The 144,179-nt window shown below is 47.9% G+C and overlaps 1 protein-coding gene, 14 non-coding genes and 3 pseudogenes across 15 annotated transcripts; all 18 read right to left on the bottom strand.

Moving 5' to 3' along the window:
- Positions 1-2,991: 2,991 nt before the first annotated feature.
- TRNAF-GAA (transfer RNA phenylalanine (anticodon GAA)) lies at positions 2,992-3,064 on the bottom strand. The gene has a single exon. It is a non-coding gene; the product is annotated as a tRNA-Phe (tRNA).
- A 15,275-nt stretch (positions 3,065-18,339) lies between these two features.
- On the bottom strand, positions 18,340-18,412 carry TRNAF-GAA (transfer RNA phenylalanine (anticodon GAA)). The gene has a single exon. It is a non-coding gene; the product is annotated as a tRNA-Phe (tRNA).
- Positions 18,413-18,484: 72 nt separating this feature from the next.
- TRNAF-GAA (transfer RNA phenylalanine (anticodon GAA)) lies at positions 18,485-18,557 on the bottom strand. Its single transcript has one exon. It is a non-coding gene; the product is annotated as a tRNA-Phe (tRNA).
- Positions 18,558-18,622: 65 nt separating this feature from the next.
- Positions 18,623-18,695, bottom strand: TRNAF-GAA (transfer RNA phenylalanine (anticodon GAA)). Its single transcript has one exon. It is a non-coding gene; the product is annotated as a tRNA-Phe (tRNA).
- A 108-nt stretch (positions 18,696-18,803) lies between these two features.
- On the bottom strand, positions 18,804-31,530 carry LOC144108569 (uncharacterized; annotated as a pseudogene).
- Positions 23,712-23,796, bottom strand: TRNAF-GAA (transfer RNA phenylalanine (anticodon GAA)). Its single transcript has one exon. It is a non-coding gene; the product is annotated as a tRNA-Phe (tRNA).
- A 366-nt stretch (positions 31,531-31,896) lies between the features above and the next one.
- Positions 31,897-31,969, bottom strand: TRNAF-GAA (transfer RNA phenylalanine (anticodon GAA)). The gene has a single exon. It is a non-coding gene; the product is annotated as a tRNA-Phe (tRNA).
- Positions 31,970-32,066: 97 nt separating this feature from the next.
- On the bottom strand, positions 32,067-33,085 carry LOC144108567 (uncharacterized; annotated as a pseudogene).
- A 2,870-nt stretch (positions 33,086-35,955) lies between these two features.
- On the bottom strand, positions 35,956-36,810 carry LOC144108566 (uncharacterized; annotated as a pseudogene).
- A 124-nt stretch (positions 36,811-36,934) lies between these two features.
- On the bottom strand, positions 36,935-37,010 carry TRNAF-GAA (transfer RNA phenylalanine (anticodon GAA)). Its single transcript has one exon. It is a non-coding gene; the product is annotated as a tRNA-Phe (tRNA).
- Positions 37,011-58,158: 21,148 nt separating this feature from the next.
- Positions 58,159-58,231, bottom strand: TRNAF-GAA (transfer RNA phenylalanine (anticodon GAA)). The gene has a single exon. It is a non-coding gene; the product is annotated as a tRNA-Phe (tRNA).
- Positions 58,232-63,267: 5,036 nt separating this feature from the next.
- TRNAF-GAA (transfer RNA phenylalanine (anticodon GAA)) lies at positions 63,268-63,340 on the bottom strand. Its single transcript has one exon. It is a non-coding gene; the product is annotated as a tRNA-Phe (tRNA).
- A 1,193-nt stretch (positions 63,341-64,533) lies between these two features.
- TRNAF-GAA (transfer RNA phenylalanine (anticodon GAA)) lies at positions 64,534-64,606 on the bottom strand. The gene has a single exon. It is a non-coding gene; the product is annotated as a tRNA-Phe (tRNA).
- Positions 64,607-64,676: 70 nt separating this feature from the next.
- On the bottom strand, positions 64,677-64,749 carry TRNAF-GAA (transfer RNA phenylalanine (anticodon GAA)). The gene has a single exon. It is a non-coding gene; the product is annotated as a tRNA-Phe (tRNA).
- Positions 64,750-64,819: 70 nt separating this feature from the next.
- On the bottom strand, positions 64,820-64,892 carry TRNAF-GAA (transfer RNA phenylalanine (anticodon GAA)). Its single transcript has one exon. It is a non-coding gene; the product is annotated as a tRNA-Phe (tRNA).
- Positions 64,893-64,962: 70 nt separating this feature from the next.
- On the bottom strand, positions 64,963-65,035 carry TRNAF-GAA (transfer RNA phenylalanine (anticodon GAA)). Its single transcript has one exon. It is a non-coding gene; the product is annotated as a tRNA-Phe (tRNA).
- A 69-nt stretch (positions 65,036-65,104) lies between these two features.
- TRNAF-GAA (transfer RNA phenylalanine (anticodon GAA)) lies at positions 65,105-65,177 on the bottom strand. The gene has a single exon. It is a non-coding gene; the product is annotated as a tRNA-Phe (tRNA).
- A 20,624-nt stretch (positions 65,178-85,801) lies between these two features.
- Positions 85,802-115,660, bottom strand: LOC144108565 (chitinase-3-like protein 1). The gene is made up of 8 exons (XM_077641771.1): positions 115,517-115,660; positions 111,328-111,646; positions 110,213-110,388; positions 107,042-107,244; positions 104,569-104,733; positions 99,924-100,082; positions 95,959-96,054; positions 85,802-86,290 (listed from the first exon to the last, which is right to left on the bottom strand). Exons 1-8 carry the CDS (start codon positions 115,658-115,660, stop codon positions 86,074-86,076), a joined length of 1,479 nt encoding a protein of 492 aa, XP_077497897.1. The 3' UTR covers positions 85,802-86,073.
- Between the last annotated feature and the right edge of the window lie 28,519 nt (positions 115,661-144,179).

The following is a 144,179-nucleotide window of genomic DNA, read 5'->3' as shown; positions in this document are numbered from 1 at the left end:
CGGGAGCTTAAATGCTTTGTAGAATGAAGCGCCTAGGCCATCAGGTCCTGGCGACTTTCCTATTGGCAGTTCATCTATTGCTTGCTCGATTTCAGCCAGAGTAATGGGTTGCTCGAGACGTTTTCTGACTTCATCATCGTGTTTTGGCATTTGGTGCAAAAACTCAGTCAGGAAGTCGTCTTTCACTTCGCGCCTGTGGCCAAGCAATTCCTTGCAATCTTCTACAATCACGTTTTTTATCTCAGCGCTTTCGTTAGTGACGATTCCTCCGTTATTAATTTGGCGTATTTCTTTTTGATTCGCGTATCTTTTCTCTTCGGACAGCGCTCGTTTTATTGGCGTCTCTCCAGCCCAGAGTTTTTCAGGCGTCGCCCGGATCAGTGCTGCCTTGTACCTATCAGTGTCAAGGCATTCAATCTGCCGTTTCACGTCTTTTGTTTCTCTCTTGTACATTCCTGGATGAATGCTATCCATGCTAAGCAAAATATCAAGTTCTTTGTGCATTTCTTTCTCCTTTTGCTTCTCAGGATATTGAATTGTACTGGCATTTCGATCGCCATAATCTTTACTCGCTGCTTCAGCTCCTCCCACTGAACTGTATAGCTGGAGGGCTGCGCTGAAAGTGCATTTTCAAGTTCTTTCATGGTCACTTTCACAAAATTTTCGTTTTCTAAAAGTTTCGCGTTGAATTTCTACACATTCCAGTTAAATTGTGACCTCCTTTGTTTGGTGCCAAAAGTTGCAATGGCTAAACAATGGTCACTGAAACTTACGGGCTTAACGTCATACCCAGAGCACAGTGGAACAAGTTCAAGAGAGATATACATTAGGTTCAGTCTGGCGTGGCTACCCGGTTGAAAATGAGTATATCTGGGGCGAGCATTGCAAGCGTACTTATTACCGATGTCTTCGAGATTACAGTCACCGACAAAAGAATTAAGGAGCTGAGCCCTTTTATCCCTCACCCGCGAAGCTTTTGCGCAGCCTTGAGCAAAACGAACGCAGCTGAAGTCGCCTAGCAGGGTTAAAATCTTGTCGCAATTTAGATGCGGTTCAAAGCACTCAAAAAACGTTCTGCGCTCAGTCTCGGCATTCGGAGCATAAACACAAACAACAGGCCAAATTATATTCGAAAAACAAAAATCAACAAAAAGTAGGCGACCACTTTCGAAAGCGGCAACAGAAGCAACATTAGTACCCAAACTTTCTCGAATATATAGAGCGCAGCCTCCCGACGTGCCCACAGAATGGCAAACACATATTTCGTACAAAGAGCGAAATGAACACACCATGCGACCAGTTTTCACCTTGCTCTTAATCTTAGTTTCCTGGTTAGCAATTAAATCATGATCGTTTTCAACAAAAAGGCGATAGAGATGCCTTTGTTTCCTTCTTGCTCCTAAGCCACGTACATTTAGAGACGCTGAACGATACGCTGCATCAAGTTTATCCGCCATGTTCTACTGGAGCAGGCCACGCAAGAAATGTTTGTCAGGGGCCAAAGGTGTTTCTGAACTCAAAGCACCTGAAGTGTCCATGTAGTGCTCTTTCATCCAGCCGCCCGAATGCCTTGAAAGTCAGCCAGCTGTCTGCACGTCTGAGGGCAGCAAGCACACACACTGTCATCACCGTCGTCTTCCTCACGTAAGCGCACCCCCCCCCCCCACATCTCAGACACTGGAACCGCACTGCTAGGGAGGCGGTTCTCCCGCCTGCCTCGGCTCACTCGGGAGGTTCGGACGAGGTTTGAAGGTGGGTCGCCTCATACCGGCCGTTTTCGACGGTGGTTCCTCGCTAGCACTGGCGTCGGGCTGCTCGCCGTCGGCATCTTTTTGCAGGCAGGCACCAACGCCAGTTTCTCCCCGAGAAATATCAATTGGGTCAACCTTGGTAGACACGGATTTTGAGTCGTCCGTCGTGAGCTTCTTCGATACGTCTTTAAACGCCGTGCTCTCTTCTTGCCCAGCATCTTTCTTCAAACTTGCAATTGGGTTGTGCTTACGCTGGCGCAGGGCTCTGCCGCTACCTGAATATCAAGGGCAGGTTTCGTGACTATCGCAGCGGATTTTCCTGCCTTCGAGGCCTCTTCTGCATCAGCCTCATCCATGTCTAGCTCGGACGACATGGCACCATTCCCGGGGCCGGTTACACTGGCATAAGAGCGAGTACACTGGCCCTCTTGTCCGAACTGTCCGCAGGTTCCGCAGCGAGGAATGCGACACTCACGCCGAATATGACCTGTGCCGCGGAAGCGCTGGCAAAGCGGAGCCCTGCCAGGCACAACCACAAGAGCCAACTCGCCGCTGACGCTCACCTGATGCGGAAGGTCATCCAGCTGGACAACGGCATTCAACTTAAGAATCACAAGCCTCGTTGTTGAGCTCTTGTCAAAGACGCCCAGTGCTCGCCACTTCTCCCTTGAAATGTCGATCACCTTCACGAATGCTGCGAAGGCAAGCCGCGCATCGTCGTCCGGTACACGGTGAAGGAGCCAGTGAAGCTTCATCCGGTCATCTCGATTGGCAGGATCAATTACAAGACACCGGGCGCTTTTCACTTGCCAGTCACCCGAAATGACAATTTTCTTCACAGCGTCGGCTTCCTTAAAGGTCACGGCCCAAACATGGTTCATGTGGTGCGCTCCCAAGACGATAACTTCAGGCATGAGAGAAAGCGGGGCGAGCGCGTCGCGGAAATCTTCAACCCTGAATGGACGGGCCCTGTTATCGCCGTGCAAAAAAAAAAGTGTTCTCGACAAAACGCCCTGAAGGCAAACTCGGCAATACGACCTGATAATCACTGTCAGATGCAAAACTCCTGTTTCCGCGGCCACACATGGCCGCTGTATTTGCTCCAACGGAGCCAGTCATCGCTTGTCCGTCACGCTCGGTGGTCGGAAGTCGAATCCTGAGCTATTTCGACACGTGGATGGGGGACGTAGGCTGCTGCTTTCGTACTATGCGCACTGTACGAGCAAAACATGAAAAGCGTTGCCGAAACCCGGGATCGAACCAGGGACATTTAGATCTTCAGTGTAACGCGCTCCCAACTGAGCTATTTCGGCATGTGAGAGGAGGCGTAGGCTGCTGCTTGCTTACTATGCGCACTGTTCGAGCGAAACAAAAAAAAACGCTGCCGAAACCCGGGATCTAACCAGGCCGACCTTTAGATCTTCAGGCAAACTTCAGATCTTCAGTCTCCCTACTGAGCTATTTCGGCACTTTTTTCTTTATTGCCGATTTTGACCTGTAAACAAAATTACCAAAAGGATAAAAACACCTCAGTCCATCTCGCAGGATACACGAGGATTTAAAATCTTTTCAATACAGCCAAGTAATCTACTACAGAAAGCCATTCAGGCTGTTCAGCTCGTGCCCGGTACACTTCTCCAAGGCACAGGACACTTGCAATGAAGTTTCCTCGCAGAGAATGCACGTTTACATCGGCATGCCGCACCTGCATTCTGGTTTTCCACAAGCTGTGGAGGCTTAGCAACATGATTAAGTCATAGGGCACACCTTTTTAATTTCGAAATGGTAGAAATCTAATACCGTAGCGATGCAGGTAAAGATCTTTTTTAATAGTTCTTTGGAGGACGTCCCAGTGAAAGATGGGGTCCCAACTCTCCAGGAATACGCGCTCTATCGTCTCGAGCTTCTTGCATAGGATACAGTTAGTTGTCCAGGGGACGAAAATCCCCTTTACGTTCAGCCATGTTTTAACAGGGAGCGTTTTTGAAAGTAATTTGGGGAAAACATTTTCATAGATGGATTAACTGGCATTATTTCGACTAGTTCTAAAACATCCGGTCCTGGACTCCCACGCTGCCGGCTTCGGTAAAGAATAATTGGCATCATTACATCCGCTAAGGCCGTATACACCTTTTTCTTTGAAGCTTTACACAAGTAGTCCAGAGAAAACCGCACTTGGAGAAACCTGAACAAGAGTTCGACCTGTATCATATACCCAGCAAAGGAACCAAACATATTCTCACTCGAAGACAGCACAATTTCAGGAAGCGGCCTCTGCAATCGGAGCTGAATAACAGTCCGCAAAAAGCTGTCCGACTGGTCATAGAGGAACATGAATCGTGATAAAACCTGGCGTAAAAACAAATGAACAAGACCAAGCCCACCAGCTTTGACAGAAATAAACAAATTGGTGAGACTGGTTCACTCCCATGTGAACGCCCATAAAAAAAAACAGTAAAGACGCGGTGAATTCTTTGGATATTGGCTCGAGATGTTCTCAACACGTTAATTAGGTACCATATCTTTGACACAAGAAAAATGTCGGGGGCTACATCCCGATTACCATGCCAAAACCCACAGCTCTTATCCCAGTTTATCAGGCAGCCAGTTGCTTGACAGTACTTTTCCACTAGGTTGGTAACTTCAGGAACGCTGTCCTTGTTTTAGCAAAAAATGGCAATATCATCTGCGTAGGCGCGGACTTTCAAATGGCATGATTGCAGCTGAAAGCCAGAAAAGAATTACTGTTAATTATGGCCAAGCAGAGTGGCTCTATGTAAGTCGCGAACAGTAGGGGCGAAAGAGGGCATCCCTGCCTCACTGAAGAATGCACTTCTAGTCGGTTTGTCAACTCGATATTTACGACTACTTGTGTACTGCAGTTCGCATAGGCCATTCTCACGCCTTCCGCTACAACGCGCCCCACGTTCAAATGATCAAGAATGCAAAAAAGGACGTCATGTGAAACACGATTGAAGGCCTTCGCAAGGTCCAGCTGAATCATTGCATTGCGCTCCCCAAGGGCGTCACAACATTCCAGTATGCTACCTGCAACTTGTATATTTGTCGCGAAACTGCGTCCTTTGATTCCACAGGTCTGGTGTGGTCCAACCAATGTTTTGATTACGCCCTTTAATCTCTTTGCCTAAACTTTCATATATATCTTTTAATCTACGTTGGTGAGGCTTATCGGCCGATAAGAGCCCACCAACAAGCGCTTCTCTGTATCATGTGTTTCTGGTATCAGGACAATGTGAGAAGTAGTGAAAGACAGTGGAACTTTTTTCCGCTCGTAAGCCTCCGCGAGCGCATTTAGCAGAAAGGGAGCTATCTTGCATATCAATTCTTTGTAGAAATCGGCGCATAGTCCATCTGCGCCAGGTGCTTTTTCACTTTGCGATTCATCTATTGCGGATTCGATTTCGCCGACACTAATGGGCATCTGAAGGCGGACGTTCACTATACATCCTACAGTCTTGGCAAAAGGGGCAAAAAATGAATCAGAAATCCTTCGTCCACTTCACTCTTATGACCGAGAAGGCCGTTGAAGTGGTCCATTATAACGTTCTGGATAACTTTTGTATCGCTAGAAACTTCTGCACCGTGCCTTGCATGCGCGATTTCTTTCTGGCGAATGTAACGTTTTGCGTCGGATAATGGTCGTTTAGTCGGCGTTTTACCGGTCCACAATTTCTCGGACCTAGAGCGAATGAAGGCTGCTTTCTATCTGTCTCTGTCTATCTGTTCAAGCTGGCTTTTTACTTCCCTCAATTCTTTCATGAAATGGCCGGGCTCAGAACTTTCCATGCAGGTTAGGAATTTTAACTGCTCATTCACTTCATTTTCATTTTCCTTCTCTTTATGCCTATTAAAACAACTTTTCTATTGCTTTACGTTTCACCCATTCCTTGAAAACTTCCCACTGAACAGCCAAGCTTTCAGGCTGCATCTCTAGCGGTGTGTGCAGTACGTTTGTAGGTTAATTTATGAAACCATCGTCTTCCAACAGCTTAGCATTAAATTTAAACAAGTGCCAGTTAAAGGGCGTATGTTTTTTTTTGGCGCCAAAGGTTGAGATTACGAGGCAGTGGTCACTGCATGCAACATGTTGAACTTCGTAGTTCATGCAGAGATGCACGAGTTCCGTAGATACATACAGCCTATCCTACCTAGCATGACTGTCACGCTGGAACTGTGTATATTGAGGGCTATTACCGTAAGTAAACCTTTCACCAATGTCTTCTAAACAATGGTCGCGTGCAATACTATTCAATAATTGAGCACTTTTTTCGCGCACCGGCAAGCGCTTCATACGGTCCACCGCTACACACAGTTGAAATCACCCAACACCAGCAGGGTTCTGTCACAAAAAAAAAATAACATCCAAGACGATTGCAGAACTCTTGGCGTTCGGATTCTACGTTTGGTGCATACACGCAGATAACTCGCCAACAAAGATTATAAAAGGCGAAATCAACGACACGCAGACGTCCACTGGTACAAGTGAAAACAGACTACAATAATGCCTAGATTGTTACGCATAAAACTCGTGCACCCACCTGAGGTGCCAACGGAATGAAAAACACAAACGCAGAAGACTGGACTAAAGTGAGACACCATATGATCAGTAGCTTCCTCACTTTCTATTTTCGTTTCCTGGACAGCCACTATGTCAAGCACGTTGTCAGTAAGTAGGCGATCCAGCTGACGTTGGCGCCTCCTTGCACAAAGGCCTCTGACGTTCAAAGTAGCTACGCGCACAGCTGTATCTAGTTTCATCTCTACGCACTTAGAATGAAAGGCCTCTGACTTACAGAGCCCACTCTACAAAATCGTGGCACATTTTTAACTCACAGTGTGCAGTGTACACAGTCGCTGATCCAGGAATCCGAGTGCTGGCGTCGGGAATCCACATGGATGTCCCTCGCCAGCCTTTCCGAACCAAGGCACACTGTCTGCGGGGTGCTTCTCACAACAACAAAGGTAAAAACAAAACACGAAACCTCATAGGGCAGCTACGGAGGCGGTTTTCCCGCCTGCCGGGATTCGGCAGAGAAGTTCGGCCGGGGCTTCAGCGTCGAGTCCCCGCTGTTTTAGGCGGCGCTTCATCACCACCCACACAAAGCTGCGGCTTCTCGCCGACGCTCTCCTCATGGGAGCGTTTCCCAGCTGTTAGACTAGCAGCTTCCTGGCTGACGTCTATGGCATCGGTGTGGTTAGCCTCCACACTCTCCGGAGGTTCGACCACGGTTTTGTCGCGTTTTCCGCCATGTCATCACTTTCTTGCTGAGGTTCAAGACCCGCATCTTCACTCGGCTTGACAGCACTGGTCGTCGTCGCACTCTTTTTCGATAGAGGCGTCAGCGAAGGCACCTTTTGAGCCAAAACTTGGCCAGTTGCCCTGGCTGCCTCCTCGGCATCCGCCTCGTTCATCAGCAACACAGTTGAGTCTTCACTGCTCTCGGGGACGGCGATGCTCGTGTAAGTACGAGCACACTGGCCGCCTTCATGCCCGAACCGTCGGCAGGCACCGCACCAAGGGACACGACACTCTTTGCGGATATGACCTGTACCTCGACAGCGGAGGCCTGCCCGGCACGACAACCAGCCCTAACTCCCCTCCGACGTTGAGCTGATGCGGCAAGTCGTCAAGCTTCACGCCAGCTTTCATCTTCACTGTGATGAGTCTGGTGGTTGAGCCCTTCTCCAGCCCGCCTTGTACTCGCCAGCGCTCACAGGCCACTTCAGAGACTTTTCCGTACGGCGCGAAGGCGACACCCACGTCCTCGTCAGGCACGTTGTAAAGCACCCAATGTAGCTTCAAACGCACGTCATGGTTTGCAGCGTCAATCACCAGGCAGCGCCGTTCTTTCACACGCAGTTCACCGATGCCGGCAATCTTCTTCACTGTTTCGGGTTCCTTGAATGTGACGGCCATGACATGGCTCATGCGATACGCCCCCATGGCGATAACGTCCGGGGGCAACGAATGCTGAGCTAACGCGTACCGGAAATCTTTCACGTGATACGGCCGGGAAGTGATATCTGCGTGCAAAAAAACTGTGTTCAAAACATAACGCCCTGTAGGCAGCCCTGGTAAAACAACCTGATACGTACTTTCTTGTTCAGAAGACCTGTTTCCGCGGCCAGACATTGCCGCTGTTGCTGCTCCAACGGAGCCCGTCATCACACGTCTGTCACGCTCGGTGGCCGGAAGTCGAATCCCCCTACTGGACTATTTTGGCACGTTGAATGGGGGCCTAGGCTGCTCCTTGCGCACTTTGCGCACTTTTCGGGCAAAAATAAAAAAGCGCTGCCGAAACCCGCGACCTTTAGATCTTCAGTCTAAAGCTCTCCCAACTGAGCGATTTCGGCACGTAGATGAAGGGGGGGCTAGACTGCTCCTTGCGAACTATGCGCACTTTTCGAGCAAAAATAAAAAAGCGCTGCCGAAACCCCAGACCGAACCAGGGACCTTAACATCTTCAGTCTAACGCTTTCCTAACCGAGCTATTTCGTTTTTTTTCTTTGTTGCCGATTGTTGCATGCTAAAACAAAAGTAGAAATGATAAAAACAGGAGCAGCCTAATTGGCTGACACGGGAGAGGTTAAAATCTTCTCAAGACAACTAAGTCGTCTAGAACAAAGGTCCATTCGGGCGGTTCAGCTTGCGCACGATACACTTCTCTCAGGCTCACAACACTTTCAATAAAGTTTTCTCGCACCGAACGGACATTAACATCGGTATGTCGCACTTAAATTCATGTCCTCCAAAGGCTGTGGAGGCCCAAGAGCATGATTAAATCATGGCACTCCTCCTTCGTTTGTGATCGGCAATACCCTGATGCCGTATGGATGCAGGGGAAAATCTTTTTTCACGGTTCGTTGGAGGATATCCCAATGAAAAATCGGGTCCCAACATTCGAGAAACACGTGCTCCACCGTTTCAGGCTTTTTGCATAGTAGGCAGTTGGTAGTCCATGGGACGAAACTCTCCTTTTCATGCACCCACGTCTTAACAGGAAGTGTATTACAATGTAAATTAAAGAATGTTTTTACGGTTGGTTTAACCGGCATTCTTTTAATTCGTTTTAAGACGTCTTGTCCTGGTCCTCCATGGTGCGGTAAACGAATAATGGGAATCGGCAGCATTGTTTCCACAAGATTCTTATACAGCTCTTTCTTGGAAGCATTACACAAGTACTCAAGTGAAAAACGCGCGTACAGTAGTCGAAAAGAAAGTACAACTTCTCCCATTGACAGCACCGCACATACCTTCACAGCATGAGACAACGATTTCTGGGAGGAGTCTCTGCAGCCTTACTTGGATAACAGTCCGCAGAAAAGGATCCCTTTGATCTCGGAGAAAGATAAAACCCGACAGAACTTGGCGCAAGAATAGGTGCACGAGGCCGACCCCTCCTCGTTTAACCGAAAGAAACAAATTGGTACGGCTAGTTCTCTCCCAGCTTGACGCCCAAATAAACACAGCAAACACGCGATGCATCTTTTGAATGCTGGCCCGACTAGCACACAGAACATTCATGTACCACATTTTCGAAACAAGGAAAAGATTGCAGATGGAGGCGCGTGAAAACCATGATAACTGCCTCCTTTGCCATGCATCTGCTTTCTCCCTCGCCCTTGAGCATTGCTCGTTCCAACTTTAACTTGGGTCTCGATAACAGTTAAGGGGGACGCCGAGATATTGCGTTGGCAGGCAAGACCATTGCAGCCGGGAGAAGTGATCAGGCCTCGTTCCCCAGTCACCGGGCCAAAATCCAGAGCTCTTGTCCCAGTTTACCATACACCCTGTTTGCTTACAAAATTTATCAACGATACTGATCACTTCAGTAATACTATCTCGATTGGAACAGAAGACTGCAATACCGTCCGCGTAAGCGAGGATTTTGACATGTGCCGACTGCAATCGAAAGCCTGTGATGCGGTCACTTTTGGCAATAGCTAAACATAGTGGCTCTAGGTAAGCCGCTACCAAAAGGGGCGACAGCGGGCATCCCTGCCTTACTGATGAACGCACTACCAGCCTATCTGTGAGGTCACCATTTAGAATAATGCGTGTGGTACTGCTTGCATATGATATTCTGACGCCTTCTATGATAATTCGGCCAACGTTCCCTTGCTCTAGTATGTGAAAAAGTACGTCATGCGACACGCGATCAAAGGCTTTTGCCAAATTCAGCTGCATCATAGCAATGCGGTCCCCCATCGCATCACAGCATTCCAATACAGTACGTGCGACGTGTACATTCGTGGCAATGCTGCGTCCTTTAATTCCGCAAGTCTGGTGCGGTCCAACCAATTTTGTTATTACGCTCTGGAATCTCCAAACTAGGACCTTCATAAATATTTTGTAGTCAAAGTTGGTGAGGCTTATCGGGCGATAGGACCCCACTAACAAAGGCTTCCCTGGGTCATCTGATTTTGGGATCAACACAATGTGCGATGTGGTGAATGACAGCGGTACTTGCTCACGTTCATACGCCTCATCCAGCACTCTTAGCAGTAACTGAGCGACTATGGGCCTAAATGTTTTGTAAAACTTGGCGCCCAGCCCATCAGGTCCTGGAGCTTTACCGGTATGGAAGTCCTCAATTGCAGATTCTCAATTGCAGGCCAAGCAGTGGCCTGCAGTATTATGAAATAAATTCTCAGTTATGGGTACCTCAAGCCTCTCCTTCACATCATCCTCAATTCTTGGCATGAACGACAAAAAGTCTGAAGAGAAAGCATCACCAATCTCTTTTACTTGGCCAAGAAGGTCGTTGAAGTACTTTTGAAATCACTGCTGGATTACATTGGCATCTAATGAAATTTCAGCATCATTTCTTATCGGCCCGATTTCTTTCTGTCTAGCGTAACGCTTTTCATCTGTTAAGGCTAGCTTTGTCGGTGTTTCACCGGTCCACAGTTTTTTGTGCCCTTGGGCGTATAACTGCTGCTTTATACCTTTCACTGTCAAGTCTTTCAAGCTGGCATTTCACATCCCTTATACCTGTTGCATATCTCCCGGGCTCGGAGCTTTCCATGCTTAATAAAAACTGCAGTTGCTCGCGCGCTGCTTTTTCTTCTTGTTTTTCTTTGTGTCGGTTGGAGCAACTCTTTTCTATAGCTTTACTTTTTAGCCACTCTTTGAAGTCTTCCCACTGAACGGCAAAAAGACTGGGCCGCTCCTCGAGCAGCCTCTGCATTTCATTTACGATGGCTTTTAAAAATCCCTGGTCCTTCAAGAGTTTGGCATTGAATTTCCAGAGATTCCAGTTGAAGCGCGTACACCTTTCATTAACACCGAAACTTCCTATCACAAGACAATGATCACTAAACGCCACAGGTTCAACTTTGTAACCTGTGCAAAGGGGCGCAAGTTCAACAGATGCATAAATTCTATCCAATCTGGCATGGCTATCACGTTGAAAGTGTGTGTATAGCGGCGCATTACCGCAGGTAAATATGCTGCCAATATCCTCTAAGCTGTTGTCATTAACTAAAACGTTTAATAATTGTGCACTCCTATCACGCACAGGCGGACGCTTCACTCGATCGGCAGCGGCACACACACACTTCAAATCGCCCAAAAGCAACAGCACTTTATCACAAACAATGTAAGACTTCAATCTGTTAAAAAATTCTTGTCGTTCCGAGTCAACGTTCGGTGAATACACGCATATAATGCGCCAGTATACCTTCGAAAGAGAAAAGTCAACTACAAGAAGGCGTCCAGTTGGACAAGAAAAAATCGACTCCACACTGATGCCTAAATTATTGCGCAGAAAAAGGGCGCACCCACCCGAGGTGCCAACAGAATGGCAAACACAGACATTAAAGAATGCACTAAAGGTGGACACCATACGCCCAGTAAACTCCTCACTTTCAATCTTCGTCTCCTGTACAGCTACGATGTCCAGCGCATTGTGAGCAAGAAGACGATAAAGTTGGCATTGGCGCCTACGCGCACCAAGACCCCTCACATTCAATGTTGCTATGTGCAAAGCTGTGTCAAATTACATCGCCATGCGTGAGGAATAGCTGAAATATGATGTAGAGTGCCCACCATAACAGACGAAACACTTCTAGACTCTCAGTTCGCTCTGTGCGGCGTCGCCAATCCATTAGTCCGTTTGCAGAAACCGGGAAAACCGCTAGGCAGTCCTCCGCCGGCCTTTCCAGACCTTGGAACTACCTCTGCTTGGTACTTCCACCCAGAGCCGCGGAAAACAGGAACACAAACAAACACATTGCTGCGCTAGGGCGGCGGCTTCCCCGCCTGCCGTGTCTCGGCCGCAAAGTTGGGCCGTGGTTCCAATGACGAGCGCCGAACTCCCGAGGATTTCGACGGTGGCTCGTCAGTGCCAGCGTCTACCTGCGGCTTTTCACCGACGCTTTCCTCGTGGAAGCGCTTCACAGCTATATGAGGCCGGCAGCCTCCTGGCTGGAATCCATGGCCTCGCTGTTGTCCGGTCCTACGTTGTCGGGATTCTCAGCAACAGCTCCCGCCGCTTCCTTCTGCGTGCTCACGGGTTCTGTTGGAAGGTCACGCTGCACTGGCACGTCCCCGCAACTGCGGTGGACGTCTTCGCCCCTTGCTTCGTCAGGCGCGTCAACGTAGGTCCATCCCGTGTCGCTGGCTGCCCAATTTCACGGGCCGCGTCCTCCGCGTCCACCTCGTCCACTAGCAGCTCAGCCGTGTCTTCACTGGTCCCGGGGCCAGCAATGCTCGCATAAGTGCGGGCACATTGGCTGTCTTCGTGGCCAGAACCGTCAGCAAGCTCCGAAAAGTGGCTCTCGACACTCTTTTCGGATGTGGCCCGTATTGCGACAACGTAGGCACAACAGGGGACGGCCTGGTACGACGACCAGCGCCAACTCACCGCTAACGTTCAGCTGGTGCGGCAAGTCGTCGAGCTTAACTCCGGCTTTCAATTTTAGTGTGACGAGCCTCGTTGTCCAGCCCTTTTCTAGCACACCCCGCGCTCGCCAACGCTCTCGAGCGATTTCCGTGACTTTCCCGTACGGCGCAAAGGCAGCACGTACGTCTTCGTCCAGTACGTTGTGCAGCCAGTGCAGCTTCAGTCGCACATCCTGATTGGTCGGGTCAATAACCAGGCAGCGGCTTTCTTTCACAAGCATTTCACCGACTCTCAACATCTTCGTTACGGCTTCGGAATCCTTGAGAGTGACTGCCCAGACGTGGCTCATCCGATACGCCCCCAGGGCGATAACATCGGGGAGCAGCGCGTGCTGAGTTAGGGCATCCCGGAAATCCTCGACCCGGTACGGGCAGGCTCTGATATCGGCGCGCAAAAAAACTGTATTTACAACGAAACGCCCTCTAGGCAATCCTGGCAGAACAACCAGGTAAGCATTTTCCTCATCAGTAAACCTGTTACCGCGGCCAGACATGGCCGCTGAAGCCGCTCCTACGGAGCCCGTCATCACACGTCCCTCATGCTCGGTGGCCGGAAGTAGAACCTTGAGCTATTTCGGCACGTGGATGGGAGCGTAGGCTGCTGCTTGCGTACTATGCGCACTGTTGGAGCAAAACAAAAAAAAGCGCTGCCGAAATTCAAAATCGAACCAGGGGCCTTTAGTTCTTCAGTCTAACGCTCTCCCAACTGAGCTATTTTTTTTATTGCCGGGCTTTGACAGAATACAACAAAAAACATACACGGGTAGACACCCATACTACAAAAAGGTAGCCTACAGCTCCCAGAGGGGCAGGCCTTGACAGTTTAAAATTCCCTGAGATCCGTCAAAGGTTCGAGCTTCGAAAGCCACTCAGGGGGAGATGCTTGTGCTTTCAGAACCTCGATGAACTTGTGCATTGTCTCACGGAAATACAAACGCGCAGGCCGCGCACCCAAGTCACAATGAAAGCCTGCCATTCGGGAGTGCCATATGCTATGGAGGCCCGCGAGCATTACTAAATCAAACGGCATGCCACCTTCTTTTGCTGTTGGCAGGAATCTTATTCCATACGGATTCAATGGTAATTCTTTTTTGATGGTCCTTTGAAGGACGTCCCAAAAATATACCCCTTCCCAATAGGGCAAGAAAACGTGGTCGATTGTTTCTGGTTGTTTACATATAAGGCAGTGGGATCCGCCGGGTAGGTAAAACCATTTTTTTTCTTGGAAAGATTTTACAGACAAGGTCCCGGTGTGAAGCTAGAAGAAGAAATTTTTTGTCCCCTGTGGTACCTGCATTTTTTTCACCCGTTTCAGGACATCTCTGCCTGGGCCTCCGGAGCATATTGCCCTGTACATTGGTTCCGGCAATAACACGTCGCATGCATCCTTGTACAATGTTTTCCGCTGAACATCACTTAAATAATTTTTTGAAAATCTCGCCGTCAAAAACCTGAAGATAAAAACAACCTCTTTAAGAAAACCAAAAATACCTCCAGTCATAGTCTCCGTTCCAACAATGAAATCTGACACATCACGCCCGAGCCTGACTTGGCATACGGTACGTAGAAAGGGATCTTTAACGTCTCGGAGAAACAAAAATCTGTTTACTAACTGCCGTATGAACAAGTGCCCCAGACCAAGTTCCCCTACCTTGACGCTCCTGAACAAATTTGTCCGGCTGCACCTCTCCCATTTTGTGGCCCATATAAAGATAGCGAAAATACGGTGCAGCTTTTGCACATTTACCCGTGAGCAGTGGAGTACTTGCATCACGTACCAGAGCTTGCTTATCAAAAACAAATTGCACACAGTTGCTCTTGCAAATACAGACAAATTAGCACTTTTTCATTTTTCGGCTTTCTCACGCGTTTCTTCAACCTGTGTTTTCCAAAAAGGCTCATTGTCCCTGTAAAATTCGAGTGGAACACCTAGGTATTTCACGAGTGTTGTCACCCAAGAAACGGTGGCGAAAACAGCTGGAGTTGACGGCCATTCTCCGTGCCAGAATCCCAGGCACTTGCCCCAATTCACCAAACTTCCGGTGACCTCACTGAAACCCTTTACTGCTTCGATTGTCCCGCTTATGCTATCTTGGTTAACACAGAAAACAGCAACGTCATCTGCGTATGCTAAGAGCTTAACTTCTGATTCCTGTACACGAAAACCATGAATAGCATCGTTTCCTATAATGTTTAGGCAGAGGGTTTCTATATAAATACAAAACAGCAGGGGGCTGAGGGGACAGCCCTGGCGTACCGATCTTGCACACTAATGGGGGCCCCCAAGGTCTTGTTTACTATTAACCTCGTAATGCAGCTACGGTAAGCCATGGCCACACCCTTTCTTATAACAGAACCAACGTTAATGTAATGTAGAATGCAAAGCAGAAATTTGTGCGCCACACAGTCAAACGCCTTCTCAAGGTCAATCTAAAGAACTGCGACCCGAGCATATATTGCGTCACAACACTCAAGCACGCACCGAGCCTTGTGAATATTCTCGACAATGAAACGCCCCTTGATCCCACACGTTTGGTGACGTCCGACTACTTTATGCATCACGGTCTGTAGCCTGCCTGCAAGAACCTTCATATAAATTTTGCAGTCTACATTTGTGAGGGCTATGGGCCTGTACGATGTTACCTGTCTGAGTTTTTCTGTTTGATCTGGTTTTGGTATGTGCACAGTATGCGAGGATGCATATGATGCAGGCAGAGCATGCAACACATACGCTTCATTAAATACCACTGAGAGGAGCGGTGCTAGTTCCTTCTTGAAAGCTTTATAAAAAGCCGCGCTCAGGCCGTCAGGCCCCGGCGACTTTCCTGAGTTTAATTTATCAATAGCCTGTTCCAATTCTTGTTCGCTAATTGGCAGCTCTAATCTTATTCTGTCTGCGTCATCAATACGTGGCATGGCCCCTAAAAATATCTCCTTAAATCTTCCCATGTCAACATGCCTCGAAGCGAAAAGCGCTTGATAGTAATAAAAAAAAAGCGTTTGCAATGCTGTCATCGTCAGATGCAGTGGCACCGCCCCATTGAATTTCCGCGACATGGTTTCGCCGAGCGTGCGCCCTTTCCATTCCTAACGCCCGTTTTGTGGGTGTTTCGCTCGCGGCGAATTGCTCATCTCTCGCGCGCACAAGTGCGCCGCGATATCGCTCTTCCTCTATCGTTTCTAGCTTTTGTTTGGTTTTTCTCACGTCTGCACTGAAAACACCCGGTGCCTTGCATTCCTGAGCTAATAACTTGTCCAGTAAGGACTTCAACTGCGCCTCGCTTAACCTTTCTTGAAAACGTATGCAGCTGGCCCTTTCTATTGCATACACTTTTACCTGCTGTTTGCAACACTCCTATTCTTCTCCAGCTGCCCGATGGCCATTAACGGTTGTTTTATTAATTTCGTGTGCTGCAAACCCGGTGAAAATTTCGTCTTCCAGAAGCATATTGTCGAATTTACAGAGGTCCCACTGGAAAGAGTTTTTACGTTTTACCGCGCCTATACTGCATTTCACCAAGCAGTGGTCCGAGAAAGTTGCAGGAACAACATCGTAGCTGTGACACTTTGGCGACAGGTCGACCGATACATATATTCTATCAAGGCGGGCATGGCTACTTCGTTGGAAGTGCGTGAACATCATGCCGCGCTTGCATACCACACATTCAGTCACGTCCTCCAATGCAAACTTATCGATCAAGCGACGGAGAAGTTCGGTGCTCTCATCGCGGTCGGACCGCGTGCTGGTTTCGTCAGCCGCGCTCAAGACACAATTAAAATCTGACAACAATATCAGGTGTTTTTCTGTGCGTAAGAAACGCTGAATGCTCTCAAAGAAAGCTACCCTATCCTCACCCACGTTAGGTGCGTAAACGCAAATTAGTCGCCATTCAGAGCAGGCGAAAGCAAAATCCACTACTACGTAACGACCCGAAGGGCACGATGTGTACGCCTGCACCTCGAGGCTTGGCAGCTTTTTTATAAACACAATGCATCCGGCAGATGTGCCGACGGCATGGCTCACGACCGCATAGAATCGACGTAAAACGTTGCACGATGCTCTCGGTGTCTTGTTCCCCTTCCACTTTCGTTTCCTGAATAGCAAGCAGATCGATATTATGATCTGTTGAAATGCGGTGCACTTGGTTCTGCTTCCTCTTAGCGGCAAAACCTCTGACATTGAGCGTTGCAAAAGTCAAGGAGGTTCCAGAAGCCATATTTAAAAACGTGTGAAGACGCCGAGAGCACCGTGCTCACCTTTCACGTCTAGCCCGAAGCTAGACGCCGTTGCCACCACCGGAGCCGTCAGGAGCGGATGCCTGGTTTTGCTGCGGAGGCAGTGGAGGCGCCTTCTCGGCGACCCGCTTGCCTGCCGCAAGTTTGGGCGTTGGTCTGAGTGTTGGTCGCCTGGACTGGCCTGTTTTCGCCGGCGGCTCCTCAACGCCGCCATCTGCGGGCTTGTCCCCTTCTTGTCGGTCGGGTCGTGAGGTCGCTTGGCTGGGGCGGCGACGGTCGTCACACGGGCACCGCTCTGGTCCATCTGTTCGTCGCTGGTCGGTGGTTGGTCGACATTTTTAGCCGGATGACTGGTCCCGTCGCTGGATGACCCTTCATTTGTCCCAGCAGGAATTACCGTCCCCGGTTCTTTCCCACCGCCGCTGGCCGTGTTTCCGTCGCCGCTCGTGTGCCCCGAAGACTGCGTCGTCACCGCCGCTTTCGTCGTCACGTCGGTTCCCTTTGCCGCCTCTTCTGTCTCGGTGACGCCCATAATATGCTCCGTCGTGTCGACTCCCATTGCCAGCCCGGTTGCCACTGCGTATGTGCGGACGCAGTCGCTGTCGGCGTGGCCGTAACGCATGCATTTCGAACACCGGGGCACATTACGCTCTCGCCCAACGTGGCCCGTGCCATGACAGCGCAAGCACTGCATCGGTCGCCCCGACGCCACAACAAGGGCCAGCCCCCCGGCGATACGTATCTGGTGAGGCAGATCGTCGACCTTCAAACCAGGTTTCAGTTTTAGGAGCACAGTTCGTGTTGTAGATCCCTTGTCGTGGACGCCTTGGACGCGCCACCGTTCCCGTGTAACTTCGGTTACCTTCCCGAACGCAGCAAAAGCCGTCCGGATGTCTTCGTCGGCCAGGCCTTCCAGCATCCAGTGGAGCCGTAGCTTGACTTGTTGGTCTTCCGGATCGAAGATAAGACATTGCCGTCCTTTCACTTTGTGCTCCTTGAAGGCGAGAAGCCTCTTGGCTCCTTCAGCGGTCTTGAAAGTCACAGCCCAAACGTGGTTGATTTGGTACGCCTTCAAAGCCACCACGTCAGGGAGCGTACCAGCCTGGGCCAGCCCATCACGAAAATCCTCGACCCGAAAGGGCCTAACACGAACATCGCCGTGCAGAAAAAGTGTGTTTAAAACCACACGTCCGGTAGGCAGCTGTGGCAAGATAACCTGATAGTCCGTATCGTCGTTTCCCTCGATCCTGTTTCCGCGGCCAGCAAGGGCCGCTGTCGCCGCTCCGCCGGAGCTCGTGATCCTGCGTCCGTCACGCTCGGTGGCCGGAAGTAGAATGACCCAACTGAGCTATTTCTGCACGTGGATGGGGTCCTAGGTTGCTCCTTGCGTACTATGGGCACTTTTCGGGCAAAAACAAAAAGCGCTGCCGAAACCCGGGATCGAACCAGGGACCTTCAGATCTTCAGTCTAACGCTCTCCCAACTGCGACATTTCGGCGCGTGGACGGGGGGGGAGGCGCCAATTGCTCCTTGCGTACTTTGCGCATCTTCGGACAAAAATAAAAAGCGCTGCCGAAACCCGGGATCGAACCAGGGACCTTTAGATCTTCGATAGAACGCTCTCCCAACTGAGCTATTTCGGCACATGGACGGGGGGCCTAGGTTTCTCCTTGCGTACTATGCGCATTTTCGGGAAAAGTAAAAGCGCTGCCGAAACCCGGGATCGAACCATGGACCTTTAGATCTTCAGTCTAACGCTCTCCCAACTGAGCTATTTCGGCTTTTTTTTTCTTTATTGCCTCTTCTGCGGACAACAACAATACATGTTTATACATACACAAATGATACAGTTGAAAAGGCGCTTGCCGCTCTTTGGCATGCACCGGTGTTTAAAAGCGCTTCAAATTGACGAGAGCGTGTAATACCGGCAGCCAGTCTGGCTGCTCACTGCTTGCCTTACACACTTCGCGTATGAAAGCAACACTTTCATTGAAGTACTCTCTAGCAGACCTTGGGTTCAGATCGGCATGATGCACAACTATCCTAGTGCGCCATATGCTACGGAGGCATAAGCCATAATCATATCATATGGCAGCCCTCCTTCATTATCGGTAGGGAGAAAGCGGATGTCGTACGGCGTGATTGGCAAGTCTTTTTTTAAGGTGCATTGCAGTATGTCTCATAGAAAAACCGCGTCTGAAAAGTCAAGAAATATGTGGTCAATGGTCTCCGGTCTTCTGCAGTGCAAACAGTTTACAGTCCACGGGACGAAGATTCCTTTTTGCTCGAGCCACGGCTTGACCGGGAGCGTCGCAGTGTGTACTTGAAAAAAAAGCTTTTCACAGACAGCCTAACCGGCATCCGCTTTACCCTCTTCAAAACATCCTTACCCCCTCCATATGGATACAATGAGTGATACATTGGCACTGGCAAACACGCATCAACGACATCTTTGTGCAGTTTCTTCCGCGTGACATTGCTCAGGTACTGTACCTAAAAGCATTCCTGAAGGAAGCGGAAAGACAAAACGACCTCCCGTAAAAATCCGCGCACGCTTGGCCCGTTGGCCTGAGTAGATGAGACAACAAAAACAGCAAATAATCAAGCAGTCTGGTTTGAATTACTGCCCGCAGAAATCCATCAGTTTGGTCTCGCACAAACAGAAACCTGGAAACCACTTGCTTCAAAAAGAGGTGGGCTAAACCCAGCCCTCCACTCTTCACTGCGCGAAACATATTTGTGCGACTCGTGCGCTCCCATGTTGAACGCCATATATACACAGCAAACACTCGGTGCAGTTTTTGTATGCTACCTCTCGACGCACACATGACTTGCAGAACATACCAAATCTTCGCTACAAAAAATACATTGCAGACAGTTGATCTCGCAAATACAGAGAGGTCCCGCCATCCTATCTTCGCAGTTTTTCCTTGTATGTTCCGCTTCGTGCTTCCAGTATTCTGCGGTGTCTTTATAGTGTTGCAGAGGCAGTACGAGATACTTCGTTTTGCGAGAGCGACCATTTCATATTTTCAAACACAGCTGACACGAGGCCCCTTTCACGGTGCCAGATCCCGACTGATTTCCTCCAATTGATACTACTTCCCGTCATCTTGCAGAACTTGGTTGCCACTTTTACTGCGTTGCTGACACTGGGCTTGTCGGCGCAGAAAATCACAATGTCATCCGCGTATGATAAAAGCTAAACTTCCCTTGAGCAAAAATTAAAACCGGTAATAGCCTTGTTCTTTATAATGCTTAAACCAAGTGGCTAGAGAAACAAATCAAGTAATAACGGTGACAAGGGACGCCGTTGCCTAACAGACGATTGCACTTGGATTGAAGTGGTTGTTGTCTTATTGATTATAATTCTGGTAAAATTATTAGCGTAACATAGCTCTATCCCCTTGAAAAGTATCTTGCCGACGTTGACGTGTTTCAAGACACTAAAAAGGACTTCGTGGGCGACTTTATCGAAAGCTTTTTCTAAATCCAACTGAACCATTGCTACCTTCCCACTGTACGCATCACAGCACTCTAGAACAGTTCTTGTCTCGTGTACGTTCGTTTGAATAGAAGGTCCTCTAATGTCGCATGTTTGGTGCGGTCCCACTGGCTGTTGTACTACCCGTTGCAGTCTTTTACCTAATACTTTCGCAAAAATCATATAATCTCCGTTAGACAGCGTTATCGGCCGGGTACGCACGCACCGACAACAGTGCAGTAGGGTCATCAGATTTGAGAATCAGCAACACATGGCTATGTCTTAAAGACGGAGGCAATTCTTTTGTGTTGTATGCTTCGTCTATCACACATTGTAGGATGATTGCCACCTTGTCTTTAAAAGCTTTATATAATTCCGAACCGAACTCGTCCGTTCCTGGTGCTTTTCCGGTGCTTAAGTCATCAAAAACACTTTCTGTTTCTGTTGTGGTAATTGGTGCCTCTAAACTTTCTTTCACTTCTAGCTTTGGCATGAGCTTTAAGAACTCTGTTTCAAATCCTTCGAGTTCTGGTTCTCGGCCAATCAGTTCGCAGTAATAATCTACGAAAGCGCACTTAATCGATTCGCTGTCTCGCACAACTGTGTCTCTGAACGTTGTCGCTCTTGTTTCGTTGCGTGCAGCATAGCTCCTTTCGTCTGTCAAGGACCGTCGAGTCGGGGCTTCCCCCATGTACCATATCTTTCAGCTCGCGCGCGTATTACCGCTCCTCGGTATCTGTCTACATCGATTATCTCAAGTTCGCTCCTCACTTCTTTTATTTCTGTATCGAACCGACCCGGTGACGAAGCTTCTTCGTTCAAATAGCAGACCAACTTTTTTTTTCAGTTCATTTTCTTTTTTCCTCTTACTCTTGCTCCGTACGCTGGTTCTTTCTATGGCAACCATTTTCGCTTCTTGTTTGAATAGTTCCTACGCCTCAGTGTAGCTTTGCGACTTGCATGCAAGGACGTCGTTCATTTTGTCTCGCATTTTCTGTATAAAATAATCATCATCAAGAATCTGAACATCGAACTTCCACTGATCCCAGTTGAATTTCGGTGTTTTTTTTTCGGACCCAACGTCACAGTGACGAAACTGTGATAACTTAATGAAAATTTTTTAACATAATTGGTATACGCCGGCACCAGTGTTGCCGAAACAAATTCCGTCTAATCTGGCGAGGCTGCCTCGATGCTGATGGGTAAAGTATTGCGACGTTGGATTAGACATAGAGTAACCCACATCTGCAAGTGCTCGGTCTTCTACACACTCGCTCAAAAACACTGAACTCTCATCTCAAACCGGTGCCTGTCTCTCTCGATCTTCTGATCTGCACACACAGTTGAAATCCCCCAACATGATAATGATCCTTCCATTACTGTATAGGTGTCGATCAACACTTTCAAAAAAACATTTTTCGTTCACTTCCACTATTTGGACCATATAAACAAATAACTCGCTTATTTGCGTGTAGAACAAAGTCACACGCAATGAGGCGGCCACTGTCATTTGCGTAAACACTCTCTATAAACACTTCAAGGGATTTTTTAACAAACAAAGTACACCCACCCGCTGTGCCAATTGCGTGAGAAATGCACACATTATACCGCGCTCTCAAAGGTTCCACCACATGCTTCGTTGCCTCTTCACTTTCAACTTTCGTTTCTTGAACAGCAATTACATCTAAGTCATGTTCCATGAAAAGCCGACTAAGTTGGTACTGCTTCCTACGATTAGACAAGGCGCTCACATTGAGCGGGCCCACGTGTAAACTTGTTTCTAAGTTGACTGCCATTTTTCCTTAAGGAAGCACCCGAACAGCACAGTATCACCTTCACTAATGGAATCTATTATCAAAGTACCATTTATAACATCCTGAACCGTCGCTTGCGCCCTTCGGCAGATTGAGGAGGCGCTTCTTATGTCACCGCAAGAAAGTGTCTGCACCTTAGCCATTGTCGCTCACCGGCGGGTTCGACACACTCACTTCGCATCGGGTCTCGTCGGCGGTAGCGCCGATGGCTTCCGATCGGGCCGAGGCTCGGGCAGAATTTTGGGTGCCGGCTTCAATGTTGATCTTCGGGCGGGTGTAGTTTTCACAGGCGGCTCCCCGCCGACTTCTATGCGTGTGTCGTGACTCTCGTTGCCGCTATCGTCGTGAAATCGCTTCGCCGCGGTGACCCTGAGTTCGACATCACAACGTCTTCAGTTCCCTGTTGCGTGACGGTCGCAGTGTGAGAAACGTTAGTAATCTTTTCGGGGAAGTCTTGGTGGACGCTGTAGCGCTCCCCGGCTTACACCCCTCTGATGGTGAGCTCTGTGCCTCTTCGTCCGCAGGAGGAAGCGGGATAATGGCGTCTTGAGCTGGCGGTTCACTCGCACCACCAGCTGCTTCTTCTGCGTCGGCCTGATCCATGAGGTTCTCAGCTTGGACTTCTTTGCTTGTGCCGAGTCCTGTTACATTGGCGTACGTTCGAGTACACTTCATCTCATCATGGCCGTAGTGCTTGTACACGCTGCAGCGCGGCACTTTGCACTCTCGCCTGATGTGACCTCGACAGTTACACCTTAGGCATAACGGTGGGCGACTTGGTACGACCAGTAGGACAGCACTTCCGGCAATACGTACTTGATGCGGCACATCCTCGATAGTCAGTCCGGGTTTCAGTTTAAGGCCGACTGTGCGGGTACAAGAGCCCTGGTCAGCAATGCCTTTAACGCGCTAGCATTCCCGAGACAGGTCCTTTACTTTCCCGTACGGGGCCAGCGCAGAACAAATATCTTCGTCTGGAGCGTTATGCAGCACTCAAGTGCAGCTTCAACCGCACATCCTGGTTGGTCGAGTCAATTACAAGGCATCGTTTGTCCTTAACTTTCACTACGCCAACTTCCAAAATTTTCTTCCTCGCTTCTGGGCTACTGAAGGTGTACGCCCACACGTGGTTCATCTGAAACGCCCCCAGAGCTAGCACTTCGGGGAGCATCCCCAGGCGAACCAACGCGTCTCCAATGTCTTCAACACGAAAAGGCCTCGCTTTCAAATCACGATAAAGACAGACGGTATTCAAAACAGACGCACCTGCTGGAAACTGCGGCAGCACAACTTGATAATCCTGGAAATCTTGAGCAAAAAACCTGTTTCCGCGGTCCTGCTGGGCCGCGGACACCGCTCCAACGGAGTTCATGATAACGCGTCCGTTCGCTAGCACGGCCGGAAACAAAAACACATATGAGCTATTTCGGCACGAGGATGGGGGCGTAGGCTGCTGCTTGTGTACAATGCGCACTGTTCGAGCGAAACAAAAAACGCGCTACCGAAACCCGGGATCGAACCAGGGACCTTTAGATCTTCAGTCTAATGCTCTCCCAACTGAGATATTTTTTTTTATTGCCGGGCTTCGACAGAATACAATAAAAACATACACGGGTAGACACCCAAACTACAAAAAGGTAGATTGAAGTTCATAGTTCTTCAGCGCAACGGCACGTTTTTAGCCAGGGAAAAGAAGACAGAAGACAGAAAAGAAGAAGGACGAACAAGGACGAACACAGCGCTGACTTACAACTGTTTATTCAGAGTCACACACATAGCTTAAATACTCTCAGACCAACGCAGGCGCACACCGTAAAAGAACCAAAAAAAAGAAAAATAGGAAAAAACAATATCATCATATCTTTATCGCAGAAACTTTGACAGGAACGCCTTTTCTGTATTATACAGAATGACTTAGGTATCGCTGACACACTCTGACCCAGCTTTTTTAATATAGTATGCCTCTATCTTTTCACGGGTTGTTTTTAATTTGCTTCTGCTTAGAATCCTCACTGCCGAAAACATCGGTGTGCAATCTTTGCAAGTTGCGCAGTGCTCAACAAGGTTAGCACCTTCCCTATTCCTTAAATCTCTTTCGTGCTCCCTGAGACGGTCGTTGACGCTGCGCCCCGTTTGCCCTATGTAGGACTTGCCACACGTCAAGGGAATTTCGTAGACAACGCCTGTGGCGCATTCCGCAAAGCGGTTCCCGTGCCTCTTTTTACACCCAGGTTTCTTGTCATCACCTGTGATGCGTCGGGCCAACTGGCCTAGCTTCTGAGGGGCTGAAAAGACTAACGGCACATTGTGCCGGTTTTCCATCTTTTTGAGGCCATGGGATAGTTTGTGCACGTAGGGCATCACTTCAGGTTTTACTGAAGTACAAAAAGGTAGCCTACAGCCCCCAGAGGGGCAGGCCTTGACAGTTTAAAATTCCCTGAGATCCGTCAAAGGTTCGAGCTTCGAAAGCCACTCAGGGGGAGATGCTTGTGCTTTCAGAACCTCGATGAACTTGTGCATTATCTCACGGAAAAACAATCGCGCAGGCCGCGCATCCGGGTCACAATGAAAGCCTGCCATTCGGGAGCGTCATATGCTATGGAGGCCCGCGAGCATTACTAAATCAAACGGCATGCCATCTTCTTTTGCTGTTGGCAGGAATTGGATTCCATATGGATTCAATGGTAATTCTTTTTTGATGGTCCTTTGAAGGACGTCCCAAAAATATACCCCTTCCCAACAGTGCAAGAAAACGTGGTCGATTGTTTCTGGTTGTATACATATAAGGCAGTGGGATCCCCAAGGTAGGTAAAACCCCTTTTTTCTTGGAAAGATTTTACAGAGAGAGTCCCGGTGTGAAGCTTCAGGAAGAAATTTTTTGTTCCCGGTGGTACCTGCATTTTTTTCACCCGTTTCAGGACATTTCTGCCTCGGCCTGCGGAGCATATTACCCTGTACATTGGTTCCGGCAATAAAACGTCACATACATCATTGTACAATGTTTTCCGCCGAACACCACTTAAATATTTTTTTTGAAAATCTCGCCGTCAAATACCTGACGCTAAACACAACGTCTTTAAGAAAACCAAAAATACCTCCAGTCATAGTCCCCGTTCCAACAATGAAATCTGGCACAGCACGCCCGAGCATGACTTGGCATACGGTACATAGAAAGGGATCTTTAACGTCTAGTAAAAACAAAAATCTGTTTACTATCTGCCGTATGAACAAATGCCCCAGACCAAGTCCCCCTACCTTGGCGCTCCTGAACAAATTTGTCCGCCTGCACCTCTCCTAATTTGAGGGCCATATAAAGACAGCGAAAATACAGTGCAGCTTTTGCATATTTAACCGTGAGCAGTGAAGTACTTGCATCACGTATCAGAGCTTGCTTATCAAGAACAAACTGCACACAGTTGCCCTTGCAAATACAGACAAATGAACACTTTTCCATTTTCCGCTTTCTCACACGTTTCTTCAACCTGTGTTTTCCAAAAAGGCTCAGTGTCCCTGTAAATTTCGAGTGGAACACCTAGGTATTCCACGGGTGCTGTCACCCAAGAAACGCTGGCAAAAACAGCTGGAGTTGACGGCCATTCTCCGTGCCAGAATTCCAGGCACTTGCCCCAATTCACGAAACTTCCGGTGACCTCATTGAAAACCTTTACTGCTTCGATTGTCCTGCTTATGTTATCTTGGTTAACGCAGAAAACAGCAACGGCATCTGGGTATGCTAAGAGCTTCACTTCTGATGCCTGTACACGGAAACCATGAATAGCCTCATTTCCTATAATGTTTAGGCAGAGGGTTTCTATATAAATACAAAACAGCAGGGGGCTGAGGGGACAGCCCTGGCGTACCGATCTCTGCACTCTAATGGGGGCCCCCAAGGTCTTGTTTACTATTAACCTCGTAGTGCAGTTACGGTAAGCCATGGCCACACCCTCTCTGATAACAGAACCAACGTTAATGTAATGTAGAATGCAAAGCAGCAATTCGTGCGCCACACAGTCAAACGCCTTCTCAAGATCAATCTGAAGAACTGCGACCCGAGCATATATTGCGTCACAGCACTCAAGCACGCACCCAGCCTTGTGAATATTCTCAACAATGGAACGCCCCTTGATCCCACACGTTTGGTGAGGTCCGACTATTTTATGCATTACGGTCTGTAGCCGCTTTGCAAGAACCTTCATATAAATATTGTAGTCTACGGCCACAGAACAGTGTGCGGTGATACACCTCTCTTTTTTTTTGCGGATTGCGTCCATAGTCTTCACAGCGTTGCACTCGATGTTTCAAACGGGTGTTTTTTTACAGGTAAAGCCTAGTTCGCCGTGCGTTGACGGCTGACCTTCCAGTGAGCGAGAGTTCAAGTGTGGCTACAGGTTTTATCATATGTGGTCCACCATGGTGTCGCACCACTTGACCTTTCAATTCACCTGTAGAGACCGGTAGAATAGGCCCCAGCGTTCATTGGCTGACCAACCTCTCCCGATCAACCATTAATTGCCACCAGCCACCGTGGCAGGTTGCGCACGCTGCCTATCCAGTGCGGGTTACGCATTCAACGCTACAGACGCCAAGCAGCGTCTTCTTTCTCGATACAACACAGCTTTCGCTCTCTAACCAGGTTCAGCAGTAGTTAAACCGCAGCAAAATTTTAGTGATGCTTTCTTGCTCTAATAAAAGCATCTCACTCGCACTTAGAATGCCATCTTTTCCCAAGCGGCACGTTGCTCTGTTGCATACTTGTGCTTTGTTCAAAATAATGCGATGTCAGTGCACGTTAATGAACCCCAGGCGGTTGAAATTTCCGGAGCCCTTCACTGAGCTTCAGCCGTTCTGGGACCTTAAACCCCATAAACTGTCCAATAATCATAAAATCAATATCCTCGCTCACTGGTGACAGTCTCTGAGTATACGCGATAAGGAAACCCGTCTCTATGTTTTATTTTTATTTTTCTTTACACCCAGGTCTGCAAGGTAAAGAACGAGTCACGGGACGTGACATTCGGCATCATCGCCTACGACGTTGACTGCGACTACTACGCCGACCAGTGTGAGTCCTTGAACAAGTTCGGCAAGCACAGCCGCCTCAAGGCACTCCGCAAAATCGCCGACTATTACAAAAGTCTGACCGACAGTCAAACTGACAGAAGGTCGTGCCTTGATGCTGCGATGCTGGCCCCTTGCTATCAAAGCGGGACAAAAAGTTCTGGACTTGTCTCGCTCATCCTTCAATAATAGACCAATTATGGCACACTAAAAAAAAGCTGTGACAATGTGAACTTAATACGTAGCAGTTCTGAATGAAATAACGTAATCCAAATCAATTCATTCATTTGTCTTTCGAAACTCAGGATCAGTACCAGAACACACTTCGTTTTTTTTAACATCATTTTCCAGTATATGTAATACAGCAATCTAGGATTACAAAAATGCGAAATAAAGCAAAGCAATGAATGTTGATTCTACTGAAGTGAGTTCGCGTGCGTAATTCTAAATCGCTATTCTTATTTACGGCACTGCAGATGGCACAACGTCTGAGCACCTGATCTGTGCCGGCCAGCTAACTAGCAGTCACGTGCTGCGACGCGGCCCGCTTGCGGCATCACATATGCCGCGGAGGAAGCTCTGTCCATATACCGCGTTAAAATTATCGCACAGGACGTGATGACCTCCGTACCTATTTCCTTTACTTCATAAAAAAGCTGGTCGCTGTTAAGATAATGCCCGTATTTTTTTCCAAGCTGTACTGGCAAAAGTCTGGCAAATATTTAAATGTTGGAGACCCCAAAAGTGCAGAGGCTTTCATGCAAGCAAAAAAATCTTCGTTTTGAATATTTCCGTCTTCCGCGGCCATATTGCTACTCTGAAGAATAAAAAGTTCTATAAAACACGAACAGCTTTCTATAGTGCTTTGAAAAAAATTTATATATAAGCTCTCTCGGTGGATACGAAAGCACTGAGTTTATGCCCAGCGATGTTGTCAAAGCTTTCAAGTTCGCAGGAGTGATGCAGGGCCGTTGCCACAAAACAGTACGGCAGGTTTCCGCCGCAACCTACTAGAGGTATTCGTGGAATCACCAGTGTTTGGGCAGTCATCTAACGCAAAAAAAAATGAATCAGCGGTTTGCAGTCTGAATTTCTATGAACGAGACAACCTCTATGACGCTCGACGACGGTCTGCGAAAGGTCATCGTCGTCTGCAGGGCCTACATCGGAGAAACAACGTGACTGATTCCAAGAAAAAAGGTGGACACCTGGACGGCTCCCTTAAAAGTCCATTTCCTGCTTTGCATCGCAATACTGTGGATGAGTAATGACGATACGTTAGAAGCACTTTGTAACGAGTTACCATATAACGAGCAAAAGGTAGTGTTCCGAATAAATTACTTCTCGCTATAATAGATTCTTAAGAGCAACAGTTGTAATTACTTCCCTCTGTGTCGTAAACACGCTAGAGCTGGCAGTAAAAACTGGATTAATTCATAATCTCTGGTTTACCTCTCGGCTGTTCAAGACGGTCGCGAATTGATGCGTTTGCTCACTGTGTGGTTTGAGCGCATTTTTCAACTCGGGCTAAGAATGCTCCCACCGGTCGATGTTATTCCTTCACAGTTCTTCATAAGGGAACTGCAAGCGAAGTGTCACTCCTCCGCACACATCGTCCTTTTTGAAGCGAAAGCTTCGAAAAGTAAAGCCGATTTCGCCCCGTGTTGCAGCTAGAACTTCGAGTCAGCCAGAGGTCGTGGTGATATAGAATTCCGCTTTCGAGTGGACAGCCGAAGTGTTGTGAAACTCAAGTGCCAAAATCAGTCTCGTGTCTCTTAAAACGACTTTTGTCATAGTAGAATACACGCTTTTCACTGCCGGTTCCTTGGGGTATCGGCAGTACAGGTCTTACGGTCGTCGTGCTCATCGATGACCAAAAACGAAGCAAGCGGGAATTTGGCGCATGCAGACATTGCGATGCCTGCACCCTCGCGGCCTTCAACTTGGCTCAAGTAGCTGTTACTACCATTCAGGCGTCTGAACGTAAAATTGAAGAAATGATTATCGTGCGAGAAGATACCGCAGCACGCAGCCTAATTACTGGCTTTTTTTTCAATCAAGCCTTTCTAATCATCGCAGTTGGAAGGGATGGATACGAGAGCACCTCTACATTCATTGCTTCCTAACTGTTCAAGCCACCAAATAGTTTAAAACAGCAGCATTCTATTCAAGGCCCGGCGTGATAGTGTTAATGCAATATGAAGCGCTGATCGCCCCTAACCAAGAAAGCCTCCATAATCATCTTGCCTTGCACGGTCGGCTTTCTAAATAATAATAATTGGTTTTGGGGGAAAGGAAATGGCGCAGTATCTGTCTCATATATCGTTGGACACCTGAACCGCGCCGTAAGGGAAGGGATAAGGGAGGGAGTGAAAGAAGAAAGGAAGAAAGGGGTGCCGTAGTGGAGGGTTCCGGAATAATTTCGACCACCTGGGGATCTTTAACGTGCACTGACATCGCACAGCACACGGGCGCCTTAGCGTTTTTCCTCCATACAAACGCAGCCGCCGCGGTCGTGTTCGAACCCGGGAGCTCCGGATCAGTAGTCGAGCGTCCTAACCACTGAACCACCGCGGCGGGTAGGTCGGCTTTCTACGTTTACCTCGCACTGACATCCTCATTGTCAACCGACTGCTTCATCAATGCAAGGTCGGATATCCAATGATAATAATAATTGGCTTTTGGGGAAAGGAAATGGCGCAGTATCTGTCTCATATATCGTTGGACACCTGAACCGCGCCGTATGGGAAGGGATAAGGGAGGGAGTGAAAGAAGAAAGGAAGAAATAGGTGCCGTAGTGGAGGGCTCCAGGATAATTTAGACCACTTGGGGATCTTTAACGTGCACTGACATCGCACAGCACACGGGCGCCTTAGCGTTTTTCCTCCATAAAAACGCAGCCGCCGCGGTCGGGTTCGAACCCGGGAACTCCGGCTCAGTAGTCGAGCGCCCTAACCACTGAGCCACCGTGGCGAGTACGGATATCCAATGAAATTTAAATAATTGGAGGACGCTTAAGCTCCAGCTTTAATTGTGGAACGCGACAGTGTGTTGCAGAACTGCCAGGCAGTCCACAGAACGTCATTGCCTGTTCGGCGCGGCGCCTTGCGCGTTAGACAAATCGCTTTGCTAAGCACGGTGAAACACACGCGCTGAGCAGCAAACCACGTAGAAGCGCTGCCAGGCGCCTTGCCGAAACGAGCGAGACTCAAGTTGCAGTCGTAGTTCGTCCGCACATCCTTCTCGACAAACCCGATATTGCCACGATCGCCAGCACAGCTTGCGCGCCGAACGTTCAGCAAGCCGCAAGCTTCGTGGTGAACGCGCTTTGGATGTGCGCTGCGTTGATTGCCGCTCACCTCGTGATTCCTACGTGCCCGCACGGCCCCACTGCGCCCGAACGAGGTATGGAAGACGCGTCTCTTCCTTCCCTTAAAAACCATCTTCGTTTCATTTTCCTTCCCTTCGGGTGTCCACAAAGATATGTGAGACAGGCCTCACTTCCTTTCCTTAAAACCAAATTTTATTTCATGTTCCTTCCCTTGGGGCGGGGTCCGGGTTGCCCACCGAAATATGTGACAGGTGTCCCTTACTTTCCTTGCGCTGCCGTCGCGCGCCATCTGTTGGGGCAGTGGCGTACGCTGCGAGGAGGCGGAGTGTTACAGTAGCGCAGGCGTCTACGCCTGTAACACTCGCTTCTTTCGATGCATCCTCTGCACCTGCCTCATCCATGAGAAGTGAAGACGTGCCCTCACTGTTCACGGGCCCTGCGACGCTGGCGTACGTCCGAGCGCACTGGCCCTCCTCATGGCCGAAGCGACGGCAAGCTCCGCACCGTGGAGTCGAAAAATCTCGCCGAATATAACCTGTGGCGCGGCAGCGCAGGCAAAGGGGAGGCCTGCCTGACACGACTACAATCGCCAGCTCTCCGTCTACGCTCACCTGGTGGGGCAGGTCGTCCAGCTTCACGCCGGCGTTTAACTTAAGGGTCACCAGCCTCGTAGCTGAACCCTTGTCAGATACGCCTTGTGCGCGCCATCGCTCTCTTGAGACGTCGGTCACCTTCCCAAACAGCGCGAAGGCAAGCCGCACATCTTCGTCCGGTACGCTGTGTAGCAGCCAGTGCAGCTTCATTAGGACATCACGGTTGGCGGGGTCGATCACAAGGCATCGGGAACCCTTCATTTTGAGCTCGCCGACGTTTACAATCTTCTTCACAGCCTCAGCGTCCTTAAAGGTTACCGCCCACACATGGCTCATGCGATAAGCGCCTAGGGCGACAACTTCCGGCAGGAGCGACAGCGGAGCGAGCGCATCTCGAAAATCTTCCACTCTGTAAGGGCGCACACTTATGTCCCCATGCAGAAAAACAGTATTCAAAACAAAACGCCCTCTTGGCGGACTAGGAAGTACGACCTGGTAATCGTTGCTAGATGCGAAATCCCTGTTTCCGCGGCCAGACATGGCCGCTGTAGCCGCTCCGACGGAGCCAGTCATTACATGTCCGTCACGCTCGGTGGCCGGAAGTGGAAATCCAACTTAGCCTTTTCGGCACGTGGATGGGAGCGTAGGCTGCTGCTTGCGTACTATGCGTGCTGTTCGAGAGAAACAAAAAAAAAAACGCGCTGCCGAAACCCGGGATCGAACCAGCGACCTTCAGATCTTCATTCTAACGCTCTCCCAACTGAGCTATTTCGGCACTTTTTTTCCTTATTAACTACTTGGCAAATAAACACAATCACACAAAAGGCAACACTGCTATATACAAAGAGATAAAAGCCCTAGTTTAGTTTTGTCTAGTGCAATGCACTTAAAAATTGCTTCATTGAGGACAGCTTGTCCAGGACCGGTAACCAATCGGGAGGTTCATTCTGTGCCTTGAAAACATCCCAGATGTACATCACACTCTCAGCGAAATACTGTCGAGTGGGACGCATAACAACATGTTCGTGTCTTACATCCATTCTTGTTTTCCACACGCTGTGCATGCACAGCAGCATCATCATGTCACACGGCACTCCTTCAGGTGAAGCACATGGCAGAAAACGTATCCCAAAAGGCGTTATCGGCAAATCTTTTTTTAAAGCTCGCTAAAGAATATCCCACAGGAAAACTGCGTCGCGGCAGTCGAGAAAGATATGTTCAATAGTTTCTGGCTTTTTACAGATAATACAGTTAACGCTACATGGCACAAAGAGACCTTTGCTTCGCAGCCATGGCTTCGCTATTAGATCGCCAGTATGCAACTGAAAGAAGAAAGACTTGGCCGAAGCTCTGATTGGCATTTTTTAACCCTTTTAAGGACACCACGTTCAGGAGCCAATTTATACACAGCACAATACACTGGTATAGGCAAGAAAACATAACGTAGGTCCTTATATAGCACCTTCCGCGAGACATTGGCCAAATACTCTCGCGAAAACCTCGCCTGGAGAATACGAAAGGATGCGACCACTTCGTGCAAAAATGGACTTAACGCCGTTGTGCTTGATACAGTGGACACTATATACTCAGGCAGTGAATGACATAATCGCACTTGTATTATTTTTATGATAAAATGATCAGTTTGGTCGCGCAAGAACAAAAATCGGGTAACTACTTGTTTGAGAAATAAATGCGATAGCCCGAGACCCCCGTTCCGTACGGCATGGAATAGGTTGCACCGGCTTGTACGTTCCCATGTAGAGGTCCATACAAACGTCGCGAAAACTCGGTGCAGCTTCTGCACCGCCGCTCTTGCCATGCACGACGCTTGCAAAACATAAAATATTTTAGCAACCAGAAATATATTACACGCAGTGGTTCTCGAAAACATATAAAATTGTGCCCTCCCCATATAGCTGTCTGAGATTTAACTCGTTGTTATGTTTCCTCGTCCCAATTTTCTTTACTTTTCCGGTAATGCTTGAGAAGGATTGCAAGGTACTTGCCAGGGGTTATCGTCCATTGCATCTGGCAGAAAAATTCTGGAGTGTGTTCCCAGTCTCCATGCCAGAATCCTAAGCATTTTGTCCAACTTACTGCGCTACCAGTTACCCTACAGAACTCCGCGGTTTCCTTAACAACTTCACGCACACTGTCCTGGTAGGCACAAAACACTGTGATGTCGTCAGCATAGGCCAAAACACAAACTTCCGCATCAAAGAAGGTATACCCTCGAATGTTTGGTCCCGTAAGGAGCCTCAAACAGAATGGCTCCAAGTAAAGGTCGATGAGGAGGGGCGAGAGTGGACAGCCTTGTCGGACAGAAGACATCACTGGTATGCTCTCACTTAAATCCCTGTTTATGATTAATTTGGCCAGACACTCTTCATACACCATTTTCACGCCGTCAGTGATGACAGAGCCGACGTTCACATGCTCCAAAAGCGCGAACAGGATATCGTGTCCGACCCTATCGAATGCCTTCTGTAGATCTAATTGCAGCATAGCTACGCGATCATGTATTGCGTCGCAACATTCCAGGACACTTCTTGCTGTGTGTATATTTGTGAAAATTGACCTCCCTTTTATGCCGCATGTCTGGTGCGGACCTACGAGTGACGTGATAACATTCTGTAACCGACTGGCAAGCACCTCCATGTATATCTTATAGTCGACATTTGTTAGAGTTTTAGGATGGTGGTTTTCGACGCAGAGTAACGTAACAGGATCCTCAGTTTTTAGTATTAGTACTATATGAGAAATCCTGAAAGACGGAGGGGTCATATTGTATTCATAGCATACAGCTATCACGCGCTGTAGGCAAGAAGCCATTTCAGCTTTAAAAAACTTGTATATGGCGGCACCAAACCCGTCCGGCCCCGTCGACTTACTGGCACCTGATTCGTCAATGGCTGCTTCTATTTCTGACACACTTATAGGTCTCTCGAGAGTCTGCTTGACGTCATCATCCAGAACAGGCATGAGCGGAAGAAAGTCGGCGCTGAAGTTGCCAATAGCATTTAGTTTCTGGCTAAGCAACTCTATAATATTCGAAAAAGGCCCGCTCAACCAACGCCTTTTCACTGGTAACTTGGTTGTGATAACAAATTTTGTTTATCTCTTTTTTCACCGCATGCCCCTTTTTCTTCGCTCAGGGCTCGTTTTGTGGCCGTTTCATCCTGCCAGAGCCTCTCGGCGTGTGCCCTTATCACCGCGCCGCGGTAACTCTCTTCATCAATAACTTCAAGTTTACTTTTTATTTTTTATTTCTTGCGCGAACGATCCCGGCTTGAAGCTTTCTGCGCTTAACATATAGTTTAGTTGGTTATGGAGCTCTTTTTCTTGTTGTCTTTAAATGTGTCTCAGTACACACGCTCTTTCTATCGCAGCGAGTTAAAGATTACATTTAAACTGTTCCCATTCATATATGAAATTTCCCGATGTTATCAGCAACAAGTCGCTGATATATTCCTTTGTTTTAGCAACAAATATTTCATCTTGCAATAACTTCTCATAGAATTTCCATAGCTCCCAATTGAATTTTGCCACTCTTTCCTTTCTACCAAAGGTGACCATAACCAAAAAGTGATCAGAAAAGCTTGCATGTCGGATCTGATAACTGCAACAAACTGGCACCAACTCAACAGGGACATATAAGCGGTCAAGTCTTGCATGAGAAACAAATTGAAAGTGCGTGAAATTTGCTTGGTCTTCTGGTGTCAGCACAATGCGAATGTCCTCTAGCCCATTTTCATTAACGATTTGCAGTACCAGTTCTGAGCCAACGTCCCGTGAAGCTTGTCTAGTAGTTTTGTCTTCCGGTCTGCAGACACAATTAAAGTCTCCAAGCAATATAACACGCCTTTCGCACGCCACGTACTATTCAATAGTTTTAAAGAAAGCTTCACGTTCATGACATCTATTCGGTGCATAGACACATGCAGCTCCCCATGGCATTCCAGAAAAAAGAAAATCACAGACATCAAGCCGCCCCGAGTCACACGTTATCACGGATTCAACTACTGCTCTAGAATTACGGATCAAGATAACACAACCCCCAGACTTTTCCACCGCATGACAAACGCACACGTACCTATTACGCAAAACTTCAACCCTACGTTCAGTTTGTTCTACACTTTGAATTTTCGTTTCCTGGACAGCCAGCAGATCGATATCGTTATCTAATAAATGGCGATTTAGCTGTTACTGTCTTTGTCACGTTGAAAGGCCTCTCACATTCAGTGTCGCGGCCCGTAGGCTACTTTCTAGATTAGCCGCCATTGAAAGCATGTGGAAGTCGCCGAAGAAGTTACCCACGTCTCAATTACAGGAAGTCGTGTTGCAAGTCCGTAATTCTCTCGCGCAGTTCAGATGCACGTTGCAGTAGCCGGAAGGTGACTCCAGGCAGACACTGTTCTCGGTCACCGACCGAGACACCGCTGCAGTGTTTGAAGCGTCACCCCCGCTACAGCGGAGGCGTTGCCGCTGTAGCCCTCCAGTCAGGTGGCACATTAGGCTTCGGTTTGCAAGACGGCCGCCGTACTTGAAGGGTCTTTAGCGGAGGTGCCTCGTTGCCGTCCCCGTCTCTGATGGTTTCTCCGTTGCGGTCGTCGAGCGCCCGCTTTGTGGGCACGCTCGAATTCTGGGGCATGTCGACGACCTCCGTTTCGCATGCGGTACTCTGCTGCGAATGGGAGGCTGGTTCTCCTTCCGAGACGTCGCGTAGCTTTCCTACGTCTGTCGTAGCAGCATCGTCGGGCGTTACGTCCACCACGCCACAATCCGCATACGGCGTTCATCCGACTTGGGGAGTTCAGGGGGCGTGTCCTTCGAGGACCCTTCAATGCTACCTTCACGCGTGGCTTCCGCGGCGTCTACCTCATCCATCAGGTGCTCTGCCATCTCATCCTTTCGGGCCGGGCCTGCCACACTCGCGTATGTACGCACACACTGGGTCTCGTCGTGGCCGAAGCGACGGCAGATTCCACAGCGCGGCACACGGCACTCTCGACGTATATGCCCAGTGCCTCAGCACCGAAGGCAGAGTGGAGCTCTACCAGGGACGTAAACAAGGGCGACATCCTCGGCGACACGTAGCTGGTGCGGAAAGTCCTCAATAGTATAGCCTGCGTTTAACTTGAGCGTTACGGAACGCTTCGTCGACGCTTTATCGACGCAGCGGCTCGCCTTCCACTTCTCTTTAGCTATATCGGTCACTTTTCCGAAGAGCGCCAACACCGTCCGCACGTCGTCGTCGCGCACACCGTGTAGCAGACAATACAGCTTAAGCCGGACGCCCTGGTTGCTTGGATCTATGACCACACAGCGGTACTCCTTCCCTTCTTCGTCCTTGAATGTTACCGCCCACACGTGATTCATTTGATAAGCACCGAGGGCAAATATTTCCGGCAGCAGTGACAAATGCGATGGAACGTCTCGGAAATGTTCAACACGGAAAGGCCGCGCTTGAGTGTGGCCATGCAAAAAAACTGTATTTAAAACTGACGAACTTGTAGGCTGATGAGGCAGAACCGACTGATAATCCTCGTTCGGCTTGTCTGTACACCTGATACCGCGGCCCGGGTGGGCCGCTGAAACCCCTCCGCGGGAGCCCATCGAAACACGTCCGTCGCGCTCGGTGGCCGGAAGTCGAGTCTCCGAGCTATTTCGGCACGTGGATGGGGGCGTAGGCTGCTGCTTGTGTACTATGCGCACTGTTCGAGCGAAAGAAAAAATGCACTGCCGAAACCCGGGATCGAACCACCAGGGACCTTCAGATCTTCAGTCTAACGGTCTCCCAACTGAGCTATCTCGGTACTTTTTTTTTATTGCCAGATTTTCAACACAACACGAAGAAATAAATCCCACCAGCTTTTCTCCAGCTGCCGTGAATCGGCTAAAATTTCCTTAAAGCGGCCAAATCACCAAAAAAGGCTAATCCAGTAAGGCGGGTTGGGCTGAGCTCGATACAATTCCCTCATATACACGGCACACTCTATAAAATTTTCGCGCGCAGATCGTATGTTTACGTCTGCGTGCCGCATCTGCATTCTCGTTCTCCACAAACTGTGTAGACCGAAGAGCATTATTAGGTCGAAGGTATACCTCCTGTGTTTTCTGTTGGTAAAAACCTTATTCCATACGGATCTATGGGGAGTTCTTTTTAATTAGTACGCTGGAGCACATCCCAGTGAAATATTGGGTCCCAGCAGTCATAAAAACGTGTTCTAGGGTTTCCGCCTTCTTACAGAGCAAACAATTTGTTTTTCACGATACACTTATCTTAGGCTCACAACACTTTCAATAAAGTTTTCTCGCACCGAACGGACATTAACATCGGCAAGTCGCACTTGCATTCATGCCCTCCAAATGCTGTGGAGGCCCAAGAGCATGATTAAATCATATGGCACTCCTCCTTCGTTTGTGATCGGCAAAAACCTGATGCCGTATGCATGCAGAGGAAAATCTTTTTTCACGGTTAGTTGGAGGATATCCCAATGAAAAATTGGATCCCAACATTCAAGAAACACGTGCTCCACCGTTTCAGGCTTTTTGCAAAGTACGCAGTTTGTCGTCCATGAGACGAAAATCCTCTTTTCATACAGCCACGTCATAACCGGAAGTGTATTAGAATGTAAATTAAAGAAGAATGTTTTTACGGTTAGTTTAACCGGCATTCTTTTAATTCGTTTTAAGAGTTCTTGCCCTAGGCCTCCGCGGTGCGGTAAACGATAAATGAGAATCGGCAGCATCGTTTCCACAAGATTCTTATACAACTCTTTTTTGGAAACATTACTCAAGTACACAAGTGAAAAACGCGCGTACAGTGGTCGAAAAGAAAGTACAACTTCTCGCATGTACCCATTGACAGCACCGCAGATACCTTCACAGCATAAGACAACGATTTCTGGGAGTAGTCGCTGCAACCTTACTTGGATAGCAGCCCGAAGAAAAGGATCCCCTTGATCTCGGAGAAAGATAAAACGCGACACAACTTGGCGCAAGAATAAGTGCACGAGGCCGAGCCCTCCTCGTTTAACCGAAAGAAACAAATTGGTACGGCTAGTTCTCTCCCAGCTTGACGCCCAAATAAACACAGCAAACACGCGATGCATCTTTTGAATGCTGGCCCAACTCGCACAAGGAACATTCATCATGTACCATATTTTCGATACAAGGAACATGTTGCAGATGGAGGCGCGTGAGAACATTGATAACTGCCTCCCTTGCATTGCATCTGCTTTCTCCCTCGCCCTTGAGCACTGCTCGTGCCAACTTTGACTTGGATCACGATAACAGTTAAGAGGGACGCCGAGATATTGCGTTGGCAGCCAAGACCATCGCAGCCGGAAGAAGTGGTCAGGCATCGTTTCCAAGTCACCGTGCCAAAATCCAGAGCTCCTGTCCCAGTTTATCATACACCCCGTTTGCTTCCAAATTTATCAACAATACTGACCACTTCAGTAATACTGTCTCGATTGGAACAGTAGACTGCGATATCGTCCGCATAAGGAAGGATTTTGACATGTGCCGACAGCAATCGAATGCCTGAGATGCGGTCACTTTTGGCAATAGCTAAACATAGTGGCTCTAGGTATGCCGCAAACAAAAGGGGTGACAGCGGGCATCCCTGCCTTACCGACGAACACACTGCCATCCTATCTGTGAGCTCACCATTTAGAATAATGTGCGTGGTACAGTTTGTATATGCCATTCTGACGCCTTCTATGATAATGCGACCAACGTTCCCGTGCTCTATAGTATGTGAAAAAGTACATGATGCGACACGCAATCAAAGGCTTTTGCCAAATCCAGCTGCATCATAGCAATGTGGTCCCTCATCGCGTCACAGCATTTCAATACAGTACTTGCGACGTGTAAATTCGGGGCAATGCTGCGTCCTTTAATTCCGCAAGTCTAGTGCGGTCCCACCAATTTTGTTATTACGCTCTGGAATCTCCTAGCTAGGACCTTCATGTATATTTTGTAGTCAAAGTTGGTGAGGCTTATCGGGCGATAGGACCCCACCAACAAACGCTTCTCTGGGTCGTCTGATTTTGGGATCAACACAATGTGCGATGTGGTCAATGACAGCGGTAATTGCTCACGTTCATACGCCTCGTCCAGCACTCTTAGCAGTAACTGAGCGACTATGGTCTTAAATGTTTTGTAAAACTCGGCGCCCCGACCATCAGGTCCTGGAGCTTTACCGGTCTGTAAGTCGCCTATTGCGGATTCTAATTCATTCTCAGTTATGGGTACCTCAAGGCTCTCTTTTACATCATCCTCAAGTCTTGGCATGAACGACAAAAAGTCTGAAGAGAAAGCATCACCAATCTCTCTTACTTGGCCAAGAAGGTCGTTGAAGTACTCTTGAAATGACTGCTGGATTACATAGGCATCACATGAAATTTCAGTACCATTCCTTATCTGCCTGATTTCTTTCGGTCTAGCGTACCGCTTTTCATCTGTTAAGGCTCGCTTCGTCGGCGTTTCACCGGCTCACAGTTTTTGTGCCCTTGCGCGTATAACGGCTGCTATATACCTTTCACTGTCTAGTCTTTCAAACTGGCTTTTCACATCCTTTATATCTTTTGCACATCTCCCGGGCTCGGAGCTTTCCATGCTTAATAAAAACTTCAGTTGTTCGCGCGCTGCTTTTTCTTCTTGTTTTTTTTATGTCGGTTGGAGAAACTTTTCTATGGCTTTCCTTTTTAGCCACTCTTTGAAGTCTTCCCACTGAACTGCAAAAAGACTGGGCCGATCCTCGAGGAGCCTCTGCATTTCATTTACGATCATTTTTAAAAATCCCTCGTCCTCCAAGAGTTTGGCATTGAATTTCCAGAGATTCCAGTTGAAGCACGTACACCTTTCTTTCAGACCGAAACTTCCTACCACATGACAATGATCACTAAAAGCCACAGGTTAAACTTTGTAACCTGTGCAAAGGGGCACAAGTTCAACGGATGCATAAATCCTATCCAATCTGGCATGGCTATCACAATGAAAGTGCGTGTATAGTGGTCTACTACCGCAGGTAAATATGCTGCCAATATCCTCTAAGCTGTTGTCATTAACCAGAGCGTTTAATAATTGTGCACTCCTATCACGCGCAGTCGGACACTTCACTCGATCGGCAGCGGCACACACACAGTTGAAATCGCCCAAGAGAAACAGCACTTTATCACACACTATGAAAGACTCCAATCTGTTAAAAAATTGCTGTCGTTCAGAGTCAACGATCGGTGAATACACGCATATAATGCGCCATTATAACTTCGAAAAATAAAAGTCAACTACAAGAAGGCGTCCACTCGGACAAGAAAAAATCGACTCCACACTAATGCCTAAATCATTGCGCAGAAAAAGGGCGCATTCACCCGAGGTGCCAACAGAATGGCAAACACAGACATTAAAGAACGCTAAAAGTGGACACCATATGCTCAGTAAACTCCTCACTTTCAATCTTCGTCTCCTGTACAGCTACGATGTCCAGCGCATTGTGAGCAAGAAGACGATAAAGTTGGCATTGGCGCCTACGCGCACCAAGACACCTCACATTCAATGTTGCTATGTGCAAAGCTGTGTCAAATTACATCGCCATGCGTGAGGAATAGCTGAAATATGATGTAGAGTGCCCACCATAACAGACGAAACACTTCTAGACTCACATTTCGCTCTGTGCGGCGTCGCCAATCCATTAGTCCGTTTGCAGGCACCGGGAAAACCGCTAGGCAGTCCTCCTCCGGTCTTTCCAGACCTTGGAACTACCTCTGCTTGGTACTTCCACCCAGAGCCGCGGAAAACAGGAACACACACAAACACATTGCTGCGCTAGGGCGGCGGCTTCCCCGCCTGACGTGTCTCGGCCGCAAAGTTGGGCCGTGGTTTCAATGACGAGCGCCGAACTCCCGAGGATTTCGACGGTGGCTCGTCAGTGCCAGCGCCTACCTGCGGCTTTTCACCGACGCTTTCCTCGTGGAAGCGCTTCCCAGCTATATGAGGCCGGCAGCCTCCTGGCTGGAATCCATGGCCTCGCTGTTGTCCGGTCCTATGTTATCGGGATTCTCAGCAACAGCTCCCGCCGCTTCCTTCTGCGTGTTCACGGGTTTGTTGGAAGGTCACGCTTCACTGGCACGTCCGCCGCAACTGCGGTGGACGTCTTCGCCCCTTGCTTCGTCAGGCGCGTCAACGTTGGTCCATCCCGTGTCGCTGGCTGCCCAGTTTCACGGGCGCGTCCTCCGCGTCCGCCTCGTCCATTAGCAGCTCAGCCGCGTCTTCACTGGTCCCGAGGCCAGCAATGCTCGCATAAGTGCGGGCACATTGGCCGTCTTCTTGGCCGAACCGTCGGCAGGCTCCGCAACGTGAGACTCGACACTCTTTTCGGATGTGACCCTTATTGCGATAGCGTAGGCATAACGGGGGCCGGCCTGGTACGACGACCAGCGCCAACTTACCGCTAACGTTCAGCTGGTGCGCCAAATCGTCGAGCTTAACTCCGCCTTTCAATTTCAGTGTGACGAGCCTCGTTGTCGAGCCCTTTTCTAGCACACCCCGCACTCCCCAACGCTCTCGAGCGATTTCCGTGACTTTCCCGTACGGCGCAAAGGCAGCACGTACAGCCGTGAGCAAAATTGGAGAGACCACGGCTGCGGGCGCGGGAGCGGCGGCGGGGACGCACCGCGGCGCTGCTATTTCGCACTGCACACTCGCTGCGAGAGTGCTCGGAGTGAGGACAGATTGCACCCTCGTTCTCGCACGGGTGCTTATCACGCTTGATAAGTTTCTAGTGCAGCGTTCGGCTACTCTGCAGCTGACGGCCGCGACGAAGGGGAGCAAGCATCGCAAAGCTCCTGAGTTCCGTTTTCGACGGCTACGCGTCGATGCCGTGCCTGTATGGCAGTGACTGCTACAACCAGATCGAAATAACGCAAGCGTTATTTCAACCCACCGCGTCGCATCCGGTTTGAATAAAAGACGTCACGTCCGGCAATTTTTTTGCTGTTTGAGCCATGTTTGAGTCCAGCCGAGCATTGCTTTCAGTACCACTATGGCCGGTCGGCGGGGAGGGCGTGAAATCATGTTGCACGTGAGTAATTTGTTCTTTCTATCTTTTAATATGCACATACTGAGTGATTGCCTGTTATCTGACATCCGGCATTTCGTTGTCAACGTCCTTGCGCCCGAATATTTTGTGTTAGCAGATAACCCAGGACTAGCATAGAGCCCGCTTGCCCGCCAGTGGACCCAAAGGCCCAGAGGGAAAGACTCATCTGTTTTATCGTTAGTTCTGCTCAAAAGCTCTTTGCAGGTCTACGGAAAAGTGCAAGCGCTGAGCGTGTTTTTATATCCTTTGTCAACCCAGCCCAACGTAATTCATGGTCATGTAAAACACGCATAATTACCAGCTTTTGTGTGCTCCCGAAAAAAGGCGGGAAACTTTTGACAACAATCCAGTTGAACCACTAATAAAGCCGGTCGTGAGTTGAACTAACCGTTTGTGCGATGAGTTTTGTACGCGGTCCAATTTCTTGTGGCCCCGCGGCTGGGAAAGTCTGTTGAGTGTTGACTTAATTGCAGTTTACAATTGTGTGCTCTTGTTACAATTCGCTTTCTAAAACAGGTGCAAAAATTGCGGTGAGATAAGCGATTACGCTTTGGTGTCTGCAGAACGAAACATGTTCTTCGTTTAAATTCATATTTATTTCAGAAAACAGAACTTGAAAAACTGGCAGGCAGTTTTCTGGTATGCACGGGCCTTCCCAATTCCTGCTTCGAGTTCGGCGTACACTTGCTGGCGCAGAGGCTGAACAAATGGGACGTTAAAATGCTGAGGCAGCAAAGGCTTTCAGGCGCCACAAGGTGAGCCCTCCACCTTCTGTGATAATTTTAAAATGAGTGCTGTGCTACCTGCACCGAACATCAGTTTTACGTGGTTAAGGTGTTTGGACTTAGGTGGCCAACTAGCATGGAGCGCATGAGGCAACTGGAAAAGCAAGCTTCCTTTTAAGGCCGCTAATCTGAAGACCTTTTTACCGCTGTTGCTGTAAAGAGACCTTAAATAGATGAATACTGTGGACAATGTGCATGATGTCCTTTGACTGTTTGGAAGCTTGTGAGGTGCACAAAGCTCACAAGGCACTGTTGTAGTGTGTGACAGGTCATTGTGGTGATAAAAGAAAAAGACATAGTACAGGACAATGGGGCAGAGAAAAGGAGCACACAGGATAAGCGCTCGTCCTGTGTGCTCCTTTTCTTTGTCCCATTGTGCTGCGTTAAGTCTTCTAATATGCTATACCAACAAGCCCAAACTACCACTTTAAGGTTGTGGTCATGATAGGTGACTTTGATTCGGCTGCACTCTCTGCACTAGTTCTGTGAAGTTCCGCGGTGGAGCTGGCAGCATGCAGCATCAGTTCAGACAGTTACAAATACACCTTGGCACTGGCCGCTTCCAAAACGAATGGTCGAGTGCAGGCCCGATTGTCTCATAGCCTTGCTGTCGTCACGAAATTGGAGCCAACTGCATGCCGCAGACAGCAACTACCACCAAATTCCTGAAACACCTAAAAGAATTTTCAAGCAGCAAATCGCAAAGAAGTCTTACCATGAACCTGGTGTAGGAAATCGTCGTTTCACAGAAAAAAAAAATTGTTGCATGTATACACATAGGCGACTTACGAATTAGCGCTGAAATGCTGCCCATGCGAGTCGACTTGACCGCTTAGGTTTTCATTATGACGCCTCAAACAGTCACTCAGCTCCTCCATGTGTAGGTCGAAGACGCAGAGAAGGTATGGCACGTGTTATTTAATGAAATGATGACAGTTATTTGCTGAAAGGTTATGGCTTATGGGGGTTTAACATCCTAAAGCGACTCAGGCTACGAGGGACGCCGTAGTGAAAGCCTCCGGAAATTTTGACCACCTGGTATTCTTTAAGGGAGCTGCTGACCCGAAGGACATTGGCTAGATCCCGGCGGCGGGGGTCGAATTTTGATGGAGGTGAAATTCTAGAGACCCGTGTACTATGCGATGTCAGTGCACGTTAAAGAACCCCAGGTGGTCGAAATTTTCGGAGCCCTTCACTACAGTGTTCCTCATAGCCTGAGTCGCTTTGGGACATTAAACCCCCTTAAGCCATAAACCTTTCAACAAATAACTGTCATCATTTGTTTAAATAACTAGTGCCATACCTACTCCGCTTCTTCGAGCTACACATGGGCACCGCCATATTGCTGCACCGCAGGTGCGCTTCCATTTCGGCGAGTACAAGCCAGCCTAGAACTCGTGCTGAACTTCTTGAACTAGTGCAGAAAGTGCAGCAAAATGGAAGAGACCTTAAGATTATGTGGCTACTTCCTTTCCATTGGGTGGGCAACAGTTTTTTGTCCTAGACATTACATAGAAAGAAGAAAAAAAGGAAACGTGGGAACGTTCACTATTAAGACAACAGCTTTCACCTGCAGACCCCAAATGAACAAAGCCTGCCTGTATACTGAACAAAGCAACTAGGCTGTCACGGATCTAGCAAATTATAATTTCGAAAGTAGCCCTCCTGCTGTGAAACTGGCAGCGTTTGTGCCCCTAGAAACAAGCAGTGACGAGAGGCGAGAAGCCACAGACGAATGTAAGTAGGACAGGTAGCTGAACGAGGAAGTAGTTCCCTTAATGAAGAACACAAGGAAAGACAAGCACGAGGCATGTTTATGTTCTTCCTTCTATGTTTGTCGTTTTTTTCACAATTTAGGAGTAGATATTTGTTGCAGTTTCACTTTTTGAGGAAAATGGGGAAGGGGTTGTTCATCTTGAGACATGCAGCCCAAAAGACAGAGCACAGGAGTGACTCACACAACATTAGTGTTTGCGTTTTGTTCCTACTGTTCTATGTATTTGCACCCCTTGTCCCCAAATGGGGCACTGACATGTTCTTACGTGGTGCTATGCTGGTAAAAGATGTGTGCTGCATGCATATGGGTGTGTGGCATTCAGATTCAAGCACCAACATCCGGCTTCCTGTGCAGTAGGAGTTATGGGAGGAAAAAAACCTCAAGGATGTGGATGAATAGTATAGCTCTTCAACACGATAGCAAGGCGGGCGAGTTGGTGATACATATTTAAAAAATTAACAGCACGGAAAACGAGAACTTCAAGGGCGGAAAACACACGACAAGCGCGGGCGTGTTGGTCATACATATTGGAAAAATTGACAGCGCGGAAAACAGGGACTTCAAAGGTAGAAAACACAGGACAAGCGCTTGTCCTGTGTTTTCTACCCTTGAAGTCCCCGTTTTCCGCTCTGTTATGTTTTTAACTCTTCAGTTTGCCTTTTCTGAAAAAATTCCGTGGAAGGAGGTTTTAATGCATGTCTACTGTCTTTTTTCCACAGTGGCCCACTCATAACTCACCTCAGTTCTGATTGCGGGGCCAATCCAGCTAACAAGCCCTATGCAGTGTTAATAAATAAAAAAGTAGTGCCATTTCAAACAGTATAATTTGCAACTTTGGTGCAAGATTTTCGGTGTCCCCTTCAGGGAGTGTTTGCCCCGAGCTTGTAGTGATTGCTTAATGTCACTTGGTCCAAAGAACCAGAGAGTTAACCAATTGCCCTTGTACCTCTTGACGAGAAAATCTGAGTGGTAATAACAATAATAATTGGTTTTTTAGGGGAAAGGAAATGGCGCAGTATCTGTCTCATTTATCGTTGGACACCTGAACCGCGCCGTAAGGGAAGGGTAAAGGGGAGAGAAATGACAATTTACCATAGCTGTGAACAGTAATGAGCTGGATGCATTGCCGAAGAGAATCGAGGTCATATACTTGACAGTGGTAAGGATTTTGGGTTGGTTAGAGCATAGATAGCTTAACATCATATTTCTTATATTAATAGATGTGGCATTGTGGCAAGTGTAATTAAAAATTTCTTTCGATGAGTGTGGCTGGTGAGCTGTCAGCTCGGGCATGACAAAGTTGTAAGCTCAACCAGAAGTACCTGTGCTGTTTGAGCTCAGGGCAAGAGCTTTGAGTGAGGTCATTGCACTATGTCCTTGTTGTACATTTGGCTTTCGTCGTGCTCCAACTTCCTCCTTCCCCCACCTGTGTTAGCAATGTCGCCTTGGGGCCGAGCGAAAGTGGTGGGTTGTAATTAGAGCAGTGGCATGGCCATAAGGTCCATCTGAACAGCACTGCATAAGGCATGTTAGCTGGATTGGCCCCGCAGTCAGAACTGAGGTGAGTTATGAGTGGGCCACTGGGGAAAAAGACAGTAGAGCAGCGGAAAACATGCCATGAATGGTAGAGCGCTTTAGTTTGCAGTCAACCTTTGGTGCCTGTGTTGCTATTGTGGTCAAAGTTATCTGTGAGACCATCAAGGGTACCACCTGTTCTGAATGCATCGCATAGCAATAGATCAGGGCTTTAATTTTATAGTTGGATCATGGGCTTTACTGCAGGAGGTGTATGAATTGGTTCAGATTTCACATTGAGGCGCATCAAATTCAGCAACGTTAGTACTCACAGGTACAGTAAAACCTCTTTAAGGCATACCTCGCGGCACTGTGGAAAAACTGTGCAAAGCGGCAATATTGTCACGAAGACGACGAAGCTGGCAGCGGTGCGGGAACAGAAAGATTGCGTTATAGGCGAGTGGCCATTAAAATCATCTCACTGCCATCATTCATCGCCGCTTATTATTCGGCTGGTCGCTACGGAACATTTGGTGTGAGATAGATGCGGGGTATCATCCCCATTCTGGTCCTGGAGCTTCGGCGTCCTCCGCCGGCCGTGTGCACCTGATTCCCCCCGCCCGGCTGTGCCCCAGCCCGCCGGACCTGAATCGACCTCGCTGCTCACCCCAGCCCCGTCCCCTGCCCTGACCACCAGACATGTTGACATGACTACGCTGCGGCGACCCGAGACGCCGCCCACACGTGAGGACACCACCCCCCTGCCCATGCCATTCGGTGCGTCCAAGGGCTTCGGCTGTCGGCTACTGGCGACCTGTGACCCGTAAGCTTCGTGGACCAGGATTCATTCACACATCTTTCATCGTGGCGGTCAGCACTTCCTCCCATGCCATTTCTGATGTACCGTCCTCTGAACCCATCTCCACTGAGCGCATCTCTCCGTCGGTGTCTTCTCCTATTCACTACCGGGACGATCGCTCGGCAGCCCCGGCTAGTTTCACGAAAACGACAAAGCTGGCAGTGGCAGTGGCGCGGGAACAGAAAGGTCGCGCTATAGGCGAGCGGCCATTAAAATCATCCCACTGCCATCGTTCATCACCGCTTATTATTCGGCTGATCGCCACGTAATAATATGCCCAAATTGAAAGCAGCCTGAGTATATCCATTGACCTGGTAACAGATGATACGTGAGGCATTTCAAAGAATGCGCAGGTGAAACCTTTTAATCACATAGCTACGAGTGCAGCCTCGAAGGCATGTAAGCCAGGTCCCGCGCCCCAGCTGCTTTATTAGGCCGTATTTGAGTGAACAAGCAAGTGTCTAGCACGCATGCAATTTTTTCCAACAGTACGGGTTTAGCTGTCGTCAGCTTCCATGTAGGCGTTACTTTCATTGAATGGCGTTTTGCCAATGACGGAAGCAACAGTGTCATTACCAAATTGTGCTAAAGAAGTCTTGGACTGCAGTGTCTAATACATCACGAATCACGCAAAAAAAAATGAGTCTCCACAATGCCTCCTCTGTAACAAAATGCCTCCTGTAAACAGGAGGTATTTAGGAATACCTATTCTGAGGCCTGGATTGGGAACAGTTGGGGATAAGAGTTAACGAGAACACCTTAGTAATCTGCGATTCACAGGTGATATCATTAAGTCACTCAGGAGATGAACCGCAAAGCAAGATCAGTGAGCAGAATGGTGGGTCTAAAGTATTAAAGGAGTATAGACACCTAACTTTCGGGTGCTTGTTTTTTGTTTGTAATGATGCGTAAGGCATTGTTAAACATGAATTACCTCCTGGTACTCTTCTATAACCACTAAATAATTTATAATCGCATTTCATTCTCGTGCTGTTTCGGTCTGAGTTTCAACAGCCGAATGAAGACTGTGACGCCAACGTGTGCCTACAGGTCACGTGAGGCATGAAAAAATTGCAATATAATCGCTGCTTCCACATTCGTTGTCATTCCGGCTCTTGAGGAAGGCTGGCTTCAGCACTGCAGAAAATTATAACGATGAAGCAGCGATTATATGGGCGCTTTTCCATGCCTCACGTGACACAAAAGTATTCTTTGACGTCACAGCCATTGTTAGGCTGTTGAAGCCGAAGCAGCATGACAGAAAAAATTATAAATTATTTAGCGGCCGTGGGCAAATATTGCATGGTGATTCATGCGTAGTAGTATTTTCCGCATCATTGTAGAGAAGAAAACATGCCACCAAAATTACGTGCCTATACCCCTTTAGCATGAAGAAATCCAAATGGAAAATGCTCTTGGCCATTCCCTCCATACAAAGGCTGTGTGGGGTATAATATTGTTACGTGGTGGCCAGCCAAAGAGTGAGGCGCGATGAACGATGGCAGAGATATAATTTGCATGGAGGGAATGACCGATGGCTCTGTACCGCACCACTGCCAGCTTTGTCGTCTTCGTCACAGTATTCCTTTTTTCTCATGAACATTGTCACATGTAGGAAACTGGGTGGTGTATCATTGTTTGCATAAGAACTTAAGGAAACTGACAAATTCCCTAGGCAGCCGCTGACCACACACCATACATGGCAAAATTACTTTTGAAAAATAATTAATTTCATTAATAATTACTTTCCTAGAAATCTCACAGCAGTAATTAAATTAAATTGCAAATTACTGCTATCAAAAAGTAATGACATGACATTACGATTACCTTCCTTAAGTAATGAAATTTACTTCTTAGTTTTGATGCTAAAATGTTGCGCATTGGTCATAGTTTGTGCAAAATTTCTAGTTTTTTGTCTGCACCGCCACTGAGCTTGAAAATGGGCGTTGGAAACTTTGCCCCACTTTAGTCAATTTGAACAGCCACTTTGCTGATGTAGGTGGTCTTTCTCATATCACTCTTCAAGCAGAAGTACATCATTCAATGTGTAATATGGTCCCACCATCCTGATTTTGAAGAATTTGTCATCCGCGTAAACAGCCGGAGTACATTGACTGCTTATCCACGCATCATCCCAGAAGTGCACAGGGGTGCAGAGAAGCTGCCAGTTCTGCTGATGTTCAATTTATTTGTTCTGCAGGCAAGTTGGTGGAAGTAAATTGCATGTCGCTGGGACGCTGTTGCCTGTGTTGCCCTTGAGTTAGAAATAGGGCCTCAAATGAGGCCACAAAAAACTGACAACTCACGACCAACTTTCTTAGACGTGTCAGTTGAGACTTCTTGTCAGTGCGGCGACGTCAAAGTACTTGCTCAAGCACTGCCAGTACGTCTCTTCACAAAGGTAGTGCTGACGCCTGCGCGCACATCACCTCTCGTCCGCGTGCGCCGCTTCCCTGAGGTGCTGGCTATTACTGCTTGCGCGCTTTTAAGGCAAGAGCCTTAAGTGGCACATTAACGTCATTACCTGGCGTCGTCGATGCCCAGGAAAAGTGGTCCACAACCCCAGTGACATCATCAGCAAAGAGAAATTTCTTCCGAGGGTGCAGAGAATTGAACCAAGGGCCTTCAGATTGCGAGCTGATCACGCAACCCATGGGCTACAAAACCGCGTTGCTTCTTGGCAAGTAATGATTCATTTAATGTATGTGTTGCCCTATGACTATAAGCTAATGAGTAGGTGTGTCACTAGAAAGGAAGGAAACAATATAAATAAAAAGTGAATGTTTTTCGCCTTCAAAGCATGTAAGTCGTCTCTAGTGCCCTCCATAATTTATTCTTGCTTTGGGAGTCACCGCGGTGGCTCATTGGTTATATGGTGCTCGGCTGCTGACCCGAAAGACTCTGGTTTGATCCCGCCTGCGGCAGTCTCATTTCGGTGGAGGCGAAATGCTATAGGCCCTTGTACTGTGCGATGTCAGCGCACGTTAAAGAACCCCAGGTGGTCGAAATTCCCAGAGCCCTTCACTATGGCGTCCCTCATAGCCATAGTCGATGGCTTTGGCACGTTAAACCCCCATAAACTGCATCTTTGCTTTGTATATGCTCATCTCCACAAACCCGAGGCCGAGGCGTCGCAGATACGAGAAGCATAGACTCGGTATGCATGAGATGTAATATTGCTAGTAATTAATTATTTTTTCGTTAAATTACTGCTTGAAAATAGTTCACTACATTACTAAATTACCAGCCCACAAAATTAATTACTGTAACCATATTACAGTAATTTAATTGCTGGCTAGTCTGCCACACACTGATTTCAAGGTGATTGCACACTGCTTTTCAATGAATGCGAAATCCTGACATGATAGCTTCTGCAAATGGTACGAAACAAGGCGTGTTGCATTTTTAAGCTAAAGGCTTGTGACACCTTCCCTTTTATTTTTTCTCTCCCCCTTCCCTCTTCATATGTTTTTTTTGGATGTTATGAATGCAATGTTTTAGTAACAAGCTTGAATTAGCCCCTATGAAAAATTTTTTTGCTTGTCTGCACGTGACTGTCTCTATGTCCAGGTTTTGCGCCATTTCCTACTCCCTGGCATTTATTGGCACTTTCACTTCAATAAAACTTTTGTGTATGTGCTGGCACAAATTTTGAAAAGTTCCTTTGCTAGTGCTTGCAAGTTTTTTTCATATTTTTGTTTTCCGTGGGGCTGAAGTTTCATGGCATGTGTAGTCCGTCAACTATTTCGTACCGTTCTCAGATACTTTGTCCCGTTACACTTGTGCAATGTGGAAGAGCAGCAGCTGCTCTTAAGGTGCTTTGTGTCCTTGGCTTTGTGCAGGGCAGCAGCAGCGTCTTCTCCACAGTGCTCAACCGCATGTGGGCAAAACATCCAAAAATGATGACTAGCTTGGTTGGCATTTTCTCTTGGTCTCTGAATGCATCATATGATCAGAATTTGGCAAAATTATGGACATGTATACCATTGAATCGTTTCAAAAAGTTATCCAGGATTTTTATTGTGAATAAAAATAGCACAACACGCATAACTTTTGGTTTTGTGATACTGCAGATTGCACGAACCAAGAACAGAACAGCAAGGTTCTACTGTACTTCTTTGAAGGGCTGTGACGGTTTCAAGGGTGTCTAGCAACCTAGAATTGTCAAGAGAAATTTCGTTTACCTGGAAAAATCAGGAAATTGTGAAATTCTCCATAATTTTCTCAAAGTAGAGTTGTTTGTTTCTTTTGTGAGAGCCCATGTAATATCAGCACATATGGCCACCACTCTTAGGAACCATTAAAAGAACACGAAAGCTTGTGAGCATAATTTTAACAAACTTCCAAATCTAAGACTCAGGATCACCCAGGCAGTTTTCATCTAGTGAGAAGGGAAACAGCTGCTGAAATTTCTGCACAGATTCCTAGTTGAAATGTGCCAGCATCTGTGGGTCCGTTACGGCCAGGGATTCCAGTGTGGTGAAACCCATACACAAGAGTTAAACGGGCCATGTCCCGTCAAGAATGCTGCATCTGGGGCAGCATTCCACAGCTGGAGGTGTCACAAGGGAGTGTGGAAGAGGTCGTCTTGTTAATGCTCTCACTCTTGTTGTATCTTAAGCTGCTGTTCATCGATTTTTTGTGTCATTAATGTTTCTCAGCAATGCCACATCACGTCATACGCCTTTTCAGAGTCTGAACTGTGACAAGAACATCTCCACCGCAGCCGTGGCCTCGTGCTTGAGTGCTCGCATCGGCTACAGGAAGTCGTGGGTACGATTCCCGCGGCCTCCGGTCCACCAGCCAATTAATCCAATGGGAACAGGCGGTCCCCCGGTATTAAACACATATCAACACATCAAATGTTTGACCCTTGTTCAACTGCTACAGCTTTTTTTCAATTTGTAATGCGTTTTTTTTCTCTACAGTGTTTTAGTTATTCTTTTACAGCTTCCCTCTAATTGCTCACGAAGATGCCTTCTCATTATTCATGCGATTTGTGTCAATCTGTACCAAAAATGCAGTCTTTGTGTGCACATTTTCTATCGAACTACCTGAAAGTGTTTCTTATTTTTTGTAAACCTGAATATTTCACGTTAACCCTTTTTCATCATTTTTATTAGTGTTGTTATAATTTGGTGGTCTCTTCTATGCTGCTTTGTAAGGGTTGCCTGGGCCTCGTCAAGCTGTTTGATTACAGCTTTTAGCCCGGGTGACCCACCAGCCTTTCTTTTAAATAAAGATCAGTTCAGTTCAGTTCAGTTCAGTGCTCGACTCTCCAGGGGTGCACTGCGTGGGAAGGGTAGCCTGCGCCTCAAAATTCCTGTCGAATACGGGCACAAAAACGTTCCACATGGTTAAAACCCGCCACTCATAATTCCCGCCTTGTGCCAGTTACAGAACTTACAACGTTCACTTCTCTAGCCTCAAGAGAGATACGCCATAGCTCTCTCCGCTCCCAAATACCCTTAGAGCAATGTGCAGCGGTATTTGCTTGCTAACATTGTGACTGGCTCGCACGCATCGGCAGGTGTGCATGACGGGTTACAAAAAAAGATGGGCTTCTACCGCAAGAGGTGGATTTAGGGTTGCTTGACGGCGGAACTTATCTCTGATCCGTCAAGGCAACGGTTTGGTCGAAGACCTTTCTCCCAAGCATCTCACCCTAGATGAGCCGAGCACCATGGCGGGGAAATCTTAAAACCGGTGGATACCTGGCGGCACTGGGAATCGAACACAGCACCTCCCGAATGTGAGGCGGATGCTCTACCACAAGGCCGCGCTTCGTTGCTATGATCTTCGCCAAAAGGCCGAGGAATGAAAAGCCGAAAGATTGTCGTTCAGCAGCTTACAAAGTCAAGCTGTTTTTTTTTTCCTGAAGACAGTTATGGTTCAGACTAATTGTACCATTCTACGTGATTTTCCCTCATTCATTGAGATGCTCAATACGCTTTAGGATGCGATAAATTATGAAGAGGAATGAAATGTTTCTTTTCATCATTGCATTTTGTGGGGAACATGTTTGTATTGTAATTTCAAATATTTGTTTTATAATTTGAACTTCTCGAAAATAAAGCATGTCACAGTACTGGCCGGCATTTCGAATGGCCCTCGTATGCGCAGCATGTGTACGAGAGCAGACGATGCAACAGTCTCTGTGTCACTACTTTTGGAGCGCACATGACCAGGGTTGCTGCTCTTCCTCGCGAGTGACGTTATAATGCACCGCGACACTCAGAAATCGGAATCGCTCAGTATAAATAATGCAATAATATTTAATGGGCATATTTGAATCGCGGAGCACGTATCGCGCCTGGTGGGAGTATGCAATGTTTGAAACTAAGAACACTCCAACCAAAAATTTGATGTCTCCGTCCCTTTAAGTTTTTGGGTTTAGCATATGGAGCTTGTGACCTCCTGTGTGCCAGCATCAGAAGCCTTTCAGAAACCCTTTCGTTGTTTGTCTTGACTATTTTTATTCATTCTTGGTCTGCCTTGTACACACTTCTTTTTGTGTGTGGTTTCTCTGGCACATCTTGAACAATGTTCCTTTTATCCTTTCGTTAAGGATCCTTCTAATGTCCATACGCAAAGCCACTACAGGAGTGCGTAGGCTGCTGCTGTAGCCTGTTTGGAGATGTGCTTGTCTTTTTTCCCTCATATGCATTCCATTTTTGTGTATTTGTTTGTGGGTTTCTCGTAGTGGTTTAGTTGCATTTTATTGTTCTGAGCTTGCATACTTTTTCTCTTTTCATGGCATCCAACCCTGTGTATGACTGACACAATTGTGGAGGGACTGCAGCAGCCGACCTTGCATGGCGCGGCTTTCTCTGGTCCAAGGCACCTATTCCCCGTTCCAGGCTACTGGCTCAAGATTGTGCCCACAAGTCTGCACCTTGGCCTACAGGCAGTCGCATTAGGCCCTTGTTGGCCAGGACTTCCTTGCCAAATAAAGCATTCCTACCGACACGCCTTGTCAGTAATTAATGAAGTGTATGAATAAATGAATAAGAACTTTGTTTGCCGTATAGGAAAACCGTGTTACAAGGCAGTTTTTTTTTTAAAGACCATATCCAACCACCACATTGTTTCCTCTGAGTTACCTACTCATCTTTGAGGTAAGTGCTTGCCGTGTGTCGCATCACAGTCTGAAGTGTTGCTGCAGAACCCCATAGTGCCTTCCTATTTATGTCATTGCAGCAGAAAGTGCTCCACAAAGCTAATGAAAAAAAGAAATTTCACTAACATACTGCTTTGAGACAGCTGCTAAACGGGTGCTGAAGCCTACTGAAAATGTAAATCGGAATGGACAGGATGATTGTGGGCACTGCACATGCCTACTTTTATTGCATAGGAGGGCCCAGTTTCAACTTTCTTACAGGTGGGTAGTGCCTTTTCTAATTGCATCATCACTGAGTGGGATGCTTGTACCCGTACCACCACCTCATTCAGCACTTGAGCATTGACAGTGCTAGAGAAGTTCTTGCTCAACATTGTAAATGAGGCCCTTTGAATTGAATGTCCTTTGTAGGTGTTTCACAAAGGCAAGATAACAGTCCTAGCAGTGCTACTGGGATTGCAACTCGCTGAAAATGAGGCAGATTCTGTAGCACTGGGTTCTTGCTGGCAGTTTGTGAAATTTGCATTACCCAAAACTGCACTGTAAAAGAGCACAAAGGAAACGAGGTCTTCCTCAGTAATTAATGCCATGCAACATGACGGAAGCCACCACATGGCCAGTTTATCCATTGCCTCGAGGTGCAAGAACACTTGTCGCAAATCTCAAAAGTTTATTATAGCGACAAATTTATATATAATACTGCTCAAAGGGAGCACGGCTACAAAACCACCGCCGCGCGCACACACGCGTCCACTATCCTGGCGCTCTTAATTCAGTTCTAATAAATTGACCGAAAGTTTGAGCTATAAAAGCGAGCACGAAACAACGAGAGTTCACTGTGTGAGCGTGTGTTTGAGGAAGAATCGAGCATAAAAGGTTTTACCACAAAGCGCACTGATCATGGTGCTTGCATGCGGCACAGCGAAACGGCGATATCGATACGAGATAAAATTCCGCGGCTGGCGCTTCTAGCCCTCGCATTGAAAAGAGGCAGGATTAATTTTTTCCTTTGCAAAACAAACATCCAGTAGAACCCCGCTGTTACGTCCGCGGTTGCTGCGTTTTTCCCGGTGCTACGTTTTTTTTTTCGTATGAGCCAGGTAGTCCAGCTGCCACAGGAACCTCTGCAACTGAAACTCGATCGCCTATATCTGTTACATAATGCAATTGTTGCATAATTCCCTTGTCGTACGTAGCGAAAGTCATCTCACGAAGGTAGTTTACACCGTCCCGGAATTCGTTCAATGCGCGCGTAATGGCGACGCCGGCCAGAAAAAGCGAGATTATACACGTACTCTATATAAGCACCTGTTCGCCGCTGTGTTCAGCGATTTCTGGAAGCACCCAGGTCAACGCCAACACACTTACAATCCATGTGATTTTTTTGCGTCTGTTGGCACAGTTGCATCGACGCTGCGACGCTAGGGCGAACGACAGCACAAAAATGAAACTATGCCGCGGCAGACGGCACAAACAGCGCTGCACGAAATGCGCTTGCGTGGGTTCGCTCCGACAGTTTTTTTTCTGCCATCCGCTTTATTCTTGTCGCCTGCACCTTAAAATACACAATTTCTAGATTCCAATATAGCGATGATTTTATGGCATTAGTGCGGCCACCGCGATAGCAGCGAAGAAGCGCACACGTACCGCATCCTCGGACGCTCCAGGCATGCTCCCTCTTTATTGCTAAATCCCTTCCACAGACAGCAGCTCGGGCTAACCGAGGCTCATCGCAGTGCGTTTCTGAAGGACAATATTTGCTTATGTCAGCTTTGTCCCCCTTTCCCTTATATATCATGTTCATTCTACTTGATCGCCATTCATTGGGGGCTTTGCCATCCCCTACCATTTTGTTCACTACCTCTATTAATGTTTGCTTAGATTTTGGTCCAAGCTTCTTTATTAATATAATCGGAATACCATCTGGTCCTGTCGACGTGTCACTAGCAACCTTCTTCTCTTGTCGTAACGCGAGCGCATGGTTGCGCTCTGTGGAGGGCCACAGCGTCCGACACGGCCGTGCATCGAAGCGAAGTGGCAGATGACGTGACGCGCCACGCCCAGGTCCAACTTCTCCTGCGCCACTCAGCTGCGATGAGTGGCCGTGTCGGACGCAGTGGCCCTCCAGAGTGTGCAGCCATGCACTCGCGTGTTCAGGGTGGTCGACCCTGTACGTATGGGACCGCTGCTCGCTTCGACCGACGAATGCCTCGGGGACTGCAGAACCGCGTACCGTGCCTGGTCGTATATCTGACCTTGCCACGCGTTGTAAAGAATTCACGTTACTAACTTGCCTATACTCTGCGCAAATTAGGACGAAAGCTCGGAACGGATGAGCGCACATATGCCCACTCGATGAACCCATAAATTACGCGAAATTAAAGCGTATTTTCAGACGGTCAATTACGAAAATTAAGATTTTCCTGAGAAAGCTTCGAAAAGACTTTCATTTTTCTGGAGCGCCTTCGAAGGCACAGGCACTACACAAGTGCGAGCACACAAACCACACAAGCGTCCATTCACAACGAATGTGCCCCACCAAACGTCCAGAGCATCAAGAGGCCGACCAAACAAGCAAGTGACGCAAAACGCCCGCACGACCGCGATCCACAAATCACAAATGACGCCAAGCCAATCTATGATCCATGGGTGAAAATAACGCTTTCGTTATTACGACCAGGTCGGAATAACGACTTGGCTTGGCTTTCCGTTATTTTCACCTGGTCGAAATAACGCTGGCCGGGCCTGTATGGGCATATTGTTGGAAGGCAAGCGCGGCTTCCCTCGACTCCCGAATCACTAGGCAGAGACGAATACATCGAGGCGTAAAATGCAAGGCACGGTGTATCCTCGCTTCAAACTCCGCCTTCAAATAAGCATTAAAAATCTTCAGAGGCTCTTTATTGCAGTAAGAAATAAAGGATTTGTACATAACATTCATCTAATACTTGGTAAAGTTGCCATTAACGGCAATTACATCAGCAGCTCGTAGGAAACGGAGGTAGAGCATCTGTAGAACACGGAGTTCTATCACGCCAAGATCTGCTATGCTTGCTCTCCTTCGTCGCGACCGTCAACTGCAGAGTAGCCGAGCGCCGCACTAGAAATTTATCAAGCGCGATAAGCACCCGCGCGAGAGCGAGGGTGAAATTTGACGTCACTCGGGACACACTCGCCGAAGCGTGCGGCGAGCAATAGCAGCGCCGCGGTGCGTCCCTGCAGCCGCTCCCGCGCCCGGAGCCGTGCTCTCTCCACTTTTGCTCACGGCTGTACGTCTTCGTCCAGTACGTTGTGCAGCAGCCAGTGCAGCTTCAGTCGCACATCCTGACTGGTCGGGTCAATAACCAGGCAGCGGCTTTCTTTCACAAGCATTTCGCCGACGCTCAACATCTTCGTTACGGCCTCGGAATCCTTGAGAGTGACTGCCAGACGTGGCTCATCCGATACGCCCCCAGGGCGATAACATCGGGGAGCAGCGCGTGCTGAGCTAGGGCATCCCGGAAATCCTCGACCCGGTACGGGCGGGCTCTGATATCGGCGTGCAAAAAAACTGTATTTACAACGTAACGCCCTGTAGGCAATCGTGACAGAACAACCTGGTAAGCATTTTCCTCATCAGTAAACCTGTTACCGCGGCCAGACATGGCCGCTGAAGCCGCTCCTACGGAGCCCGTCATCACACATCCGTCACGCTCGGTGGCCGGAAGTAGAAAGAAGTCTGAGCTATTTCTGCACATAGATGGGGGCGTAGGCTGCTGCTTGCGTACTATGCGCACTGTTCGAGCGAAACAAGAAAAGCGTTGCCGAAAACCAGGATCGAACCAGGGACCTCTAGATCTTCAGTTTAACGCTCTCCCAGCTGAGCTATTTCGGCTTTTTTTTATTGCCAACTTTGACATTCAAAACACACAAGATGAACGATTAAAACGTGTCGGCAGACCTTTGCCTGACACGGCATGTTAAAATTTTTTTCAGTCTTGCCAAATCATCAAGCACATCGATCCATTTTGGCTGTTCAGGGAGGGCCTTATACGCCTCCCTAAATCGCACAACATTTTGAATGAAATGTTCCCGTACAGGTTTCACTTGTTCATCTGCATTGTTAAACTCCATTCTGGTTTTCCGCAAGCTGTGAAGTCCCAGGAGCATTACTGCATCAAATGGAAAATCATCTGTTCTGTGAAAAGGTAGAAATCTTATGCCATATGCATCTAATGGAAGGTCTTTCTTTAAAGTTCTCTGAAGGACATCCCAGAAAAAAATGGAATCCCAACAGTCCGAAAACACATGTTCAATGGTTTCCGGTTTGTGGCACAGGAAACAGTTTGTTGACCAAGGGATGAAAAGACCTTTATCGTGCATCCACGTTTTCACTGATAAGGTATTAGTGTGGAGTTTAAAGAAAAAGGATTTGATCGCTGGCAATATTGGCATCTTCATGACCCTTTTAAGTACATCAGCTCCTGGGCCTGCAACGTGTGGCAAACGATATATCGGCAGAGGAAGCATTGTGTCCACTAAGTCAATGTACATTTTTTTTTCTTGACATTACACAAATACTCCATGGAAAACCGAACATGCAGCATTCTGTACGCGAGCACAACTTCTTTAAGGTACCTTCTTATCGCACCATTTACATGTACCGAACTTACAAGAAGGTCAGGAAGAAGTCGACAAAGCCGTACTTGCATTATGGTCCGGAGGAAGACATCATTTTCATCCCGTAGGTACATGAAACGCGAGAAAACTTGTCTCAAAAATAAATGCGCCAGGCCAAGCCCACCTTTCTTCGCAGAAAGAAACAAGTTTGTTCGACTCGTCCTTTCCCAGGTCGAAGCCCAAATAAAAACCGCAAATACACGATGAAGTTCTTGAATGCTTGCCCGGGAAGCACTGAGCACATTCATCACATACCACACTTTAGCAGTAAGGAACAGGTTGCAGATAATGGCACGCGAAAACATCGATAACTGTCTCCCCTGCCATGCATCACTTCTTTCCTTGGCCCTCGATGCTTGGTCAAGCCAGTACGGATCTGGGTCCCGGTACAACTGTCAAGGGGTACTCCTAAATACAACGCTGGAGTGGTGGACCAGCGCATCCGAGAATAGTGTTCAGGCATGACGTCCCAGCCACCGTGCCAGAACCCGTTGCTTTTTACCCAGTTGATCTGGGCTCCAGTGCAGCTACAAAATTGGTACACTACGTTCGTTACCTCAGAAATACTTTCTGTATTTGCACAAAATACAGCGATGTCATCAGCATAAGCCAAGATTTTTACGTGCGCTGATTGCAGCCTGAAACCCGTTATGCATTCATTATTCCGGATGACCAAGCAAAGTGGCTCAAGGTACGCCGCGAACAGCAATGGCGACAGGGGACAACCCTGTCTTACAGAAGATCGCACTTGCAGGCTGCCAGTGAGTTCGCCGTTCACAACAATCTGAGTCGTACAGTTTGCGTATGCCATGCTAACACCTTCTGTTACTATTCGGCCAACATTCGCATGCTCTAGTACGGCAAACAGGACGTCATGAGACACCCGGTCAAAGGCTTTTGCCAGATCTAGTTGTATCATCGCCACTCGGTCATCAAGAGTCACAGCATTCTAGTATGGACCGCGCCACGTGTATGTTCGTAGCGATACTTCGACCTTTTATGCCACACGTTTGGTGCGTGCCTACAATCGATGTTATAACACTCTGCAGTCTCTTCGCCAACACCTTCATGAAAATCTTGTAGTCGACGTTTGTGAGGCTTATCGGGCGATAAGACCCCACCATCAGGAGCTTTTCAGCATCATCGATTTTAGGAATGAGCACTATGTGCGGAGTTGTGAAGGACAGCGGAACATGTTTTTTCTCACAACTTTCAACCACAATGACTTGCAGTATCTGGGCTATTGCAGTTTTGAAAGCTTTGTAGAAAGCTGCTCCCAGGCTGTCGGGGCCAGGAGCTTTACCGGTTGGCAATGCATCTATCGCGTCCTCTGTTTCTTGCAAGGAAATCGTCTGTTCGAACCGTATTTTGATTTCTTCGTCAAGTTTCGGCGTAAGTCGTAGAAATTCGCAGTGGAAGCCCCTTTCCGCGAATGACCCAGCATATCTTTGAAGTGATCACAGATTGTTTCCTTGATTACGCCACTGTCTGCCGAAACCCCTGCCACAGTGTTTATTTGTCGTATTTGCTTTCGGCAAGAGTATCGTTTTTCATCGGATATCGCTCGTTTTGTTGGTGTCTCCCCTGCCCATAGCTGCTCAGTTCGCGCCCGAATAACTGCCGCAGTATACTTATCGGCGTCCATTTTTTCCAGCTGGGCTTTGACATCCCTGATTTCATTAAAGCATGTGCCTGGTTGTGCGCTTTCTATACACGTGAGGTATTCAAGCTGTTCACGAAGCTCTGCTTCCTTTTGTTTCTCGGCATATTTCAACTGCGTACCTTTTTCAAACGCTCTTATTTTTACCCTTTGCTTAAACTCCTCCCACTCTACAGCGAAGTTCGGCGGTTGCGCTGTAATTAGCACCTCTAGTTCTTGCTTTACTTCCTTAGCGAATCCTTCGTCCTCCAACAACTTATTATTTAATTTCTATAAATGCCAATTAAACCGCTTTTTGCTTTGCTGCCTGCCAAAGGTTGTAATCACTAGGGCGTGGTCACTGAAAACCACAGGTCTGACATCATACAATGTGCATAGTGAAAAAAGTTCTGCCGACACATACACTCTGTCCAATCGGGCATGGCTATTGCCCTGAAAATGGGTATACCGTGTACAAGGGCCATTGGTCAAAACACTTCCAATATCTTCTAAATTATGGCCATGGACCAATTCGTTCAAGACATCAGCACTCCTATCTCTCACAAACGAACTTCTTGCACGATCGGTAGCCTGACAGACGTAGTTGAAATCGCCCAGTAGGATTAGTACTTTGTCACAGTTTAGGTATGTCTCAAAGCGGTCAAAAAACACTCTTCGCTCGGACTCCGCATTTGGTGCATACACACAAATAACTCTGAACTCAACGCCAGAGTACAAAAATCAACGACAAGAAGACGGCCGCTATCACACGAGAAAAGTGACTGCACCGTAATACCGAGATTATTGCGAAGAAAAAGTACGCAGCCGCCACAGGCACCTACAGAATGACACACACATACTTCAAAGTGCGTACGGAAAACGGACACCATACGCTCTGTAGCTTCTTGGCTTTCAATGTTAGTTTCTTGTATTGCAACTACGTGCAGATCGTTGTCTAGAAGAAGGCGACTGAGCTGGCATTGTCGCCTTCTTGCTGCAAAGCCTCGCACGTTTAAAGTGGCTACACGCAGCGCTTCAGCTAAAATGAGAGCCATATCGAGGGAAAAAAACGCCTTATTTTATGGTGTCTGCCTTCACGCCACGCCTAAAAAAAAAAGAAAAAATTCCCCAAAACCCCAGAACGGGCTCTAGGCATGAAACTACGGAGGCGGTTTCCACGCCTGCCGTGTTTCGGACGAAGTGTTCGGCCGCGGCTTCAAGGTCGGCCGCCTCATACCTGCGGCTTTGGACGGCGGCTCGTCTCCGCCATTGCCGTCCTGTTGAAGCGCCGTGCTCTCACCATCGTCGTGCGGGCGCTTTCCCGCCGCTAGGTTAGCCGCCCCGGAAGACATGTCCATGCTCACAGGGTCAGGAGGAATGGAAGGAGCCCCAGTGGCGACTGGGGATTTCACCTCGCCCTCCGACCTCGGCCCTGCGTCCTGGCGAGGCGCTGGTTCACGTATGGTTACGCCCTCCTCAGCACCAATTTTTGTCCTGTTGCGATGTCTCCACGGCATCGTCTCGCCCGCCGCTGTCGCAGTCGTAGCGGCAAACGTCTCTTCCATATCCGCCGCGTCCATGAGCAAGGCTGAAGCGTCCTGATTGTTAACGGACCCGGTGACTTTTGCGTAGGTACGCTCGCACTGGCTGTCCTCGTGGCCGAACTGTCGACAAGCACCGCACCGCGGTATGCGGCACTCCCGGCGTATGTGGCCCGTGCCACGGCAGTGAAGGCAGAGCGGAGCCCTGCCCGGCACGACCACGAGAGCCAGCTCACCGGCGACGCTCACCTGGTGTGGAATGTCGTCGAGCTTCACTCCCGGTTTCAGCTTCAGGGTGACGAGCCTTGTAGTGGAGCCTTTGTCTGCCATACCCTGCACTCGCCACCACTCGCGGGCAACGTCAGTCACCTTGCCAAATGCCGCGAAGGCGAGCTTCACGTCGTCGTCAGGAACACTGTGCAAAAGCCAGTGGACTTTCATGCGCACGTCTTGGTTAGCTGGGTCGATGACGAGACACCGGCACTTTTTCAAAACCAGCTCACCAGCACTCACAATTTTTTTTTCACGGCGTCTTCATCCTTAAACGTAACCGCCCACACGTGGCTCATCCTGTAGGCTCCGATGGCGATTACTTCCGGCAGGAGCGATAACTCAGCCAGAACATCGCGGAAATCTTCCACCCGGTATGGGCGTGCCCTGATATCACAGTGCAAAAAAAACTGTGTTGGCAACGAAACGCCCTGTAAGCAACTCGGTAGAACTACCTGGCATTCAGCACCTGTCGAAGAAAAAGCACCAAAAGACCTGTTTCCGCGGCCCTGCTGGGCCGCTGACGCCGCTCCGACGGAGCTCATGATAACGCGTCTGTTCGCTAGCGCGGCCGGAAGCAGAATACTCCTGAGCTATTTCGGCACCTCGACGGGAGCGTAGGCTGCTGCTTGCGTACCATGTGCACTCTTCGAGAGAAACATAAAAAAGCCCTGCCGAAACCCGGGATCTCCAGATCTTCAGTCTAACGCTGTCACAACTGAGCTATTTCGGAAGCTCGATTGGAGCGTAAGCTGCTGCTTGCGTACTACGTGCGCTCTTCGAGAGAAACAAAAAAAGCCCTGCCGAAACCCGGGATCGAACCAGGGACCTTTAGATCTTCAGTCTAACGCTCTCCCAACTGAGCTATTTCGGCACCTCGATGGGGGCGTAGGCTGCTGCTTGCGTACTATGTGCACTCTTCGAGAGAAACATAAAAAAGCCCTGCCGAAACCCGGGATCTTCAGTCTAACGCTCTCACTTTTTTTTCTTTATTGCCTTGCTTTGACCCATAACATTTACACAAAAAACACGCAACAAAAAACACACAAAACGCTATGTACATACGACACTGTCGTGGTCAGCCATCATGAGTCTGGCTTCGTCATACTAAAATTCACGAAGCATACAGAGCGGCTCTAGCCTCGAGAGCCACTCGGGAGGCTCCTCAGCTGCTTTCTGGATGGCCAGAAAGCAGTCCATTCTTTCCCGAAAATAAATTTGGGCAGGTCGTGCGTCTTTGTCACAATAATAGCCTGCCATTCTGGAGCGCCATATACTGTGGAGGCCCAAGAGCATTATAAGATCAAATGGTACCCCATCCTCATTGTCTGTGCTTAAATAACGAATTCCCTGCGCGTCAAGTGGTAGCTTTCTTTATTGTCCTTTGTAACACATCCCAAAAATAAACCCCTTCCCAGCAATGCAAAAAAAACATGGTCTATTGTTTCGGGCTGTTTACAAATTAAGCAGTTCGATCCCCACGGTAAAAAGAAATCCTTTCCTTCCAAAAACTTTTTAACTGGGAGTGTCCCGGTGTGTAATTTCAAAAAGAAGGTCTTTACTCCTGGTGGCACCTGCATTTTCTTTACCCTTTTTAAAACATCAGCTCCAGGACCTCCACTGTACAAGGCCCTGTACATAGGCTCTGGGAAAACAATATCACAAAGATCATGGTACAACTTCTTTCTTTTAGTTTTATACAAATAATCGCTAGAAAAACGCGCTGAAAGAAACCTAACACTTGCTACAATCTCTTTGTAGTAACCAAAAATTCCACCCGAGAGCTCCTCTGTGGTAACAACAAACTCGGGCAGCAATCGCCGCAGCCTCACCTGGAACACGGTGCGCAAGAACGGGTCTGAGACGTCGCGAAAAAAACAAAAAACGGTTCACCAGCTGCCTTAAAAAGAGGTGCCCTAGCCCCAACCCCCGGTCTTTTACCCGCCGGAACAGGTTCGTTCGGCTGCAACTAACGCTCTCAACACGGAGCTATTTCGGAAGCTCGATTGGAGCGTAGGCTGCTGCTTGCGTACTACGTGCGCTCTTCGAGAGAAACAAAAAAAGCCCTGCCGAAACCCGGGATCGAACCAGGGACCTTTAGATCTTCAGTCTAACGCTCTCCCAACTGAGCTATTTCGGCACCTCGATGGGAGCGTAGGCTGCTGCTTGCGTACTATATGTGCACTCTTCGAGAGAAACAAAAAAAGCCCTGCCGAAACCCGGGATCGAACCAGGCACCTTTAGACCTTCAGTCTAACGCTCTCCCAACTGAGCTATTTCGGCACCTCGATGGAAGCGTAGGCTGCTGCTTGCGTACTATATGTGCACTCTTCGAGAGAAACAAAAAAAGCCCTGCCGAAACCCGGGATCGAACCAGGCACCTTTAGACCTTCAGTCTAACGCTCTCCCAACTGAGATATTTCGGCACCTCGATGGGAGCGTAGGCTGCTGCTTGCGTACTATATGTGCACTCTTCGAGAGAAACAAAAAAAGCCCTGCCGAAACCCGGGATCGAACCAGGCACCTTTAGACCTTCAGTCTAACGCTCTCCCAACTGAGCTATTTCGGCACCTCGATGGGAGCGTAGGCTGCTGCTTGCGTACTATGTGCACTCTTCGATAGAAACAAAAAAAAGCCCTGTCGAAACCCGGGATCGAACCAAGGACCTTTAGATCTTCAGTCTAACGCTATCCCAACTTAGCTATTTCGACACTTCTTTTTTCTTTATTACCGGTATCATGTTCATTCAATATACAGACAAAACACACCAGCCTGTCTTCGGTTGGAGGAGTAAAGTTAAAATTTATTCAGGCGCAACAAATCATCAAATACATTAATCCACGCAGGGTGTCAGGTAACGCCTGATAGACTTCTCTCAAATAGATCATATTCTGAATAAAGTTTTCGCGGACAGAGTGAACACTAACATCAGCATGGCGGACTGCCATTCGGGTTTTCCACAGACTGTTGAGGCCCAGTAGCATCAACATATCAAAGGGAATGCCTTCATCACACTTGACTGGGTAAAACCGGATCCCGTATGGCGTTATTGGTAGTTGTTTCTTAAGGGTTCGCTGCAGAATGCTCCATTGGAATATAGTGTCCCAACAGTCAATAAATACGTGTTAAATAGTTTCTGGTTTTTTGCAGAGTAAGCAGTTGATTGTCCAGGGTACAAATATCTCTTTCTGATCTAGCCACGCTTTTAGGGCTAGTGTGTTCGTGTGCAGCTTAAAGAAAAAGGATTTGACAGAAGGCCTTACTAGGATTATTTTAACCCGTTTTAAAACGTCATTTCCTGGGCTACCACAGTAAACAGACCTGCAGTAGATTTTCAATTAAGTCCGCTTACAGTTTCTTCTTCGTGACAGAATATAGGTAATCCATTGAAAACCTTGCATGCAACATGCGGGAAAAAAAACAACTTCATGAAAGTAACCAGTCACACGGCGACATCTTATATCACTTGTCACAATAAATTCAGGAAGCGCTTTCGCAAGTCGCACTTGTATGACTGTGCGCAAAAAAACTGTCGTTTTGGTCTCGCAGAAAAAAAAACGCGACACAATCTGCCTGATAAACAAATGAAAAGACCTAGGCCTCCTTCGCGGACTTTGCGGAAAAGGTTGGTACGACTCACCCTCTCCCATGTTGAGCCCCATATAAACACAGCAAAAACCCGATGCATTTTCTGCACATTTGTGCGGGCCATTAACAGCACTTGCAACACATACCAAACTTTAGCTAGCAAAAACAAATTGCAAGCAGAGGCACGCGCTAACATTGAAAGGCCGCGACGCTGCCAGTTTCCCGTCCTCTCCCTCATTTTCTCCGTTGCGTCGCTCCAGTACCTTGCGGGTTCCTGATAGTGCTCGAAGGGCACACCAAGGTACGTCGTAGGTGTGCCTGTCCATGTCGTACAAGCAAACCTTTCAGGCTTGATGTCCCAGTTACCGTGCCATATACCAACACTCTTTTCCCAGTTTATCTCTGAGCTCGTTAAATTACAGAAAGCCTTCGCAAGGTTGACCACTTCTAACACGCTCTCGCGATCTTGACAGAATTCGGCTACGTCATCTGCATACGCCAACAGTTTTACCTCAGTAGAATGCATTTTGAAGCCTCGTATTGATGTTTGGTGAATTACAGCTAAACAACAAGTTTCGACATATATAGCAAACAAGAGGCGAGACAGTGGACATCCTTGCCTTACAGAAGATTGCACTGGGACCCTTTGTTATTGACTTATTTATTATGAGCTGGGTACAGCAATCACGATAAGCCATCATTACACAGTCTAAAATTGCGCTGCCTACATTTGCATGCTTCAATACGCAGAAGAGTACCTCGCGTGACACACTGTCGAAAGCTTTCGCCAAACCGAGTTGCAATATGGAAACTTGGCCGTCCATGTCGTCGCAGCTTTCTAACACATTTCTTTCTACGTGAGTGTTCGTGAAGATCGTTCGTCCTTTGATGCCGCATGTTTGATGCGGCCCAACTAAGTGCTTGATCACCCTTTGCAGCCGCTTCGCGAGCACTTTCATAAACACTTTGTAATCGGTGTTCGTAAGGCTGATAGGCCTGTATGAACCTACTGACAGCAGCTTGTCACTGTCATCCGTCTTAGGAATCAAAACGATATGAGCAGCTCTGAATGACGGCGGCACTTGCCTTGTTTTATACGCTCCATTGATAACGCGATGTAACGCACATGCCAGTTGATGGGCGAAAACCTTGTAAAATGTGGCTGCCAAGCCGTCTGGTCCCGGGGACTTTCCTGCCGGCAATTAGCCGATAGCGGCCTCAATTTCGCGAGCACTTCTCTCTTCCTCAAGGCTGTCTCTGACGTCATCTGCTATCTTTGGCATAGAAGTCATGAATTCTTTAATGAAAGTGCCACTTACACGAGTAACGTTGCTAAACAACTCGCGATAATATTCCACGAACGCCTGCTCTATCTTTTTCTGCACTCCCGTCACCTCGTTCTTATAGCGGATCTGTCTGATTTCATTTTTTAATGCATACCTTTTCTCGTCAGTAAGAGAGCGTTTATACGGTGCTTCCCCAAGCCATAATCGTTCGCCCCGGGCACGAATCATAACTGCCTTATATCTTTCATTGTCTATCAACTCAAGTTCACTTTTAGTTGTTCTTATTTCATCTGCCACTTTTTTAGGCTCTAAACTCACTGTGTTTAGCAAGTATTCTAGTTGGCGCTGAAGATTTTTTTCATTCACATTTCAACGCTTGATACTTGCTCTTTCAATCGTTGCCATTTTAACTTCGATTTTGAACTGTTCCCAGGCAGTCGAATAATTTTGTGGCTCATCATTCACTAACCGCCCTAGTTTTTTCTCAACCGCTTCAACAAAAGGTTCATCATTGAGCAATTTAGCGTTCAAGTTCCACAGGTGCCAGTTAAATCGTGGCAGCTTTTGCTCATTTTCAATGTTGAAACTCACAAGGCTGTGATCAGAGAATGAAACAGGTATAATGCTGTAACTATTGCAAAGAGGAATTAGAGCGAGGGACACGTAAAGTCTGTCAAGCCCTGCTTGGCTACCTTGCTGGGTGTGAGTGAATTGCGGCCGCCCGCCGCTTGTTATGTGTGGCCCACATCCTCCAAGTTATAGTCAACCACCAAGGAGCTACCGTATTTACACGATTGTAAGTCGACTCGAATGTAAGTCGACCCCCCCAAATCGCATGTACGAAAAAAAAACACCGGTGGAGCGCTTCAAAAACGAAAATTTATAGCATAGATGGGCTATTCATCCTCACTTGAGTCATCTTCAGTGATACTGCTGTCGTCGTCGTCGTCGTCGTCGCCGCTGCGATCCCACAGCACATCGTCCTCCATGGAAAGCCCGCACTTCCTAAATGACCACACCACGACATCGCGTGGAACGGCCGCCCAAGCGGAAATCACCCACCCGCACACAGCCGCCCGGGAGACTCTCCTTACGCGCCCCGTTGGCGTAAGTTCCCGCCCTTCTGCCGCTAGCCACTCGTTGTACTCACGCCGGAGCAAGTCCTTGAATGGCTTGTTAACGCCAACGTCTAGCGGCAGCAGCTGCCCCGTCAGACCGCCGGGAATCACCAGCATATATGTATCTTCTTTTCGGAGCTCTGCCTTCACTTTCGCGGTAAAAATAATAATTGGTTTTTGGGGAAAGGAAATGGCGCAGTATCTGTCTCATATATCGTTGGACACCTGAACCGCGCCGTAAGGGAAGGGATAAAGGAGGAAGTAAAAGATAAAGAAAGAAGAGGTGCCGTAGTGGAGGGCTCCGGAATAATTTCGACCACCTGGAGATCTTTAACGTGCACTGACATCGCACTGCACACGGGCGCCTTAGCATTTTTCCTCCATAAAAACACAGCCGCCGCGGGCAGGTGGCCTCGAAATGTGACCAGCACGAGGAGGTTCGGATTGCGATTTTTGAGGGATGCCCCTGGCCTCAAAAGCCACACCCGACGGTACCAATCAATAACTAAGTCGTCCGTCATAAAGGCTTTTTCGTTCACTCGCACAATCACACTTTTCGGGAGCATTTCCTTTGGCATAGTTTTTCTTTTGAAGACGATGTACGGCCGGAGCTTTGTGCCATCTGCCAAGCATGATAGCATAACAGTGAACCGAATTTCTTGTTTCCTGTCGTGAGAAGGTTAACCTCGCGAGCTCCCCTCACGCTCACTGTTCTTTTGCTCGTCATGTCAAAGTAGACGGGAGTCTGGTCCGCATCGCCGATTTGGTAGAGCAGGTATCGTCGCGAGTCGCGGAGCTTGAAGTAGTGCCTATGGAAGGCGAGAACTCTCTCCTCGTAAGCAGCAGGCAGCTTCTGGCATACACTAGTACGCCGGCGAAGAGAGAAGCCAGCCCTCTTCATAAATTTCGAAGCCCAAGCCCTGCTGGCTTTGAAGTCTGTTCGGAGTATTCCAGCATCCGCAGAAAAGACCCGGCCTTGTAGCGTGATCATTTCGCATGTCACTGGAAGGAACCGATCACGTATTTCGGTGACATACGCTGCAAGCTTGACCTCCAGCACCAGAAAGCGTCCCGACTTCGGCCCGCGGAAACAATTTTCGCTTGGAGTCGCAATCGAAAATTTTGTCTCGCTACTTTCGCCACTCCCGCACCAACCGTTGAGAAACGTGGAACTTGCGGCCCGCCGCGCAGTTGTTGGTTTCTTTGGCGTAAATTTATCTGGACTAGAAAAACTAATACTAATGCAGGTTTCGAAGTTTTTTGACAAACATAGCCTAATTTCTCCAGCCCAGTTTGGATTTAGAAAACGACTGTCTACAGAATTAGCACTACTTCATCAAAAAGAATTTATTTTATCGCAATTTGAAATTAAGAACATTGTCCTTGGTATTTATATTGATTTTACTAAAGCATTTGATTGCATCCTTCATTCGGTTCTACTTGATAAGCTTGAAATCTACGGTATTCGGGGGCACTGTGGAAGCCTTATCAAGTCGTATCTTGATAATCGCTATCAATACGTTGAAATAAATAGCCGCTCAAATTTGAAGCATATCACCAGCGGCGTTCCTCAGGGTAGTATTCTTGGCCCGTTACTGTTTATTGTATATATAAATGACTTAGTAAATATCTATAAAGATGCGAAATACGTAATGTACGCAGACGATGCGAGTATATTTTTTTCATCACCTGACATTAGTAGCCTTGAGAATAAAGCTAACACTGCTCTGAAAATTCTTCATTTATGGTCAAAACAAAACTGTCTACAAATCAATATAAACAAAACAAAAGCAATAATCTTTAGGCCCAAATCTAAGCAAATAATCAGTTCCGTCAACCTTGTCTATGACGATGTAAACATAGAAATTGTAGATAGTTTTAAAATACTTGGAGTTATTTTCACACAGAATATGCTTTGGGACATGCACATAGAATCGATATTGGGCAAATTATCTCGTGTAGTTGGCATTATGGTGCGGCTGAGACTATTACCTTACAGAATCACGGTTCTTGTTTATAACACCCTATTTTTCTCTACACTTTATTACTGTCTGCTCGTATGCGGTACCACATCACGTACGAATCTAGAAAAGATACATATACTTCAGAAAAAGTTTTTGCGGGTACTATTTAACATGCCTTACAATGCCCGCACATCAGACTTATTTGCGAAAGCAAATATAATCCCCGTGTTTAACCTTTATCATTACAAGTTATGTCAAGCTTTCAAACGGGAGGTAAAAGAAAATTTACAGTTCCTTTATGAGTTAATCTCACCAGGAACACACATTCTTACATCACAAAGTGTACGGAACAGTGGGAGGTAGTCACTCCGCGTGCCAATTATTCTACACAAAAGATATCATACACACTACCAACACGTTTAAAATTGTTTCTGAAATCAAATCTTGATATTTATATAACTGATGTACGAGCTTTACGTCTACATTTTGTCACTCAATCTTTCTTAAACAATTGAAGAGCGTTTTTCAGGTAATTTGTCTTTTTGCGTTTATTTTTGTGCAAATTTTACATCTGGTCCATTGCTATGTATATCTCCTGCTCAATCGCTGTTTGCCTTGTAAAGGAGGCTGCGGGCTCTAGTCAAGTCGCTTGCCTCTGAAGCGACTTGTACTCGCAGTCTCCTTTATCACTGATGGAAATAAAGAAGTTATTATTATTATTAAATGATGGCCTCCCTCTTGAACGCTGCAGTGAATGAGCGCCGAATGCTTTTCGAACCTGGAGAGCTCATGGCGAAGCACGCGGCCGGCAGTCGAGTCAAAAGCACCAACTCCAAGCACCACCAAACAAAGAGTGATCGGTGTCAGGGCGTCGGCTCTTCCAGCAAACATCGGCATTCCCCAGAAGCGCCGCTGTTACGTATTGCGAAACCAACTGAAATAGCGTCTCTTCCATCAGCTAGCGACACTCTCGGGCGCTGGCGCAGACTCCGCGATTGGAACAGCGGTACACCGGCCCTTCCCGCGAGTAAAATGAAATGAAATTCGTTTTGGGTGAAAGGAAGTGGCGCACTATTTGTCTCAAATATCGGCGGAAACCCAGTTGTAAGGGAAGAGATAAAGGAAGGAGGGAAAGAAGAAAGGAAGAACGAGGTGCCGTAGTGAAGGGCTCCCGAATAATTTCGACCACCTGGGTATCTTTAACCTGCTGTACTGACATCGCACGGCACACGGGCGCCTTTGCGTTTCGCTTTCATCGAAACGCTGCTGCCGCGGTCGGGTTCTAACCCGGGTATCCTGTTCAGTAGCACTGAATCATCGCAGTGGGTAACGGTGTGCGCAGTAAAAATAAAAAATGAAAAATCCTGGCCAAAAGCATGCGGAATACCTGAATGCTACGCTTGGAGCCATAGAGAAAACAAAAACTTCTAACATCGCAGTAGCGTATCAGATAGTTTTCCTTGTTTTTATTGGCAGTTCAAGGTTTCGTTTCGATTGAATGTCGACCCCCCCCCCCTCCCCACTTCGGAATTTTAAATTTCAAAAAAGGGTTGACTTCAAATCGTGTAAATACGGTAAGTAACTCGGCGCTTTGATCACGTGCGTATACCACTAGATCTATCCTCAGAAAAGCAAACGCAATTAAAGTCTCCCAGCAGAATAAGATGCCTTTCACAAGGCAGATACTGATTAAGGCGTTCAAAGAAAATACATCCCTCACTGACATTGTTCGGGGCATAGACACACACCAGACCCACTTTTCTCCCGCCAACGAAAAATCCAAGACGATGAGGCGACCATTTTCAGACACACTAATCATTTCCTCAATAATCCCCACACTTTTGCGTATCAATACAGCACAGCCAGCAGATTTTCCAACGGCATGGCATACACAGACATTATAAATCGTTGTGAAAGGTGACACCATATGATCAGTCAGCTCTTGTTTTTCAACCTTTGTTTCTTGCACCGCAATTCGATCTAGCTCGTTTTCCATGCAAAGGCGACTAAGCTGGTATTGCCGTCGCCTTGCAGCCAAGCCCCTAACATTGATTGTCGCTATGCGTAGCGAAGAATTTAAGTTGTTTGCCATTTTGAATTAAGCAGCATGATACCAATGAAGTCATTACAAACATGAATGACACTTTTCTATCCCTTCTAAGGTGAAAAATTACAACATGACATACCAAAACCAAGTCCAGTAAAGTCTGCAATTGTACCTCGAATGTGTTGCTCGTAGCTTCAGTTGTTCCTTTCATTTCAAATCCATGGTAGCCCGGCACATTCGACGACACCAAGTTTGTATGCTAAGTGGGCGCCACTGCCGAACTTCTATCCCGCGGGATTTTCGGTTTCGGGCGTAGCGTCAGCCCACGCACACCCGGCGTCTTTGGCAAGGGTTCATCGTTGTTCGGCTCGCTCGGTTGTCCATCCTGGGTAGCTAACTCGTCATGAGTTCTCTTCACCGCACCGCTTGTGCCTGTCTCGCTGGCGTCCATTGCCTCAGCTTTGTGTAATATTTCTTCCATCGTGCGTGCCTAGAGAGGTTGCACCCGCAGTCGTGGTCGTCGCAATGGGCTCTAGTTCAGAAGTAACGTGAGACGGAGAATCACTGGCCTTGGCCTTCTGGTCGCCTCCGGACTTCTCTTCTGGAGACTTCGCGTCCTCGCCGCTCTTCTCCTCGGCTCCTTTCGAAGATTCCTCAACTTCGGCTTCATCCATCAGCAGGTCGTTGATGTCTAATTCCCTCGTAGCTTTCTGCGAGACAGAGGCATACGTCTTCACGCACTGCTCTTCTCCGTGGCCGTATCGGTGGCATAGTGCGCAGCGTCGCAGGCGGCAGTCGCGTCGAATGTGGCCGGTATTGCGACAGCGCAAGCATAGCGGGGCCCTACCGGGCACCACAACAAGCGCCAGTTCACCTGAAACACGGATCTGATGTGGCAGGTCGTCCCCTGTAACGCCCGTCTTCAAATTTAAGGCCACCAAGCGTGTCGATGACGCTTTGTGTTGACACCTTGAGCACGCCAACGTTCCCGGGTGAAGTCCGTCACTCTGCCGTACGGCAAAAGCGCCTCCCGTATGTCATCGTCCAGTACGTTGTGAAGCATCCAGTGAAGCTTGATACGCAAAGCTTGGTTGTTAGGATCCATCACAACGCACCGCCTTTCCTTAACAATCAATTCCTTCAGAGCCAAAAGCTTATGCATGCCGTCTCCGTTTTTGAAGGTTAAAGAACATACATGACTCATCTGATACGCCCCCAGGACGATAACTTCAGACAGTACGCCTAGGCTAGCCAGTCTGTCACGGAAGTCTTCCACATGGTATGGCCTCTCACGCATATCGGCATGCAAAAAAAAGAGTGTTCAAAACAACTCGCCCTGTAGGTAGCTGAGGCAAAAGCACTTGATAATACGGGTCATGACACCCAGAAATCCAGTTACCGCGGCCCTGTTGGGCCGCTTTAGCCGCTCCGACGGAGCCCATGACACACACGTTCGACCGCCTCGGCGTCCGGAAATGAAATCCGAGCTATTTCGGCACGTGGAAGGAGGCGTAGGCTGCTGCTTGCGTACTATGCGCACTGTTGCAGCGAAACAAAAAAAAAGCGCTGCCGAAACCCGGGATCGAACCAGGGACCTTTAGATCTTCAGTCTAACGCTCTCCCAACTGAGCTATTTCTTTTTTCTTTATTGCCGTCTCTGACATTCAAAGTAAGAAACTCAACAGATAAAGCGCGTCAGCGGAGCTTCGACTGACACGACATGTTAAAATTTCTTCAACTGTGCCAACCCGTCAAGTACATCAATCCACCCTGGTGGTTTGGGCAGTGCCCGATACACTTCCCTGAAACGGACACCACCCTCTATGAAGTGATCACGCACAAGTCGGACTTCAATATCTGCATTGTTGAACTGCATCCTCGTTTTCAACAAGCTGTGGAGGCCCAGGAGCATTATCGAATCGAATGGAATTCCGTTGGTGTTATGAACGGGCGAAAATCTTGTACCGTGTTAATTTATAGGTAAATCCTTTTTTTAGAGTTCTTTGAAGAACATCCCAGAAATAATAGTTGGGTCCTAACAATCCAGAAACACGTGTTCTATTGTTTCAGGTTTCCTACATAGGTAACAATTAGTTGTCCAAGGGACGAATAGACCTTTATCTTACATCCATGTTTTGACTGATAATTTGTTAGTATGCAGTTTAAAGAAAAAGGTTTTGACTGATGGTAGTAATGGCATCTTCTTAACTCTCTTGAGCACATCTCCTCCTGGGCATCCACGTTGTGGCGAATGGTATATCGGTATAGGAAGCATTACGTTCACTAAATGCGAGTACAATTCTTTCCGCATATCATTACTTGAGTATTCAGCAGAGAATCGAACATGCAGCATTCTATATGTGAGAACCACTTCACGCATGTACCCTCTAAGTGCACCACTCATAGTTTGACATGAGTATACAACAAATTCTGACAGGTGTCTACCTAGTCAAACTTGCGCTAATGTGCGAAAGAACACATCATTTTGCTCACGGAGAAACATAAACCGTGAAACAACTGGTCGCAAAAACAAATGTACAAGACCTAGCCCACCGTTTTTCAGAGACAGAAACAAGTTTGTTCGACTGGTTCTCTCCCAAGTCGAAGACAAGATAAGAACGGCAATAACACGGTGAATTTTTTGAATGGTAACTCGTGATGCACTAAGCACATTCATCACGTATCATCTTTGCAATGAGAAATATATTGCAGACAGTGGCGCGCGAGAGAACAGACAATTATCTACCCTGCCACACGTCAGCCTTTTCCTTCGCCCTTGAATTTTGGTCCTCCCAGTACGGATTAGGGTTCCGGTAAGGGTCAAGAGGCACATTAAGGTACGTTGTCGGTGTGGTGGACCAGTGTATTCTACTGTAATGGTCTGGTGGGGCTTCCCAACTGCCATGCCAAAAATCATATCTTTTTTTCCAGTTTATCAGGGCCCCCGTGCACGTACAAAATTTATGGACATTATTAGTTACCTCACAAATGCTTTCTGTATCGGAACAGAAAATAGCGATGTCATAGGCGTAATTCAGAACTTTCACATGCGCTGACTGCAGCCTAAATACCATTATGCGCTCGTTAGTTTGAATAGCTATGCATAGCGGCTCGAGGCAAGCAGCGAATAACAGGGGCGACAACGGACATCCTCGCCTTACAGATGAGCGCACTTGCGGGCTATCAGTCAGGTCTCCGTTCACAATGATCCGTGTTGTACAATTGGCGTACGCCATCTTGACGCCGCCTGCTATTACGCTTCCTACGTTGGAATGGTCGAATATTGCGAACAGCACATCATGCGAAACATGGTCAAACGCTTTTGCGAGATCGAGTTGCAACTGAGCTATTTCGGCACGTGATAGGAGGCGTATAGGCTGCTGTTTGCGTACTAAGCGCGCTGTTCGAGCGAAACAAAAAAAGCGCTGCCGAAACCCGGGATCGAACCAGGGACCTTTAGATCTCCAGTCTAACGCTCTCCCAACTGAGTTGTTTCTTTTTTTTCTTTGTTGCCTAATTTGACATAGAAACAAAACAATTTTCACATAAATGTTAAAACCGCGACAGCCACACGTTGGCCATCACGAAAGGTTTAAAATCTCTTCAAACACACAAGTTCGTCCAGTGAGGTAATCCACTCAGGTGGATCGGGTAGTGCCCTGTAGGATTCTCTAAGGAGCACCACACTTTCAATGAAGTTTTCGTGCACAGGACGTGTATTGAGATCAACATGTTGAACTTGCATCCTCGCTTTCCACAGGCTTTGGAGGCCCAGGAGCATGATTAAATTAAAAAAATGCCCTCACTCTCAAGTGGTAAAAACCGTATCCCATATGGGTCTAAAGGAAGTTTTTTTCAGTGTTCTCTGGAGGACGTCGCCGGGTAACAGGGGGAGGGGTAGCGTCCTCCTGTAACCCAGCAGGCGGCGGACCTCGGCGATGAAGGCCCAGGCGTAACGCCGGGAGCAGTTGCGTGCTCCTGTAACCCAGTCTATTGGGGGCGACTGTCATTGGTGAACCTGGCAAGGGCTGTGGTGACCCTCTCCCTCTCACCGAAAGCGAGAGAGTTCATACGCCACGGCAGCTTAGGGATAGGCTGCTGTGGCTAAGTCTCAAGCGAATACGCTGCAGGGAAATCCCCGCTGACTAAAGTCATCAGGGGTAGGGGCGTCCCTGTGTAACCCGAGCCCTACCATCACTCGGGAGCGCTGCTTGGGTCTGTCCTCGGTCCCCCTCCGGGCAACCAGGGCCATCTCTGGGAAACGCTGAGGCCTGCGGGCGTCACAATGGGCGAAGAGACCGAGGGCGAAGCGAAAGCAGGACTGGCGCTTGCGTCCCTTGAGAGCCTGTGAGTAGTACTGCTGTGAGACCATAGGGGGTGTGGGATGAAGCCCACACTCGCACTTCCCGGTACGTAGGCGGTAGGTCCTGACTTAGTACACCAGGGCCGGCGTCAAAGCCAAGACGCTTAATAAAATTTGGTAGAATCGGGCTCTCGCTTGGAGTGCGGCATGAAGAGGTTACCCGAAGTCGAGGGCGCTTCGGCGTCTGGCAGGGGTGCGCAGCACGGAAGCGCACCACGGGGAGTAGCGACCCCGCCTATCCGAAGCTCCTGGGTTGGACCCAGACACGACCAACGAGGTGGCAGTAGTGGACCAGCCCGCCACGCTCGATGGGACGGCTTTCGGGCCCGAGGATGACCAAACCTAAATTGGTACAAGAGCAGTCTCTGGTGTGGGGGTCCACCAGTTGTCGAGCTTTGCTCCAACTTATGGGACTTGCTTCTTGGGAAGTGGTCTGGCCCCGGCCTACTCAGTGTATGGCTGGGGGGAATCTTGTGGCAGACCGAAAAATTCTTATCACCGAAGCGGTGGCCTTGTGGTAGAGCATCCGCCTCGCATTCGGGAGGTGCTGGGTTCGATCCCCAGTGCCGCCGGGCACCCACCGGTTTTTAATGGGTACAAGATTTCCCCCGGCCTGATGCTCGGCTCTTCTGGGTGAGATGCTTGGGAAAGGGGTCTTGACCACAGTTGCTCTGATGGATCAGCGATACGTTCCGCCGTCAACAACGTTAAATCCGCCTCGTGCCGTAGAAGCCCATTTGTGGCCCTTTTTTGTGGCCATTATTAAGCTTGAAGACATCGCCATCATCATCACCAACCCCTTCCGTTGTCACGGCCACACCTATGGTTTCCTTTTCTTCTGTCTTCGAACTCTCTTGGAAGACAGACTCATCTGCTGTACTCTCGCAGAGCGCAGCGAACTCTCGACACCCTGTTGAGCCTGTCAACTTTCAACTGACTCACGAACCACCTTTGCAGGCTGATTGTGTTCGAAACTGGTTTTGCCTAGGACGGCGCAGCGGGGTTTTTGGAGCTTCTTCCAAGCGTACACCCTTGAGGAAGCCAGTTGTCAGTACCGCCCTGTGTTGTCGCCTGCCTCAGTCCCGTCCTGTTTTGCGGTTTTGCTCTTCACGATCCATACGGAAGCCTAAACGTCTGTTTTCACAAAAACCTTTGGTCGGCGTCTGCCTTTTCTTCTGTTGAAATCAGTTACTTACTACCCAACCAGACGAGATTTCGTCAGACCTTAGATTTCATTCGATTTCAGCCAAAGTAATGGGTTGCTCGAGACGTGTTCTGACTTCATCATCGTGTTTTGGAATTTGGTGCAAAAATCCAGTCAGGAAGTCGTCTTTCACTTCGCGTCTGTGGCCAAGAAATTTTTTGTAATGTTCTACAATCAAGTTTTGACCTCAGCAGGTTCACTACTGACGATGCCTCCGTTATTAATTTGCCGTATTTATTTCTGATTCGAGTACCTTTTCTCGTCGGACAGCGCTCGTTTTGTTGGCGTCTCTCCCGCCCAGAGTTTTTCAGACCTCGCCCGGATCAGTGCTGCCTTGTACCTATCAGTGCCAAGGTATTCAATCTGCCGTTTCACGTCTTTTATTTCTCTCGTGTACATTCCTGGATGAAGGATATCCATGCTAAGCAAAAATCGAGTTCTTTGTGCATTTCTTTCTCCTTTTGCTTCTCAGCATATCGAATTGTACTGGCATTTCGATCCCCATAATCTTTACTCGCTGCTTCAGCTCCTCCCACTCAACTGCATAACTGGAGGGCTGCGCTGAATGTAGTTTTTCCAAGTTCTTTCGTGGTCACTTTTGCAAAATTTTCGTTTTCTGCCACCAACGCCAGCTTCTCCCCGATAAATATCCATTGGGTCGACCTCGGTGGACACGGAGTTCGAGTCGTCTGTCGTGAGCTCCTTCTAAACGTCTTTAGACGCCGCAATCTCTTCTTGCCCAGCATCTTTCTTCGCACTTGGAGTTGTGCTTTCGCTGGCGCCGGGTTCTGCCGCTGCTTGAACATCAAGGGTGGGCTTCGCGAGTATCGCAGCGGGTTTTCCTGCCTGCGAGGCCTCTTCTGCATCAGACTCATTCATGAATAGCTCGGATGACCTGTCACCATTCCCAGGGCCAGTTACACTGGCATAAGTGCGAGGACACTGGCCTTCTTCGTGTTCGAACCGTCGGCAGATTCCGCAGCGAGGAATGCGGCACTTACGCTGAATATGACCTGTGCCGCGGCAGTGCAGGCAAAGCGGAGCCCTGCCAGGCACAACCACAAGAGCCAACTCGCCGCTGACGCTCACCTGGTGCGGAAGGTCATCCACCTGGACACCGGCATTCAACATAAGGGTCACAAGCCTCGTTGTGGAGCTCTTGTCGGTGACGTCCAGTGCTCGCCACCTCTCCCTTGAAATGTCGGTCACCCTCCCGAATCCTGCGAAGGCGAGCCGCACATCGTCGTCCGGTACACTGTGAAGGAGACAGTGAAGCTTCATCCGGACATCTCGATTGGCAGGATCAATGACAAGACACCGGGCGTTTTTCACTTGCAGGTCACCCGCACTGACGATTTTCTTCACAGCGTCGGCGTCCTTGAAGGTCACGGCCGGCACATGGTTCATGCGGTACGCCCCCAGGGCGATAACTTCAGGCATAAGCGATTGCGGAGCGAGCGCGTCGCGGAAATCTTCAACCCTGAATGGGCGGGCCCTGATATCGCCGTGAAAAAAAAAACAGTTCTCGACAAAACGTCCTGTAGGCAAACTCGGCAATACGACTTGATAATCACTGTCAGATGCAAAAATCCTGTTTCCGCAGCCAGACATGGCCGCTGTAGCTGCTCCAACGGAGCCAGCCATCGCACGTCCGTCACGCTCGGTGGCCGGAAGTCGAATCCCAGCTGAGCTTTTTCGGCACTTCTTTTTCTTCACTGCCTGATTTTTCAACGCAACACCGAAGCACAACACAAAGAAATAAATCACGTCAGCCTTTCTCCAGCTGCCGTGAATCGGCTAAAATTTCCTTAAAGCAGCCAAATCTTCAAAAAGGCTAATCCAGTCAGGCGGATTAGGCTGAGCCCGATACACTTCTTTCATATACACGGCACACCCTATAAAATTTTCTCGCACAGATCGTATGTTTACGTCTGCGTGCCGCACCTGCAATCTTGTTCTCCACTAAATGTGAAGACCCAAGAGCATCATTAGGTCGTAGTGTATCCCTCCTGTGTTTTCTGTTGGTAGAAACCTTATTCCGTACGGATCTATGGGGAGTTCTTTTTAATAGTATGCTTGAGTACGTCCCAGTGAAATATTGGGTCCCTGCAGTCTATAAAAACGTGTTCTAGGGTTTCCGGCTTCTTACAGAGCAAACAATTTCTTGTCCACGGCACATACATTCCCTTTTCTTCAAGCCACGTTTTCACAGGAAGTGTTCCTGTGTGCAATTTGACGAAAAGGGATTTAAGAGATGGTTTAACGGGCATCTTTCTCACTCTCTTCAGAACATCATGCCCAGGACCTCCAAGGTATGATGCTGGGTTCAGGGGTATAGGCATTAATGTGTCAACTAGGTCTTTGTATAGTTTTTTCCTACACACCGTCGCAAGATACTCCATCGAAAATCGCACGTGCAACAGTTGGTATGCAAGCACAACCTCGCGCAAGTACCCATCAGTAACAGCTCACGCAGATCCTTGAGCAGTCGACACAATGAAATCTGGGATATGTTTCCATAGGTGAAGTTGCATGACGGTCCGTATGAAGGCATGATTTTGGTCACGTAGGTACATAAATCGCGACACAACCAGGCGTAGAAATAAAGGTGTCAGGCCAAGGCCCCCGCTTTTCACAGGGCGGAACAAATTGCATCGACTGGACTTCCCCCATGTTGAAGCTCAAATGAAAACTGCAAATACACGGTGAATTTTCTGCACATTGACTCTCGACATGCACAAAACGCTCATAACGTACCAAATTTTGGAAACCAGAAAGATGTTGCAGACAGTGACACGTGAAAAAACTGACAGTTGTCTGCCCTGCCATTCATTTCCTTTTTCTCTTGCCCGATTCGTTTGCTCATTCCAGTAAGGCTCGGGTTCACGGTAACTGTCAAGGGGCGCTCCTAAATATTTCCGCGGCACCACCAAGCACTGAATTTCAGCAAAAACCTCAGGCGTGGAATCCAAGTTTTCGTGCTAAAAACCGGAACTCTTGTCCCAGTTTTTTTTTTTTTTACTGCCGGTCTGTCTGCAATATTTTTCTGCAACTGCAACGACTTCTCAGACACTGTCTCTATCGGAGCAAAACAACACAGCAATATTATCAGCGTAAGCAAGTACTTAAGCTTCTGTTGACTCTAGACTGTAGCCGACAACCCTACTGTTATTTAAAAGCGCCAGGCAGAACGGTTCAAGATAAAGGGCAAAAAGTAGAGGCCAGAGCGGACATCCCTGCCGCACTGAAGATTGTACTTGCACAGGTTCCGTGAGGTCACCATTCACTATGACACGTGTGGTGCAGTCAGCATACGTCATCTTCATGCCTTCGGCTATTACATCACCGATATTTAAGTGTTCAAGTATGCAGAAAAGTATGTCATGCGATACGCGATCGAACGCTTTTGCCAGGTCAAGCTGCATCATGGCAATGCAAAATGAAGAAGCGTCACAGCTATCTACAACATTTCGAGCGACATGAATATTGGTGGCAATCATCCGTCCTTTAAATCCGCAGGTTTGGTGAAATCTGACAACTAGTTTTACGACAGTTTGCAATCGCTTCGCCAGAATCTTCATGAAAACTTTGTAATAGACGTTGGTGAGGCTTCTCAGACGATAAGACCCCACCGACAATCTTCTCATCTGTGGGTCATCTGTTTTTGGGATGAGCACAGTGTGAGACATGCGGAACGAAGGAGGGGCACGCCTCGTTTCATAGACCTCAGCGAATTCCTTCAGCAGGAATTGACCAATCGTGTTCTTAAAGGCTTTGTAAAAAGCCGCACCAAGTCCATCAGGCCCGGGTGATTTTCCAACTGCCAGGTCATCGATCGCGCATTTGACATCCCCAATAGTGACTGGTTCTTCCGAGGCGCTCCTTAACTTCATCTTCAAGCCTCGGCATCAAATGCAAAGTATCCTGCTCAAAATCATTTTTTGTTACGCTCTTGAGAGCAAACAACTTCTGAAAATACTCTTTAAAGGCTTCGTGGATTTTTTGTTTTTCATTAGTTACCTCATTATTGTACATGATCTGCTTAATTCCTTTTCTGCATGCGTGCCTTTTATCGTCGGCTAGGGCCCGTTTTGTCGGCGCTTCGCCTGCCCAGAGCGTTTCGAACCTCGCTCTAATCACTGCGGCTCTATACTGTCACTGCTGATATGGTCGAGCTTGCTTTTAACTTCACGTATTTCTTACGTGAAGCAGCCTGGTTGATCAGATTCAAGTCAAATCACGTACTCAAGTTCATCGCATAATTCATTTTCTTGTTTCCTTTCGTTGTACTTTGCTGCAGAACTTATCTCAATAGCTTTTATCTTTACTTTGTTCAAATTCTTTCCATTCCTTGCTCTAATTTGACGTGGCGACCAGCGACATTTCAATTTCTTCCGCCACGATAATTTCTGAAGCTTCGTCGTCCAGCAGTTTTGTATTCAGTTTCCAGGTCTGCCATTTAAAGCGTGCCTTCCTCTCCTTATTCCCTATTGTGGTTATTACGAAGCAGTGGTCAGTAAAATGTACCGGCTTAACGTCGTAGCCAGAGCTCAGTGCCGCGATCTCCAAAGAGACATACACCCTATCCAGTCTAGCGTTACTTCCGCGCTGGAAGTGCGTGAACTGTGGGCGCACACCGTCCGTCATAACACTACCTAGATCATCTAGGTTATTTTCTGAAACAAATATGTTCAACACTTTAGCACTTTTGTCACGCACAATGAGATAGTTCGCTCTGTCTTCCGCCTTGCAAACACAGTTAAAGTCCCCTAACAAAATAATCATTTTTTCACAGCTCAAATACATGTCGAGCTCTTCGAAAAAAATTTTACGCTCGCGTTCAACATTAGGAGCATAAACACATACCACACGCCTGCACTTATCAGAAAAATAGATATCAACATCAATATCCCCCCGCTTTGACAGACAGTGACAGACAACAATTATTCCCAAATTATTTCAGATAAATAAAGCACATCCACCAGACAGACCGCTGGAGTGGCATACGCATACATCATACTGAGCTCGGAATGGTTCTACCATTCTGTCCGTTTGCTCCTCGCTTTCCAACTTTGTTTCCTAGACTGACATCAAGTCAAGCTCATTTTCAAGGAAGAGGCGGCTGAGTTGGCACTGCCATCTTCTGGCACCCAGTCCCCGCATGTTCAGTGTGGCAATCCGCAGAGGAGATCGCAGTTTAAAAGCCATCAGTTAAAGTTAGCCGCCAGAAAGAAAAAAAAACCAAGCCCACCCCGTACTGACGACTCGATGACAATGTGTTCATATACGTGCGTGTCCTTCCTTCTGCCATCTTTGGGCAAGAGTCCATCTGTCGTGAGCACAGCACCACACAAATGAATCACAGACACAAATTCAGATGCCATGTCTAACCACCTTGCCAGATACAAGTAGGGCACTACGACGGCGGTTTTGGCGCTGGCCGTGGTTCGGCTGATAAATTCGGCCACGGTTTGAACGACGGCCGCCTAACCGCGGTCGCCTTTGAAGGTGGCTCCTCGGTTGAGCAGCCTTCCGTCGTCCCTTTCGCCCCTTCGGTGTCATCTCAAGGGCGCTTGGCAGTCTGGTTGCTCACGTCATCCTCGCCTACTTCCATGTTGTCGTGCTGTTGGCTCTGGGTGATCACCGGCACATTATTGGTATCGCTTACTGTCTCCTTTGAGCTGGCAGAATTATCCCGTCCGAAGCCTGTGCCCTCGGCGCCTCTACTAGCTTCTCCTTCAACTCCGTGGTAGGCTCGAGAGGCGGAGCTGGCGATACTACTTTCGAGGCCTTGTTCCCTGCAGTCTTCGCCACTTCTTTGGCATCCGCTTCATTCATGAACAGCTCGGTTGTATCCTCACGACTCCTACGGCATTGGCGTACGTACGTGCGCACTGCTCCTCGTTGTGCCCAAAGCGGCGACAGGTGTTGCACCGCGGCACACGGCAGTCACGGCGCATGTGGCCCTGACTGCGACAACGAAGGCACAGTGGTTTTCTGCCTGCCACGACGACGAGTGCCAGCTCACGCGCGATGCTCATTTGATGCGGAAGGCCCTCCAGCCTGGTTCCAGCCTTCAGAATCAACGTGACCATACATGTCGTTGGTCCCTTGTCGGCAATTCCTTGCACTCGCCATCGCTCATTGCTCACTTCGGTGACCTTGCCATACGGAGCGAAAGCCACCCGCACATCTTCGTCTGGAACGGTGTGAAGGAGCCAGTGCACCTTTATGCGTGTTCCTTGGTTAGCCGGGTCGATGACAACGCAGCGGCATTGCTCCACGTTCACTTCGCCAAGGCTCATCATTTTTTTTAGCCGCTTCCGCATCCTTGAAGGTCACCACCCATACGTGACTCATACGATAAGCCCCTAGCGCCAAAACGTCAGCCAGCATCGACTGACGCGCAAGCATATCTCGGAAATCTTCGACTCGGTAGGGGCGAGCCTGGGTAGCAGCGTGCAGAAAAAAACAGTATTTAAAGCTAAATGACAGGTTGGCAAAGTAGGCAAAATCGCCTGATATTCTACCGAAGAAGGCTCCTGGTTTCCGCGACCGGACATGGCCGCTTCAGCCGCTCCAACGGAGCCGATAATCGCACGTCCGTCACGCTCGGTGGACGGAAGTCGAATCCTGAACTGAGCTATTTCGGCATGTGAATGCAAGCGTAGGCTGCTGCTTACGTGCTATGCGCAATGTTGGAGCGGAAAGAAAAAACCGTTGAAACCCGGAATTGAACCAGGAACCTTTAGATCTTCAGTCTAACGCTCTCCACCTGAGTTGTTCTTTTCCTTTATTTCTGGCTTTGGCTGATAACATTTAACCAAACTATCAACCGAAAAACATACAAAATGCTATGTACATACGATGCTGTCACGATTAGCCAGCTTGAGTCTGGCTTCGTCATATTAAAATTCGCGCAAAATACTCAATGGCTCTACTCTTGAGAGACACTCAAGATTCTCGCCAGCGGCTTTCTCGATGGCAAGAAACCAGGCCATACTTTCCCGAAAATAAATTGAAGGTTGTGCATCCCTATCAGAATGATAGCCTGCCATTCTGGAACGCCATATACAGTGGAGGCCCATCAGCATAATTAAGTCAAACGGTACCCAATCCTCATTTTCTACGCATAAGTACCGGGTGCCATACTTCTTCTTAACTTCTTAATCCCATCCGCCCACTTAACATTCTGCCACCCCCTGATACGGTTGCCTTCTCATGGAATTCACTACAATACCCTTTAGGCGAAGCGGTTATCTTGCCTTCGCATTACATGCCCGTAACCTTATATTTGTTTAAATTATTATTTCTGTGTTTAGCTCTGTAATAATTATGTATACTGCTCCTGCACTGCATCTCAATTCTTTTTGTATTTCGATTATCAGTTTTACGAAGGTCATTATTTTTGCTTTCTTTTGCCCTAGTATATCATTAAGGCATTTATTAGTATCGTGTATATTGTTGTACATTTTCTTTTATCTCTCACGGGTCCCGTTAGAGTATTCTGACTTTGGGACGCTTGTCTGTATACTAATGTGTGTGCAGTTATCCCGTCGTACATAATCGACACCCGTTTGATTTGAAAAAATAAAACTAGCAACAGCAGCATTCTGGTGGTTTAGAGTTCTTAAAGAACCGTTGTTTATTACGAATGGATCTTAAAATGTGGCTGATAACATAACACCCAAGCTTCTTATTATTTTTTCAGGAAAAAGTAATAAACAAGCGATCGTGTTTATTCAATGCACTCTCTATCTTTGCATCGAATAATGCACTCGCTGCTCAGTGACTGCCCCTCATGTGCGTGCATAAAAATTACATTGAACAGGCATTGTTACCGTAGGCCTTTTGTACAGCTAATATCTTTACATTCGCAAATAGCATGATTCGAGTGGAAAGCTTGTCAGTCATTTCCATAAGGCATGAGGGGACAAAATCGAAAATAGCGCGTAAATTGGAATGAAATAAAACCCGGGCAATTCCTTGGTTAATTTCCCTCGATTGAGGAACTACGGAGCCCGTCCCACAAAGTTGTCACGGCATTGCCGCGGCCAGCGCCTCTAGTAGCGGCCACTTCTTTTTGGGCGTGCAGCTGGCTTTGTAGTCGTCCAGGTCAAGGTCCCAGACGCCCACGCAGAAAGGCTGGTCGGCGGGCACGTTGCCTCGTGTCTGGCGCAGCAGCTTGAGGGACTCTTGCACCTTCCGAGTGATCGACCACTGATCCTCGAACGCCACCCACGTCTGGTTGATTCTGCACGAGAAAACTGGAATCGCTCAGTCGTTCTGGAACAGCGCTCGCTCATTTAATCGAACAGCTCCGAGCATCGCGCAAGAGAGAAATGGTCCAATAATAACGCTTCTTTCGTGGACAATGTTATTTCTTTTTTTTTCGGTTCCCTGGTGTGTTCATACAATTGCGACCAGGGCTTTTTAGTATTAGATGTGCGGTACTTTAAAAGTGCAGTGAAGAGGAATCTGAACACGTCTTTTAACCATGGGAACTCTATCTACACTTTCCGGGCATTATTACAAACTTCGAATTATTGTCTGTGCGGTCGATTTTCCTAATTAAACGTCCCGGCTCCCGCCTTTCTTTTTTTTATCTCAACGCGGTAGGTAGGCGGAGTCAACGAACGCGTCAGCCAGCCCCGTGGCAGCTTGCCGCTCTGCCATCGGCGGAGTTATACGTAAATCAAAGAGTCCACGAGTATTTTATATTTCCATGGGCTTAAGTTGCGACTGAAAATGTTTGTTCACGGAAACCTAGAAAACAAAATAAAAGCGAAAGCGAAGCCGCCATTGGACTGGCTGAAAGGCACTCCACGCGTTGGTTGACTCCGCCTACCTACCACGTTGAGTTCAAAAAAAGGCGAGAGCCGGGATGTTTAATCCGATTTAATTAGGGCGATCGGCAGCACATGACAATAATTCGAAGATTCTAAGAATGTCCAGAACGTGTAGATAGAGTTCCCGCGATAAAGAGATGAGTTCAGATTCCTCTTTAGTGGACCTTTAAGGGGCCTGCATCGCGCCAAGTATTCAAGGCGCCCGTCACAGTAGCTCGCCTCCGTCATTCGTTGTCCTCGACCTTTGCTTCTTATCAGCGGTGGCCAGGAAATCCGTTAGGGGCGCAAGCTTGACAAGCGGGGCGAGCAGTCGCTTCGATCTCCTTCCTTACTCGACCTCTGCTGTCGACACCGCTGGCCGTTAGAACAAGATAAGCGCAAAATGCGGTGGCGCTGTTGTCGCCGGCTGGGACAACAAGGGGAAAAACTGGAAATGAAAAGTAGGCTTAATGCTCATAGGAATACTTGGAAGCAAAGGTTTTCAAAGCCATTTTCTGATTTCACAGAGCACCTGTGATGTCGTCCCTTTGTGATGAACACCCAAGGTCATCCTATAGAACAGATTGTATGGATACAAAATCTTGATGGGTATGAAAGATGAACGAGAATGAAGAATCTGCTCATATGGCGTATAAATAGCTTTTACGTTAGATCAAAGCACTTCCAGAGAATGCCTCAGTCACTAACTCATTTGCCGCATTAGCACAATTTAAAGAAAAAATTGACAACATATGGGCACATGACAAATCTGTCCGAAATTGCCCCTAGTTTCATTTAATGAAAAGCCAAAATTTTCGTGGATAGAACGGATACATCAAAAGGTATCCGACAAAGGGGACAACCGCGAAATGTATGCTTTTTAAATGACATTTTGCAAGTCCACGGACATATGTGAGCCCAAACAGCACATGACAAATTGAAAGAGTGCTTATCACTAAAAACGACAAATGTGTACTACAAGGATGAGAAGCTGCCGTCGTCAATATCATCACCAACAACCCAACAGCCTAAATACGTTCACTGCAGGTACACACACACACACACACACACACACACACACACACACACACACACACACACACACACACACACACACACGCGCGCGCGCGCGCGCACACGCACACGCACACGCACACACACACACACACACACACACACACACACACACAAACACACACACACATACATACATACATATTTATTTGTTACAATTACAAGTTGAAATAAATGTGCCCGCGGAAGCGCAAGTGCGCTTGTGGGCGGGTCATGGCAATCAAACGAAGTACAGGTTCAGTAGTGACGAAAAAACATAGTTTCCCGTATGTAGAAACAAAACAAATACTACACAACAAAGCTTATTGCAATAAGAACAATATCACTAATGCACACTGCCAAATTAAGACACTTATTTACACAGGTTCAAAAACAACTTAAACAACCTAGATTCACGTGGGATGGCAAACTCAAGTATTTAGAGCATTCTTTTAATGCAAGCTTACAGGGCTTTTGACATATTAAGCCAGGTCTTTATTCTACATTTTACCTCTTTAAAGGATTGTAATGATAGGATTTCAGTTGGAAGCTGGTTAAAGTGAAATGGGATGTAGAACATTCGGCACCTTTTCCCGTAGTTAGTATATACCTTGGAAAGTTTGAACGGATTTATTTTTCTTAATACCTTGAGCTTGTTTTCAGGGTGTTTAAATTTATTTGAGAAAAAGTTTCTGGTAATTACTACATGCGTGAATAGGTCTTCAATGCAAAACATATCAGCAACGAGCATCCGTTTGGTGCTTTCAAGAGCCTCCATTGACGTGCCATACAAAACGTTAGCGGAAATTCTGCTCAGTATTCTATCGATTTGACTGATTCTTGACGATGCACACGAACCATAAATAGTGACGCCATACCTTAAAACGGACTCCCCTAGGGCCTTAAACACCAGTTGACGCAGCCTGACAGAAGTATTGAATTTTATCCTGTACAGATGCATAGAAATTACACGGAGACGTTTGATGAGATGCTGAACATGGGCTGTCCAGGTCATGGTGGTGGTAAAATGAATGCCCAGATATTTGACTGTTTCAGAGAAGGGTAAAGGAACACACTGGCAACTAAAGAAAACATTACCATGCAGAACAACAGATTCATTTAATATAACTTTTTTATGCGGATTTCTGAAACAAACGAAAGTTGTTTTTTGCTTATTTATGTAAATCTGATTACCTCAAAACCAGTCGCACACTTGTTTAATATCCGACTGTAGCAGCTCTGCAGCCCTATTGTATGACTCGTGCGAAACAAGCAACGCCGTGTCATCGGCGTATTGGTAGAGTAATGAATTCAGACCTAGATGTGCTAAATCATTGACATAAATATTAAAAAGGAAAGGTCCTAAAACGGAACCTTGTGGCACGCCATATAGAATTGGTTTGAAATGGCTGAAGTCATCTTTTACTCTCACAACCTGAGCACGATTGGAGAGTTAGCTATTGAAAAAAAAAGCTGATAAGGCCCGCGAAATCCAATTGTGTCTAGTTTCTGTAACAAAATCCCGTAGTCAACAGTGTCAAAAGCTTTGGATAAGTGTAAAAATAATCCAAGGACAACCTCTCTTCTATCTATATACAAGTTAATGTGATCGCAGCAATCTTCAAGAAGATCTACAGTGCTCATATTACGCCTGAATCTATACTGTGTGTTATTGATTATAGAAAATCGGTCACAGAACGACACCATATTTCGATATACAATTTTCTCCATTAAAACAGTAATACTCGGTAATATTGCGATCGGTCGGTAGTTTCTTTTATCAGATTTTTTCCCTGTTTTATAGATTGGTCGTATAACCGATATTTTCATTCCTTGCGGTATATCTCCTGTTGAAAAGCAATCATTGAGAATATGCAAAAGCACGCTTTTTAACTTGTTATAATTATTCTTTAGATGACGTAATCTGATCTTATCATATCCTGGAGGTTTTTTCAATGGAAGGACCTTAATAGTATCCCATAACTCAGTGTCACCAAGTGTCGGTAAGAAAGCAGAGTTTGGAATGCTTGGACCTATATACGGTGTAAACGGAGCCTGGGGCTGCGATTTTAATTCCTTCACGGATGTAGCGAACTGCTCACTGAACGAGTTCGCTGCTGATCGATTGTTTTCGCTACCAAAGATACGAGTTAGTTCATCATCTAGATTTCTGCTCTTTGTTTTCCCCATCATGTCCTGAAGAAGCCCCATGTCTTTTTCATATTACCGCGATATTTTACAAATTCAGCCGAGAAGAACCGCCGTTTCTCTAATCTCAACTTTGATGTAAGTTTATTCCTAAGTGCACGATACTGCTTTCGTAAATCAACGTCAGAGGGATTAGACTTACACAGATGCCATAGCTTACCTTTTTCAAACGATAATGCTATGACATCATTTGTTATCCATTTCTTTTCGGGGTTTCTAATTTTTTGTTTCACTCGTCGCATGGAACGAGAGTAAATCTCTTTGAATTTTTTAACAAGTAAGTCATATGCTTCAGTATGATCACGCATTGTTAGGCTTTCCCAGTCAAAGATCTGGATCAAGTCGTCTACGTGTCGGTCGTCAAGAATGGTTATTGTACGCAGAGGTGGCTTCGGCGTTTCAGGTTCATTACTAGTCATACAAGGAGCCTGGAAATAATGATTAGCTACTTTCTCTCGTACCACTGCAGCCATTGCATCTAATGTTGGACATCTTGTAGCAATGTGATCAATACAAGACTGTGTAAGCAAGGCACCAGCAAATTCCTCCCGAGTTTAACTACGAATAACATTATCAATGCCATACCCTGCTAGTAAATCAAGATAATCCTCCACACCACTTTTCTTTGGTTGCAGAATGTTAATGTTAAGATCCCCCGCTAGTATAATATTACAATGCGAATGTTTGCTTAGGAAACAGGAAACCTCAGTAAAAAATCGTTGCAGGTCAGAACTAGGTGGACGATAAACTGTGATAAGCAAAAATGTCTCAGCGTGGTTACTAACAGAAAGTGCAACAACCTCTGCAGCCGTAAATGTACAAGTCAATTTCTCGACAAACCACGAATTTCTAACAAACACTAAGACCCCGCCACCTCTGCCAGAGGACCGACAGAGCGAGAAAGACTGAAATCCCTGCAATACAAACCCATGAGACTCGAGCTCATACATTTATTTCAGTTAACATTACGGCGTCTAAATTCTTTAATGGCTTGCATAAATGGACGTTTAGAGAATCCTAATGCCTTCTAATGCTTCTGATATTTACATGTACGAGGTCTAGAACAGGTTTTCAGCGTGATGTCGTGAGGAAGCCATCCCTGTGTCCATTCCATTCAGCAAACGAGTCAAACTGATCATTCATTGTTATGGGAGTTTGCTAATATCATCCTCATTTTGAATCTTAAAAACAGCAGAGCCCTCCATTTTCCTCACGAAAACATGCCCATTTTTTTCCCAAGCATATTTGTACGACTTTGCCTTCGCAGCATTCTTAGCGAGCCACAGTAGTTTTTTTGTGTAGGATGTTAAGTTCTCATTTATGTAAATGTTGTTATCGCTCAGTGCATAGCGCTTCCGGAGCCAGAGTTCACGGTAGCTCATCGACTTGAACTTTACAAGAATTACTGAAACTTTGCCAACTCTGGCCTGCAGTCTATGCACAGCATTTATACATTCATCTATTTTTTCTGGTATTTCCAACTCACTCGCAAGCGACTTCAATTGAGCTACAAGGTCCTCGTTGTCAGTCTTCTCAATTCCATGCACCTCAATATTTTGTCGGCGAGAGTAGGCTTCTAGATTGTTCACTGTGGCTCTTAGTTCATTTATTACAATGGAATTCTCCGCCAGACTCTCAGCTTGTTCAATACAGTGCTTTTTTAATTCTGCAACCTGAGTGTTCTGGGTGACCAGCGATCTCTTAATCTCGAAAGCTTCACTCCATTAACCATGTCCTGTAACAGCTGCGGCCAGTTTTTCTCCATATACTTCCCAATCTCACCCGCCCCCTGCTACGCTTGCCTACTCTTAGAATCCAGACCGTTTCCCACCATCGGTTATCTTGGTTTCGCTTTACAAGACGAGCCTATGCCCATTTCTTCGTCTTGATTTCGACTAGAATGTCATTAACTCGCGTTTCTTTCCTGACCAACGCTGCTCGTTTCCTGTTCCTTAGCATTACACCTATCATCTTACTTTCCATAGATGGATGCGTTTTCCTCAACTTAGGTTCAACCTTGGTTCTCAGCCTTCCCGTTTCAGCGGCGCAGGTTACTACAGCTAGAGTAAAGACAGTATAAAGTTGCCCCTAGATGTTTACTGGTAAACTGCCATTCATCACTTGAGAGAGCCTGCCAAATGGATACCACTCAACACTATGCTCATAATTAGCTCAAGTGTTTGAAAAAATAACTGAAATAGTCGTGGAATTTCAGACAGGTCACAACAATAGTCGCGATAATCAGGGTGCTAATGACGAAGCCAGCAGTGTGGAGGAAGTGACCAAGTCGTCGGTAACAAAAGCGGAAGTAGAGAGAGATTTCCACGGATTACAAAGCGGAAAGCAGCTGGTGAGGATCAGGAAACTGTGGATTTGTTGGAAGACGGTGGGTACACTTTGCTATAACAACTTGCCGCCCTGTATCCACAGGGCCTCACCACTGGAGTGTACTGTAGTCTTGGAAGAGTGCAAACATTTAAATCAATCAGAAACTGGGCGTCAAGAACGTAAAATATTACAGACCGATTAGCTCAATTCTCTTTTTTAAAAGAGGTTGATTTTATTTAGCTTCATTTTTACTAAGGGAATAAACAACAGCTACTTAGCCTAAGAATGGAAAGCAGGAAGGTTTGTTCCTATTTACAAAGCTGGCGGCCCACACAAAGCGCTCAGGTATCGCCTTATTTCCCTCATATCGATAGGTGAAAAATATTCAAGCACATAATATTCAAGAGCTTCATTACCTTCTCGAATAAAACCGGCTTTTCCACCTTTCACAGCATCCATTTCACAACTCATGCTCTTGCGAAACACTTGAGAGAGAGAGAGACTCTTTAATGAAGAAACAGAGAATTTAGCCGGCGTTTCAATATCGCTGGCATGCTACTCTGCGTAGGGAGGGGAATTTGGGAGATAAAGACTGAAGGAGAGCAGCGTGGAAGAGGGGGAAAAAATTAAAAAAAAACGAAGATAAAATGCAGCCATGAAATGAGTACTAAGGATGCAGTGTCGAGTATTGAAACACTTGAGAATTAATTACATTAATCTCTGGATGTTACTAAGTGCGCATTTCTTGACTTTTGATTGTAAAACTCACTGATCCAAAATTTTTCTTGTAGTTCTTAACTTTATCACTGCATTTAAGTCTACCTACACCGAGTTCATAACAGGTAACGAGATCAACTGCCTTGAAATTTTCGTCCATTCAAAGTGCTCTAAGCATCCGTCTTGGCTCCATTAGTTTTTCTTATCTATATGAACAACTTACGCATTTATGTTTCTAGCTCCATCTGTCTCTTTGCGACGACTGAGAGATCTATCGAAAAGTAACTAAAGCTTCTGATGTTACGTTACAGCACACTGACTGTCATAATACCGCTAAACAGCGCTCTCCGCAGATAATGGAACTTAACGCGGCATAATGTAGGCAAAACGAATTTCCAGGCACCATTCACCCCACCAAACTACTGTATCAAAAATTATCAGATTGACTCCGTTTTACCTCTAAGTACTTTGGATTACACATTAAGAATGATATTTGCTGACAGACTCGTACTCATTACCTCACGTACAAAGCTATGCGCAAGCTCACGTATATAAACATACCTTTTCACTTCACTGCATTCTCTGTAAAAACAATAATATACTGCCTATGTCCAACCTTTACGGTTGTTCCATATGTGACCCCGGCTATACATCGTTGATTAACCTCCTAGAGAGTGTACTAAATCCCCCGTTCATTTTATTCTCAATAATGAGCGCGATTCTGTAATCGGCGCAAACATGAAGAAGGGTAATTTGGCCTCTCTCCTCGCTGTCCGTAGCAATGTTTCACGCATCTGTATTTTCTTAAGATCTATCGTCATCTTCACTAACTCCGATCGTCACTTGTTGTTAAAGCCACTCACGTTTCTACAGGTGTCCACCATACTTACAAAGTTAACGTATCACGTCAGAATACGATGTCATAAGCATATTTATTTCTACCCAAACTATGCCATGATTAGAACCGCTTGCCCTGATCACTCAATGACAGCCAACTCTTTCACATTTCACTTACATCCTTCAAATATTTTTTTTGCTTGTGCTTGTCGTTCAGTCTTTTGCGTTGGACGTTTTGTGTTCATTACTCTGATATGGCGTTGTGAACGCAATTTATGCATTGAGCTGTTCCAATTCGTTTACTGTAAATTTTGCAGTGTACTTTTTGTATGGATAAGCATCATCGTTTAATATTTTTACTTTCTTTTTCTTTACGCTATTGAAATAACCTAATTCTTGAAATCGTATTTTTCCCCTCGGCAATGCCTTGATAAGCCGTCATTTTAAAATAAATGAATGAAGTAAAAAGTAAAAATAAATATTCGTTCCCCAGCGCATCGCGATCTGAAGTTTACGCCATTCGCGCCAGCTCCTGGGAGACGCCGTACTAACGATCTCAATGCTACACTCGCATAGCACTGGAAATAACTACACAAAGATTTAAAGCAAAAATGCGCTCCCTTTGGTTCCTTCCAGCGGCCCTGGGATTTATCGCTTTATGTGTTGTGTTGGGTTTAGTGGTGTAAATGCATCTAAGACTACCATGCGCCAAACTCCAGGCGTAGAGAAGAATGGTTTTACGCATAACTTTATAAAAACGGGAAAAATCGGTGGTGGTGTAGAGAGGCTAAAAGGTTTATTTGTACAACCTAGTGATGATAGAGGAGAAAAAGTTTAGAAATGACTAATAGTGCAAGCTTGAGAAAAGGTCAAGAGGCCTCAGCTACCATCCTTGGCTGGGCAAGAATTCTGAGGCGCCCAAAATACCAAGAAAACTTCAGCTTTCTTCTCAGGAATGAGAAAGTGGCGAGGTGTATGACTTGAAGCACTGAGTCAGGATTGACAGTTTTTGAGGAAAGCGTGGTTTTGTTGAAAAGCTACAAACACAAGACATGTACGTCATTGCATTGTCACCTAAGAGCAGCACTGGGTAGAAAGGGATGCATTTATTATAAAATTGATTAAAGCACTGCTTCATTAGCTTTTCGAGTTTCACACCTGAGAATCAAATTTGATGTAATGTAAGTTCATCTCCACAATTTTTATAAAATGGTTTTTCTTGTTCTGTGAGCAGAAAGTTGTGTGTAAGGTGTACACGGCCTATTTGGAGTCACCAGAAAATCACTTCCTTGAAACGTTTCTGGTGCACAAATGACTTCCATAAACCTAAAGCTGGCTTTATCAAGTGTAGTTTGTTAATTACTTCGTTTTTCCAAGCAGTCTGCGGTTTTTTTCTTACTTTACGATGGACTACGTTCATGCAATCTTTAAAGAGAATGTTTACTTTTTTATCTGCTTTTCACGAGCTAGAGCAGCGTAGAAGACTGCTCTCCAGCTGCCTTTAATTTCCATATGACTTGGTGCCCAGCAGAGTTGTGTTTTGTCCTTGAGCTGTGGCTTTTATGTTGTGTATGATGTCACCAAATAGCTCAGTGATTGCATATATAGATTGAACAGCTGTGAGAAAGCTTAGGGAGTCGGTCTAAATAATACTGTTTGAGAGGTTCTTGAAGCTGTATACTCTTTATTTTCCCACAGTTAGCGAATTTCCTGAATGCATTCCTTCGTGTAAGAGTCGCTGCCATGGTTTATATTTAGGGCGCGCAGGACTTATTTCCCCTTTGACAGCATTCATGCCCCTACGCAGAGACGAATGGTAGGAAATTTAATGAAGTGTATTAAAAAGGTACTCATAGCAATGGTACGCGCTGTAAAATTTTTCTCAAACCGGCGCAAGCGACAGCAGCGCCGCCGCTTTGATGTACAGACGGAGCAGCGAAAGGCCACTTACCGCACGTACGAGCAGTAGTGTGTGGCTTGCCTGGACGCGATGCTTTCGCTTTTGCAGACTTGTCTGTAGGCGATCACACCGTCATCGCCCGTGTACCTGAAAGGAAAGGAAGGAGACGACAGCCGTTCTTAGCGGGCACCGTGAAAACCTCTGGTCGCGTGCTGTCGGCGCCCTGGCTCACTGATATCGAAGGGGTTCTTCGGGTTTCTGCTCTGTTGACGTTCATGCAGATAAATGGTATTTCACATTTCTCGGACGTGTGCCACTACGGCTCTCTATCTACAAGTCTTCCTTGGTGTAAAAATAGTACGTGCATATTTATTCAAACTGTTGCTTTAAAAGCTGATGTAATACATTATCACAAAGACATATATCATAAATGTTATTCCGTTGCCCTCTCTTAGGTTAAGGTAACCTTTTTGTGGGTAGTTAGTAAAATGCATCCTTGCAATATCCGGGACTGCCAAAAATATGTTTGTCAGCCACCCAACATTCTCAGAGTGGTGACACACAAAATGAAACGAGCGTTACAGTAGCATCTTGGGCTAACTGGTGAAGAATGTTTATTGATGTACAGCGAGAGGGAAGCCCAAGAGAAAACGTGTCTTTGATGGCGAGCAAAGCGACGCGTCAGGTGAAGCCCCCATGACATACACTAATAAATGAAGTGTATATCACGAACAGCGAACAATAGCAGGTAAAAGAGAAAATTCAACAAAAGGCCATTGCGCAGGATGCAAAAACAAATAAAAACATAGTGTGAAGAGAATGTATTTTATACTCCTTCCTAACAGGAATTCAACAATAAAGCCACACTTCAAAGCACGAAAGAACCGTGTGGTCCTCCTTTGTTTGCTGTATTTTTTCTCAGGCCATTCCAAAAGTCTGACCGGTTTGCCAGGAGGCGTTATTCGCAGCGCAATTATTAAATGCTTACTGGTGCTGACGCTAAGAGTAATTACGCAACGTATCCGCCATGAAGCGGTAATTGCGAAACTCAGCGGCATATATGCACATGTCCCACAAGCTTTCATACTTTCTGAAGCACGAGAGAACACGGGCAAGACGGAAGCACATGCATATAGGCGCTTCTTCCTGCATACAGGTGTTTTATTCTCAGTGCTTTTTTAGCGATTCAAATAGTTTTAATGTATGCCCAATCTCCCAGCTTTCAGTTCCACGTCACGCAATTGCTTTCGATACTCTCGTTGCTGTGCCGCCTACCGTACATGTACCACCAGCGTAAACGCAAACACGAAAAACCAGGTTATCGCGGGCTTGAAGAACGGCTTTTGGAGGGGCTAATCGTCCCCGCCTCTATTTCCTGTGCAGCTGGAAATATTTCTTGCTTGAATCATTTCGTTTGCACTTCATTCGATGGGCGTAGTGTATCTGTTACAGCCGATGATAATCTCGCGTCATAGCCATAGCGCTCGATCAATGCGACCCCTTGGCATGGCCTCCCAGATCACAGCGAGCTCTGACGACGCGTCGTGAGACAGACCTTCGACCGTATCGCGACATGCACTGACATAGCAAACTATCCTCTTCGCATAGAATCCTCAGAGTCATACCCTCTCCCGCATAGGAGCCGCCACAACCACTCGCGCGAAGCTGTGTGTGTGGAGGAACTGGTTACACAACCCATGCTCGTTCGCGGCGAATCCGCCGCGCCCCGCCGCGGTGGCTCAGTGGTTAGGGCGCTCGACTACTGATCCGGAGTTCCCGGGTTCGAACCCGACCGCGGCGGCTGCGTTTTTATGGAGGAAAAACGCTAAGGCGCCCGTGTGCTGTGCGATGTCAGTGCACGTTAAAGATCCCCAGGTGGTCGAAATTATTCCGGAGCCCTCCACTACGGCGCCTCTTCTTCCTTTCTTCTTTCACTCCCTCCTTTTCCTCTTCCCTTACGGCGCGGTTCAGGTGTCCAACGATATATGAGACAGATACTGCGCCATTTCCTTTTCCCCGAAAACCAATTATTATTATTATAATTAATCCGCCGCGGACGCCGCCACCGCCATCTATTGGACGCAACGCGAAACTGTTCTGCGAGGAGGTGGCGCCAAGAATTAATTTCAAGCTACGTGAGTATATACGGCGAGTGCCCTTCCTGAAACAGCTCCCTGTGAAAAAAACAACAGTGACTGGCAGTTAATATTAAAAGGTTGCGGCCATATCCAAGGAAAACTGCAGGTACCAACGACGTTATACTGCCTGATCACTGGGATCAGGCACAGCCACGCGCAGAGCGTACGCGATAGGGCAATGCCGTGGGTAAAAGGCTCATGAAACTCGAAAGCTCTGTAGCAGTGTGGCTAGGTGGCGAGAAAATAGGGGCATCATATGTAGGATAGGCGCATGTTGTCAAAGAAGCGGCGAAGGGATTTAGATGTTTGTTTTTTTTGAACGAGGCTCTGCCGACTACGAACCCGGTCGCGGTGGCTATTGACCGGCAGTGGTAAACTTTGGCCGTAATAAGCACGAGACTACTATTGCTCCGCGCTTAGGGCTACCTTACACATTAATGCAATAATACTGTATAGAAAGCAATGACTGACAGTGCCGTCATTTCATGACTATAAGCACATTTCATCGACGCATGTGCAAAGTCAGATAAACAGCATCACGCTTTAAATACCGACAAGCCATGATAGGATGCAATGATTTTCCCGAGAACGTTTAGTGTAGCTGGAATCAGTAACTGTTCTCAAACTGAAATTCCCAAGCAATGGGTATCCACCGATGTTGGACGCGGATTTCGATACCTTCGAAATTCGTGTAGTTATCTGGTAATCCGGTTAAAACTTGTAATTACCTTCCCACAAACATTGATAACTTGGCGTTTCTTCTACTATCCAGCACTCCCTACTGAAACGTTGGATATGAATCGCTCGTTTGGAATTATGGGAATATAGAGACCATCAGATGTCGAGAAATAAGCGGCAATTCATATTCTGTCACTGTGAAGCCGATTAGCATTCAACATAAATTTTACATGATATCTATAGAGTGCGCATGACGTCGCATGTGGCCCTTAAGTTTCCATACATGCTTCCATATAGCCAATACCGACTTCATATGCTCCAAATTGTCACCATAAAATTTCTGACGAAGACTTATGAAATTATGGAACTCATCATATGAAAACTTTCAGCAGGGCTGGATGGTTATTTCGGTGAGCGGTACGGGAAAATATCGCGCTCGAAGCACGTAGAAGAGTTTTTGAAAAGAGCGTGGAGAGAAAATTAGTGAAAAAGCTCAAATTTTGCTGCATCTCAAGTAGTCGGTACCAGGAATAATCTTTGAATTAAATTCAGGCGCTTTTCACTTAATGCAAAATGTTTTCAACACTTGCACAGGCCAGCATACGCAGAAGGCACGCCTGTAGATTGTTATGGTGATTTGCAAAAGGCCCACATATCATAACTGATCCGTTCTCTTGGTTCAACATCAAAACAGTTGTTACAACCGCTCTGTTTATTTCGGAAGAAAGACGCTTGTTTATTTTGTCGTAAGAGCAGTACTGCAGTGAGGATGCAGAGGGAGATCCCAGAGCGAACAGGTTGGGTAATTTTATGAGCATTTTTAAGCAGTACATGATAATATAAACAAACAGCACTCATGAGATATTATGAGCCAATGAACCATGCCAGTAACTTTCATGAAACCCACTGGCCAACCCTGAGGCTTTGTATCGAGTCACAACGTAAACAAAATTCGCGACCTAGAAGTAATTTCGCGTCGTTGTAAGAAGCTTACAATTTCGAATTTCTCTTTATAACCTTCCTGCCTTCGCTTTGCAAGAATTCAACATTACGCAACTTCATATTGGAGACTTTGAACGAAACTTCTTTTCGTTCACCGGTATTCACAGATAGGCGCAACCTAAGGAAAAAAAGCGCACAACAATATAAAATTCTTGAAATAAGCAAGGAAAGTCAGCATAGGCAATAGTGCAAACGTACCTATTCAGATTACCCGGCCCTGAAGTCTTCAAGTAGTATCCGAAGCCCTTGTCGACCACATGGTATCCGGTCGCTCGAAACGAGACGGTGAAGCAGACGTGAGACAAATCCATGTTGTCTGTCAGGTTGGCCACGAGATACTTGAGTCCGTTCTTAATACTGATGCGGGGCGAAGAGAAGAACAGTTCAGTGCGTCTCTACTAGTCTGCTCAACTTTAAATAATGCAAAGCTTTCTATAGGGTTCAATTCTTCAACACGAACTCCTATGGTTCATGCAGTGAGTTGGAGCTGCGAGTTTTTTTTTTTTTTTTGCGTGATATGCGGTTCAACATCACACTTTCATCCACCCCTGGTGAAAATGGCTTTGAAAAGAAACCAATATGATCGTCCATACTAAAGGCAAACTTATCATTAATTGAGCTAGAACGCTTTGGAGTGCCCGCCGTGTTATTGGTGATATCGTTTTAACAGGGCTAAATGCGAGTGCCTGAACGAAACGACATAAAGCCGTTCCTTCAGCACGCACACTTAAGGAAAGGGAGTAAATCATTACCGTTGTTGCGGTTCGACATTCATATCATTCCATGTGTTCCGCATCCTATTATCGTTTAGCGTTTCCATATGCTCACCAAAGCTAGCTGCAGATGATTGACGTGGCTGAATGACCCGACAGCCCTGGCGTCTTTACGCTTACCAGTCGTGCTACCTCCCATAAGGCCCTAACTTGAAATCTAGCGGTATGATTGGGCCAGAACTAGCAGGTTTTCAAACTGTCTCGGCGGTCGCGTTAAAGAACCTGTACTGTCTTTCAGTGGCTGACTCCGAAATCGTGGGTGAACGCCCACTAGCGCTTGAAAACTAAATCGGTGAAACTGATGCGGAAACAAAACTGCATACATATACAAGTTGGAGATATAAAGCAAAAAAAAAATTCGGCTCTTCGCAGGATAATGGCGATCTATGGAGGCAGCTTCTATTTTCCACATTCAGATGGCGGCCCCGTCCGTTCGTCGCTCGCTAGGTGGCCATTGGGAGTAGTCAAGTTTTGACACGTGTATTTCCAGCTTGTGTGATCGTCCGAGCAGGCCGGCGCAGGAGAAGACGGCGAATGCATTACAATGCGACCGAATGCGAACAGCAGAAAATATGAGCGTTTCTTGGGGTTATGATTGAGTGCACAGTATCATCCATCGCCAATTTTAGCAAGGTTAGGCGTGAGAGGAGTTGTATCGCAAAGAGGTCTCCGCATTATCATGGCCCCTACTGTACAGCTCGAAGTCACGATTCAACGTGTACGCGTCATGTACACGTTGAAGAATCGCTTTAGGCTTCATCGAAAAGGACGTTTTTGGTACAAAGGCGACCGAAAAGTTACTTTGCACATTAGTAATTAAAGCGTGCAGCATGTACTATTGGTTGGAATAGGGAATGTTAGTAACAATCGTGACGGGTTAAAGTGCTTTAATAGTACAGGCCACTATCGCATATTTCGGCAAGGTCTCTCAGAAGCCACGGCGTGACCTTAAAGCGCGAGAGATAAGCAGGTTGCGACGCGCGCGTCATGCGCCTTAGCCAATCAGGAGGCGGCGCGCACAGGTGGTCGCACAATTACAGCCAATGTGTGGGATTCTCTCTGTGGACTGCGAACAGTCGGCGATTCTAGGCGATGATGGAAGGAAAACTGGGGACGCTGAGCGTTCAACTGTCTCCTGAAGTAAGGTCACAACCACTGCACCGCGCTGGGGGGAATGACAAAAAATTAAGAGAAAGGTCTGGTGAATGCGATGGAGCAGACGCGTGGGGTTTGCGCTCCCTCAACTTCGGCTTCTCTCAGCTAGTATCAGTCGCCCCTCAGCTTCCATGGATATCAGACGTGTACACGCGGTGCTCCCTCGACCTCGGGTTCTCAGCGCTTTTCCGCCGCCGCACCGCTCGCCACATCGTGAAGTAGCCGGTGCAAATCTCCGGCGCTCGCCTTCCAGTGTATTTCTTTGCTCTTCGACCTGGAAAAATCCTCTCAATGCTCCAGATGTGGTGATTCCGAAACGCTAGAAGTTCTACTTTGTTCACTCATAACAGTGCAATAATGCATGAAAAAGTATAGCAAGGGTAAGCAGTGCTACCACACCTACTTGGCCTTTGATTCAGTATGCACATCTGCTGTTATTATTTTTAGTACGCGACTACGCGGAACTGCCTGAATAAAGCGACAACATCAGCAAATCAATAAAGCTATGATAGCTAGCGCTAAGTGCCTTTCGTTTTCGTTCCGATAAGGTGGACCAAATTCTGGCCGAAGGCTCTTCTGGAGCCCACGTGGACTATGGCAAAATTGCGCTTTTTTAAGATGCGCTGGAAGTGCGTGAACACAGGTTTCTTAGCTCAACGTGCGCAGATGCCACTGCACAAGCGAGCGAGTGGAGGAATTGTTCCCTTCGCTGCCGCACGGCCGCTTTCCTCGTCGTTCGTGAAAATGGTCTATGCAGTGGAACGATCTAGGCCCCAAACGACGAGACAGGGGTAGCGGGCTACATCAAACAGTCGTAGTTGCCCGAGTCCCACATGCGACGTCACTCACAGCACAGGCTAGGCTGCGCTATCTCTGCGGAACGACAAGGGGTGCGTTTTCACACCTATAAATCTCATGACAGTGCGTGCGAATGAATTAAACTACTGCCTACTATAGTTCACAAGTCAATAGCTGTGCTGGCATCAATCTCGCCTAAGTGCGGCACGGATCCGAATAACGCGACGATGCAACACACTAAACATTTTGTATTGTATTGTTCCAGATTTTCGTGTTTTCAGCGCACTCTTGCAGTATGCAGAACATCGACTGATTGGTTTGCGCAACAGCTTTCAACGGTCTTTTGAGAGTTGCCTAAGAACGCTACGTGTTAAGATTATATCGCAGTTCGTTTTACTCGCTGCTGCGGCCTGATATTACGACAGCTGTATTTCCAACTAAAATTTCATCCTGACTACAACTACTCTGGGAGGCGGCACATACGACATAATTTTTATATCGCGGCTACGGCAGCCTTTATTTACATTTTCTTTATGGTCCTTTGCTGCTACAACAGAGACTATGCAAAAATACTCCTTCGATTACACACTTACACAATGATAATTACGGCGAAATCAGTCTGCCTCGAGGACGACTGGTCAGCCGCAGAACCGGCAATACCGAAGGCTACGTTTCGTTACAATAACCATGATTGATTGAGGATAATTAAGCTGCACTGTTCCTAAAGATGTGGCATGCAAAATTTCGCGCCATTTCGACTGATTTCATGCTGAACAAAGCTCCTCATAATTTTTTCACTCCTGAGAAGAGTGCTATCTGGTCAACCTTAATCTCAATTGTTGCACAGTTGAGTCGAGCCGCTGCAAATTAATATCGTTTTTATAATTGTCTATATAGAAGTTAGCGGTTGCTCTGCAAAAAAAAAAAATGTTGGAATTAGCTCCGCGTCGCGTTGTGCCACTCTCAACCCTTCATGCGTAAATAACGAATAGCGATGAAAAAAACTTTCCAGAGCGGCTACCCAGATTTTATGGCCAGGACTTCGTTGGAGACAGGGAATCATTGCCATATGATGCTCACCCACCAGATTTTACTCTTTCTGTGGTGATGCACAGGAACGGAGGAATAATGAGCTCGGTTTTTATGTTAGTTTAAAGAGACCCAAATCAAGAAGAGCTGCGAAGATCTTAAAAGAAATGCCAAGATTTATAGAAGTTGCTATTCCGGAAAGGTTACCTAAACGGTACTAAAAACTTGCACATGACGCTGATGGTATCCCAATCATCATTATGTGCCCAATTGCTCTCAACTTAAATGATAGTAAAGCTGCTGTGAGCGAAAACAGGAACTCAATTTTTTGAACTCAGAACAGGGCTGAAAATACTCCCGTAGCGCAGTTCTGGTGAGCATCTGTCTATGATGTTCTAACAATACATTTTTTAAGCATTATTGAGCGTCTCCTCACATATTTCAGCAAAAACGGCTTGTGCCTGCTATTTCCTAAATTTGTTTTAAATTTCAAAAGCACACGTAAAATTACATAAATTTTCCGTCAAGGTCTTCCAAATCAAAGCATGCATATCTTTCAATCACATGAAAATTATGTATGACTTTCACCACAGTTTATCATTAAAACATTCGCTGAGGCTGCGCGTACCTCCTCTGTACGAACCTCCCGTATTCCTTTTTGTGGGGCTTTTCACATGATCATGGCATAATTTTGTAATCAATTTCTTTTGTAACTGCCCGCATAGTCCGCAGCTAATTGTTTCCTCTAAACGCGTAATAATGGGTTGCAACCAATTAAACTCCATTCACTTCTTTCACCAGACATTTCTGGATGCTTTTCTGCATAAATCTGATAACAAAGCTTAAGTAGGTCCAGGAAGCAAAGTCAACCGCAACGTGTAGTTCCCTTCCTAAGGCTCTCCCAGGTAGCCTTGAAACTTCAGTAAAAAAAAAATCAACGATCGAGCTGTTACACTGCCGTGAAGTCATATTGGGAGGCGGTTTTCTTAAGGTGCTGCTATTGAATTCAATATTGTTTTTCAGAAGAAGCTACTAATTTCTCGAAGACTAATTATACTTCCGACGCGTTTAAAGCAAGTGCCACATACTCTTTCCATGGGCTGCTGCAGATGGTGGTCTGATAGCCGGGCCGTGGATAGTAGCCGTGAGTCTTCACGATCAGCCAATCGACACGTGAGGCGATGTGCGGGATGTCGTAGTTCTGCAGCTCCGTGCTCTCCCATGGGAGGATGGCGCCCAACGTCAGATTTGGCCTGAAAACAGATGCGCCTCGTCTCGTATCGCCATAAAAATATTCTCGCCTTTCTCAAAACGCTTCGGGAAAAAGGAAAAAAATAAAATTGGCGGTAGTTTAGCTCTGGTTATACCTGGAGTGACGCGATAGCTACCGCTGGCCGAGCGGAACTTGGTCAAGTGACCAACCACGTGATCAGCCACGGCGTCGCGCCGCCGGCAGCTGCTTCGCACCACGTGACCAACCACGTGACAGCGCGGCGGTGCAGCCACAGGGTGGCGGCGCAGCCACGCTGTAGGTTCGAAAGGCTACCGCAATGTAGTTATCACTACAAAAATTACAAGGATCACTTATGTCTACTTATGTCCAGCAATGCTAAAGCTGCGAGCTGTCCGACACCTGCTGGCCCGCCGTACATTTCAAGGGGGTTTTTCAGTAGGTGCCGCATGATGGCGCTACGACTGTACGCCAAGCATGGAGGAAATTTACCGGAAACGTAGGAAAGTTAGTACTCGCTTGATTGCAACATATGTAATTAACATGCTAATAATTATTCATGTAGGCCTCAGTATATATTTCCAAGGTGCGTTATTTAGAACTGTGCATTCTCCTGACGCGCCCTTATTCAGTGTCAAAGCGTCAAAATATCCATCTAATGCTTTCGTATTAAAAAGTTTCCAGCTCGGCAGGAAACCTGACTGTCTCAAGCTGCACGTGCTTATGCCTGAGCTATAGGCGCCTCAGGTGACTAGCGTGTAGTGGGGACTGTTTAATATGGTAATACAACACAAGTTGCCTCTCATCACTGTTCGTCGCCGAAATGCGTATGAGGCAGTCACTGAATAAGTGAGTGTTAAGGCCAACAAGCAGCCTCTTTCGAAACAGGATAGTGGTTACGGCTAGGACTACTTGTAGTTCAGCCCGTGTATTGTCACGTTCTCTTGAGGGATACTGGTAAACTGCCGATAACTGCATGGTAAGCTGTATCTTACCGGTACTCACCTACGAGGCAGAAACGTGGAGGCTAACGAAAAGTGTTCAGCTTAAGTTAAGGACAACGCAGCGAGCCATGGAAAGAAAAAGTATAGGTCTAACATTAAGAGACCGGAAGCGGGCAGAGTGGTTGAGGGAACAAACACGGGTTAGTGACATCCTAGTCGAAAAGAAGAGAAAAAATGAGCAGGGCATGTAAGGCGCAGGCAAGATAACCGCTGGTCCTTAAGAGTAACGGGAGGGATTCCAAGAGAGGACAAGCGTAGGGGAGGCAGAAGATTAGGTGGGCGGACGAAATTTAAAAAATAGCGGTGATTTAGCTCTGGTTAAACCTGGAGTGACGCGATAGCTACAGCTGGCCGCGTGGAACGTGGTCCCGTGACCAACCACGCCATGAAGCACGTGATCAACCACTGCCACAGGGTGGCGGTGCCGCCACGCTGAAGGGTCGAAATGTTGACAGTGGGGCCGAGGACGAACGACGGAAGGTGGACTTTGCGTATATACTGAGTGAGTGGGACTCGGCTGAGCGTAAGTTTCATCGACGGTTCACAGACAATCCACATTGTGACTACCGGGATGCCTAGCCGCACTGAACGGGAGTTGGTAGTCATGGCGGGCTACTTCAGCAAAGACCCCAAGAGAGACCCTGCGTGCCCTCAAGGCGCTGAAGAACGATTTCAACAGGAGTTGAATAAGTTGCAATCTAGCACCACCACTCAATGGGGAAGCAGTTTAGACTTATTTCTTCAGCGAACCTTTGCGGAATCAAACTACGCCATCGACAGATTGGAAACAAAGTCTCACTACTTTACTGGCCACCGGAGAGTCTTCATTGGGAAAATAATGTGGCAACCCTTGCTTAATAATGTGTATTTCTCTAAGCCTGCACAGAGATCAGCCAATTAAATCCATGAGCATAACATCGCTTAACCACAAGCGAAGCCTAAGCGTAGTCATGGCTTGTAGCTGTCGCTGCCTACCACATTTATAACCAGAGCTAAACCACAGCTATTTTTTTCTTTTTCGCTTCCATAGAAATACGGGTGCTGGAGCCGGGAGTCGATCTCGCGACCTTCGCATGAACAGCGGAAAGCCAAAGCAACTGGACTAAAAAGCGTGTGACAAAGGGGAATATATTAGGAGGGTAAAAAATATTTACAGAATAGAAAGACGCACTTTTCGGTCTTCATATAAATACATGTCCAAGATATTCACAAATAGGGCTAATCTGCTCTGGTAGGTTGTCATATTTTGCCCGAGGAACGCATCCTATCAAAAAGTACGCAAATGCGCCGGCGAGGGAGCGTTGCTGAGAAAGTGATGGGAATTGCCTGAAAACGGAGGCGAACAAATCGAATAGCAGGCTGGACTTGTCCTTGGCGTAGGGCTGGGACCAGCTGATGAAAAAGCCGTCGAAGCCGAACTTGACCACCCAGTCCCTGGCCTTCTTGGCCACCTTGTTCGTGCCTCGGGAGGCCACGGTGAACAGCGCCGTCTGCTCCGTGGGCTCGTGCGCTGAGAGAACCGTGTACACCTGTCGCCCGAGGGAGGAGAGCGCTTACAACCGCCGTCGCAGCTGCGGTTTGCTAGTGCAATTTAAACACCTTGAAAAGCAAGGCGGAAATATAGGCGAGTTGGTAAGTGTTCATTTTCGCTCACAGCGCAACAAGAACGGGACACGAGATGAAAGACTGACACAAACAAGCGCTATCAACTGTTTTTTATTGAAGAACGAAAGGGGCATATATACAGACATTGAACTACTTATCAAGGCAACAAAAGTTACCTGGAAGACACGTGGGGGTACAGATAACTCAATTCCCTCTGGAATAATGCAATAGAAGGGCCGCTGATACGCATCGTACCATTTGTGGTTAACATAGAAGGCCTCCATTACCTCGCCTGTTAGCTTATCGCTGTGTCGGAACAGGACGCGCGTGTTCTTGTAATCAGGAACGCATTTTCACTCCTTGCATCGAAAAGTCGACTGGGCACCTTTTGCTCTCCCCTCTGCGTAATCCTTCTCATGCTTGCATTGGCACTTCCTGCAGTGGGAGCCTGTGTGGCAAAGGGGATCATTATTTCTTGTTTTCTCATGCTGCATTATGCGTTTGTTGACACACCTGCTAGTCTGGCCAATGTACATAGAACCGCATGAGAAGGGGACCTGATATACCACCACCACCTCGCAAGGTATGGACGGCGACACATGACGCACCCCTTGCTGTCGTGCCCCTGACTTACCTGTTTGCACATTGTGCTAAGTTTTCTAGGCGCAGAAAAAGACATCAGAAATTTTGTCCTTTCATCTTTTTGCAACAGTGGTTGATTGGGAGGGAGAGGCTTTTGTACATGCGTCGGGGGTTGGCATAGGGTCCCGAGTGGAACCTGTGTTAGCTAATATTATTTTAAGCAGTGTGTATAGGGCAATTGAAAATACATTGGATGAGTCAGTCGTTCGGGTTTTTCGGTATGTCGACGACTACTTGGTGTTCACACGAACAGGCAGCTTGCCTAGAAGTCTGGTCGACGTTCTGAAGATTTTTAAGGAATGTGGACGTGGGCTAGATTTCACAGCTGAGGTTCCCAGCAACAGAGAACTGCAGTTTTCGGATTTGGCATTGTGTGGTGAGGACAAACACGTGTGCTCGTGGTATCGCCCGAGGACTGCCAAACCGTTGCTAAACTTCCGGTCTGGCCATTCGAAGCTCATAAACGAGGGCATTGCCATTTCTTGCTTGCAATCAGCTCTCACGAAATCTTGCCATGAAAGGACGGGGGAGGCCATTTTGGCGCAAGCAAACAGGTTGCGTGTGAACGGGTACCCTGATCAAATCATTTCCAGGGCAGCGGAGAAACTTCTTAGACATCTTAAGACTGAGGCTGAGCCGAAACAAGGCAAAAAGAAGAAAAGGCCGGCTGTTGTCCCGTACGCCTACTGCTTGTCACATGGGCTGAAAAACGTTGCGGGCAGATACGACGTTGATGTCGTCTTTCTGCACCTAGAAAACTTAGCACAATGTACAAACAGGTCATTCAGAGGCACGACGGCAAGAGGAATGCCTTTCAGGTGCGCCATGTGTCGCCGTCCTTACCTTGCGAGGTGGGGGTGGTATATCAGGCCCCCTCCCCTGCGGTGCCATGTACATTGCCCAGACTGGCAGGTGTGTCAACAAACGTATAATGGAGCATGAGAACACAAGAAACAATGATCCCCTTTCCCACACAGGCTCCCACTGTAGGAAATGCCAATGCAAGCATAACAAGGATTACGCAGAAAGGAGAACAAAAGGTGCCCAGTCGACTTTTCGATGCAAGGAGTGCAAATGCGTTTCTGATTACAAGAACACGCACAACCTGTTCCGACAAAGCGATAAGCTAACACGCGAGGTAATGGAGGCCATCTGTATTCAGAACAAAGGTACAACATGTATCAGCAGCCCTTCTATTGTATTATCCAAGAGGGAATTGAGTTATCTGACCTCCAATGTGCCTTCCAGATAACGTTTGTTGTCTTGATAAGTAGTTCAATGTCTGTATATATACGCCTTTCGTTCTTCAATAAAAACCAGTTGATAGTCAGCGCTTGTTTGTGTCAGTCTTTCATCTCGTGTCCCGTTCTTGTTGCGCTGTGAGCAAAAATGAAAACCTTGAAAAGGCAGCTAACCGTAAGTCAACTGTTACCCGCATGGTGGTTTTTAAATTAATATACAAAATAAATCCTGAAGCTCTAGACGTTTATTCTGTCGCTGTAGTGTGAAATTGGCGAAAACCCTTATTGTTTGGTTCATGGTGCATGGAGGTTTTATGCCCCATAGCGACTCAGGCTATGAGGGACGCCGTAATGAAGGGATCCGGATATTTCGACCACCTGGAGTTCAATCATCTTCGTAATGTAACGAGTGCAGCTTATACCGCAGTCCTAGGCAAGCTACGGACTTCTAGAATGCTTAACAAGGAAATGTCTGCCAATAGCGACCACAGCCTTATCGAAACGACGCCAATAGGGAGTTGGGCGATGAGGCTGGCACCTTTATCACTCCGTCACGGAGAGACGAACGCGTCTGCTTGCGCTGGCGGGTGTGGCCGGTGCTCCACAGTTTTCGTCAGTGAGTTCTGCTATGGGTTTGTGAAGTGTAACGAATCTATTGTGCGAAGGTTATAATAAAACCGGTAGAGTCGCGTAGTTGTACTCCTGCGGAGATGTCGACAGCTCTCACTGTAATCATTCTGAAGAAAGACTATGCCACGAAGACGAGGATTGAACGAAGCATCTCTTGTGTCCCTTCATCCTGCCGTCGCCTCTGTGTTAAGCCTCATTAATAAATCTTTTCGCGAACCTAACTTCACACAAACTTGTCCAACAAGTCCTCTTACCAGCATACCTTGCCTTTGTCTTTTGATAGCATAGGAAGAACGAAAACAGAAATCGTATAACCCCACTCTCATCGAAGTTTGGTAAATCAGGCAATAATTGTTGTTTCCTGCGATGTGGCCCTCACCTTGATGCTCTGGTAACGCTTCTTGAGTACCTGCACAGCACTGAGTCCACCACACTCGGTGTCGAACTCGGGAGTGGAAGACTGGAGCTCGTCGTCCGGGCCTGGCAATTGCACGGACGCGTAGATGACGTGCTTGCAGATCAGTCCAGGAATGAGCCCCAGAACCATGCGTGACACTGCGAAGACCCGAAACCATGGCGCTAAGATTAAGGCTCGAACGACGCATAGTTCTCTCAGCTTAATAATTTTGACTAACACTGCCATATTCGTGTGAAACGTAAGCGCCAGAATAAGAGCCATTGGCTTGACACACGGAAGCAAATCTATCCGGTTCGTCTAATGCTGCCAGGGTACGTTACGCGGCTTTTGCTTTTTGTTAATGAAGACTGAATTTTTGTCCTATGCAAAGCGAGCCCTGAGCGCCCGGAGACCACTCGGGAAATTTGTCGGCGACGCAGTTTTGGTAGCGCAAAAATTACGCAAAGTAGGAAAATAATTATTAGTCAGCATCACCACTAGAATGATGAATAAAATGTGCCGTGGAAAAAAAAGTTCTACACGAAAATCTCAATTTGACTAGCTACCGAAAGTAACCTCAACCGTGTAATAGCGTGCAGATAACTTCAACAATTCCTTACTCAGCAGTCACACAGCGACGAACGGATACAATAATAATAATAATAATTGGTTTTTTGGGAAAGGAAATGGCGCAGTATCTGTCTCATATATCTCTGGACACCTGAACCGCGCCGTAAGGGAAGGGATAAAGGAGGGAGTGAAAGAAGAAAGGAAGAATAGGTGCCGTAGTGGAGAGCTCCGGAATAATTTCGACCACCTGGGGATCTTTAACGTGCACTGACATCGCACAGCACACGGGCGCCTTAGCGTTTTTCCTCCATAAAAACGCAGCCGCCGCGGTTGGGTTCGAACCAGGGAACGGATATTTCCAGGATCCACCTAGAAGGCACTCGCCTAAATTAGTAGCGCACGCAGCATGATCTACACCACGATGGAGAAGAGCATTTAGAACAGATGTTAGCGCATGAGCAATATAAACCTCGAGCTTCAGTTGGCTACTTTACAATCGAGGATCCGTGTTACTCGAGCGCACGTACCGAACGGTCTGTTGTGCGTGGAGGTGTTGAAGATGCAGAGAATAGTGCTCGCTCGGCGCTTGCTGGAGCCGGTGGTCATGAGGCCGACCGGGAACTGGTCCTGGCAAGGCCCCTGGCGCTCAGTGGTCAGCCAGATGGGGTCCGTGGTCAGGAGCGGCGGCGTCGTGGGCCTCGTCGGCCGGAAGCCCATGGCGAACGCCGTCAGGCTGAGCGGGATGAACAGGATGATCCAGAGCGAGCAGGCCACCACCCACACCTTGTAGCAGGTCGTGTGGGGAGGCGGCACGAAGTCGACGCTCTCTAACAGGCCGGACTCGCCCTGCAGACAAGGTGACGCCAAAAGAAGTGGTCACGCCAGAAGACTATATGCCACATGAGACTCCCAGGAGTTGTTGCTGTGACGTAATCTTGCATCAGTGGAAGGAGCGCGTAGTGGATGAGGGGGCAAAGGAGAGCGGTGCTTTTGTAATGCACTAAACACGTGACGTTGCGATCTTGTGTACGATGGTTGTGTCGCGATGGTAGGGTGTTGTGTATAGTTGTAGAGTGAGCGGGCAGTTCTTCCGCCATGTGATAGAGGCGACTTCATCGCGGAGTGGTGTGAGCAGTAGACGGACGCGTGGTGCCGACAGCGTGATGGTTGCCTTTCCTTCAATGAGCAAAACGAGGCCCAGTGTAGAAACAACGCCAGAGAAAACAGACAGCTGCGTGCAGAAAAGAAAGGAAGCAGTAGAAGCAAGCGGCAACGGCAACTAGCTGAGGTGCAATAAAAGGCGAGATAATGACAGAAAAGTCTGGGTTTCAATTGCAATAATAATAATAATAATAATAATTGGTTTTGGGGGGGGGGAAGGAAATGGCGCAGTATCTGTCTCATATATCGTTGGACACCTGAACCGCGCCGTAAGGGAAGGGTAAAGGAGGGAGTGAAAGAAGAAAGGAAGAGAGAGGTGCCGTAGTGGAGGGCTCCGGAATAATTTCGACCACCTGGGGATCTTTAACGTGCACTGACATCGCACAGCACACGGGCGCCTTAGCGTTTTTCCTCCATAAAAACGCAGCCGCCGCGGTCGGGTTCGAACCCGGGAACTCCGGATCAGTAGTCGAGCGCCCTAACCACTGAGCCTCCACGGCGGGACTTGAATTGCAAAGCAAAATCTAAAAACGTAACCAAGCAGCGGAATGTCAGCGATCATGCACACGATTCATGCTCTCCCTTTCCCTTCAGATCAGCCACAGCTCGCCACGTAATTTTTAAGAAGTTTCTACGCACTAAGCGAAATACGCCAGAAATGCAAACCAAGACATGTGCACCCTAATGATCCATGCAATGAATTTTGTCGTCCACGTAGGTTACAAAAAGATGACGCTAATGTAATCATCGAAAGAATTGCACTGGTTGTTGATCCTGATTACCAGCCGACGTGCTTTGCAAATGTTCGGTCCGTGTGGGAGGGACGAAGTCAGTGTGCTTCAGCTGAAATTTTTGTTTTTGATGTGAAGAAGCGATCGCTGTAGCCTTGATTTATCAGTTTCGTGTAAAAACATGGTGGCTGTGAAATGAATGAGCAAAGGGGTTTTGAAATCAGTAATATTAATAATAATTGGTTTTGGGGGAAAGGAAATGGCGCAGTATCTGTCTCATATATCGTTGGACACCGGAACCGCGCCGTAAGGGAAGAGATAAAGGAGAGAATGAAAGAATAAAGAAAGAGGTGCCGTTGTGGAGGGCTCCGGAATAATTTCGACCACCTGGGGATCTTTAACGTGCACTGAAATCGCACAGCACACGGGTGCCTTAGCGTTTTGCCTCCATAAATGCGCAGCCGCCACGGTCAGGTTCAAACCCGGGAACTCCGGATCAGTAGCCTAGCGCTCTAACCACTGAGCCACCGTGGCGGGTGGTTTTGAAATTGAAAATTTGTTTTTGAGGAAAGAAAAAGGCGCTGTAATTGCCTCACATCGTGGTGGACACCTGAACTGTGCCGTAAAGGAAAGGAAGAAGGTCTAGCTAAAGGAAACAGAGAGAGAGGGGCCGTAGTGCAGGGCTCCAAAACAATTTTGACCACGAGGGGATCTCTAACGTGCACTGACATCGCACAGCACACGGGCGCCTTTGCGTTTCGCCTCCATCGAAACGCGGACGCCGCGGTCGGGTTCGAACCCGAGTACCCCAGATCAGTAGCCGAGGGCCTTAACTACTTATCCACCACGGCGGGTGGTTTCCAAATTGAAAATTTGTTTTTGAGGAAAGGAAAAGGCGCTGCAATTGCCTCACATCGTGGTGGACACCTGAACTGTGCGTAAAGCAATGGAAGAAGGTCTAGCTAAAGGAAACAGAGAGAGAGGTGCCGTAGTGCAGGGCTCCAAAACAATTTTGACCACGTGAGGATCTCTAACGTGCACTGACATTGCACAGCACAAGGGCGCCTTTGCGTTTCGCCTCCATCGAAACGCGGCCGCCCCGGTCGAGTTCGAACCCGGGTATCCCGGATAAGTAACCGAGGGCCCTAACCACTGATCCACCACGGCTGGGTATGAAAACTTGGTGGCTCCAAAATGAATGAACAATGGGCTTGAAAATTGAAAAATCGTTTTTGAGGAAAGGAAATGGCGCATTAATTGTCTCACATCTCTGTGGACACCTGACCGTGGTCGGTGGACACCTGACCGGGTTCGAGTCCGGGTACTCCGGCTTTGTAGACGAGTGCCTTGACCACTGGGCCACCGCGGCGGGTAGCAAGGCGCTTCAGAGCGGTGCTTTGGTAGAACTCGTGGCCCTGTGCTGGCAGCTTTAAACGCGAAAAATTCACTACGCTAGGTAATGCCAATTTCGCCGTGCGTTGCGGGCTGACCTTCAAGTGAGCCAGAGGTCAAGTGTGGCTATAGTCCTTAGCATATGTGCTCCACCACGGTGTCGCACCAGTAAACCTTTGAATTTTGAGCAACCGTTCGTCGTACCGCGTTATGGTTGGTGTCATAACGTTTCTATTTGCATATAGCTTATATGGTTTAGACAATTTGGAGGCTAGCTTGCGACAGGGGTTCGGACCAATCACATATGCACCTTCAGTTGCATGCTTTCTGAGGCTTGGGAAGGGTTTCGAACCGATGACATATGCACCTTTAGTTGCATGCTTTAAGGCGCAATTGATGTGTCCACCGAGATATCGAGATCTGAGAGTGACTGCGTCTTTCATTTCCCAGAAAATCCTTTCCTCAAAACGCATGCTTTCGCATTCCTCTAGGTAAGAAGGCTCAAATGCCCTCCGAATTTTTTATTTATGACACGGAGCATATACGCTACATTATTTTGAGAGCTGTCTATTGCATCATACTTTCACTTGGTCAGTTTGCTTGCTGCGTTTTCTGGTGAGGATTTTGTACGCACTTGACCACACATGGTCCCTGAGCATGATGCGCAGATCACTGTTGTGCTCTAATGCATGCAACTGATAGGTGTCAGCGCATACCTGACGCAAAGCACAACAGGGAGCACGACGCAAACTTCTCCATAGCTTTGTGTGTCCACGTAAAGCTGAAGGGACGGGATAGTTTCACTTAATCAGGCTGGTCGTTCCGGTGAGCTAAACGAACCGGACTTCTAAGGGCAGCGCTGGGGCGTGCGCCTGAACAATATTTTATCTTAAAGCTTAAAGTGCGCTAATTAAAAGTCTAGAGAGTAAGATTTGGCGGGAACGTGTCGCTTCGACGGTATAGCAGTCGTGCTAGCTAGGCATTTTCTATCGGCGCCAAATTGCGATCAAGGTGGTCGAAATTATTCCGGAGCCGTCCACTACGGCACCGATTTCTTCATCCCTCCTTTATCCGTTCCCTTACGACGTGGTTCAGGTGTCCGCTGATGTGTGAGACAGATACGGCGCCATTTCCTTTCCTCAAAAACTAATCTTTGAGTTTTCAGTTTCCCATAACCACAACTGTACAACAAATTTCATAATGGTTACGAGTCTAGAATTACATTAGATAATTCAGCGAGAATGTTGCATCATGTGCCTTACTCCGAAGAAATTCGCAGGAAATTTAGGACTTCATCGAACCGGTAGGGTCGAAACAAAAGCTCGCGAATGGCTGCAGGAAAAAGTGCTTGAAAAAACTATTGCCTGGAGATATGACCGGAGCTCGATATGATGCAAGGCTTAGTGATTCAATGCGCGTGGGTATAGCCCACCAGAACGGAGTCCTGCTTGGGCGTTTCCTGCTGTTCCGGATCTACTTCGCCGCCGCCAGCCTCGGGAGGTGCCTTGGAAGCGTTGCTGCTCGCGGTCTGCTGCTGGCCGGTCACGGCGCGGGACATCAGCCGGAGAGCCTTCATCGTCGACGGGCGCAGCTGTAGATGTAGGGTGCCTGAATAGTGCTCAATAATACGTTGAATTTGCAGGGAAGGTTCAGCTGACTGTGCAAGATGGCGGTCACTACTTCTTCTTCGTCGTTTCGTCTACCGCTCTGATTGTTAGGCTCAGGTTTAGGCATGCTTTTTAACATTACGCATGCGGAACGCTACCGGTCGCAACATAGCCTCACGAAATGGGTGTGCTTGTTTCTTCGACAGTAATTTTAATGCTAAAGTATTATTAGTAACCAACTCAACAGAAGACAGCGCAAGAGCATTCAAATGTCACTCGTTTAGTGGGTTCAGGACGTCGCGCCACCTGGAGGCCTACCACGCCCACCTGCCCTAAACTCGACATTTTATAGCAATAAATTTGTTTGTTTTTTTTCCCATCGTCCCCAATACGACAGAAGTCGGCGTGTGTGTGTGTGTGTGTGTGTTCGTGTACTCGGAGATGGTACAGAAAATCCCAGTGATGCAGAAAAAAAACTAGGGTGACATCATCAGACGGCCGTATGACGCACATAGCAAGGGGAGCACCGCAACTTCAGACAATCCTAAACATGTCGTTCGGCAATATAAACTCGCGAGTAGCCGACCTCCATATGGCGGAAGTCTTCTCTACAACATCAGCACTAAAATTTTGACGAAACCATCGAACAGCGTTCCGGGTGATGTGAAATGATTTCTCGTTTCATATAGCTTACGTGTAGTAGTCAAGTTGGAGCTTAACTTGCGACAGGCACTCGAACCGACGACTTATGCACATTCAATTATATGCCTTCCCAGTCAATTTGCATCTTCCCTCAAGACGCGGTGGAAGCGTACTCCAAGATGTGAGAGAGTTACTGCGCCGTTTACTTTCCCCCAAAACCAATTTTCGTGTCAAAATTGTACCCGCCGCGGTGGCTCAGTGGTTAGGGCGCTCAGCTACTGATCCGGAGGTCCCGGTTTTGAACCCGACCGCGGCAGCTTCGTTTTTATGGCGGCAAAACGTAAAGGCGCCCGTGTGCTGTGCGATGTCAGTGCACGTTAAAGATCCCCAGGTGGTCGAAATTATTCCGGAGCCCTCCACTACCTCTTTCTTCCTTTCATATTTCACTCCCTTCTTTATCCCTTCCCTTACGGCGCCGTTCAGGTGTCCGCCTATATATGAGACAGAAAAAGCGACATTTCCATTCCCAAAAAACAATTATTATTATTATTATCAAAATGGTGATGCAATGATTCGTCGTACAGCTTCCTCAGTACAAACGTTCCGTCATCATCCCACCGCCTTTCTTGTATTGGTGCCGTGGTGTGCCCACATGACGGGTACTAAAGGTAACAAAGCGAGGGGACGGCGCTCACCGCAACCGCACACTTCCCGCACACCGGAACAAGACGCGGACCGCGCCAGCGTTCGTCGCTCTAGCAAGTCTCGCTCGTCGTCTCGTCGCCGCCAGGACCAACAACCTCCACAACTTTCCTGGGCAGACGGAGTAGCAGGCAACAGGCTCTAAGCTACCAGCAAGCCCTCAACCCCCCGCCCACACAGGTGGACCCCCGTGACCGGGAGCTACAGGCCCTGCGAGAGGAGGTGAGCCGTCTTACCTCTCTCATCAAGACCCCCACCTCTACCTCTCTACCGCTTCCGCAAATAGTCCCTCCCACGCAACCCCCGCTGCTACATCAAACACCCACTGAAAACATAGAACAATCGGACTCCCAAACCCCCACCTCACCCCACCCAAGAAAAAACGCACACCAGAGCAACCACCCGTCACCCAAACTGACCTTCAATTCCTAGAGGCCCGCATGAACGCTAAACCCGGCATGACACCGCCAGTCACAGGATGCTCACCAACCTGCTAACTTTCCAGGTACTGACGTTCTGGATCCCGGAAAGTGCCCTCCCTTCGGCCTTCTACAAACCACCTACCGGATTCTTCCGCTCACAAGAAGCGAACGCCCCTTCAACCAGATATTTCCCGCCTCAAGTGAACACCACCAGTGATCCGCCACCCACAGTGCATTTCCGGCTCTCTGCCCGGCAACCATGGCATTCACCGACGTCATCAATCACGGGACCTGATCGCTGGCTACTTAACCGTCAGCAACCTGCCAGCTGCTTGGGGCATGACACCGCCAGTCACAGGATGCTCACCAACCTGCTAACTTTCCAGGTCCTGACGTTCTGGATCCCGGAAAGTGCCCTCCCTTCGGCCTTCTACAAACCACCTACCGGATTCTTCCGCTCACAAGAAGCGAACTACCCTTCAACCAGATATTTCCCGCCTCAAGTGAACACCACCAGTGATCCGCCACCCACAGTGCATTTCCGGCTCTCTGCCCGGCAACCATGGCATTCACCGACGTCATCAATCACGGGACCTGATCGCTGGCTACTTAACCGTCAGCAACCTGCCAGCTGCTTGGGGCATGACACCGCCAGTCACAGGATGCTCACCAACCTGCTAACTTTCCAGGTTCGTTACCTCACATTTTGCAAAGAATTAAGGAGTGATGATAGATTCCTTGTTGCGGTGTCGTGCCCCTACGACTTGAAGCGCTTTTTTGTCAGTCTTCTCCATATTTGCTGTACCACGTTTGCCTTTGATTTGCTATGCCAGCTTATGTTATTGCTGTCCGGCGATGTCGAAGAGAACCCTGGACCTCCCTCTAATAGCGACGACATTGAAATCCAGGAAGCCATCAAGCGCTTAGAAATCAGCCTAACAGCGATACACGCTGAGCTTGAGCAAATTAAATCGATTCAAAATGCACAAGAAAAGCGAATATTTGACTTTTTAAATAGCACAAATAATTTTGATGCAGATAAACAAAGTGTCTCGGGCAATGTATTCAACGCAGGAGTGTCACATAACCTGGAACGTGAAATAGCCGCCTTGAAAGCAGTAAGCGTTGATACCAGCAATCGAATGCGCCGGGCAAATCTTTTGTTCTTTGGGATCAACGATTCCTTCAATGAGCAATGGAAAGATTCCGAGGAAAAAGTTCTGTCGCTCTGCGAAAACAATCTAGACCTAAAACTTGATCATTCATGCATAGAGCGTGCACACCGTCTTGGTAACTTTTCATCATCAAAAAAGCGCCCTATAATCGTAAAATTCGCTCATTTCAAGACGAAAGAAACCATACTGAGTTGCGGACGTAAGCTCAAAGACACAGATTTTGCAATTAGAGAGGACTTCGCTGCTCCCACGCGGTTTGCACGCTCAAAACTGTTGGCTTTCATCCGGCCGCTGAAATGTGCATTTAAGCTCAGCTTTGACAAACTGTACGTGGGAAGCAACTGCTACTTTTATGACCCCGCATCTGATAGTGTCAAAGAACACACCATGCCTCGCCCCACACGTCACAACGCCGCACCACCTGATAGCATCTATGACGATGGTAATTGACGCACTGCCACACAACCCACCCTGGCTCCCTTCAGCACTCGGCCGCGCTCTTTTCTGGATTTAAACATCACATTTGCTAACATACGAAGTGTAATGCCAAAACGTGAAGAACTTCTCTGCTTTATCGAGGACAGCAATACAGACATCATTCTACTCACTGAAACGTGGCTACACCAGCACATATACGACCACGAAATTTTTCCCTCCAACGCTAACTTAACACTATATCGTCGCGACAGACTGGGCAAAAGAGGAGGAGGAGTAATTCTAGCCGTGAAAAGCACCGTATCATCATCGCTCATTAGCCACGACGATATCATAGAATTGACGTGGGTCTGCGTACAATGTACAGGTATCAAAACAGTTTTCGGTATCTGCTACCGTCCTCCTGGAAATAGCCCATCATTCTGCAATTCCCTTCGCCTTTCACTGACATCAATTCGGAGCAAGCTACCCAACGCACCTATCTTTCTATTTGGTGACTTCAACTACCCGACTATCAACTGGCCTCTGCTATCAGAACCTCACAAATCACAATCAAACGAAGCAAAACAGTTCCTTGATTTAGTTCGAGATTTCAACTTACATCAAGTAATAACATGCCCAACAAGAGGCGACAATACACTGGATCTTTTACTGACATCTAATCCAGACGACATTAAAAGCATAAACATATTACCGGGCTTCAGCGATCATAGCCTCCTTCATATATGCATCTCATTACCTATCAAAAAGAGATCCCCTACCCAAAAGCTTATCACTGATTATAAGAGAGCGGACTTTGAAGCAATTAACAGGGAACTTGAACAGTTTTATGAACACTTTAGTACTATATACTCATCTCGCTCTGTCAATACGAATTGGGAATTATATAAAAACATGATACTTAATTTACAAGCTTCTTACATTCCTACCGTCCTTATAAAGACTGATTTAAACAACCAATGGTTCAACAACCGTCTTAAAAGCCACCTTAACAAGAAAAAACGGCACTACAGGCACGCGAAACTAGTTAATAACTGCACGGCATGGGAGCGATACCGTCTTAGTGCAAATAATTATGTTAAAGAATTGAAGGCGTCTAAAAAGAAATTTTTTTCTTCTGATCTGCTATCAATATTACAGTCAAACCCAAGTAAATTCTGGCGAATTCTCTCCCCCAAAAGCCATACTAAGCAGTTCGAACTCTCAGGAGATGATGACCAACCGGTCGAGTTAGATCAATGCGCTACGGCTCTTAACAAGTATTTTTCATCAGTGTTTTCTTCCACTAACGCTATTGTTCCTTCCATGCATGACTTTCCAGTGACTTCAATGCCAGAAATAGAAATTAATGCCGATGGAATAGCCAACTTAATTAACTCCCTCAAACTATCGTCGTCAGCTGGATGTGACCAAATTAGCACCAAAATGTTAAAGAATACTACCGCAATATCAAGTAAAATACTATACCTGTTGTTCTCACAGTCCCTAAGTACCGGCGAAGTTCCTCACGATTGGAAAAAAGCAAAAATAATTCCTATTTACAAATCAGGAGATCGGTCAAAACCAAACAACTATCGACCAATTTCGCTCACCAGCATCCCGTCCAAACTCCTTGAGCACGTAATAGCATCAAATTTAATCGCTCATCTTGAATCACTAAATTACTTTTACCCGCACCAACATGGCTTTCGAAAACTACTATCATGCGAAACACAGCTCGCCGAATTCACTCACGACATCCTTCAGTACATGGACAATCGCCTACAAATTGATGCCATCTTTCTCGACTTTTCCAAGGCATTCGACCGTGTTCCGCATAATCATCGGCTAGCTAAACTTGCTTTACTTGGAATCCCGCAAACATTACTTATCTGCCTCGAGCACTTTCTTAAAGGGCGCGTGCAATTTACATTCGCCAACTGTTGCAGCTCATCGCATACTGACGTCACATCAGGTGTCCCTCAGGGCGCAGGGTTATCACCGTTGTTATTCTTAATCTACATAAATGATCTCCCATCTAACACAATGACCAAACTTCGACTTTTTGCGGATGACTGCGTCGTTTATAACATCATTCATGCCCCTGAAGACACCATTAAGCTACAAAATGATATAGACACAATTGCATCATGGTGTGAAAAATGGCACGTGCCACTTCACCTAAACAAATGCCAACTCATGTCCTTTTCTCGTAAACAAACCTCTATTAACTGCACATACCATATTAATTCAACTCCCATTACCCGAACTTCCTCTTACAAATACCTTGGCGTTCACCTGACATCATCCTTATCATGGGTCAATCATATTAATTCAATATGCTCCCAGGCCTCACGCACTCTTGGTTATCTGCGACGGAACCTAACATCAGCACCACCTGAAATCAGACAACTAGCTTATCAGACATACGTACGCCCAAAGCTTGAATACGCCTCATCCATCTGGAACCCTTCACAAGCATACCTTACAAATGAATTAGAAGCCGTTCAAAATCGAGCTGCACGGTTCATGTCACAGTACTCGCGTGATAGTAGTGTCACTGCACTAAAACGAGCCCTTTCCCTCCCAAGTCTCCAATCACGTCGCATCGTATCACGCCTATGCCTCCTTCATTCCTTTTTCTACCGCCCTATTAACAGGCATCCTTTGCTGCAGCCGCCATCAAGAATATCCCCTCGCCTAAACCACACTCATCCCATAGCTCCCATTAAAGGCCGCACATCAGCTATGAATGTTTCATTCTTCCCAGATGCAATAGCCCGATGGAATGCCCTGCCTGATAATATTGCTTCTTGCACAGATCGAGCAATTTTCCGCACTGAATTAGCGAATCACCTGTGTCTTACGTGATGTATTTGGCTTCATCAAATAATCTGATCCTGTGTTACTATCACCTTTAATGTTTTTAATTTTAATGTTTTAATTTTAATGTTTTAATTTTAATGTTTTGCTTTGTTTCGTTTCATTGCTTTTTGTTTTTGTTTTTGTTGAGCTGGTACCATATGTTGTACACACTGTTCTTGCCCCCGCCTTATGTAATGCCCACGGGCCCTTAAGGCTTCAATAAATGAAATGAAATGAAATGAGCGCGCGTCTAGAGACAAAATTTAATCACCTCGTCGACCACCTGTCCCAACGCTTCGAGCAACAAACTGAAGCGGCATTTACGCCCATGGTGCATACCCTTGAGATGAGCCTCGCACGGTACGACACCCGCCTCCAAACATTAGAGCAGGTCCTTCCCTCGCTGAACCTACCCAATCACCCCCATCAATCCCGCCCACCTACCCCATAGAACCCCCTACCCAACCCACCTACCCTCACCACACCGAACCTACAGTATGGCGGGGCGGCCACCTAATTCCTTATCAATTCTGCAATGGAACTGCCGCCGCTTCCGGGGCAATTGCGCACTCTCCAACTCCTCCTCCCCGCACTTTCCACGCCCCACATCCTCCTCCTTCAGGACACACATGTCCCTGCAACACTCCTCAGCTACACATCCGTTCACTCGGACGCAACGATTACACCCAGGGCTTCCACACTCATACATCGCTCCATGGCACACCAAACGCATCATATCACCTCCGAGACGCCCTGCGTGATCACAGAAATCATACCAGATTCACACTCCACACCATCTATTTTTACTGCAAATATATATCACACACCGTCTCATCCGATGGCTTCATTGGAAACTCTACTGCGCGATCTCCATCGTATTGCAGGCAAGCATCCATTGATTATCGGAGGGGACTTCAACAGTCAGCATACTGACTGGGGCTACCGCACCACCACGGGACGAGGAAGGCGACTCTGGTCGTTGGTACAACAGCTCCGCCTCACAATACGCTACAACTTTAACACGCCCACGAGAATTGGCAACAGTGTCAGCGCGGAAACCAGCCCGGACTTGACACTGAGCCGCAACCTTGTGGGTATTACGTGGAACACAACACATCACACATTAGGGAGTGATCATAACTCCTCTCTGTTACAGTACCTTACGAACAAAGAACGACCCTTCACCTAACACACAAACTCACCAACTGGGATGCGGTCCGCGCCGCACGGGCTGCCCTTCCTGACGCTCAAATTACAGACATCGACCAGTGGGTGGCTTCACTCATGAACGATGTCTCCGCACATACTCGAACGCTTGACACCACACCAGATACGCCCACCCTCGACACTCGCCTGGCCCACCTATGGGAGGCCCACCATAGCATCCTAGAGCGCTGGAAAGGGCAAAAGCTCAATCGGACCCTTAAAAAGCGGCTAGCCGCACTGCAAACACAAATTACTGAGCTCTCTGAGGAGCTCTGCCGATACAACTGGGGACAGATTTGCGACAGTATAGCTGACAATCTGTCCTCCAAACGCAGTTGGCAACCTATGGGAGGCCTACCATAGCATCCTAGAGCGCTGCAAAGGGCAAAAGCTCAATCGGACCCTTAAAAAGCGGCTAACCGCACTGCAAACACAAGTTACTGAGCACTCTGAGGAGCTCTGCCGATCCAACTGGGGACATATTTGCGACATTATGGCTGGCAATCTGTCCTCCAAACGCAGTTGGCAACTCCTCCGTCACTTAAATGACCCCACGCAATCCAAAACCGCCACACAACACCACGTCACACGCCTTATACACAGGACCAACCTTTCTCCCGACGCACTCATCGACATACTTAGGAACACACATACAACTCCCTGTACCTCAATCCCCCTGCCGCCCTATGCCGGAACCCCGAATGCCAATCTCGACGCGGAGATTAGGGAAGCAGCAGTCAGAGCGGCCCTCCTCACTCTCCGCTCTAACTCCACTCCAGAAGTTGACCGTATCTCATATAGCATACTCCACAATTTGGACGATCAGTCGATTGCCCAGCTCACGGGGTACTTCAACACATGCTGGCAGGAAGGCACCCTTCCGCAATCCTGGTGTCCCGCCAAAATCTTATTCATACCCAAGCCCCACAAACCCCTTACACCTGCAAATCTTCGTCCCATCTCACTAACATCATGCCTGGAGCATGACGCACTCGCCCGACTCACCCAACACATGACGGAGCAAGACCTCTATCCGCACAGCATGGTTGGCTTTCGTCCCCACCTGTCGGCCCAGGACGCCATACTCCAGCTCACACAGAATATTTTTGACTCCTCATACCGGGCCACACAAAAGCTGTCCTCGCCTAGGATCTCTCCAAGGCCTTTGATCGCCTAGACCATACAGCGATCATGGCGGCGCTCTCCCCTTTGAACATAGGTGAACGTATGTACACCTATATTCAAGCATTCCCTACTAACCGCGCAGCCGAAATTCACTTCGGTGCCCACACATCCCATCCATACACACTTAGTGGGGCTGGCACCCCCCAGGGATCTGTCCTCTCCCTTTTTCTTTTTAAAATCCCACTCATCCCCCTTGCCCGCAAACTACAAACTATCCCCCACCTTTGGCGTACACTATATGCTGATGATATCACTCTATGGACCACCCATGTCTGTGATGGAGACATAGAGAAGACTCTGCAGTCGGCAGCTACCCTCACCCAAACATATGCGCGGAGTATCGGACTCTCATGCTCTCCGGAGAAGTCGGAGCTCCTCATACTCCGCCCCACAACCCGAAACTGTCCCACCGCCCCCATAACCGTGAAACTGGAAAACCTGTACATCCCGGAGGTACACACTCTCCGGGCACTGGGCCTCCACATCCAGAACAACGAAAAAAACACTCTCACCATCCAGAAACTCAAGCAGACGGCGGTGTCGATATCCCACCTAATCCGCCGAGTTTCTGGACACCACCGGGGCATGAAGGAGCATGACCTATGTCGTCTCATTCATGCCTGCGTCCTCAGCCGCTTTCTCTTCACGCTCCCCTACCTGAAACTCCAGGCCACAGAAATCTCCACCCTCGATGCCATGATCCGAACAGCATTTAAGACAGCACTACACCTACCCCTAAATACCTCAACCGAAAAACTCCTCCAGCTAGGCCTACACCACACGATAGGCGAGCTTATCGAGGTCCACCGACAGACACAATACATACGTCTCGCGAGAACCACCACCGGCAGACACATCCTACACACCCTCGGCATCAGGATACTAGCCACGGATCCCACATAGCTCCCGGTCCCCCACCACATTCACCGCGAACTACTTATTAAACCTCTCCCTAAAAACATGCACCCCACCTACCACGAACCTCGCCGCAGAGCTCGCGCACGGGCGCTCCACAAACACTATGGCATGGAACCGTATGTCGTTTGGGTGGATGCCGCACGCACAGGCGAGGACGCGGTTGTAGCCATCACGAACCCCTCCCTACAACCGATTGCTACCCTTCACATATCCCCCCTGTCACTTCGAAGGCAGCTGAAGAGGCCGCTATTGCCCTAGCCATCACGCGCACAGAGGCTCGGTATATACTATCGGACTCTAAAACTGCCATACTAAATTTCGCCTGCGGGAGAGTTCACGTCCCTGCATTTCGCATATTGAACTCCCTCGCCGCACACCCGCCCCGCCACATGGAGCTCATAGGGTGCCTGCCCACTCCGCGAATCCCGGAAACGAGGCTGCCAACGCTTTAGCCCGAGATTCTCTCAACCGGGCACCGGCGGCCTCCGATCTGGGGTTCTCACGGGAGCGCATGCATTCCTTCAGTGAACTGACGCAGGCCTGCAAAGCCGAGCGTCGGCTGTACCCCCCACCCCATCCCTCCTTTGACAATTATCATCAGACACTTTGCAGGCGGCTCCAAACACGCACCTTACCCTCCCCTTATATACGCTCGTGCTATCACCAAGTCCACACAAGCCCCTCCTGTACCCTCTGCCACCACCCCAAAGCCACTCCCGATCATATCCTTTTCCTCTGCCCAGCGGATCCTCCCCCGCGGGGCCTGGAGCACCTTACCACTTGGGAGGCTTGGGAGACCCTACATCGCTCCGAGGACCCGGCCAAGCAAGCCATCGCCACAGGCCGGGCTGCCAGCGTCATGAGCCTCCGGGACATGAACGTTTGAGTGCAGTGGGGCCGCGCGGGGGCCCAAGGACCTGTGCGTCGTAAGCTCCGCTGTATGTAATAAATTTTACACCGCCACCTGTCAGTGCAGGTTAAAGATCTCCAGGTGGTCGAAATTATTCCGGAGCCCTCCACTACCTCTTTCTTCCCTTCATATTTCACTCCCTCCTTTATCCCCTCCCTTAGGGCGTGGTTCAGGTGACCGCCGATATATACCGCCGATATGTGAGACAGATAATGCGCCATTTCCTTTCCCCGAAAGCCAACTATTATTACTATTATCAAAATTGTGATGCAACGATTCGTCATACAGCTTCGTCAGTACAAACATTTAGTCGACCTCCCACCGCGTTTCCTGTATTGGTGCCGTGTAGTGTCTGCGTCTGCAAGCTCGCTAGAAGAGATGAATTTTGGGAAACGAATACCAACTCACCCAGCCTAGTGCGTTCACGAGGAAAGTTCTATAGTGCACGAGTTGATTACATGCCAGTAGGGCAGCGTCGCTTTTGAGCGATGTTGAGAGGAAATTAGTTAACACAAGCAAAGTTACGAGTTCTCTGCAGGTAATCGCAGGATCCTTCTCTGTTGTTCTCGTACATGCAGTTCCGTGCGAAGGCGTTGTTCTGTTCGCGTCACATTCGCCTATTTGATGCAAACCGTTTTCTGACAGATTAGAGGTATGTGGGTTTCTACGTCCGCACCGTGCACGTGCACAGCGGACACTCCGTTGAAAAGGGCTCCGGATAAATTCGGATTACTTAGATGTCTTGAGATTTTGTTAACATAGCCCATGACAGGTCGTTTTCCGATTTGATGATGGTGATGATTATGAATTTTAATGCCGCAGGGCAGCTTTAGACCAAAGAGCACCATGCCGCGAGATATTTTTTGTCTTCACCATTTCAGTAGCTTTCTACCCCTGATAACTCGAGCACCAGGCCATGTGAAAGCTTGTGCCCATTGCATCACCGATGGGTACCCGGTGGCGCTACGTTTTCTGATTTGGCCTCAATAGACTTTTGCTGCCGGGGCGGTGATCCTATTCCGTCACTTGTGGCTGTCGAGCCAAACGCGGTGGACTGAATCAGCGCTGCGGGTCTTTTGCTTAAAAGCGTATGTTAACCACGGTGTGTGCTAACGGAAATGGCTCTATAACAAGGGTTTATTTAAATTGCTTGGGGGCAGGGGATAAAAGACGGTCACGTATCACGCTTGGTGACTAGTGTCACACTTTGGTGACTTCGGTGACAAGTGTCACACGTCCCCTGCTTAGTCATTTCCTTCGCCAGAATTCCTCCCCGAGAGCGGGTAGCTGTTCTGCCGAGAAGGGCAGGATGAAACGACAGGTCGTGATAGGCCTGCAGGTTGTAAGCGTGAATAGTCTCACTGTCGCAGCAATGGAGTTCGGCAGAAGCTCTCGCAAACTCGACGGCTTTGTTACCTCAAGAGGTTTGCACACTCATATGGCACGGCCGAGGAACGTTTAGGAGAGGTGCGGGGGTGGTGAAGGAGCCCTCAGACACACAAAAGAGCTTGGCAGAAATTGGCTGACTCTGTGGAGATTGCCAGTGGTACTTGCTGACGATAATTGCCTTACGATGTGACCAATCGGTCAATGTGGTCTACATAACTCGGGTACATTAGGATAGATAGAGGCTGTATAGATTGCCACAGTACCAAGCAATCCAGTGGCGCCATACCGCGGCCGGTCTGTTTTAGATGGGACTTGCCATGCCTTGCGCACTCGAGGGGCTAGGGATTTTTTCGTCTTCTTCCTCGCTCGAGCTCTCTGCTGTCTTGCACTCCCAGCACGTCTAATTAAATCTGGTTTGAGTGTTTCGACCGTTTGTCGGTGACATATTTGTTGGAGCAGCTGGGTAACGGTCCATGTACGCTGACCTCGAGGACACTCTTGACGTCAGTTCTCAACGCGTGGCTACAACACCAGTCCACAAAGCGAGCCGCCGCCTGCGAGGCCTACAGCCAGAGTTCGGCCAACTCGCAAGACCAGCAAAGGCCATGTCGTCCGCTACGGCTAGCCAGACAAGTCAGCATTCCGGGAATGCCCCGCCGTTCGTCCTTCACACGCCTCGATCGCCGCCATCATTCCACAGGGAGAGGTTTTAGGACGTCGAAGACTGGTTGGCCAGCTTTGACCGAGTTGCAGGTTTCAATGAGTGGGACGGCGACCTTAAGCTGCGCAACATCTACTTTGCGCTGCAGGACTCGGCCATAACGTGGTTTGAGAACCACGAAGCTTCCTTTACCACCTGGGAGGCTTTTCGTCGAGATCTGCTAGCGACGTTTACCAGCAGCGAAAGAAAATAGAAGGCTGAAATCGCCTTGCGCTCAAGATCACAGCAGCCGAAAGAGAGCGTCGCGATGTTCATAAAGGACATGACGCGACTGTTCAATCGGGCCGACCTTGCTATGCATGCCCGAAGCCCAGAAGGTACGCCACTTAATGCGTGACGTAAAAGAGCAGCTATTTGCCGGACTGGTCTGTGACCCGCCACGAACAGTGTCCGACTTCACCAATGAGGCAATGGGTATCGAGCGCTCTCTGCAGGAACGGGTCGCCCACTACGGACGTCAGGCTACTGTAGCAGCCGCTTCCTAGTACACGCCTACGTCGCTGCCCGCCCAGGAGCTTCGGGAGCTTGTAAGAAGCCTTCTGTGGAAGGAACTAGCGCAACTTCGTTTTGAAGCTCCACAGGTCAGCGTCGCTGCCGTAACGGACGTGGTCCGCGAAGAAATCGGACGAGTTGTGCAGCCACCCCTAGCTCCACACCCGGCGCCCTCCGCTATGGCGTACAGCGAGGCGCTACGAAGTCCTGGGCCAGCGATGCGAGCCTTTTCCATCGTCGCTCCTGTGCAATATCTGCAGGAGCCAGTAGCAGCTATACCCTCCGTGCCGCAGAAGTTCAGGCCACCCGTGAGCAAAGCGTACATTTGGCGTACGCCAAACAATCGGCCGCACTGTTACCACTGCGGGGAGCCCTGCCAAATCCTCCGCCACTGCCCCTTCCACAATATGAGTTTAAGGGGGTTTTCACCTGACGCACGTCGACCGCGCTACGGTGAAAGACCAGGAGATATCGAACAGTACTTGGCTGATAACGTGCAATCTTCGACCAGACAGCGATGCCAGTCCCGATCGCTATCCTCAAGGCGGTTCTCTTCGCCCGGCCGCCCGTCATCCTCTGGCCAGTTCAGAGGCACGTCCCCACGTCGGGAAAACTGAAGACGGCGTCCTCCCGGGTAGGGCTCCCGCTACAGGACCGAGTCAAGAGCCTCCACCCAAGATTCGCCGCGACGCTCCGACCGACGACGACCTGACCCGACGACCTCGATGACGCGTTGCGCTGGTCTCCGCCAAAATACCGGTATCCGCCGACAACCACGACGCTACCGCACTTGTGGATACCGGCGCCGATTTTTCTGTAATGAGACGATGGTTAGCCACGGCTTTGAGGAAGGTTCTGACCCCTTGGTCTGGGCCGCAGATCCGGACAGCTGGTGGCCACGTGGTAATTCCGATCGGTGTCTGCACTTCGCGAATCCAGATCCGCGGTGTTACTTTCCCTGGTTGCTTTGCTGTGTTACCCGAGTGCTCCAAAGACCTCATACTCGGTTTGGCATTCCTTCAGGAGTACGGTGTCGTTATAAAACTCCAGGAGCTAATAGTGTCGTTTCCACCCAAGGCCCTGTCGACGACGTTACCGAGCCACGCAGGGCTATGTTATGCGTCTGTGACGACCACGTATTGATCCCGTCCAGAGCCAGCAGGTTTGTAACCGTCGAGTGCGATAACAGCCCCAGCACTGGTGGCATCGCTGAAATTAACACCTCACTGCTCCTGGGTCGGCAAGTATGTGTAGCTCGCGGAATTATTGAATTGAACAGTGGGTGAACCGAACTTTTAGTGACCAATTTTGGTTCTGAACCCCAGTGTTTGCCTGGCAAAACAGCTATAGCGTATATCGAAGAACTTAGCGAATTCGCGAGACAGCACGCGCTGTCTGTAATCCCGGCATCAGTGGAGGCACCGACCACTCCCATAAAAACCGATGTGCACCCGAACCTCCCGTCTACTCAGAAACGCTGCCTCGAGAGCATTATCGAATCTTTCCGCGACTGTTTTGCCTCGACCTCCAAGGTCGGGCAGACTCCGCTCATAAAGCACCGCATTATAGTTGACGCAAAGCAGCGACCGTTATGCCAGCCGCCTTATCGGATCTCATGGAAGGAACGGGATGCCATTCCCCGACAAGTTCAAGAAATGCTCCAAGACGACGTGATACAACCGTCGACGAGCCCGTGGGCATCGCCTGTTGTTCTAGTGGCGAAGAAAGATGGAACCATACGATTCTGTGTTGTTTACAGGCGTGTAAACAGTCACCAAAAAAGACGTTCATCCTCTGCCACGCATTGATGACTCCCTGGACCGGTTACGCCACGCCACGTACTTCTCGCCGCTAGATTTACGCAGTGGCTATCGGCAAATCGAGGTGGACGAACGCGACCGGTAAATGACCGCCTCTATTACACCGGATGCTCTGTACAAATTCCGGGTGCTTCTTTTCGGCCTGTGCTCGGCTCCTGCTAGCTTTTAGCGGATTATGGACATAGTGCTTGCCGATCTAAAATGGCAGTCCTGTCTAGTGTACATAGATGACGTAGTCATCTTCTCCGCCACGTTCGAAGACCACCTGAGGCGCCAGCACGCTGTGTTCGCAGCAATTCGTTCGGCCGGTCTTTCCCTCAAGCCCGAAAAGTGTCACTTCGCCTTCCAGGAGTTGAAGTTTCTCGGCCACATCGTGAGCCCTAAGGGCCCTGACCCCGATAAGACAGCCGCCGTTGCTGCTTTTTCCGTGCCAACCAATAAGCGCAGTGTGCGCCGCTTTCTGGGTCTCTGCGCCTATTATCGGCATTTTGTGCCGAACTTGTCCCAGATCGCTGAGCCCCTCACCCGCCTCACGAAAGACGCCGAACCGTTCCTCTGGGGCCAGGAGCAACACAAGGCCTTCGGAGACCTCCGCACTCGCCTCCAGAGTACGCCCATCCTTGGCCACTTCGATGAGTCAGTCGACACTGAACTGCACACCGACGCCAGCAACATTGGCCTTGGTGCGGTCCTTGTGCAGCGGCAGGATGGTATCGAACGTGTCATCGCATACGCAAGCCGCACCTTGTGACGCTCGGAGGCAAACTCTTCCACTACTGAAAGAGAATGCCTGGCAATTCCGTGGGCAGTGACAAACTTTCGCCCATATTAATACTGCCGCGCTTTTAGAGTCGTCAGTGATCACCGTTCGCTTTGTTGGCTGGCGAGCCTCAAAGATCCCTCGGGACGGCTTGCACGCTTGAGCCTTCGCCTTCAAGAGTTCTATGTCACCATCGTTTATAAGTCCGGTAGGAAGCACAGTGATGCCGACTGTCTGTCTCGTGCTCCTATCAAGGATAACCGAGCTGATCCCGACGACGATTCTATTTTTCTCGGCGCCATCTCCACGTCCGTCCTCACTCAACATCAAAATAACGACTGTGAGCTACGGCCTCTCATTGAGTATTTTGAAGGAAGCGCTGCGTCGCCCCCGCGAATCTTCTTACGTGGACTGTCATCATTCTGTTTGCGCGATGGCGTTCTGTATAGGAAAAACTGCAATCCGACGGAAGCTGCCTATCTGCTCGTCGTGCCTGCGCCCTTCCGCGACGAAGTCCTGCAGGGGTGCCATGATGACCCATCTTCTGGTCACCTGGGTTTTTCCCGAACTTTGGCGCGGATACGCCAAAAGTACTACTGGCCCAGGGTTGCTGCAGTTGTCCAACGTTACGTCAGAACTTGCCGCGAGTGCCAGCGTCGCAAGACACCGCCGACTAAGCCAGCCGGACTACTGCAGCCTATTGATCTGCCACAAGTCCACTTCCATCAAGTCGGCATGGACTTACTCGGCCCATTTCCGGAGTCCTCGCTGGGCAACCGCTACATTGTGGTCGCCATCGACTACCTCAGCCGGTAATGTGAAACTACAGCTCTCCCTCGTGGTACCGCGGACGAAATTGCGAACTTTTTTGTTCAAAATATTGTGCTTCGTAACGGTGCACCCATCATCGTTTTAACTGACAGGGGAACGGTGTTCACCTCGGCCCTTCCGCAGGAGGTTATGCACCTTAGCGGCTCAAGCCACCGCAAAACAACAGCTTACCCCCTCAAACGAACGGACTAAGCGAACGGCTCAACAAGAAGACGTGATTTCCATGTATGTCGACGCAGACCACCACAACTGGGACGCCATACTCCCTTACGTCACATTTGCCTATAACACTGCTCTACAAGAAACGACACGTTTCACTCCATTTCGGTCGCGAAGTCACAACCATGCTCGACGCCATGTTGCTTCCGACTAGTAGTACCTCATTTGTTATGGGTGCTGCCCAATTCGTTCATCACGCCGAGGCCACCCGCCAACTCGCCCGACAGCGCATCTGCCACAAGCAAGCCCTCGATGCTCGCCGCTATAACCTCCGCCACCGAGCTGTTAGTTACCAGCCCGGCGAACAAGTCTGGGTTTGGAGCCCAATCCGCATGCGTTGGCGCTCCGAAATGCTTCTGCGCCGATATTTTGGCCCCTGCGATGTACTCCGCCAAGTCATTGAGGTGAACTATGAAGTTCTTCCCCAGGGAACAGTTCGCTCCTCTAGACGGCCGACCCCCCAAAGTCGTCCATGTCGCACGGATGAAGCCGTACCACACCCGCTAGCGCTTCATGCGTGTCTACACCAGCCGCCGGAACATTCGCCGTCCCTTGCCTTCCTGCGTCTCATTGCTGCGGCACCGAGTCGTTGCCCTTCAGAGAGGGGGAGTAATGCCACAGTACCAAGCAATCCAGTGGCGCCATACCGCGGCCGAACTGTTTTAGATGGAACTTGCCATGCCTTGCGCACTCGAGGGGCTAGAGGTTTTTTCATCTTCTTCCTCGCTGGTGCTCCCTGGTGTCTTGCACTCCCAGCACGTCTAATTAAACCTAATATGAGTGCGTCGACCGTTTGTCGGTGACAATATGTAAGAATGGCATAAAAGAAGAAAGCTGAGGTCCCAGTACGAGGAATGAAACCTCGCTGTGCGGTGAAGGCTTTGTTTCGCTCCGATGAACAGCCATAAAGCTGTGTGTTATTGTTGAGACGGCTCGCCAAGGGTGCCGCGATGAATGCGAAGTTCCCGACAAATAGACAGATATGAAAGCAGATGTCTATGAAATTTCGTAGTTTATTCGCAATCGTAGGTTTCAGGAAGTCTACGAAGAGTCAGTTTCTATCGGTCAGACAGTACACAATCCTCGGGAACTAAATGACCTGCAAGGGCGTTACCCGGAGTTGAGAGTGTTTATAGGTGTAGATGTCATGAGCAACTCTAGCGGAGCCGACTGCACTTCAAAGGTGGGATGAAAGTGGCTCAGCATTGCAAGAAGCCGTGTCCGTTGAGCTGTTATCTTCTATAGCGTTCGCAAAAATGAGTGAAGTGACTGAATCGGTTACTGAGCGAGGTGTGTTCAGGGCATTCAGCATCAGAGCAGTTGACAGAGAGGGAGGAAGGGTCGTAAGACCGGAGTCGAAGAGTTTGAAACCAATTACAGGAAGGAAGGTAAATGCTGGAGGGAACCTATTTCAAATTCTCACTTCAATGACGCAATGCTTTACTGGGCACAGGAAAGGGTCGAATAAGGTAACTGCGTGTAATAAAATCATCCTACTAAGTGAACAGGAACACAGGAGGGAAAGGGAATACCAAACCGTGTCACAGCAGCCCTTCAGCCAACACTGGTAGGTGTAATCACATGATTTGACGCGTTGAAATAAATTGACAATGAGTGCATATCGTGAGGGAACCATTCAGACTGCGCGGTGCGTCTGTGACAATAATCCTTATTTTTTCTTATATATGTAGACACTTGCGTGTTGTCGCACCACCGTAGTGAGCAGAAAGTATTGTACCGACCTATGCACTTCCCTCATTCCACTGATCGCTTTAATAGTGCATTGAAAGCTTTGAGTGTTGCGTGATGCCTTTGCGAGCTGTGTGGTTGGGTTGCGACAAACGTACATGAATGGAAGCCACCACCTTGAACATCCACCTCTCCCCTCCGTGTAAAGTGGAGACTGAATACAAATGCCATTTTGCATGAAGGGAAGCAACAGCCATCGAAAGCAAGCAACATAGGGCATTGCATTTTTTTAATGTGCGGTTTTGTACTTTCTACGAAACAGATTAACACAGCGCAACGGAACGAGCACGAGAAGAAGAAAGACGAAACACAGGACGGGCGGTTTCGATAAATGGGAAGTTGGACGGTGCTGACGTGTTCTTGCTGGTGCTTGGCTTCGAGCTCAACTGTGGTGTCCTGATGGTGCCTACGTGGTCATCTCTGGTGAGGCCGTTCTGTGTGGGGGATTTGGCCAGCTCTCTGGTTAGGTCTGTAGGCCAGGTTAATGTGCATTTGAGGGTGCGTTTGGTAAAGGTATGTCGCTGACCTCCCCGGGTGGAGGGACGGCAACCTGGTTTGCCAGCTTGCCCACCCAAAGCTTGCCGCTAGAAAATTTTCGTAAAAATGGAATTGACATCATCCCTGTGGCTCTCGTGCCGATCGGTGAGGGAACGATCAAGATGAAAAGCCCCAAGGTCCTTCAGCAGGAGCTAAGATCTCTCACTACCCACTACCTCCAGATCTCTGAGGTGCGACCGTTCGGCCGGAGAGGCATTGTTTGCAGGTCCGCTGACATTGATTGTGTCACAGACCTGCTCCAGTGTAAAATTTTTCAGTCCTTAGCGGTTAAAGCCTTCATCCCGGAACAGCTCGCATGTTCCAAAGGTATTGTTCGTGGCGTGGACCCAGCATCTTCCCCGAAGGATATACTGAAGGAGTTTCAGGATGCAGGTGTGGGGGTTCTTTCTGTCTACCGGTGCAGTAGAGAATTCAATGGTGTGCGTGTTGCGACAGAGTCAGTTATCACTACGTTTGCTGGTTCCTCCTGTCCTTCTGAACTCAAGGTTTGGCCGATAGTGTATCGTGTGGACCATCTGCAGCCCCGTCCTCTTCAGTGCAACAACTGTTGGCGTTTCGGTCACAGTGGTAAAGCGTGTAAGTCGGCGACCCGCTGCCGGGTTTGTGGAGAAGGGCATTCAGATGACAGCTGCGCCTCTGATCAGCCCCAGTGTTGCCTATGCAAGGGCAACCACTCAGCTGATGATGTCAACTGCTCGAAACGAGCCGACGAACAAAGCCTGCTTGATATCATTCAAGCGAAACGATGTTCGAGAGCAGATGCTTATGCACTTCTGGATCGGAGGGATAATACATATGCCAGCCGAGCGCGAAGCTCTGTTGCTGATATACCGTCAAGTTTGACTACTTCAATAGTGTCCTCAGTAGAACAGGCTCTTTCTGTGGTGGTCGAGCGAATGCTGGGCAGTTTCACCGAGGCTCTATCTCAACTTGTTGCTGGCCAATCTCTGCCTACTGAATCACATGTTTCGGCGGCTACGCCGGCATCACTCCCAAGTGCTGCTAGTAAGAGTCATTCCATGTCGCCTCCTACCGTGCCCCGAGTACCGCCTGCCAACAGCGCTCCTGACAGTGTCGCTCACGTAGATCCTTGTAGCATGGACGTTGAAATGCTCACCACTTCCCAGAAGCGTCGAGCTTCTTCCTCACCCTCGAAGTCAGCTGTTCCGCAAGTCAAAGCAAAGAAAGGACCCCCCAAATTAATTCCCCAGACTGATGTGCTGAAGGAGGCTGTTGATGCCTCTTTAACCAGTCGATAATCATGGCGGGTCTAAAAGTTATGCAGTGGAATTGTCACTCCGTACTTTCTTCTTTACCGGATCTTGAATTACTTCTTCATAAACATAATCCAGATATTGTGATTTTACAAGAAACGTGGCTCTCTCCACTTAAATCATTCACATTTAAAAATTTTCGTGTTTTCAGGGTAGATCGCGTTAATGGCAGGGGTGGTGGGTTAATAACTATGATCTCTACGAAAATATGTCACCGGGCATCAATCTCGCAGACAGTTATGCGCCCTGACTGTGAGTTGTTGGCGGTTGAAATCTCCCTTCCACAGTGCGCCAAAGTCAATATTGCTAACGTCTACTTCCCAATCGGTGTTCACAGGACAGACTGTTTGGATACCTTACTGAGCGGCGCAAACAGCACAGTCATCGCAGGAGATTTTAATTCGCACCACAGTGCCTGGGATATTCGCTCTGACTCCTGCGGCCAGCTTCTGTGGTCCTGGATGTCAATGAATGCAGTGCGCTGCTGTAATTCCGGAGCAGTAACCTTTATGCGAGGAGGATCCCGTTCAATCATAGATTTAACATTAGGATCTCGTGGGGTTGGCGTATCTGCATGGTCAACTGAAGAATCAGGTACATCTAGTGACCACTTTCCAATAACCTTTTCTATTATATCCTCGCCTATCAGAAAAGGTGGTGCAACCATGAAATTTCTAAACCACATTATGTACAAAAAATTGATATCTGCCTCACTCCCCTCCATAGTTAGCTCAGGTCGAGCACAAAGAGTTCAGCGGACAATTACCTTTCTGCAAGATGCTGCTGAGAGCTCTGTATTCTCGGTGTGCACTGCTGCTCCTGCCAGACAGCCGTCTCCTTGGTGGACGGAGGAGTGTGAGAAAGCTTATCGTCGTAGAAAAGCAGCCTGGAAAAGCCTTTCCTATAATCAGAGCCCAGCTAATTAGATAAATTATAAGTTCTTCTCTGCATGTTTCAAAAGAACTGTTAAAAAGGCAAAGGAGGATTATAATCAAAATTTAAACACGTATCACGCAAAACCCCAGAATAAGAAGGCTCTCTATAGATTCATGGCGCAGAATAACAGCTCTCCGGCCTCCAATCGCATAAGGGCAATGGTAATGTCTCCGCAGGAGGCTAAGCAAAACCTTGAACGCATCGCGCAGGGGCTGGCCTTACGTTTCCAGGTACAGAAAGCAGAACCTTTGCACACTCTCACCCCCAGCTCGGACTATCCTGAGGTCGACGTGTCGGAGCTCCTGCAAATTGTTTCCTCGATGCACTCTGCTGCTCCGGGATCTGACGGGATTACTGTGGGCATGTTAAAGATTTTAGCGCACGACTTTCCAACTCACCTTCTAGATATTGTAAATGCGTCATTGGAAACCTCTTGGATTCCTCACAGTTGAAAAATTGCGAAAATAATTTTACTTTTAAAAAATGCAGACAATGGATTGCAATTAGACAATATTCGGCCGATTGCTTTAACCTCAAATTTAGTAAAGCTAATAGAGTAGTACACAGTCGCCTCACAAAGCATGTTCATCATATTAACGGCCTCAGCCCCGCACAGATTGGCTTTCGTCGCGGTTGTTCCATATGGTCCGCGCATGTGGATCTCGAGAGCCGAATACGACTCTCAATGCGCCAGAGAGAAGTTTCGGCCTTGGTGACGCTTGACGTTGCGAGGGCCTATGACAGCGTGGAGCACACAGTCCTTATTAACAGGCTTGCTCAACTACAACCACCGCATTACCTCCACGCCTGGATTTGTGAATTTCTAAAAGATAGATTTTTCTTCTGTACAGACGGATATTTTTGTTCTGATACCTACGGTCAATCAAGAGGTGTGCCGAAGGGCTCTGTTCTTTCTCCGCTGCTTTTCAACAAATTATTTCGGGACATCCCCATTCATCCTAACGTTACAGTTTATGTATACGCAGATGATATAGCTTTTTTCGCATCAGCAAATGATATTCATGTGCTCTACGGGTATTTGCAGGCATATCTGAATGCTCTTGAAGTCTGGTTGGACCAAATCAATTTACCACGTAATGTCAGCATATGCGGCGTGCTGGTATTTCCACCCGACGCTCCTATGTACATCTCGCTAGCCTACCGCTCCACTCCAATTCCGCAGGTGGAGTCGGTTAAATACCTAGGTGTTACTTATGACCAAAATTTGGACTGGCGACACCATATTAAGAATAATGTTATTAAAGGAGAACGTGCACTGGGCTGTTTGACCCGAGTTGGCAATAAAAAGTTTGGCATGCGTCGTGACACGCTACTGTTGCTCTATAAGGCTTATATGAGACCGATTCTGGAATTTGGTTTCCCCTTGTTCTCTGGTAGCGCAAACTACAAGCTGCAGCCATTAGCCTTACTGGAAAGACGTGCCCTACGGCTATGCCTCGGGCTCCCAAAATCATCTTCCAACGCTGTCCTTTATCTGGAAGCCCGTATCCCAATCAATCAATCAATCACTTTATTTCAGCTTCTTTTACAAAACTGAGGGTGGCAAGAAAAAGACAGTCATTACGACCGCTTGACAAGCCTCGCCACCCCTACAAAGAGGCAGTTTGGTAGCGACTGTGATGGTTACATACACTTGTAACAACGCAAAGATACATGGAAAGACAAGGCGTGTAAAATACATGCTCAAAAGGAAATATTTTTTTTGAATACGTGCATAAAAAGAAACTTTTTTTTTCAAATACATGCATGAAAGGAAACTATTTTTTTTATTAGCATGGAGAAGTAGTATTTCCGCACAACAGAATAAAGGTTTTACACAAAATTTACAGTTCAATGCAATAGAGTTCTATACATGGGTACACATACTGTGGCACCTAGCTTGAAAACACATTTCGAATAGCCGAGACAGACATGCTGTGTAACGTGTCGTAAAATGGCGTGTTCAAGTATTTCGGAAGAATGTATTTTAGTGTGGAAAAGCCATAGTTTGTTCTGCATCGTGGTAATGAATAGATCATACGCTGTCGTGTCACATACGGTGTCCGATGTGGTGTGTCACAATGCCGGAAAAAATGCGTCGTCTTCGGCTATTATTTTTTATAGAACAATGAAAACCTGTAATCGAACATTCTTGTTACGGGTACCATTCTGTATTGCTGGTAGATAGGACGTGTCGGAGCATCATACGGTACATTATCAATTACGCGAAGTATTCTTTTTTGCAGTACTAGAAGCTTCTGGATGTTAGATGCTGTGGTTTGTCCCCATACAAGGAAGCAATACGATACATAAGAATAAAAGAACGCATAGTACAGATTAAGCTTGGTTTTGGCGGGTAGAATATGTTTATTCCGCGAAATTATCCCAATATATCTGGAAAGGGATAGGCTCACTTTGCTTACGTGGGCGTCCCACGACATAGTAGCAGTCAATACCACTCCGAGTAATGTGAAGGTTTCCACGTACTCAATGGGGGCGTTGTCGAAATAGAGTGGTGGCACACCGCCTATATGCTGCCCCTTCGGATGGAGCAATAAAGCTTTAGTTTTTGTTTTTTTATTTTTAATGAGTTCAAAGATGACCACTCAGATAATGATGACAAAACTGTATTTGCGCTGCTAGTTAGTTCTTTAATGTCAGGTGAGGACAAAAATAGACTGGTGTCGTCAGCATATATGATGTATTTAACTAAATTACTGATGTTGCATACGTCATTAATATATATGTTGAATAGGAGTGGCCCCAGAAGGCTGCCCTGGGGCACGCCGTTTGTGATTGCTAACAAGTCCGAAGAGCAGTGATTTAAAGCGACATACTGGCGACGAGCACTGAAATACGATTGAATGAGACAGAGGGCGTGGCCACGTATACCGTAGTGGTCGAGTTTTTTAAACAGAGTTTCGTGATTCAGTGTATCGAATGCTTTGCTAAAGTCTACAAAGACGCCTAAGGTGAGGTGTTGAGCTTCGAAGTTATTTAATATGTATTCTTTTTGATCAAGCAGAGCATGCTCAGTTGATCTATGCTTGGTGAATCCATACTGACAGTTGGCTATTACACAGTGCTTCTGTAGGAAATTGTAGTATCGTCGATGCATTATTCGCTCTAGCCCCTTGGAGAAAAAAGGTAGTACAGATATTGGCCTGTAATTTCCTAGAACGTTTTTATCACCTTTTTTATAAATAACCACAACTTTGGCCACCTGCATGGCAGCGGGAAAACGTCCTGTGCGAAGCGCGGTATTGTAAATATGTGTGAGGCATGGCACGATCAAAGGTAGTACGTATTTTACAGGTAAACTTTGAATATTACTTGGGTCAAGACTTGTCGTGTTCTTTAAACTTTTGCACACTGAGTAAACCTCAGCTTCGGCGGTTGGTTCAAGAAACATCGATTCGTTTAGCCTGTCGCCCAAAAATCGAGACATACCTGGATTGTACTGACTGCTTCCAACTTCAGTGAAATATTGGTTGAAGGCATTTGCAAGGGACGGCCCAGCTATTTCCTTGCCATGCATAACTAGGCTCGCGAGGTCCTGATGTTGGTTATTTCGATTTAGCAGAACATTTAGGCGTCTCCACTTTTCTTTCGGGCGGTCGGAGAGAGCGCATTAAACAAATTATTATAGTAGGCAGTCCTGGATGATTTAATTTCGCTATTTAAGCGGTTCCTTAGCGACTTATAAGTGGCTAACACTGCGGGGGTTCTACTTTTTATGAAAGTCGCGAAGAGCTTATGTTTCTTTTTTACCAGTCGTACCAGGCGAGCAGTCATCCATGGCTTTCGTGCTTTTTTTGAAGGTTTTATCTCAACGATAGGGAAACACTCATCATAAATTGGGAGAAAGAGCCGAAGGAGCTCACTGTATGATTCATCGGGTGTTGTGTGCTGGAAAACAGGATTTCAGTTCACAAGTGAAATACTGTTCCTGAAATGGTCAAGGCGGTTTTGGGAAAGTAGCTGTCGACGGACTTTCAAGGCTGTCTTGGCGAAAGGTTCTTTTTGAAGACGGACGAAGATAGGAAGATGGTCGCTAATGTCTGTCGCAATACGACCGACAAATGACGCACTCTCGCGATTGGTGATTAGTAAATCCTAAGAAGAAGAAGAATGTGAGGTAACACGTGTAGGTCCGCGGATTTTATTTTGGAAGCCAGCTGTTTGTATTGTCACGTAGTGGGGACGGCAGTCGAAGCAGCGATGAAGACGGACGAAAGGATCTTCTAAAAGAACTGTTTATTGGGCTGACTTGCACCCAAAATGGACTGAATCACTCGGCGGCGGCGAAGCGACAAGCGTGCTCGGCGGTCGTCGAACAGAATGCCCGCCGCTGTCGGCCGTGCTCAATTTAAAGCTGATAGCGAACATTCGAGATAAAGGGCGCAAAGTTACTAGAACATTCCGGAACAACGTAGAATCAGCTTTGCCTGGCTGCGATCAATCGAGATAAATCTAGTCGCGTCTTGCGTCGCAAACAAAGCGATAAGGTGGTGTCGCGGCAGATTTGAAAAACGAATAAACACTGCAAATAGTCGCGGCATTACTCCCCTCTCAAAGAAGCATCGACCCGATGCATTAAAACAAATAATGCGACTAGTAAGGGAAAAAAACGGATCTTGCGAAAATAGAGCATGGAAATGCAGCGGCCTTTAGCGCGCATAATACGGCTTCAGACGGACTACATGGACAACTTCTGGTCGTAAGCGGCGTCGCTGGGATGCAGTCATTGCGTCAGGGATGACTTCATAATCCAGTTCACCCAGCCGACGAAGAACCTTGTACGGGCCGAAATAGCGGCGCAAAAGCTTTTCACTCAATCCACGGCGGCGAATGGGCGTCCACACCCAGACTTGGTCTCCTGGCTTGTATTCCGCGTTGCGTCTTCGTAGGTTGTAGCGTCTGGCGTCGGACCGCTGCTGATCTTTGATCCGTAATCGGGCAAGCCTTCGAGCTTCTTCTGCGCGTTGAAGGTAGGCGGCAACGTCGACGTTCTCTTCTTCTGTAATGTTGGGCAGCATGGCGTCTAGTGTGGTCGTGGCATCCCTGCCATGGACGAGCCTAAAAGGCGTCATCTGGGTGGTCTCCTGCAATGCGGTGTTGTAGGCGAAGACGACGTAAGGCAGGATGACATCCCAGGTTTTATGTTCGGCATCGACATACATAGCGAGCATATCGGCGATGGTTTTGTTCAGGCGCTCGGTCAGTCCGTTGGTCTGCGGATGGTATGCAGTTGTCCTCCGGTGGCTGGTTTGGCTGTAGCGCAGGATGGCTTGCGTGAGTTCCGCCGTAAATGCTGTTCCTCTGTCCGTGATGAGCACATCGGGGGCGCCGTGTCGAAGAAGAATGCACTCCACGAAAAATTTGGCCACTTCTGCTGCTGTTCCGTTCGGTAGGGCTTTCGCCTCGGCGTAGCGGGTCAGGTAGTCGGTCGCTATGATGATCCACTTATTTCCAGATGTTGACGTTGGAAAAGGGCCAAGCAAGTCCATGCCAATCTGCTGAAAGGGTCTTGAGGGAGGTTCAATGGGGTTCAGAAATCCTGCTGGTCGTGTGGGAGGAGTCTTTCGTCGCTGACAATCTCGGCATGTTTTCACATAGTGTGCGACATCGGCAGACAGTCGGGGCCAGTAATACTTGTCTTGAATGCGGCGGAGGGTACGAGTAAACCCGAGATGTCCAGCTGTCGGCTCGTCGTGTGAAGCCTGTAGAACTTCTTCGCGGAGACAAGTAGGTACAACAAGGAGGTAGGCTGTTTTGTTCGCTGTAAAGTTCTTCTTCACAAGGACCTCATTCTGCACACAGAAAGAAGACAGTCCTCGCTTGAATGAAGCGGGGGGTGAAGAAACCTTGCCTTCCAGGTACTCGATGAGGCCCTTTAGGTTGGGGTCCGAGCGTTGCTGCTGAGCAAAAGAGCTTGCGCTGATGGGTCCCAGGAAGGCGTCCTCATCGTCGTCCAGCGGCGGTGCATCTACAGGGGCTCGTGAGAGGCAATCGGCGTCAGTGTGCTTGCGTCCGGACTTGTAAACGACGGTGACGTCAAACTCCTGGAGACGCAGACTCCATCGAGCGAGTCGGCCAGAGGGATCCTTCAAATTGGCAAGCCAGCAGAGCGCGTGGTGGTCGCTGACCACCTTGAACGGCCGTCCGTAGAGGTAGGGGCGGAATTTCGACGTAGCCCAGATGATGGCAAGGCACTCCTTCTCAGTGGTCGAATAGTTAACCTCGGCCTTAGAAAGGGAACGGCTAGCGTATGCGATGACCTTCTCGAGCCCGTCACTTTTTTGAACGAGAACGGCGCCTAGTCCCACGCTGCTTGCGTCGGTATGAACTTCAGTGTCGGCGTTTTCATCAAAATGCGCAAGGATCGGTGGGGACTGTAAACGACGCTGAAGTTCTTTGAAGGCTTCTGCTTGCGGCGCTTCCCATTTAAACGGCACGTCTGCCTTCGTCAGTTGGGTTAGGGGCTCGGCGATGCGCGAAAAGTTTTTCACAAATCGTCGGTAATATGCGCATAGTCCGAGAAATCTGCGCACTGCTTTCTTATCGGCCGGCGGTTGAAACTGTTCAATAGCGGCTGTTTCCTGCGGGTCTGGGCGTACTCCTTCCTTGCTAACGATGTGGCCTAGAAACAGCAGCTCTTCGTAGGCAAAGTGGCATTTCTCTGCTTTCAAGGTTAGGCCAGACGACTTGATGGCGTCTAGTACTGTTCGAAGTCTTTTGAGGTGCTCTTCAAAGTTCGAGGCGAAGACAACGACGTCATCTAAATATACCAGACAAATTTTCCACTTCAGGCCTGCCAGCACTGTATCCATTACTCGCTGAAACGTCGCTGGTGCGGAACAGAGACCAAATGGCATCACCTTGAACTCAAACAGCCCATCCGGAGTTATGAATGCTGTCTTCTCGCGATCTCTTTCGTCGACCTCAATTTGCCAGTAGCCGCTCTTGAGGTCCATCGATGAGAAATATTTGGCGTTGCAGAGGCGGTCCAGTGTGTCGTCGATGCGGGGGAGGGGGTAGACGTCCTTCTTTGTTATGTTGTTCAAGCGGCGGTAATCCACGCAGAATCGAAGTGCGCCGTCTTTCTTTCTCACTAGAACAACCGGTGCCGCCCATGGGCTGTTTGAAGGCTGGATGACGTCGTCGCGAAGCATTTCTTCGACTTGGTCCCGGATGGCTTGTCGTTCTCGCGGAGACACACGGTAGGGGCTTTGACGGAGAGGTCGGACGTGTTGATCCGTTATAATGCGATGCTTGGCAATTGGCGTCTGCCGCACCT

This window comes from Amblyomma americanum, chromosome 10 (assembly GCF_052857255.1).
Source record: "Amblyomma americanum isolate KBUSLIRL-KWMA chromosome 10, ASM5285725v1, whole genome shotgun sequence".
Taxonomy (NCBI): Eukaryota; Metazoa; Arthropoda; class Arachnida; order Ixodida; family Ixodidae; genus Amblyomma; species Amblyomma americanum.
Note: the sequence above shows the minus strand (reverse complement) of the source record. Positions and strands in the feature narration are given on the sequence as shown.

Excerpts from the sequence above, each read along its gene's own strand:
- LOC144108565 (XM_077641771.1), bottom strand. The coding sequence starts at position 115,660 with ATGAAGGCTCTCCGGCTGATGTCCCGCGCCGTGACCGGCCAGCAGCAG. Across the intron at positions 107,245-110,212 it reads AGCGTTACCAGAGCATCAAG|GTGTACACGGTTCTCTCAGC; the intron begins GTGAGGGCCACA and ends CTCGGGCGACAG. Across the intron at positions 100,083-104,568 it reads TGCAGCAGCCCATGGAAAGA|TATTAAGAACGGACTCAAGT; the intron begins GTATGTGGCACT and ends GCCCCGCATCAG.